At 42.1% G+C, this 144,179-nt stretch overlaps 2 protein-coding genes across 7 annotated transcripts; both read right to left on the reverse strand.

Annotated features, from left to right (window-relative positions):
* Nucleotides 1–15,036: 15,036 nt before the first annotated feature.
* Nucleotides 15,037–93,599, reverse strand: LOC147604282 (kinesin-like protein KIN-UB). 5 transcript variants are annotated; one of them, XM_086795644.1, is made up of 19 exons: nucleotides 92,665–93,599; nucleotides 91,929–92,029; nucleotides 73,485–73,607; nucleotides 52,528–52,713; nucleotides 50,566–50,787; nucleotides 50,228–50,390; nucleotides 49,908–50,057; nucleotides 26,681–26,769; nucleotides 18,957–19,148; nucleotides 18,728–18,865; nucleotides 18,493–18,639; nucleotides 18,202–18,324; nucleotides 17,927–18,065; nucleotides 17,751–17,843; nucleotides 17,518–17,643; nucleotides 16,291–16,416; nucleotides 16,056–16,199; nucleotides 15,796–15,924; nucleotides 15,037–15,573 (listed from the first exon to the last, which is right to left on the reverse strand). In XM_086795644.1, the coding sequence occupies exons 1-19, from the start codon at nucleotides 92,879–92,881 to the stop codon at nucleotides 15,413–15,415; spliced, it is 2,769 nt and encodes a 922-aa protein (XP_086651770.1). In that variant the 5' UTR covers nucleotides 92,882–93,599; the 3' UTR covers nucleotides 15,037–15,412. The 5 variants fall into 5 exon arrangements, with proteins under 5 accessions (XP_086651770.1, XP_086651772.1, XP_086651771.1 ...); XM_086795646.1 differs by having other exon boundaries at nucleotides 16,080–16,199; nucleotides 92,665–93,577; XM_086795645.1 differs by having other exon boundaries at nucleotides 16,080–16,199; nucleotides 18,202–18,333; nucleotides 92,665–93,577.
* A 13,598-nt stretch (nucleotides 93,600–107,197) lies between these two features.
* Nucleotides 107,198–109,280, reverse strand: LOC147604283 (uncharacterized). 2 transcript variants are annotated; one of them, XM_086795429.1, is made up of 4 exons: nucleotides 109,128–109,280; nucleotides 107,838–108,760; nucleotides 107,587–107,720; nucleotides 107,198–107,480 (listed from the first exon to the last, which is right to left on the reverse strand). In XM_086795429.1, exons 2-3 carry the CDS (start codon nucleotides 108,163–108,165, stop codon nucleotides 107,605–107,607), a joined length of 444 nt encoding a protein of 147 aa, XP_086651555.1. In that variant the 5' UTR covers nucleotides 108,166–108,760; nucleotides 109,128–109,280; the 3' UTR covers nucleotides 107,198–107,480; nucleotides 107,587–107,604. The 2 variants fall into 2 exon arrangements, with proteins under 2 accessions (XP_086651555.1, XP_086651554.1); XM_086795428.1 differs by lacking the exon at nucleotides 109,128–109,280 and having other exon boundaries at nucleotides 107,838–108,987.
* Between the last annotated feature and the right edge of the window lie 34,899 nt (nucleotides 109,281–144,179).

Consider the following 144,179-nt stretch of genomic DNA (forward strand, 5'->3'; position numbering starts at 1 on the left):
AAAGTAGAAAAAGGAAAAAATAGGCAGTCCAATGGACCTTGAGTTGTGTGGGTACTTTCTAAAACGAAAGAAACTTGTGTTTTAGAGTAACAAAAACTTAGGACAAGTAGTTTAGTTTGGCAATCATGAGCATGGATAGAAAAATTGGCTTCTGTAAGATACACCATATACCCTTCCTTCTTTTGAGGTAGGGAGGGATCTCACTGGTAAGTAACACCCTAAGCTTTCTACGAAGTTCACCTAATCAAGAGCTAATTCATGACTATCTGATATACAAATACATTCATGGTCTTGGGGGTCTTACCTAATATTTACCTATATTTTTCTTGGAAAGTGCCTGACTAATCACGTCCACCCTGCCACCCACTTTTCGAATTAGGGATACGATCATCTATGAATTTTTTTAATTACTAACACGTTATTAGTACCGATGCATCACATAACAAGGTTCCTTAATTTAATTCCCTTCACTGGTTCCTTTATCCCTTAATGCTAGCAAATCGTTTTAAAAAACAATACATTTATAATCATAAACTTAAATTAAAACACAATCTAGAAAAGTGTCCCTCCGCGCACAGAGTTACATACACCACCATCGTGGCAAAAAATTATGACATATTAGCAAGGTGAAATGTCCCCACTCACCTACACTAATATGAAACCTATCAAGCTGAGACAATTGGTTCCAAGGTGAGCATGCAAAGTGTTGGCATGGGCCCTTGATGTAGCTTGCAAGAATGGGAAAATTGATGTCAAAGTGTTTAGATTAAGGTGTGGTTGAGACCATTGGACACAATCAATGGGAGGAACAAGTGCATAGATTAGTGCTGCCTAATGAACCACATGGTCAGACAGATTTCTTACGTCTACGGATATAAGTGACTACCCAAGTCTATGGATACAAGTGCCAGTGGTGGTAGCGGGAAGAGTGACTACCCAAGTCTATGGACTACCCAAGTCTATGGATACAAGTGCCAGTGGTAATGGGAAGAGTGGTTCAATCTAAACCATCAACATGCGAGGGTCTGTTGGTAAGTGGAAGCTATTTGGGTTCAAACTTAGGGGGCTTTGCTTTTAGACTTTTTGGTTTTCCAAATGTTGAGTAGCTAGACGAGTAGCTAGACTTTACAAGCAGTGTTTCTCTGCAACCAAACCCAGTTGTACCCTACCAACTCTACCCTGCATGGGGGAGCCAAAATAAGTAGTAAAAGAAGGATTGAGAATATTATCTTATAAACATAATTTCCAAAATAGCATTGATGTCGATCTTACAAGTGTGTGCGCTAGCTGAAAGAGGATTTGGTGTGTGAGAATTTAGGCTTACAACTTCCCAATTATCGATGTTGTCTCTAATTTTTGTTGACAGTGCTCTTATTCTTATCAAAAGGCTATGCACCAGGGGGGGGGTATATGAAATATGAAAATTTGAGGGGGGTGAAGGGGGGGGTATATAAAATTTGAAGGAAAAGAGGAGGGGGTGAAAATTAAGGTCCCCCAAGAACAATGGGGGGTTGAAAAAATTAAAGGCAAAGAGGAGGGGTGAAAACCACTACCTCTATCTCGAGAGCTTGAAAACAAGAACAAATCCCTCGAGCCCCAGAGGCCACCACTCCATTGGAGCCCTAAGCACAGTACTCAAACAATTAAATAATCTTGACTTCCCAAGAAAAGGGATGTCAACTAAATTTCAAAGAAAACAATGAAGAGAGTCGAAGAAAGCAGTTGTTGCGTCAGAGAAGTAGCAACGAAGAGAGTCAAGGTTAGTAGTTGTTGAGTTGTAGAAGTGCACACACACACGGGCACACCTTCCACCCATTGCCCATGCACGACACCTACATATTTCTACGGGTGTCATAATTTTTTCACTTCTCACAACTTGTGGCACACATAAACACCTGCACCTACAACTAATATCATCTTCTTTGGATAGGGAGACCATGGTGTTTGGGTACAAGTTGGACCCATAGTATGATGCATCATGTGGAAACCTCCAACCTTGCAAGCAGAAGGTACCTCCAAAGTTCTCAAATACATGTAACCTCTACTTTGACTCTAATTCCTCACCACCACCATAATCTCACCCTAGCCAACATTTTTTCCATGAAGAAGCCTCATCTCTTAGCATCATGCTGTGACATTTGAACATACAATCATGTCATGCATCAAGAAGATCCGAACCCTGCCATCTATCTATGCAAATCATTCCACGGTGACCCTGGCACTCATTCTCCACAATCACAAGGTACAAACCATAACTACCTCATGTTGAAAGGTCTACATCACTCCCACAACCATTGGAAGCCTAGCATGAAGAACTTCTACATCGCCTATCACCTTTCCATCATCTCGCCCACGCTGCATACCATCAAGGCTATCCAAATCTTTCCACCACTTTTTCCCTCATCTAGTTATGGGTTGATCCCAAACCAACTTCATGGCATATCCTAGACCATCCACACCCTTCCATTCCGCCACCACCTTCACCACCGACTTAGGTGATGCAAGATCATAGTCACCATTAGGAACTTAGGAAGGAGGGTATGTTAATAACTTCATAGGTTAATATGGTTTCACCCACCTGACCTGTCGTTAAGGCGCTTTACTATCTTACTTGCTCAAATGGAGACTTATCTTTTGCTATCTTACTTGCTCAAATGGGAATTTATTTTTTGTAAGATGACACTCGAACATGTAAAGCAACCTTACCATGTGCTTACTGTCAAATAGGGAAAGACTACGGACTCTATATATATGTAGTTGCTTAAGGCTAGTAATAGAGGCCGGATCATTTTAGGTTTGGTCGATGTAGTGTGAAAACTAGTCACTTGTATAAAGTAATTTTTTATAATAAACAATAGATAATAATTCCCTTGCAATAGTTTACTTCTTGCTTTTCTCTTGTATTCTATTGGATTCATGTGTGCTAGATGGATGCTTGCTTGAATAGGTTTGTTTTTAGGATTTCTAGTTGGATTAGCTTCCTCTTCATCACCCGCTTTTTGTGAGAGAGAACCATCATGATGAAGGACCATCTCTTATTGCCTCCATCTAGGTATAGAGAGCTCTCCCTTACCCCATTAGTAAATAAGGGGCAGCATTCTAGTGTGAGAATAGAGTGAGGACACAACGGGAGGAGTTAGTGCACCCACATAAGAAAGTTGCATTTGCAGTCTAAGGTAAGACCCGACACATGCTTCCATAAGGCTAAGGTAAGTACTTTGATGTGAACACAATCCAATTGAATAACTCAAATCTGGCCTCAAGATAGTCATATAAATCAAACTACCTACTTTGCACTATACATGGTAGAGTCCTCCAAGAGCACCCATATCTAGAGACAACCTCACGTGTTCTTCTCCAATGGCCATAAGATTGGCTCTGATACCTTGTCCAAAGCATACTTACTCTACAAAATCCAAATCTTATTACGTGAGCTAATCAACTCTATACCCAAAAAGTATCACAACTCACCCAAATCTTTCATTTCAGACTTCTTCTTAGGAAGCCTCTTCACCTCGTGAGTTGTCATCATCACTGTCACTTGTGATAATCAAGTCATCAACATAGATGACCACCAGCACCCACTAGCACAATCCCTCTATCAGTATTTCTCACATAAATTGAGAAGTACCTTGTCTAACCATGCTCTAGGTTCTTGCTTCAAGCCATACAAGACTTTCTGCAACCTATAAATAAAATATGTGTGGATGATCCTCATATCATGGTGAGTGCACAACATGTAAACTTCCTCGTGTAACTCACCATGTAAAAATGTATCCATTACCTCCATTTGATGTATCCATTACTTCCATGTGATGTAAAAATGTATCCATTACCTCCATTTGATGTAAAGGCCATTTGTTAGCTGCATCTATAGAAATGTTTTTTCATCCTAGCAACCGGATTAAATATCTCCTCATCGTCAATGCCATAGGTCTGTGCATATCCCTTGGTAAACCAATTTTACCTTGTACATCAACAGAACCATTTTAACATTTATGCTTCACTTTGTAGACCCACTAATATCCAATTTCCTTTTTTTTCTTGGACAAAGGCACCAAATCCTATGTCTCAATAGCATCTAATGTAGCCTTTTCTTTATCCATGGTATGTTTCCAATGCTAAGCATGTGGACTCTATTTGTTATATAACTTTGTTAATATATGCATAATGATGGGTTGTATACCCATCACATCCGATCATCAATCCTTTTCATAACTTCAAAAATTTGATTGAATTTTTCAAGGTACTAAATGGGATCTCCAACTCCATTAAATTTGGTCATCATCCTTGAGATGTGGAGTGCCTTTGTTTTACCCTATTTTGAGCCTCTAGGTGCTATGTTTATGGCCAACCCCACCCCCCCTCCCCCTTTCAAACAACATCCTAAGCATGCCTTATATATATTCACATGGTGGTAGAATGTAACAGAAGGGGGGGGTTTCAAATGCCATCCTTGAGATGTAGATTCACTTTTTTTTGCCCAATTTTGAGTCTCTAGGTGCTATGTTTCCACCCCCTCCCGCTTTCTCTGATTTCAAACACCATCCTTAGCATGTCTTCTACATATTCACATGGTAGTATAATGTAAGGGAAAGGTTGTGCAAAACCCAATATTTTTGGGTTTAGGGTTGTGCCATGGGGTTTAGGGTTTAGGATTATGCCATGGGGTTGGGTTATGCGGTCTCCAATGGCACTTGTTCTATGTATACATAGCTCTCAGGCTATAGGGACATGATATATGCAATTTCTCTAGTGGATCCCTTGGTTTTGAGGTAGTCACTGTCATTGTTTCTTTACCCTTCCTCTATTCCATATTCCTTGAACTGAGCAGAGAAAAATTGAGATATGTTTCTGTGGTGAAGAAGCTTCTATAATGGGTTCCTTGAGAAGGTGGGACCCTTGCTTGCATTGTGTGTAATTGTTGTTGAGTGTTTTGCAGAATGCTTATCCTTGATGATAGAGCAAAAGAGACATATACTTACTAAGTGTTTTGTGAAATGCTCATCCCTAATGGTATATCAAACGAGACGTCTTGATTTTTATAACTATAATTTTTGGGCTGATTGGGCATAGCCAACTTGGGACAAATCCAACTCAAAATCGACACTAAATGTTTGATTAATTGTTGTGTCCAATACAGTTTAAGCACTTCCTGAGGGAGGGAGCCTTGAGATTCCTAGTCCTCGTGCTCCTGCTCCTTCACTAGAGCTTCGCGTAAAGATAAGACGGTTTAATGCCTTGCCCTCTTCACAAAGTTGATGGCATTGTTTACTAAGCCAACTCATGAAGCTACTAGAGTTTGAAGGACCATGGTGGCAGCTCCCATTTCCAAGGGTTCTATTATTTCTCCACTAGATATGCTTTTGATTGGCCCATTTCTTTCCAAAGCTACTTGCTTGAGGTGGATCTAAAGGAGTCTTGCCTTCTTAACTTAGGGGAGCACTCACTTGAATGCTGGTCATTTGCATGAACTAAAGGCTAGGTGAAGGTATAGTTTGATGCACTACATTTGACGCTATTGTCATTTCCAATAATTATTCTAGATCGCATCATCAAAAGGTTTTATTCTACTGCATTTGACTCTATTGTTGTTTCCAATAAGTAGTCTGAATCATATCAAAGGGTTTTCCTCTAGTGAAATGCTCTCTCATGCTTCTTGAAGTAGGTCAAAAAAAGAATTCACAACACTTGTATTCTGAAAATGCTACATGTTTTTTTCTAAGTTTTTGGTTTTTTGAAATGTTTTTCTCCTAGGCTCACGTCTCTAGGATTATGCATGTGGGCTCACATGTGTAGGCTCACATCTATAGGCTTATGCCTCTGGTGGACTTATGCCTAGTGGACTCATGACTTTTTTGTATGAAATAGGCTCACATAGGTCTAGTGAGCTAGACTCATGTCATGCCTGGTAGGTTCATGTCTTTTGGACTCGTGTCTCTAGGCTCATGCATATAGACTCATGGATTTAGACTCACGGATGTAGGCTCATGTCTTTAAGCCTTTAGACTTATGTCTAATGGACTCAAGCCATTAGGCTTACACCTGCATATGCTCACATCTATAGACTCACGTGTGTAGACTTACGCATGTAGACTCACGTCTGATAGATCTAGATTCATGTCTTTAGGCTCACGCCAATAGGCTTATGCCTCTAGACTCATGCTTCTAGTGGACTCACTCCTTTTTTGCTCACATAGGTCTAGTGAGCTAGACTCATGTCACGCTTGGTACATGCTCACATCTTGTGGGCTTACATCTCTAGGCTCACGCATGTAGACTCACGGATGTAGGTTCACGTGTGTAGACTTACGTCTATAAGCTCACACCTTTTTTGTATGAATAAGGCATAAAATTTTTAATTTTTATGAAATAGACCTACTTAGGAACGGACTTTTATAGTATAAGCCTATAACAAGGTTTATGGAGAAATTATTGGGAAATGATTGTACTTAATACTCAAATAATTACCAAGGACCAAAATTTTACTTTAGAATTGTAGCAAGTTCGAATTGTATCACATGAAAATCTTAATAGGATATGGGTAGGTATGTCTTTACAAGTCCTCAAGGTAGTTTTAATTGGTTGGTATAATATTAGGGATACCTACCTCTATAACTCATGTCTCCAAGCTCATGTCTACAGACTCATATCTCCAAACTCACACGACTCATGTGTCCAGGATCATGTCTATTGACTCACATCTTTTTTAACGGGACTGTGTGCTCAACAATGCATGAAAAAATATGAAATGCATGAATAAAAATACCACTCTAATCCACAGTTTCAATGGATCGCAAAGTACACTTAAATATTGCTTGTCTTAATGCAACAAGATTAAAGCCTTATGGGCTTTAAAGTAATAAAAATAATGTATACCTTGTTGAGCTTTATAGGCTGCTACGAACTCTCATAGTATCGAAGTGAGTTGTATTCCAATTGCCTTCATTTTCATTTCTAATTTTCTTTAAATTCTATCACCATGAATTCCACCCTACTCATTATCTTGTAGATAATACAACATGCACCTCTTATGGATGATTACATGGGTTTGAGTTAAGTATCATGTCTTCAACAAATGAGAGCCTTGATCACCAATGAGCTTAATGGGACAATCATATTTCTAAAATATGGCATACAATGCTATCGTACCAAAATAGTGCCATTGATTTTTCCTTGTTATCCTTTAAGGCTTTGGCTTTTACCCATAATCAATTGCCAGTAAGACATACTTGTTTTTTTATTCTTTGTCTTAAATGATCCCACAAAATCCATGCCCTATTTTTAGAAAGACACCAATGGGATGACGCGTTGTGGTATTACATCCATGATTGCCAAATGTCATAACCATTGACAAACTTCACTTTTTTACAAAATTTGGCCACATCCTTAAGCAAAGTAAGCCACACCACAACTTGACTTGATGTACTTTCTTATCCATAATTACCACAAAGAAATGTCCCCTACTTGAGCTCTAGATAATACTAGGAATTGTTCATGTAATCTCACGCATCTTCTCAACACTTGATCCACAACCATCCTCCTATAGAGCCATCTTGTGTAGCCAACTAACATAAGTTCTAGTCTTCCCACCTTCACCGAACAAGGACATGGGTTGATATTGTGTAAAAGAATGATTCGCAAACCAAGTCAATGGGCCCCACTAATGAAACAAAGAAGAGTTGGCATAGGCAACCCATACACATTTAAGGGCACCTTTTAGCACACATGAGTTTAATCAAATCCTCTTCCTACGATGCAATTTGGAGATAAATTCAATGGAGAATGGTAATGAAAGAAATTCATTTATGCTACTTTTCCTCTTCTTCTCTAACCTGGAGATTAGCTTCAAGGTTGATTTGATACTTTGTGTCTAATCATTCCCAAACTAATATTTGAGTGCAACCATTTTCAAGTGGAAAGGATATCTTATATCACTTGCAAGGGCATAGTGTATCTTCCTCGACGCCCATTTGGACACCCAATCCAAGGTATCTACACATGTATGTAACATTACAGGCAATGTACCAAACTTATCTAAGCATCTTTGATCATTTAACCTTTAGCAATCAGCATCTTATGTCAAACTGGAGGTTAAGCCTACTCAAACATGATTGCCTCTCATCAAGGGAACCTTACAAACATGAGCTAGTTTAAATCGGTGTAATTCTTACATGTAGAAGGTGGTGCATTGATTTCCAATATCCCCACTCAACTCAATAAGACCTTAGCATAAACTACCTCTTCAGTTTGATGCCAAGTCAATGGAGATGTCGTTACAAAAGAGATCTCCCAAGACTTTATGTCAAGATGTTTGCACGCTTCTCAATTCATGAGAAATAGAATATTTTGATCTCTACATCCAAGGGAAAATTATATATTGGAGACTTACTTACCTAACATAGCACTAAAATGAGTAGGGAGCAATACACAATTGCTATGGAGACAAACTTACCTACATAACACTAAAATGAGTAGGGATCAATACACAATTGCTAGGAAGGTGAGATGACTTCCAAAAGTGGCTCTACAAACCATGGGAGGAACATTCGGGCACCTCAATCTGGTCGTGACCAACCTTACATCACAACTCTCAACAGATTTATGTGGACTATGTAAAGTTGAGGGGAACATAGTCCACAATTAGCCACAATCTTTGGCTTTGGCACCACCCATTGTCTAACCACTACAAGACTACTTTGTAGCTTCGTGTGACTTTTTTTTTTTACATAACGTATAATGGTTTGATCAAGGTAGCTAGTTTTTTTTCTTTTTCTCACCACGCGACCTTTACAGCTCGAGCATTGTGTGCGCGCGCGCGCGTGCATGTGTGTGTGTAAGAGAGAGGTCACACGCGCGTGCATGTGTGTGTGTGTGTAAGAGAGAGCTCACACGCCTACCGACCTATGCACCTGCGACCGACCTGTGCGCCTATGACCTATCCAACTGCGGCCTGCTGTGTCTTGCGATCTATTGGCCTGTGACCTACGACCTAATGTGTGAACTGTCGTGCACCTGCATCTTGTGACCTGTGAGACCACCTGTGATCTGCAACGTTATCCATCACGTATTTCTACAGCGCCCCGCCCTGCTTCTGCTGTGTCAACCTACCTGCATGCCAAACTCTACTTTGGAAATCAAATGGTGCATAGCATGTTGTTTTTGTGCCTCTTTTTTTCTTTCCACCCAACTTCTGCCTTTCAATTCTCTTGGTACAATCATATGCCCACCTTGTCCCTCAGGTAATAGGAATAGGTTTTTTATACTTTGGGACACGACTTAACCTATGCCCTCGTCCATTGCAATGGAAGTAGACGAGGTTCATATGGGTGAAGCTTACAGTGAGTTGAAATAAGGTGTATTTGCTAGTGCATGCTACACGTGTCGTAAATTTGGTCATATGGCCACTCAATGTCCCATAGTGTTGCATCCTCCACCGCCTGCGTCGACACCAAATGTCAATGTGAAAGTTCAGGCACCTCCTGTCGCGCAGGTGGGCAAACCGATAAGGCAAAAAAAGTAGCCTCATCTCTTGCAAATGCAAATGTATCGTATTCACAAGCTATGCAAAAAGGGATAGAAAAGGGAAAAGAAAAGTCCACAAATGATGGTTGGCAAACACCTAAAAGACCAGTGTCGCAATGCAAGCAACCGTTGCCAGCAAGAAATTGGGCCTTGGATGCTTCCTCATCGCACATGGCTGCATTAAATTTGCAAAATAATATTGTGGAAAAGAAGTGGGAACAAATGGTGGAGCTACATAGAGAGCAAACTCTTATGGAAGTGCAAGAGATGGAGTTGCTAATGCAGGCACATGAAGATGCAATACAAGAAAATATGTTACATAATGATAATGGGGAACACATCTAAATGGCAGATGCCTGAGCAAGCCGTGTCATCTATTTTCCTGTACATATTTTTCATGGTAGTCCCTTTTAAATGCTTTACATACAATGTCAATGGCCTCTATAATGTAAATAAATGGAGGCATTTATGGTGCTATGTAAATATGAGGAAACCGGATATAGTTTGCTTGCAAGAACATAATCAGAACGAGTTCATAGAGCAAGTAGGTCACAGCTGTTTATGGCATCTTTTATGCGCGCGCCTAGGTGCCTATTCAGGAGTTGCCTTGCTGGTCAAACATGAGTAGCAACCAATTTTAGCGCATAATATCCGAATGGTTGCTAGTTGTTAGTTCAATCTTTGATAAATGCTTAGATGTATGAGTTTGCAGCTCTTTATGCGCCAACCACTTTGGCCAAGAGAGCAACGTTATGGAAGGAGATTCGTGACTACCCTTGGTTGCATAATTCTTTCTTGTGTGGGGATTTTAACAGTGCCCCTCAGCAAGGGAACAACTTGTCTGGACATTCGCATGTGCTAGCTTTTCTGAGAGGTTCCGTTGGAATGCAATGCTAAATGCTTTACATGCTGTTAATTTGTGGACTCACATGTGCCCTAGGGTGTCCGGCTTCACTTTTCACCATGGGCTTTTTCTCGATATAGAGCCCACCTGGATAGATGGTATTTATTACATGCGGATCAGTTTGATGATTTTATATGCAAAATTTGGGTGGATCACTCACAAGTGTTATCTGATCATGTACCACTATGGTAGGGCTATACTTCGAACTACAATTAAATGATTGTCCTCTATACCGTCGTCGTCCGCTTCTAATCAATAACTGTTACCCCTCGCATCACATTTTTCATAACTTGGTCAAAGAGGTGATTACACCGCTAAAGTTGCAAATGCTACAAAGTACGGATGTGGCCTGGTATCATTTTATTCAAAGAATCCAACTCATCATTGGAGACTATGGTCGCTCGTATATGCATAAAGAAAAACAAAGGGTCCATAATGCAAAAGCAACTTGTCAAGCTATGCCAAAACTTGCTTACATGAGGAATCTTTTGATGTTTGAAGAGGAGGATTTATACAATGCAAATGCAAAACATGTCCTTGCTAAAAACGATAAACGTAAGCTAGAAAAATGACCAATCAAAGCGAGGCAACGACCATTCAAGGATGAGGAATGCTCTTCAAAGGTTTTCTTCAAAAGCTTACACTTTGAACAGCCAAAAGACACCATTAGACGTGTCAATACCTCGACGCAAACTTGGACATGTTCCAAACAACAATTCGCTGATAAATGTGTGTCCCACTATGTGGATATCTTTGCTAATACAGGTCCTACAAATGCACAAGTTCAGGAAGCCATGGATCAATTGCTCTCACATGTTTCATGCATAGTACCACAGAAACAAGCACTCTCTATGAAACAATGCTTCACAAAGGAAGAACTGCAAGAGGCAATACTCATACAAGCGCTTCTTTGGCCAAGAAAGCAATGCCAAAAAGTATTGTATATATGCAATGAGAATGGACTCCACAATACAGAGTCTGTGGCCAACTTCAAGTATTGTAATTTAGCATTTATTCTTTGCAAATCCCAATCAGCCTAGAGTTTGAACAACGTGTGCAATGCAAGTGGGTAACCCAAATGTCTAACCAGTTGATTGGAAGGAACAAGAGTCCTTGGTCACAAGACACTGTGTCAATCTTGAAAAGGGATAAGCTTGGATTTACGAAAATGAATTTGCAGTCGTGTAGCTATACCAAACATATCCAAGGCATCCATTATAACGCGGAGATCATGAGGATCATCTCATGGCATGAAGAAGGAATCGTCTGCATAAGCCTGTGCGAGAAAATGCTTGCGAGATGGCAAGACCGAAGACCACGAAGTGCATCTTGTTGAGTAAGATGATTCATGTATAGAAGCAAGGGATGAGTTGCTATGGCGTATAATAAGGCACTAAAAGGGCATCCTTGATGCACAGACTTACCCAAAAACCACGAGTCAAAGATTTCACCATCAAGAATATTTGATGCCTCATTGCCTTGATACAACCAAAACACAAGATTGGACATCTTAATTCTGAACCCCATCTTGCACATGGTCTCCACATTAAAAGGTCATTGCATTGTGTCAAAGGCCTTCTCTATATCAAATGCAAAATAAGCACATCTTGTTTTGTATATTTTGCGTAACTGGCTATAACGAGAGAAGCAAGATGGCTCTCGCCAGGTTAAAGATTATGGAAACGGCCAGGGTTGCTTGGAGGAATCACTACGAGACTAACCGTCTCGACTGGAATACCTAGACCTGGACCGATCTTAAAGCTTACCTCAGAAAGAGGTTTTGTCCTCCGGTCTTCCTTGAAACTAAAATGAATGAGTTCTTGGAACTAAAGCAGGATAGTCGGACAATTGAAGAGTACCATCAAGCTTTTGCCCTTCTCCTCAAATATTCCTCGCACTTGGATGAAGAGCAGGTGATGGCCAGGTTCATTTGAGGAATGAACGAGCCATTGGACACCTTAGTAAAGAATGCCAAACCTATTTCAATGGCCAAAGCAGTAAGAATGGCAAAGGACTTTGCCAAAGCCTTTGTTGTTAAGGCCTTGTGTAAGCCTTCATAAAGTACCCCTTTTACTCCCTTGACCAACCTTTTGGTGACCAATTTGTATACGACGGGGCATTAGGGTTATTGCCCACCAATTACCAAAGGTCTCACACAGGCTCTTTTTTTTGGAGAAGTTTACAAGTCCTTGTTTTCATGAGTTGGGCATTTTCTAAGTACGCCAAGCATCATTTATCATAAAAAGCAGCACATGTTTGAGCTCATTCTAGAAGTGCAAGAAGAATTCCACAGTTAAACCATCCTAACCTGGAGATTTTCAAGTGTCACTGTACTAGAGATACTTTGGAAAACGAAGCACAATACTAAAGGCCTCAAATTGCTACGAAAGGACAAGCTATGTACACAAAGAAATCATGAGGAGCGTCAACATTCTCGACCTTCATACTCATGTTATTGCAAGGAAAGCCACTTTGCTCGCTGATTTTATAGCTCAAAAACAACCATGGGCAGAGATGTTGGCAGCCATGTGCACCACTTTGAAGGTGCATAGACCACAGGTTACTGGGAGGTGGTTTCGAGCACTTTTGAGGAAAAATCCCAAGCTGCCCCTACAACTCTAGGCTACTCATGGACTGGAAATTACTGACAAAGAAACAAGAATGGCATGCAAGATCACCCAAGGTTAGAAACACCATGCGGCTCGAAAGTATATATTGGAATAGGCTGTGTCGCGCTCCATTAGACCTTCTTGAGCCACAGAAAGCTTTCTTCCTGTTACAAAAGGGTGTACATTTCATGGCGGATGTGGTCAATGATGAAGGCTATGTTATCTCCCTCCCAACAGCACGTTGGAGGTATGTGCTAGGCATGCACTACTACAAGCCTCTATGGCATCTCATACGCACCCTCTTATAGCCTCTTCAACCATTGCCTCCGGTGAATCTAAGGAGAGTTAGAAGGATCGGCGGGTCACTCCACCTCAAGCTACGAGGTTACATGAACTAACAACTAAAAGGATCTATATCAAACTACTTGCTCTTCCTTGGATCACAGATCATGCTAATGCACTTTGGACAATGCACAAAACATATAGATGGTGGGGTGGTTGTTTGAGGAGCATATAGAAAAATGGCTTGCCATTGAAAGAAAGACTATTCCTTTGGAGATTCATTGTGGAAGTTCTACATATCTGTGTATTCTTAGAAAAGAGGCACATCGCTATGGCAAGATGTCACCGCCGCTGCATACTACACAATAAGAGTGCCTCATTTGCTATGCTCCTTGTGCCCTCCTAGACAAACCGTCAGGGCATCTTTGCACGTAATTCCCGAGAGCTCAATTTGGAAAGACATTCTGGCTTTTCGCTCAGATTCCACAACGATATACAAACTTCAAGGTATTCTTTGCGTGGACTACTTTTTGGGCAATACCGACAATATTGCAAAATAGAAAACAGACACATTCCTCTTATCGATACACCTACTTCCAACCCTTGTTGATACAGTCTCTACATGATTGCCGAAACTTGCAACAAATAGACAACCAACAATGCAAGGCCTTCTTTGACTACTTCTAGGCAATCAAATTTCTGGCCCGTATATAGGGGGGCCTCAATTGTATCATGATGTTTTGTTTGTGGGTTTTCACCTTGCAATGAGGTTTCCCACTACAAGTAAGATAAGAATTACTGAGAGAGAGAGAGAGAGAGAGAGAGAGAGAGAGAGAATGTGGACAAGTTACACATTAGATCAACCAATTTGAATTAAAGGTATATTTGAGCTATGGACCTTACATCCATAGCTCTCAATTGATCTATGTACACTATGTAGACCAAAGGATACAGCTTTGGTGGCAGAGATTGTGGTCTACATACAACAGCACCAACAGTGCATGGGTGGGTATCCCAAAGAGGAGCAATGAGAGGAAAGGAAAGAGGGAGGAGAAGAGAAAGGGGGAGGGAGGGGTACTTAATAGAATTAGCCTAGAATTTATGGACAGGATAAATAGGACTGGTTTAGATGACCTTTTCACTTTTCCTCTAGCCTTCAGCTTAGGGGTTAGACAAAAGGATTACCTTGGAAAGAAGAAAAATTTTCAAATCAAATTTTAGCACCAATGGCACAAAAAGGCTGACCAAAAAATTATCAAAATGTCTACCTTCACAAACATCTACACACACACACACACACACACACTTTGTAAGGATTAAAGAGGAGAACCAACTTAAACTAAGTGTACATGCTATTATTGTTTTTATCCAAAACTGAGTGTACTTAGCTAATTCAAGAAATTCTGAAGATCATTATTGCTGAGCATGCTTTGCCGTCATAATAATAGGTTGCAAAAAATGCTCCATATTGATCAAAGGATGCAAGCATACAACACTATGAAACTATGTATAAGGTTATTTTGAGTGAAGTTGGTAAATGCAAGAGCAGTCAAGAGGCTGCGAGCTCTTGTGCCAGCAGCAAGACATTATCCACAAGCACGTCAATACATCATATATATATTTTATCCAGACCTATAACCACACCCCCCCCCCCCAAAAAAAAAAAATAATAATAATAATAATTAATTAAAAAATTAAAAAAAAAGGAAAAGAGCAATGGTGAGCACAGATGACTGTTTTTATTAATGGATAGTAGAGGGACGCAAAAATCAATTACAAGAGTTAATGTAATCACATCCTCTCGCACGACCCAAAAAATCAATTGGTAGAAGCCCTCTTTGTAGACACTATTTGATTTTAACCAACCACTATAATACTGAAAGCTGTGCTTTCGTTCTCCAAAAAGGCAGCTTTTTCTGATGAAAATATACACACAAAAATGAAACCAAAAATGAAAAAAGACGATGATAATATTACAATGTGGGAGGAGTTGAACAAACATCAACCCCATCCTGACAGGAGGAAGAGGGAGGGAGGGAGGGAGGGGGGGGGAATGGGGGGGGCTCTCCACAGCCTTGTTGGAGCCCAACTTCTACAAGACAATATGCAACCTCCTCAACTCAGCCTGAAATGTAGGGCTCGCACTCAACATGCGGTACGCCAATGTGCGTATATCCTCCCGTGAACACTCTTTTGAGATGCGAACTAGCTCCCACAACGCGCCGCCAGCAACCAGATCCTTGGCATTCACATCTGGAAAAGACAAAAACCGCTTTGGCTTAGCTCTCACACAGAAAAACTTCAGGGAATTTTGTAGCAGAGAGATCGGGGTCTGACCCAGATTAGGTTCCAATTTCAAGGTGCTATTAATCCAGTGGTTTTATTGATCTAGTCTCAAATGCCCACATAGCCTCTTTGCTTAACTTATGGATTCAGCATTCAAATCCTTCTCATACAACGCATGTCATATAGTACCTTGCTGCGCCAAGTGACAAAGTGCCAACTCTATATGGCGTCGGATTGGAGATGCTTCATTACTAGCATTGGCAACTATCCATGGCAAGGCACCCTCGTCGATTAGCAGTGACCGACCTGTCTTTGACCCTGCAAATAAGCTTGTATGATGAAAAATCCCTGTAATTGACAGGAGGTGGACAGCTCTCCAAAAACGTGAAGCCTAACAGAATTTGAACTTCAAATATACAGTAAAACTGGAGTCCTTGAGGCTTGGCTACCTTGCGCAGCTCCTCGAGACTCACACTTTGCAAAGTTCGCAATCCCTCTGGCCACTTGAGCAAGGACATCTGGATGCCTTGATTTGACCATGCTCAGAAGCGCCCTGATGCCACCTTCATCCCTTAGCTTTAATTGCAGCTTGTCTGAAGTGATGGAGTAAGAATCATCAATTCCAGTCAACTGACCAACCCTGAGACTCTTCAGCAAGCAAAAACAAAGACCATGTATGTGTACCATTTCCACAAAGATTTGCTATTGCACCAGCAACCATGCGGAGGGTCTGCGGATCCTCTGCATCATCTGCTGTCCTTGACAGCAAGGCAATGCCCCCTTGAGACATTATCAACTCTTGATTTGTCTCTGCAAAATTTTAAAAAAATCAGCAAACTCTAGACTTCAACACCTAAATGTAAGAATCCTATCACGTTTTCACATCACTTGGTCGTGTGCAGGTAAGTACTCTTTAAGCATGCCATCCAATCGCTTCATGAGCTACAAGTGGTACCTGCTATATAAAGAGTAAAGAAGACCTCCACTTCTCTTACAGCTATGCAATCCAGTGGCATATATGACCTTTGCTATTCCGTAAGTTTCATGAATATGGTGTAGTTTAGTGGAAAAACTGATAATTGGTTCATTAATCAACACACAAGACAATTTCCTGCAAATCTGGCCGCGAAATATGGAAGAGCACCCTCAAGCATGTAAAAATTTACGCGTATAGACAAATTATCAAGCATGCAGGATGTAAGCAGCAGGATGTAGGCATCAAGCATGCAATGCAATGGAATACCTCGTGTGGTACAGCAAGCATGCAATTGTATGGATTGCTTCATGTAGTACACTCTACAATATGTATTAGGCGCATACACATTGGGATAGACCAAGGACACTTAACCTTATTACTGCACCCTCTTCTGAATATGAGAAGTCATGATCACAAAGTATCTTGAACCATGTGTCTCCGTGTTTTTGTACCAATTCTGCATTAGTGCCACTCCCTGTCAAGGTGAGGCAACGTTCACACAACCCCATTCCTTCAGATGCTGAAGAGACCATAACTCCAAAACCCAGAGGGCCGTCAAACAGACTTATTTTTCCCCAAGGATCTAGAGGTAGCAGACAACAATTGCTCACATGTTTACAGAACTGTTCAGGCTAGTCTTTTGCAGAGCAATCAGAGTGACTAGTTTCTTCCAATGAATGTGGAAATTTCAGACACAGATTGCTCACGTGTTTACTGGCATGTCGACAGAACTATTCATTACTGACATGTCGGCAGAACTACTCACATAGTGTTTAAAAATAGACCTGAAGTATTAATAACCATAAAACAGACAACTAGCGTCAAATGAACCCTTCCATTAATCAATTTATATTCCCATACATACATACACATGTGCCTACAAACATGTGTGCCAGCAAACAGATGCATGCACAGTAGCAGAAACCAGCACATACCATTCATAGCTAGATTGGCTATGGCACCTGCTGCTACCCGACGGATTGTCTCATCTTCAGAACAATTCAACAACATCAGCATTGAGTTGAGCCCTCCTGCCTCCACTATCTTCTCCTGATTTGCTTCTGTTTGGGAAAATAAAAAATGACATTCGATATCACCAATAGGTTCGAGCATTTGCATCACATTAGTATCCTTCCTATGTATTTAAATCAATTCAAAACAAGCATACCCTCTGCTGCAAGATTTGCAACCACTTTTACAGCATGCACTCGGATGTCGACGTCCTCTGACTCTAGTAACGACAGCACCTTTTGCAATCCCACTGCAATAGACTAACCATAGTTAGAAAACCAATGCCTAGATAACAAAACCACAAGCCTACCAAAAAAATCATCGAACCTTTACCGTGCTCATGGGGCTTCCCAATGGTTAATTTTTGACCAATAGGACTCTCAAAATTATGATTCGCACTCTGTGAGCTTTTGTGACTTTCCGATCCAAATGAACTCCGTCCAGAACTTAATTTATCAGGCATCTTTTTGGCCTATCAATTACAATCAGTATTTCAAAAACTCATTGAACATACACAAATGGCGTACACTCTATCCTTAAAAACCAGCTTCATGCTTATTAAAGGCAGGCAAACAACTTCTTCTTTGAATTTCAGGACATGTGTCCACCTCATCAGCTTCGAAGCTAATTTGTAGTAGCTGGTTTCGTAACTGCTTAATTTCATCTTCAAGTCTTCTCCTTTGTTTTGTCTCATCTTCCAATCTCATACTAAGCATCATGAGCTCCTGACCCTGTTTACCCTTGTCACAGACCTCAAAGAGTTCAGCAAACTTCCTTGAATCTTAAGGCTGCACTTTCAAGAAAAAATAATGACTTCTAGAAGTACACAATAATCCAAGGAGCTAGTGAAAATTTTCAAATGGAAAGCCAATGCTTGTTGCAGATGATAAACACTTTACCTCCAGACTCCCGTTCTCGTTTTTAGAAACTCCAGAGCACATTGCACGGAGTTCCCTTTCTGCCTGCAATCTCAGTTGACTTTCATTCTCTAACTGCAGCTTTAATTCCAAAATTTCGTCATTAAGCTGCTTAGATGGTTCAGTTGCCTGCAATATTAAAATGATTTAACCACCATTCAGTATGCTAAGAATTGCACTTATGGGTGTATAACAGGACTAAAAACAAAATCGATACCTCTCTCTGCTCCTGTATGTCTTGAATGGTTGCTCTGAGTTCATTCTCCATTCTTTGCCTTACTGTCCGTTCACTTTCGAGGTTCTGCATGGCTTCCACATGCTCTCTTTGATATTTAGCCCTTTCAGCGGCCATTTTCTGTAGCCCACCACAAAAATGTCAGGTCACAAAGAAGATTTTTATTTACGAAGCAGTTTATCATTCCACCAACACAACCAAAAGAGCTTACCTCCAGAGCACTTGCAAGGTTTCTTTCAGCTTCTTCAAGCCTGTCTTGCAGCTTTTCCTCCACATCTAGCATGAGTTTTCCCTGTCTCTCATTTTCTGCTATCAGCCTGTCCAGCTCCATCTCCAGCCTACGACAAAGGCTTTTGTAATCAAACTCTTCTTTAAGCTTCACCATGTTCTCAACCTTCATCGCCTGCACTGCATAGAAGTGACATCAGTATCAACCTAAACACAAATAAATTCAAATGCCTGAAAGTTAATAACACATGCCTCCCTTCCGCCTTTGCTTTGCCCCTTCGTCCTCCATTGCTTCACCATTCTGCCTGCCTCTCCACTTCCACTTTCTCCTCTCCTCATCCCAACCCCTCACTGTACCTTTTCAGCCTGCTACCTTCCCCCCCTTCGCCAACATTCCTGCTTCTGCCCCACTCCAGCCTCAACCCCCTCCCTATGCGTGTGTACCAGATTAAATATCTCAAAAACTAAAACTCAAGGCCCCCCCCTTTCCTTTATTAAAAATAAGTGTCCCATGGAAATTTGATTACCTGTTTTAATCTTTCAAATAATTAAAAAACTCACAAAACTAACCTTGAATATACAAACTCAGGTCCCAAATGTGAAGTTGGACTCCACAAAACAGACGAGAGGATAAGAGAAGGGCAGATAAGAGTGAGACAGATAGAGAAAGGACATCATACTGAGGACTAAAGTTGAGTCCATCCCACCCGGTTTCCCTGTAGAGTTTGATTACCTATTTAAATGTCTTAATGCACATAACAGAATGGAGGATAGGATAAGGTCAGATAAGAGAGAGACCGAGAAAGGACATCATACTTGGGACCAAATCTGGGATCCACCTCAGCAACCACCAACCCCCAAAAAGTTTTGAAAATATAAGCCATTTTCAGCTATACCAACCGTTCCAAATATGGACAATATTGTAGAAAAAGGAGTTTTGAGTTGACCAGATCAGTCCGTCAGGGGTGTCCTCTCGCCCCGTTTCTTTTTCTCTTCTTTGCTGAGGCTATGAGCATGTATCTGACGGCACAGGAGGTTGGTTTGAGAGGACTCCAGATCCCAGTCCGGGGGGGAGGACCTGCTCGATGCTGAGTTTGCTGATGACACGGGTTTATTTCTGCATGGCCAGGAGGCCAATCTTCAACGGGCAGAGCAGTCGCTTCAGGTTTTTAGTGCAGCTTCGGGAGCATTGATCAATTGGCGCAAGACAGTGGCCTTTTGGATCAGTAGCGCTCCCACTCCGGCATGGAGCCCAGACCCGGGTTTTAGATGGATTCCTCCTGGCACAGCAGTGCGGTATTTGGGATGCCAGATTGGACTAGATTTGTCACCTGAGCAGCAGATTGCCCCGCTTCTTCTGAGCATCCAGAAGAAGCTTTTGTATTGGAGTACACCTCGGCTATCCTTGGTTGGGAGGGTGGTGGTGGCAAATCAGGTGCTTTTAACGACCATGTGGTACATCACATCTTGCTGCATCTTCTCGAGCTCTTGCATCAGCCAGGTACAGAGGCTGATCAGGAACTTTCTTTGGTCTAGGCGGGATGGTCAGCCAGCCCGGGCTAAGGTTGCTTGGGCAGTTATTACACTTCCGCTGGCCCAGGGGGGCTTGGGCATTATAGATCCAGTGGATCAGAGTAGAGCCTTATTGGGGAAGCTTATTGTTCGGGGGCTGCTGCCAGGCGCTGAGCCTTGGAAAGAGCTTCTTTTTCAGCGGCTGCAGGCTCGGGCTCCCCCAACAGGGGGCACTTGGGCACCAAAGATACTATGGACCTTCATAGAGATGAGGAGGACAGGCCTCAATAGAGGATGGGAGGACAAATTTGCCTTGAGCATCCTGCGAGCTTGGGAGTTGCTGAGATCGGGACTCTCTCAAAGACCTCCTTCTTGTGATGAGGAGCGGGCCAGACAGCCGCTCATCTGGAGCCCAGCGGTACGCACAGAGCAGGGGCATATGCTGGGTTCTCGGCCTCGTCTAGCCTGGGGACCATTGGCAACAGGCCCAGCACGTAGTTTTGGAGACTGGCAGGCCTTCTGCAGTCTCCCAGAGGAGATCCAGGTGGAGAGGCTGAGTCACTTCAGAGGGGGGCTGATTATGAGGGATGACATTCAGGAGGCACTCCCAGAGGAGTGGTTCACGCCTCTCGAGCCAGTGGCCCCACGGTGGATGGGAGCCTTTACACCGTTGGAGATCCTGATAGATGTCAGAGCTTGCACTGAGGATGGTAGATGCCTCTACTATGAGATCCAGGATGAGGGCAGACTTCAGAGAGTGGAGGCGGAGTCGCCTTTGGTTGGAGAGTGCATCTTTCAGAGGATACGGGTAGTGGTCGCCGCTTCCCTGAAGTGGCATATTGATCTAGACCCTGCAGATGTGGACTCTGATTGGCGCGGCTCCAGTGGGACCCTGGCGAGTACGAGTGGCATGATCCTTATGCATCCCCCGAGGCCACAGAGATCACCCTTTTCCAGCCTCAGGCGCAGCAGATTTGGCTACGGATGCTGCGCATTCTGGCCCCCCTCTCTCCAGAGGGCATGTATACGTGGGGTGCCGCTGCTTGGTCGACTTCGTCAGGGCCTGCTATGGGCTACGAGACGGAGCAGGACAGCCAGGCCATCACATTCATTAGGGGCCAGCCTCGCCTTGTTCCTTCACCGGATTTCTCGTCCGCCGGCCGGACACAGGAGAGGGATCTGCGATGGGAGCTCCTCAGCAGCCTCACCATCTGGTTCACCTGGAGAGCTCGGTGTTTCAGGCCTTTGAGGGAAGACTGGAGCCACCAGCAAAGACTGTTCGGGGGATTTGGCAAGAGTTGATCCACACCCTGCGAGGACAGTATGACCGCATCCGGGGCGACTCGGATGAGGCGATCTTGCGGCGCCAGGCCTTTCACACCACTTGGCGCAGCGCCCCTTCTATACCCTACACGCGGGTTCCCCCCGCTGTGCTTACACACCCAACTTATGTCAAGCTAGGCCCCACTACCCATTAGACTTACCTTTTGACTTGTGCTCCAACTATCCTATCCACTGTGAGCCATGAAACTCTGTATAGCAGCTGTAGCACAGTTTTCCAGCCTTCCATACAACTCTGAAAACTTGCCAGCCCATCGAAAGTTCTTCACAGCAGTGTCCTTACAACTGGTCACCAATCCTATGGTCAACACAGCCATACACTACCCCTGCAGTACATGGCGTCAGATGCATTCACTATCCTTCCTGATAGCAGATCACAGAAGCCTACACACCTGGCCCAACCACACAGCCCGTACACTTCTTGAACATGTTCTTGCAGCTGCAAGAGGAAAGAGACCTGGATACATGGATGTGTACATGCCTCCCAGTGCCCCAGTGGTGATTGGCCAGCTCAGAGTGTCATCACACCAGCTTGAGATTGAGGCAGGTAGGGCAGCACGTATCCCCAGAGCAGAGAGGATATGCAGACTATGCCAGGAGGAGGTTGAGAGTGAGGAACATTATGTATGCAGATGCAAAGCATATAGTGTCATTAGAGAGAGATACACCACCATCTTCAGTGGACATCCCTCACTCTGCCAGATCATGGAGTCCGCAGACCAACGCAGATTTGGCCAGCTCTTGCTAAAGACAGCGCCACAGAGAGACACTGCTCTACAGACTCATACCACAGGGAGAGGTGGGCGATAGCTCCAGCTCACTGATTTCTTCCAGGGATCTATCCCAGTGCCTACCCTGACACAGGAGGGGGTTACACTTCAGCGCGCTGCGGACCTCCGAGCCAAACGGAGACCGAGAGCACCAGGCTACCAGACTCCCAGACTACATCAGAGGAAGATCACAAAGATACGGGCTCGACATCACCACCATATCCAGGAGCAACTAGCTCACTTAGACTCACACCCGGAGATCATGCTCCGAGGTATTTTTGCCTCGCCATCGCCTATGTATCACATATTACACCCCCATTATGGTACTAGTTGGAGCTAGACAGATCTGCATTGCATTCTTGTATACCCTACGCATATAGGTTGCATACTGAGCCTCTAGCAATAGTGCTCCATCCATCACACCCCCCCACTAGCTCAGCACTTTCATAGTTTATTTCATGTTCATTTTGTCCTTTTTTTTTTCTGGACATCTAGAGGACATTGACAGTTGTACATTGATTTGTCTCATAGGTCGAGTTCGGCCTCTAGTAGACGTTAATACGGCTTTCTTTCTTTCTTTCTCATGGATTTTTTGGTGTGGTTCAACCCACCTTAGTTGATGCTTAATCTATGTTGCTAATCACCATGATCAATCCCATATTAGGATTTCTCAACATGGTATCAGAGCTAGGATGGACTCTTGATTATAGTAAATATCTATGTATAGTAGTTTTTATGAGAGTTCATTTGATTAAGCATATTGTATGATTTTGCATTTTTTATTATGAAAAAATTAAGCACACTCATTATCATATCATTGCATGGAGAGTATGAAGCTACCAATGGAGTTGCAAGAAGAGAATCTTGCGTTTTAGAGATCATAAAGCTGCCTACAAAGCTGAAAATGGAGATTTCAGCAATATAAAGGCCTTTGGAGTCTATATCGTCAACAAGGAAGCTACCAAGGAGACAATGGTGTCTCAAAGATAAGTTGTTTTTAAAGTTTTGCGGCTTGCCTCAAGTTTATGAGCATAGGAGATGCACATATGTGTTTGGAGCATTACAAGAATGCTCTATATGTGAAAGGTTGCTACATGAGAGGATTAATGAATCCTACAGCCATTGCATTATGGTAAGGAGCATGTTATTTGACCATGCCCATTTTAATTTATTTTCTAGGCTCTAACTAATTTAATTAATTTTTGGTTCATTTTTGTATGCGTAGATATATATACATATGCACATGTATGGTAAATTTCACAAGAATTAATTTCTTAATAAAAATCCAATATAAACATTTTGTACCTTGATTTTTTTTCAGGAAAGAGACTTCTATTAAGTATGAAAAAAGGCATACAACAATCACAGCTATAAGCCGGAATAGAATAGAATCACCCCAATATGTAAGGTGATCTCAACCACTGAGGAGCATCATGGTGCCATGAAAGACCTGTGGGACTAGAGGAAAAGAAAATGCCATGGTCCCACTCCCGCATAAATACAACGCGCTTTGCCTACACGGAACGAGAAGACCCCTAAATACGAGCCCAAGTGGCCATGAGAGGATGGATGATATCACCCCATATAGTGCTAATGCACTAAGACTCAAAAATCTGGATACCCTCAATAGCCTCCATGCATCTAGCTCTCCAGATCTGCCATGCTGTAATACTGGCAATAATCTCCTAACAGGTGTCAATCCTCTGTCTGGGGAGTGTATAATGAGAGTGAGGGACATCCTGCAACAAATCATGCTGGGCAATACCTCTACGAATGAAAATAGCAATACTCCTCGTAGAAAAGCTGCGGACCAGACTAGAAAAGCCAAGCTACTGGCCCCCAAGTAACATGCATGGCGCAGCCACTCAATTTGCCCATAAGTTGGACTATAGAACCCCAAATACGCTGTAGTGATGCAGACCTATAAACAATGTTGTACAGTCTCAAAATTTGCCGCACATCTCGTGCACGTAGGTGCTACACCGAAAACCGATCTCCACTGATTGGTGAGGAGACCACCATGTAAAAATAACAAAAAGAAATGAAAGATCTGGCTCCTTCTATATGAATGACAAAGCCTATGCTAATATCTGCGCTATATCGCTAGAGAGATGTCATAACTCTCCCAATGAGGCCTAAAAATAGGGATCCTATGCATCTACCGACGAGTGATGAGAAGTCTGGCATTCCGGACCATGAAACTGAAAAAGGGATGGCTTTTCAATGGATCAAAAGCTTCTTCATGCTCTGACAATGACTGCAATAAGAGGGAAAAATGGTGCCCTGATATCTGCCTCCGTGAACAAAAATCATGTATTGGGCACCCAATCTCTCCCAACACGGGGTGTACATCCAAAAATCTGAGATAAGAAAAATCCTTCCAAGGCTCAGTGCCTGGTAGAAAACAAGCAGCGCCCCCTGCACTAAACATCCGGATCAATAATATTCAGCTCCCCCTCTCGTCTAGGCTGAATAACTATGAGCCAAGCTACCCTAGCACGTGTCTATGGTGCCATCCGAACCCAACCAAAGAAAATTACAGATCAACCTCCGCAATTGACCAATGCACGCAAGGGAGAAGCACCAACAAAAGACAATAAACCAAGCCGAGATGAGCAATACCTGATTAGCCACCAAGCCTCTGGACTCCCATGCTCTCGACGCTAAATCTAATCTCTTGGAGCTCCAATGAAAAAGCTTCTTCCAAATACTCATAAGTACCAGAATAAACTGTTGTGCAGGAGAAATATCAACCCTAACCTGGCATCCCAAATATCTACCAATGCATCCTCTACTGATCCAAGTAAAACCAAGCTTTGCACCCGAAGCAACTCTCAACGCTCGGTGAGTCGCTAATCCAAAAACCAACAAATTTTTGCCAATTAATGAGGGCACCTTCTACCAAACAAAACTCTTCCGATGCCACCCAGAAGCAACATAAACATGTGTGAGGCCTCCAAGAACATGGTTGTGTCATCAGCTAACTCAGAGTCAACCAGCTCCTCCTGACTACCAATAGGCAATCTCAATCCAAAAATACCAACAATGGAGCGGAGGGATATGCTCATCACCTCATCGACTATGATATATAATAATGGGGCTAAAGGGCATCCCTGTCGTACTGAGCCAAAGATCTGAAACCACTCTCATCTATCACCGCAAGCGAGCACACTACTGTGGACATTACGATACATGCATGAAACTCCCCTGATTCATCTCTGAGAATTTTGTACCTTGATATTTACTCCTGTTACTTTGCTTTTTATCAATTTTTATGTGCTTATAGGATTACATAATTTTCATGCACATTTGGCATAGTCACAGTGTAACAACAGACAAGAGGATCGGCAACAAGAGAAACCATGTACACAAATCTGTCAGAAAAATTTCCTACATTTAGCTTCTTTGCGTGGGGTTTTTTCTTTTTTGGGTGGGGGGGAGGGGGCAGGGGGGGTGGAGAGAGTATTGACCTGCTTACTTTAATGGGAAGAGCTCAAAATCCTCCTGGAAACAATTTTCAAAAAGTGGCCCTTCTCAAGTGAGGACAAGGCCATTACACCATTTCAAGTATCAAGAAGCCACCAAATTCAAGTCATGATGTTGCCTTTAAAAATTGAAAGAGGTCAAGGCTAAGGGAACAGCGGTAATCAGAAGCTAGTGGAGGTAAGCAATGAGCTGAAGGGGTTGACTTACTTGAGGACAATGCATATGGCTAAAAGAAAAAGGTGAAGCTAAGAAATCATGGCAGGGATGTACAAGGTTGACAAGAGGACAGCAAGGCCATGAAAAATGACACAGGTAGCATTAACTATCCTGCAACAGGGCAAGATGCGTAGTAATGAGCACTGATGCAGCCAGGAAGGGCACAAAGAGCAAGATGCCAGACAGTGTACAGCATTGCATATTAAAAAGTACTCTTAATGAAGAGCTTCTAAAGCCTTAGGCCAGTTAGAATCACCTACAAAAAGAGCACTTTGACAAGATGGAATCAATACATCAGATCAGAAGTCCAATAGCACTAGAGTTGTGCATGCATGACAAAGTTTATTAACAAATTGACATTTACAACAAGAGCATGACTTACTCGTTGACCAAACATTATGGTGCTTGCTGTTTCCCCACGATGTCGTGGTGAGGGTCCTATTGTAATCACCAAAGATGTCCTTGCAGTACCTGCAAATTTGGAAAAAGATATGGAGACAAATTACAGTAAAAAAGAAAACAATTTTTATCCCATTTCAAAGTGATTTCATAAAGAACATGTGTGTGCGTGTGTGCGCGCGCGTGTGCATGTGAATAAAAAACACAAAACATATACTTGCATCATTTCCTTCTACGAAAAAGAAATTTAAAACCAGTTCAGGCTATACAACTCCAAAAGCATCACAAAGCCATAAGGCAGGTTCATTTCCCCTCAGTGGTTTTTAAAACCCAAGCACTTCAAGATTAGGTCCTCCCTCATGAAGATGGATATAGAATTTCCCATCAGGATACTGCCACAACAATTGTCGTAGTGCCAGTAAGAACCCTCATTACCCTGATGGCATAAAAGAGAAACCCTGAAGTTTTGTGACTAAGCTTTGTGGGAGTCAACTTGCTGCCCATTTAATATCCTCTTTGAGTGTCTATCATGGATTTGTCCGCAAAGCCCAGTCCATGTGAATAAGCCCCAGGGCATATGTTCATCATTTTCAGCATAGTCTCTGGTCTTGTGTTGTGCCATTTACATCTTTGTTTAATTGTATTGATAGTATTAAGTGTGACAAGATTGTGTTACTTCTACCCGGAGATATTGCATTCGGTATCAGTGCCTAGGAGCTTCCTACTTTCTGTGTGAAAGACGATCCTAATCTTGTTATACTAACTGCACACCATGTGATAGCTATGCTTATATATTGATGGGTCAACCGTCCATTGGGAAAAGACAGAGTGCTTGATGAGGAGCCCAACGCATTGGAGAGGTTGAAGTATTTGCATGCAGATTCTCATGTGACATAAGTGTTGGATATGCAAAAAAACATTTGGCGATGGTGGGTGACACTTTTGAGAATATGGCTCATGAATTAGGGCTGAAACCTAGAGAGATGGCTCTCTCCTTTCTTATCAGAAATGGTGATGAATTGGAAGGCAAGGAGGGTGCCGTCACATTTGAACCCCCATGGAGTGGCCTCACAAAGTCTGAAATCTGCAATTTGTTTTGAGAAAAAGGCGGTGTCAGGGACTTCACATCATGCATCCACTCCATATGGAAGCCAGGCTGACCATGGGCCTCGTGTACATTGTGGCACTCCTTCTATGGTGCCCACACGTGTATCGGAGTAACCCATGGAAGCACCCCCTACTCTTGCCACCCTGACTAATGAAGGATAAGGAAGCATGAAGAAGAGGAGCATCACAAGAAGAGGTTAAAGGAATTCAAATCAGGTGATCAATTTGTGAAGTTTGAGACATACCATGGAGAGTATCATGCCTCAAAAGCCACGTATTTCATTGCACAATTTGACATTGCATTTTGTGATGATGAACTCTCCGTTGGTCAAAGATTCGGTATGTGAGCATGTATCTCAAAGGGACAGCTGCACATTGGTTATTGTCAGAGAAGCTCTTGGGCAAGCCCGCGAGCATATGGGCTGAATTCAAGACGAAGTTCTATGCACAATTTTTGCACCCTAATTCCATGAAGAATATCCATAAAAAGTGGAATTGGATTAGCCAGAAAGAACGGGAAACCATCTAGCACGTGGCTAAGTTAAGGAAGGTGCTTTTGGAGGTTTATCACCATTCATGAAGATCGAGGTGAGAAAAAGAAAAGAAAGTTTGAGTTGGGACTTCTTCCCGTGTACTAAACCTGGCTAGAATTTATCACACTCTGCAATTGGACCCAAGATTCATGCATGTTCCACCTAAGGATAAGAATCTGAATGTTCCGCCGCTTATTGGAAAGCCCATCTGGTACCAATACAGGTGTCCATCATTTTCAGCATCATCTCGTCTTAAATTGTGCCATTTACATCTTTTGTTAATTGTAGTATTAGTCTAAGTGTGACAAGATTGTGCTCAAACTACCCGGAGATATTACACCAATATAAAGGATATCAACTCAAAGAAGGTTTTAACTCAAAGCAATATAAAGGATATCAACTCAAAGCAAGTTTCCCAACATAAGGTCACTTAGAGTTGACTATAATAAGTCCAAAGCCGGTTTCAACGTAGGTACAAGTCTTACAATTCAGTCAATAGCATGTAGTGCTAGGGTGTTGGTCTGGCAGGTGGATTTCATGTGTGATTTCAGTCACACCCTCAACAAATGCATTCATGATTTTAGGCATGAGGTGGCTTCTTCACCTCTAGCTTACCAATGATTGGAGCAAGCATATGTTGGTCATATCAAAGGATGTATTCAATCATCATCATCATAGGCTAGAGTAGTACACCACAAATTCCTCGCATTGCTAGTATGCAAGTGACATGGGAAGTTTCATATTGGGGTTTCTTGTGCTCCCTTTTGTTCTCTACACAATCAATACAACCTAGAAGTATTCACAACGTGGTTTTAATTGCTAGTTCTCATTTGCCTATAACTAATCATGTGAATGAGTGTTCTCACAACGTCTATAACAAGCCGGCAGAAAAGAGCATGGAGGAGATCTAAGAAGACCATCATGCACAAGCAATATAGGGATGTCCTATTCTTGGATGCTCGAAGGCAGCTTCGTCATCCACCAAATTGGTCCAAAACAGTCATCTAATGTCAACTTGATCCTTGCCTACAATTCATGAAGATAAGTCTTAGTTCATCAAGAAGGCAGAAGTTTCCAATCCCGAAGCAGAAGACCCTCCAAGTAAGACAAGAAGTTCTTCAAAAAGAGCCCCAACATCGTGAGGATTTATCCAGAAGCAATGCCAAGACCACCACCAAGGATGTCATATGCACCCGTTGTACTAGGTTGCCAACTAGACATAATTGGACAAGAGTATGCCTTTAAGATGTACCTTCTAGATGAGTATCAAGCATGTTTAGAGTCCTTATCCAGACATGTTCAGAGTCCTTATCCAAGCACAAGCCGCCAATCGCCATCAGGTCTAGGTCATATAGGTGTCATATCATGCATTGTCCTACATCATAACACATACAACACACCTAGATTGTTGTTTGTACAAATCGCTAGGAACCTTATTAGGCCAAGAGCTAGTAGCCATTTATATGGTAGTGATGTGTAGGCGTAGGCTAATAATGGGTCGAGACTCTTTACGATGTTTTTTTCCCCGAGCGCATGTACACACTCTCATGAGCATGTGTAAGTGACCTTATCATGTCACTTCACAGTACTTCATTCATTCTCATCAATCTACTTTGAGTGTTGTGCTTCACTCCTTCTCTACTTGCTTGTTGCATGTGTGTGTGTGTGTTTCTTGTAACCAATGGGGGACCCGGAACAATAGACAAATACTTCTAGTATGCAAATAGAGTATGAAACACAGCAAGAAGCCACAATAGTATAAAGACACCACACTGAGCCCGAACGGCCGGCCCCCCCTAGGAACTTCTTTATTTTAGGAGAAGCTTTTACAAGAACCCAAGGTGCAGGTGCAAACTTGCACCGGATTTTCCACAAAGCATCCACAAGGTTCATGCCCAAATCTATATCCAGAGCCAAGATAAAAACAACACCAATAGCTGTCCAAAGCTATCTCAAAACAGTCCCAGAAATCGGCCTCAAACGCTCCCTGTTGTATGACTAGATTTGTAAGAAAGAAGAGCACCGGCTGAAACCACATGTGTGTGTGTTGTACGTGTCATGACCCTGTGAAATTGGAACAGCACAAGTGTGGGCATGGTGGTCGGTGAACAAGATAAATTTTTAAAGATTCATACTTGGGTGTCCGGACAAAAAGGTAACATGTGTGGACAACCCCAAGTGTGAAGGGGGACCAAGGGATTAAACTTTATAAGGTTTATAACCTTGGGTGGCCCTTAGAAAGTTTTAAAAACTTTAAGGGCCACTAGGATAATTATGGAGCGTTTACAGTACATGCCTCCCTCTCCATCTCTCTCTCTCTCTTGCTTTTGGAAAGGAGAGTCGGCTGGCTGCGTGGAGAGAGGACGTACACGTCGCCTGAAGGGGAGCCGTACAAAACAGCATCTGCAGGTCGGCCGTACAGAACATCATCTGCAGGTCAGCAGGGACAGGCTGGTGCAGGTCGGCGCAGGCCAGCTGGTGCAGGCGGCTGCTGCAGTTTTTCTGACGCAGGCGGCTGCAGAGCGACTGGTAGAGACAGGTACAGGCTGCTGTAGGTTTTCTGACGCACGTGACTGCAGGTCAATTGGTGCAGGCGGGTATAGGCGATGCAGGCCACCAGGTACAGGCGGCTGCTGGTCAGTTGGCGTAGGTCGGCTGGTGTAGAGCTGTGCAAGGTAGCTGGTGCAAGCTGAATCCTTCTTTCTCTCTCTCTCTCTCTCTTCTTCTCTTCCCCTCGTGTGAGCTCTGGAGGGCAAAGGCGGGTGGCTGCACTTTCAAGACAGCAGACTCTATACTCTCATGGCTAGTGTTTTTGAGGAGGATTGGACTAAGGGACAGCAGTGAATCTACTGAATATCTTTCTCCCTCTTTCCACTAGTTTACGACTGGTTCAGAGTTGTTTCTTCTGACCCTTTGTGAGAGGAGAGGTATGGCAGTTTGAAGGGTGGAAACAGAGTTAGATAGTGGTTTGTTCTTTGGCTGAATTTGAGGCTGTGATCATGGAACAGCCAGATGCGTGCTCAAGGCTTCCCTCTTGGTTGATTAGAGGAGACAACAGTGTGTTGCTTTTGTGGGACATAGATCTGTATGTGTATCTTCTATGCTAAGAGGTCTTGAAGGTTGCCAGATTGGACATGCAGGTTACTTTTCCTTGACTGGCTTTATTGTACTCAGTTAAGCTTTTCCATTGAAATTGAATAAAGAAATACCGAAAGGGGCGCCAAGCTTTGGGGCCAACAGGAGTCGTTCTCCTTTTTGTTTTGGAGCATTCTAGCTCTTGTTTATTTGTTAATTGTATGGACTACAATTGGATAGGTGACTGCTAGTCTACCGCACTTTGGTTTCTACCAGAGGACGGTTTCAAGGTTCCGTTGCCACGACCCATCATCAACTTTCTTAAGGAGGTGAGCTCGTGGTTGTCTCGAGGAAAGCCATTGCTGAAAATTTCAGCAACATGTCAGACACAAAAGATGAATATTTTTATGATGAAGAGGAAGAGCAAGAGACCTCTCCTGAGAGAAATGAATCTGAAGATATTCTTGCGGGAGAACAGGCTGCAAAAGATGCACAATATGAGGATGTAACACAGCCAGAAGACATGCCTAGTAAAGAGGAAGATGATGCTTAGTTTAAAGCTCGTTTGGCAGGAGTAATGGATGTGTTTATGCAGCTCACTCAAAGTGAGAAGTTTGCTGAATTTATGGGAGCCCGTTTTGAGCCTAAGAAGAAGAAGAAAGTGCGTTCTAGGAACCCACCTCAGGGCAATAGTGGTGCCTTCCCACAGGATCCTTCTTTTGGACAATTTCTGAACATGCAAAACACTTATGGTGCAAACTCACAGAGTTCCTTTTTCGGACAGCCACCTATTCCGCAGCAGTCTATGCATCCAAGCTATTTTGGTGGTGGTGGCTCTGTGTTCCAATCTATGACTGGGGGTTACCCTCAGGGAGGCATGGGTATGCAAGGGAATTTTGGAGCTAATTTTCAGCCTGGTATGCAAGGGAATATGTATGGTGGTATGCAGCCCGGAATGCAAGGAAACATGTATGGGGGCATGCAGCCCAGAATGCAGGGAAACATGTATAGGGGCATGCAGCCCGGTATGCATAGTGGTATGTTTGGAAACATGGGAGGAATGTATGGTGTGCCAGGTGTGGGAACTGGCAATGTTGACCCTATGATGGGCATGAATGCTGGGGTAGCAATCTTGTGAAGCCACTTCCTTATGATAATCTAACACCTATGGGTAAGGCGAAGGATTATAAGGAAGAGTACATGCGGTGGTGGATACGTATAACATGAAGATTACTTTGACTCATAGAGAGAAAGAGCATATTTTGGATGTAAAGCTTAAAGGGAAATCTGTTCCTATTGTATCAGCTTCAGCCATTAAATCAATAATGAAAAAGCATCTTTCCACGTACTTGGTTTTTGTAAAGGATGCAACAAATGATGAGTCTAAATCTAATTTGTCTATGTTAGATAAAGACAGGACTGATTTCTTACGTGAGTTCCAGGATTGCTTTTCCGAGTCATTGCCAGGAGAACTTCCTCCCGGAAAGGCCAGAAGATCATGCTATTGATCTAATTCCGGAGAGTACTCCACCAAATAGACCGCCGTACCGTGTTAGTGCAGCCCAACAAGAGGAAATTATGAGCCAAGTACAAGAGTTGTTAAAAAAGGGGTTGATCCAACCTAGCTCATCACCCTTTTGCTCACCTGTGCTCTTAGTGCAAAAGAAAGATGGTTCTTGGTGCATGTGTATAGATTACAAGACGCTAAACAAGAACACCATCAAGAATTGATTCCCTGTTCCGAGGATCGATGACATATTGGACCGCTTACAGGGCTCCACAGTCTTTAGTCGGATAGACTTGAAAAGCGAGTATCATCAGATACGCATTAGACCCGAGGATGTGCATAAGACAACATTTCGGACCACTTTTGGGCTATATAAGTTCTTGGTTATGCCCTTTGGTTTGACAAATGCTCCTGCCACATTTAACAGGATGATGGACAGGATTTTCCACTCTCATAGAGCGTTTGTGGGCACATTCTTTGATGATATGATTGTGCATTCACGCACAGAGGAGGAGCATAGGAAGCATTTTGCCATTGTGTTTGAAGAACTCCAAAAGCATAGGTTGGTTATTAATGGCAAGAAGAGTGAGTTCTTCTAGGAAGAGATACAGTTCTTGGGGCATATCGTGTCTAAACATGGAGTTCGTATGGATCCTTCAAAAGTGGAAGCAATTCTCAATTGGCCAAATTTGAGGACAGTGCATGATGTACGCAGCTTTTTGGGATTGTGTTCCTATTACAGGTGGTACATACGATATTTTGCTGAAATTGCTTCGCCTCTTCATGCTTTAACTAAGAAGGGAACTCCGTTTCGATGGGCTGATCGGGAAATTGCAGCCTTTAAAAAGCTTAAAGAAAAGCTTACTTCGGATCCCGTATTGGTATTACCGGATCTCCGAAAGGCTTTTGTTGTCCAGTGTGCTGCATGTGGGAACAGCATTGGGACAGTTCTCATGCAGGAAGGACATGTGATAGCCTATGAGAGTCGTATATTACAGAATGCTGAGAAGCATTTACAGGTTTATGAGAAAGAGATGTTGGCTATAATTCATGCTCTTTCTACATAGAAACACTATTTGCTTGGGGCTGATTTCATAGTGCAAACAGATCATCAGACCTTGCGTTATTTCCTCACGCAAACTAAACTTTCTGAGAAGCATAAGCGATGGGGCCAACTTTTTGTCTATGTTCCACTTTCAGATTGTACATGTGGAAGGCAAAAAGAATGTTGTGACAGATGCTTTATCACGCAAGCCACAGGTCTCAGCAGTTTCACTTGCTTATCATCACGAGCTTGATGAATGAAAGAGCAATATGCCTAGGATGAGGATTTTGGAAGGCTCTATGATCAGATGACTGAGGGTCAGCGGCATGATCATTATACTCTCAGGGATGGCTTTTGTCGATGCATGGTAGACTGTGTGTTACCAGGCAGTTACGACTCAAGGTTATGATTGAAAGTCATGCTCCACCGTATGCAAGTCATAGAGGTATTGACGCCACGATAAAGGCAGTTGAGACTTTCTTTTATTGGCCGACCTTGAGAAGAGATGTTGATGCTTTTGTTAGGCAATGCATCGTATGTCAGAAGGTGAAGTTTGACCGTCAAAAGACAGCAGGGTTACTTCAGCCTTTACCTATTCCAGATAGACCATGGGAGAGCATTGCCATGGATTTTATATTTGATCTTCCGAGGACACAAACAAGAAATGATGGCATTTGGACTATCATATGCAGGTTCAGTAAGCAGGCTCATTTCATTCCCGTGCATAAGACGATCAAAGTTGATATATGGTGAAGTTGTTCATGGCGAACGTCTTCAAGTATCATGGCCTGCCTTCGTCTATCATTAGTGAACGTGATCCACAGATGATGAGTTTATTGGAGAGGGTTGTTTGCCAACATGGGTACAACTCTCAAGTTTTCATCTTCGTTTCATCCACAAACAGATGGTCAATCGGAAGAGGCTAATTCTACAGTGTTAGATCTTCTTAAGTGTTGTGTGTCAGAGCACAAGCAACAATGGGAAAAGTATCGTCCTTTGGTGGAGTTTGCTTATAACAACACAGTCCATACCTCGATGGGCAAGGCGCCTTTTGAGATTGTGGAAGGAGGGAAGAAGGTACTACCTATTTTGCACACAAAGGATAAGATTTTTGAGGCTGACCAGTATGTGGAGAACATGGATGAAGCTTATCGTAGGGTTAAGTTGGCACTCCAGAAAACTCAGCAAAAGCAAAAGAAAGCAGCAGACCGTCACAAACATGCATTAGAGTTTGCATTGGGTGATTGGGTTCTTTTGCGATTTGAGAAAGCTAGGCTCAAAAAGATGAAGGGTAAAGAGTGCTTATTCCCTAAGTTGAGCGTGCGCTATTATGGACCTTTTCAGGTATTGGAAAAGATTGGTGAGGTGGCCTGAAACTCGCGGTGGGTGCCCGGGGGACTAGGGCCTTTGACACACTTGTTGATACCATAAATGCATATTAAAACATTTAAACATAGCCACAGCCTTAACACATATCCATCATCACTTTACATAAAACATAAAAGCGATAAAACATCCACAAATGCTGAAAATGGAGCTTGCACACGTGACACCACATAGAGGCCAGAATGGCCCGACCCCCCCCCTCCCCGCCCCCTTGGAGTATTTTATTACCCAAGGAGAATAATATCATGTACAAGCTTTGAGGGCCTTACTCTCCCCACGGGAGATGCCGAATTATCCATATACAAATGCCATAACACAGCCGTGTGTAGCAAGAGAGCCTCCATTAATGAAGAGAGAGGGCTCCAATTTATAGATTTGGGCCTCCCATGAGCTAAAATGGCAAGAGAAGGCTACAATGACAAGTGGAGAGCCACACAATATCTGAAGTGACAAGTGTGAGGCCACTTGTCTCACTTTGATCCACTTTCTAACAAGTGTCAGGCCACTTGTCTCACTTTGGTCCACGTTCTTGCCACATGTCCCAATCTAAAAGATGGGTCCTTCCATAATCTTTACCTCTAAAAATATCCCAACTAGTAGACATTCTGTCATAGGCACTTTGCCAAGTCTTGGTATCTGCTCAATTCCAGATGTAATGACGCGAACAGAATTTCCATCGGAGTCGGGCCAAAAATAGCAACTCTCCTAATTTTTAGGAGTGTGGTCCTTTGTATTCTAGGATAATCCCCCATTCCCAAAGCTTGTACTTTCCAAATATTTAGACATCTTGGAGTCCACCAGACCCCTTTCATACTGGGAAATATCCAGGCTGGTGACATGGCCTATCGTTTGAAGCTACCAGATCACTAGAGGATTCACAATGCATTCCATGTTAGTCTACTTAGACCTTTCCGTGGTGATGTGCCTGAGGATGTATCACATGAGGCTCAGCCGGAAGTTGAGGAACTTGATGAGGTTCTTATTCCAGAGCAGATACTGGCACATAAGGAAAGAAAGGTACGAGGTAAAGTTTCCCGTCACTATCTTGTGAAGCTCAAGAACTATTCACCGATGGATGCGAAGTGGATGGAGGAGGGTGACTTAGCACATTCACCTCAGATTTTGCAGCTTTATCTCGATGCCTTTGAGCTGGAGCCAACTCTTGTTACGGCTCATTCAAGTTCAGCAGAGCATGGGTCTGGAGCATTGCCTAATGCTCAAGAGGGAGGTAGCACCTCCACTCCCTTGATGCAGACAGGCTCCGATGACATCTAGGGATCGCTTGGTACAACTTTTGTCTCACCCGAAGGTACTGATGGCTGACAGTACATCTGTTTATGAGACTTCTATGATATATGTGTACTAGTCACATCGGATGTTGTGGTTGTGTATGGTTCACAGTGGTATACAACTTGGACTATTACTACACCATTGGTTTGCACTGAATTATGCTACATATACATGGCTTAGAGAGATTGGGACGCTGATCTTGCCATATTATACTTTTCACTTTGGATGTCTTGCTCTATCACCAGATTGCAATCGAGGACGCTTGCCATTTTTCAAGAGGGGGCTATGTCATGACCCTATGAAATTGGAACAGCACAAGTGTGGGCATGCTGGTCGGTGAGCAAGATAAATTTTTAAAGATTCGTACTTGGGTGTCCGGACAAAAAGGTAACATGTGTGGACAACCCCAAGTGTGAAGGGGGACCAAGGGATTAAACTTTATAAGGTTTATAACCTTGGGTGGCCCTTAGAAAGTTTTAAAAACTTTAAGGGCCACTAGGATAATTATGGAGGGGGAGCTACTCCACTTTTACAGTACACGCCTTCCTCTCCATCTCTCTCTCTTGCTTTTGGAAAGGGGAGTCGGCTAGCTGCGTGGAGAGAGGATGTACAGGTCGCCTGAAGGGGAGCCGTACAGAACAGCATCTGCAGGTCAGCAACGACAAGCTGGTGCAGGTCGGTGCAGGCCAACTGGTGCAGGCGACGTCTCATACAGGCAGCTGCTGCAGTTTTTCTAATGCAGGCGGCTGCAGAGCGACTGGTACGGACGCAGGCGGCTGCAGAGCATCTCATACAGGCAGCTGCTGCAGTTTTTCTAACGCAGGCGGCTGCAGAGCATCTCATACAGGCAGCTGCTGCAGTTTTTCTAACGCAGGCGGCTGCAGAGCATCTCATACAGGCAACTGCTGCAGTTTTTCTAACGCAGGCGGCTGCTGCAGGTTTTCTGACACAGGTGGCTGCAGTTCAACTCGTGCAGGCGGGTATAGGCGGTGCAGGCCACCGGGTACAGGCGGCTGCTGGTCAGTTGGCACAGGTCAACTGGTGCCGAACTGTGCAAGCTAGCTGGTGCAAGTTGAATCCTTCTCTCTCTCTCTCTCTCTCTCTCTCTCTCTCTCTCTCTCTCCTTCTCTTCCCCTCGTGTGAGCTTTGGAGGGCAAAGGCGGGTAGCTGCACTTTTAGGACAGCATACTCTATACTCTCAGGGCTGGTGTTTTTGAGGAGGATTGGACTGAGAGACAGCAGTGAATCTGCTGAATATCTTTCTCTCTCTTTCCACTAGCTTACGACTGCTTCAGAGTTGTTTCTTCTGGCCCTTTGTGAGAGAAGGGGTATGGCAATTTGAAGGGTGGAAACAGAGTTAGATGGTGGTTTGTTCTTTGGTTGAATTCGAGGCTATGATCATGGAACAGCCAGATGCGTGCTCAAGGCTTCCCTGTTGCATCGTCTTGGTTGATTAGAGGAGACAGCAGTGTGTTGCTTTTGTGGGACACAGATCTGTATGTGTATCCTCTATGCTAAGAGGTCTTGAGGGTTGCCAGATTGGACATGCAGGTTTCTTTTCCTTGACTGGCTTTGTTGTACTCAGTTAAGCCAAGCTTTGGGGCCAACAGGTGTCGTTCTCCTTTTTTTGTTTTGGAACATTCTAGCTCTTGTTTATTTGTTAATTGTCTGGACTACAATTGGATAGGTGACTGCTAGTCTACCGCAGTTTGGTTTCTACCAGAGGCCGGTTTCTTTACGACTGTTCGGATGCTGAACAGCCAGCATGCTATTAGAAGTCATCTCCTGTCTAGATTTATACACCAGGGCCTTTGTTGTGGTGGGTGTTCCCGCCCTTATGAGGTGTTTTATCATTTTTCCTCACTCCCCGCATTTTTCCCTTATTTTTCCCATTTTTCTGTGGCTTGGGAGGCAGCCCTGAGGTGGCGGGAGGGCCCAGTTGCTGGCCGACTGAAGGCACTGGTCCACGACTCCCTTACTGAGTTGGCCGACTGCTGATACACTGGCCGACTGGCTGTTTTTAGCTGGTCGTGGAGATTCAGCAACAGTCGGCTGCCTACAGCAGGCCGATTGCACATGTGGGGGCATATAATTAGGCCCCCACCCCCATACCACTTATTGTATCATACCGGGATCTTCTTGTGTATATCAGAGCAAAGTTACACGCCTACATCTATCTCTCTTGTGCTGTTTTTCTGCATGCGTTTTTTTTGCTCGTGTTCCTAGATCTGGTCATCATCTCCACTGCGTATTCTGACATGGTATCAGAGCCCTAGGCTCTAGATAGGTCTTGGGATTTGTGTGAGCAAGAGGGGGACTGTTTTGTGGCTGATTGGTGGACTGTTTTGGACTGTTCGGGAATAGGAGAAGCAAGAGGAAGGCGGGCTGATTTGCTAGACAGCCACTTGCAGGTTTTAGTTCTTCTTTGTTCCCGCCCACCCACCCTTTTCAGTGTACATCCCCGCAATGGCAGATCTATATGAGATGGCTGAGAGACATGTGAAGATCCCGACACTCCCCACGTTCCCGGTGGACCGTCAGTTGGACGGGAGCAACTACGGCATATGGAAGGTTATGATGGAATCTGTTCTCGAGTCTTACAAGCTCGTTGATTTCGTCGTCGTTGGTGTTCCACGGCCGGAAGTAGAGGAAGGGGAGTTACCGTCGACCCGAAAGGACTGGGAGGCTCAGACACAGATGTGGGATCGTGTCAACGCCAGGGTCCGTTCGTTTGTCTTTCTCAACTGCACACCGCAGGTAATCAATCGTGTAAAGCATATGACGCTGGCCAGAGGTATATGGCAGCATTTGGCCTCACTTTACAACAGGGTATCGCCCATGAAGAGGATTTCCTTGGAAGTACAGATGCGGGTTATGAGCCCTGCAAAGTCGTCGACGATGTGGGAGCATATTAACAAGCTACAGGCTCTTCAACAGGAAGTTCTTCAGGCTGGGAAGGAGATATCGTCAGAGGACATGGCCATAACGCTGTTGTCGCACTTGCCCTCTTCGTACTCAGCATTTTACTCGTCTTTGATTACCAGTGGCAGGCTCAGCACCATCACGTGGGAGGAGCTTGTGCCCATGGTCCTTGACCAGGAGGAACGATTCACGAACCCTCCTCAGGGTGGAGGTTCGGAGGCCTTAACTGGCCAACGGTCAAAAGGCCGTAACTCGGGCAAAGGAAAGGCTTCATCGGAGAAGTCTTTTGAGAAGAAGTCCGACGCTGACCGCGAGAAACTGAAGGCAGAGAGGACCTGTAATGATTGTGGCGAGAAAGGCCACTACTGGAGGCAGTGTCCCAAGCGGCAGACCGAGAAGGGTGAAGACGACTCAGCAGCAATCATGAAGACTCCGGCTTTTGTGCACCTGGAGGTGATGGACACCGATGCTTCATTTTCTTCAGGGAGGGAGGAGATTGGAGGACTCTCCGCAACGGATACTCAGGAGTGGATTCTCGATAGTGGTGCTTGCAGGCACATGACTCCTTCCCGTTCCGGTTTACAGGATCTCTGCAGGCTTTCTGGTCATATTCTTACTGGGAATACGTCCACTATCCCAGTTCACAGTGAGGACAGGATGGCGATAATTCCCGATGACAGAGGGGGGAAGCATTCCTCCCAGGTATTGTATGTTCCAGCACTTGGTTTTCATCTGTTGTCAGTGCATCAGGTTTGCAAGACTGGCGTACGGGTGGAGTTTGATGAGCATTTTGTTGCTCTCCGGGACAAAGCAACAAGCCAAGTGGTTTGGGAAGGCGGAGTGAAGAATGGAGTTTACAAGCTTTCACCACTCTCTCTCCCAGGTCCTCATGTTTCTGATGAGTGGCAGTCTAGTAATGGCCACTCAAGTGTGGATACGCTGCAGGTACAGGCTTTCCGGGACCGGATGGTGGATAGCTTACCAGTAGATGGCAGCAGTTGGCAGGAACTTTCCAATACTGATGTTGGTAGTTCTTGTGTTCGTCAGTCAGAGGAAGCTGAACATGTCACTTATGCTCTGATGTCTCATAGTGTTCGGGACATAGAACTTCCAGTAGTTGAGGATGTTCTTTCCACGGGGACCTTTCAGAAAGCGAGGCAGGTGGCAGGCGCTTATTTGCAGAAGGAGGTGGTTTCTCCAGGCTTTGTGGTTCCGGATTCAGAGGGGGTGGTTGACAGGTTTCATCAGGTTTCCAGGACTTGTTTGTGCATCGTAACAGGTGTTGATCCTTTTGAGCTCATGGTTGCGGATGACTCTTTGGGAGGCAGGATTGCGTTTCCTGTGGTTTCTGCGGCATGCGAAGGATCAGGGACTCTTGTACACAGGAGGGGGATTGTTGGATGGAGTCCGACTCCACGGTTGGAGTGACTCGGTTTGGGAAGGAGATTCGGACACGAGGGGATCTACTTCAGGCCCAGGAGCAGTTTTACGAAGCAGTAGGAGACAATCATCTTTTGCCTTGTCGAGAACAGAGGCAGAGTATCGGGCTGTTTGTGATGCTGCTTGTGAGGTGGTGAGGATGGAGAGGTTGCATAGCAAGTTTGGGCTTCCACTGGAGGAACCCATGGTCATCCAGAGGCACTTTGTTCGTGAACAGATCGTTGCTGATGACATCCTGCTAGAGTTCTGTTCGATTGAGGACAGTACGGTGGACCTCTTCACGAAATCACTCTCTCACGATTTGCTCAGGCGGCACCCCAGCTCCCTGTGGTTGGTTTCACAACCAGGAGCTGAGAGGGGGTGTTAGAAGTCATCTCCTGTCTAGATTTATACACCAGGGCCTTTGTTGTGGGTGAGCCCGCCCTTATGAGGTGTTTTATCATTTTTCCTCACTCCCCGCATTTTCCCCTTATTTTTCCCATTTTTCTGTGGCTTGGGAGGCAGCCCTGAGGTGGCGGGAGGGCCCAGTTGCTGACCAACTGAAGGCACTGGTCCACGACTCCCTTACTGAGTTGGCCGACTGCTGATACACTGGCCAACTGGCTGTTTTTAGCTGGTCGTGGAGATTCAGCAACAGTCGGCTGCCTACAGCACGCCGACTGCACATGTGGGGGCATATAAATAGGCCCCCACCCCCATACCACTCATTGTGTCATACCGGGATCTTCTTGTGTATATCAGAGCACAGTTACACGCCTACATCTCTCTCTCTCTTGTGCTGTTTTTCTGCATGCGTTTTTTTTGCTCTCGTGTTCCCAGATCTGGTCATCATCTTCGCTGCGTATTCTGACACATGCGATCACTTTGCAGGTGGCCAGCAGCAAGAGGGAGAAGAAAACTTCTGTACAGACAGCTCTGAGAGAGGAGATCAGCAGCCCACTATATACGGCCAGCACTGAAGGGAATAGAAACCAGCTGCAGTCGGCTGTGTACGACCAGTGCTAAGAGAGAATAGACGTGTAGCCGACCAGGAGCTGATGATGAGAACACAAGCCCTTCCCTGCTTTTATAAAGTCGACCAACCCTATTTTTGTTGTGCTCTTCCCCTTTTGCTATAAGTGGTTGAGTATGCCCAAAGTATCAACTTTTATGCTTTTCCCAGCTTGTTGCCCAAGTTTTATCTAGGCGCCTCCTTCTGTTCACTTGTACATGCCCAAAATAATAATATATATCCAGCCCATCTTTAATGATGTGTGAACACACTAACTTTTAAACATTATAAGTCGCTTTTATGAATAAAATCCCATGGTGCTCATGCTATGTTGCCATCTTTCAAGCCAAACTTTGCCAATGAATGCTTCAGGCTTCAACTTTCTTCTGTGGAAAATCCCCGTTCTCACCTTGATTCTACTCTGTGTATGGGCTCGCCCAAAACACAGATCAAGACTCATGAAGGGACCAAATGGTGACATTGCTACCTTTGCCTCCACTCCAATGATTGGTATCAAAGTAGGTGTTTCGGGCACATTTTGGGGCTCGTTTGCATGTTGTAAGGTTTTCACAGACATCTCGGGTGAGTGTCAATTCGAACTATCTTTGTTCAATTTTGGGTTTTCTGCACTGTAGTAGTATTCGGTGTGCAGATAGGACCGTCATTGTCTTCGACATTGCATCTTCGACTTATTATCAGCAGCTTCGATTGCATCGTCATCATTGTCATCGATTTCTGCACTCCTATTAGTAACATTTCTACACTCGACACTGCCATTTTTCATACACTTTGCAAGTTTGCATTGTCATCGATGATCCACTCACAACCAAGCTCAACAAGCCTCCACCCCATCAAGGACCACTAGCCTCGTGTGCATAGTCGCTGACAGTCAAAGCCCAAAAACCGTCTGACACAGCCCACAGAGATCCAGACACTCAGGCAGGTGGAGCTTGTCATTGGTAACCTCTGACTGTACATTCCACACAATCCAGTAATAAAACAAATACACCATTCGTGGTGGGGACCTTAAGTGGGTCATTGGGACCCAATCAGGTGTTGCCTCTCTCTTCTCCTTTCTCTCTATCTTCTTAACTCTCCTCTCCATCTCTTCTTAATTACATTAACGCATGCCTTAATCTTCATTCTTCCGCAGCGCATGTAACAAAGGGAATCTTTTTGTAGGTTTAAAAATTTTAACAAAACCAACTGGGACTAATTTTGCCCACCAAAAATACTCACCATCTATAAATAGCCCACCTGTTCCCTCATTCTTGATTCTTGCAAATGAAGCTTTTTTTCACCTAAGCCAACCTTCTCCTAGTCCTGAAATTCAAACCTCCCTCTCTCTCTCTCTCTCTCTCTCTCTCTCTCTCTCTCTCTCTCTCTCTCGCCATTTCGCCTGTGTGCCTTTTTGGCCCCTTTCGCCATATCGCCTCTCTGCCCCCTTTCAGTTCGCCATTCCGCCTCAGCCCCCTTTCAGTTCGCCATATCGCCTGTGTGCCTCTCTGCCCCCTTTCGCCATTTCGCCTCTTTTCTGGCCCCTTTCCCCACCCACCCTTGCTCTGCCCCCTTTCGCCACTTCGCCTCGTTTCTGGCCCCTTTCGCCTCTTTTCTGCCCCCTTTCGCCATTCCACCTCAGCCCCCTTTCGCCATTTCGCCTGTGTGCCTTTTTGGCCCCTTTCGCCATATCGCCTCTCTGCCCCCTTTCAGTTCGCCATTCCGCCTCAGCCCCCTTTCAGTTCGCCATATCGCCTCTGTGCCTCTCTGCCCCCTTTCGCCACTTCGCCTCGTTTCTGGCTCCTCTCCCCACCCACCCACCCAGCCACCCACCCACCCACCCACCCACCCTTGCTCAGGCCCCCAAGGCAGCAACATAACTCTCTCTCCTCCCTGCCTGTGGGAAGGACTGCAGAGTGATTTGGAGGAATGGCCCCGAGTCTCCAAGAGAAACTCGAGGCCCTCGAGATGGCAATGAAGGCACTAATCAAGGAGAACAAGAAGACATCCGATTCCAACCTCAATGAGGTGGAAAACAAACTACACAGGCACATCATAGCTCTCGAAGCACGGGTCACGAACCTCGAACAAGAGAACACGGCACTCAAGGAGGAGGTGAGTGCATTGAAAGTGGAAATGGTAGCCATCAAGAATGCTGAGAAGGAAGAAGGGGAGATCAATGACAACACTCTCACGGCCATCAAAGAAGAGATCTCCAAGGAGATCACAAAGGACATGGAGGGAAAGCTCGAAGCCAAGCAGTCAGGATGGGTCGAGGTGGTGAAGAAGAACATCCGTAAAGAAGTGAGGGAGGAGACTCAAAGGGAAGAAAACCAAATCATTCACACCACCATTGAGGAGGAGAAGATGAGGCATGCCCGCCGCCTCAACATTCGAGTCACAGGTATAGCCGAGACACCCGACTCCACTCCCGAGAAAGATGGACAGCTTCTATGCATGAAGCTCGGCTACAAGGAAGAGCACCCTCTCCCCTTCACCAAAGCATGGAGAGCCGGGAAAGACTCAACACGCAAGCGAGCCCTCATCCTACAGTTTGCAGGAGAGACGGAGAGGGTCACCTTCATGAGGAAGAGGGTCATACTACGGGGTTTAGAGGGAGCTCCTATTTTCTTGGATGATGATCTCACGAGGATGCAGCTTGAGCATAGGAGAACTTGCATGCCACGAGTCTTACACGCGAGGAGAGAAGGCAAGAAGGCCTTCTATCGAGATGGTCGGGTCATCATTGATGGCCGGCCCATGGATTAGCGGTTTGGGGCCTATGAGACACAGACCAGGCCACTGACAGAGATACACATAGCAGTATGGAACTGTAATGGTTCACTATGGGTGCAGCCTGGACGACTGGAGCATGTTATGGTGGGGAGAGACATCATACTTCTGACAGAGACACATCAGAGCCCAGAGAGAGGGCTACCTCGAGTAGAGGGATTCCAGTGGGAGTCAGCATACAGGAGGACCACACGCCAGGGTACCTCGAGAGGGTCGGGGGGAGTAGCAGTCCTATTCAGACGGGAGCTACAGGGGAGACTGAGAGTGGTAGCACAAGATCCAGAGGCCAGATACATGTGGATCAGCTTGCAGCTCTCACAGGACAGGGTTATATACATAGCCCTATGTTACTTTTCTCCATCAGGATCCTCCTATGTCATTACAGAGGACATGCCACAGGAGGAGGAGATAGGAGCCTCGCCATACACTTGTCTGTCAGAGGAGATTATGCATTATTCTACACTAGGGGAAGTATTTCTTACGGGCGACTTCAATGCACACACACAGAGCAGACAGTGTGAGGTGTATGACTATGATGACATGGAGATCCTCCACCCTGTGGATCCAGAGGAGATAGGGGCTAGTCGGGCATCAGAGGACACTGGACCAGACAGAGGACATTATGGGGGCCACTTACTAGAGTTGGGAGCCAGGCATCGTCTCGTTATTTATAACGGGATGCTACAGTGGCCGGGATCAGGAGGGCTGACATGCTTCCCACATGGGGGTCATACACGGACCGGAGGCACGGTGGTAGACTACATTATGGGGTCTTTGGAGGCATCACAGCTTGTCACCTCATTCTCCATTCCACCTCGTCCTATTGGGGCAGATCATACATACTTGGCATTTTCACTAGCCGGATCACCAGTATCACCAGCCCGCCACATACCGACGCCACACACTACCATCTACTTCACACATGACATGGCAGACATATACACTGGCAGAGTAGAGGATGGGCTCCTACTCATGGATCCCCTGGCATCTATGGATACCATTACAGCCCAGCTCGCATCACTCCTACACTCGGCTGCATTACAGAGCTTCCCACATCGTGTACACTCAGGAGAGCCTGCGAGACCTGGGACTATGCCCCAGAACAGATGGTATGATGACGAGTGTAGAGCCCTGTACTCACGACTCCGCATACAGAGAGCCTTGGGAGCCATCACAGAGCAGGAGTCGAGGAGAGAGATGAGGAGACTTACTCGCCGCAAAAGGCGGGCCTTCGCAGAGATACAGGAGCTAGAGATCTTTCATTTCTTCATGAGTAGAGATAGCCCTGTCTCATGGCGGCACTTCAGAGAGCCCCGGACCCCGACACCTATTGCAGACCCACAGACATGGCACACATATGCAGAGGGTCTATACCATGCCCCACAGCAGCCACCTATACCTCAGCCACAGGAGCCTCGACCTACCACAGCTAGCTTCTTTACCCACTCGATGGTACAGGAAGCTAACCGCCGCCTACAGCATGGACGGGCCGCCGACCATATGGGCCTGCAGGGTGAGCATCTCATATATGCAGTAGATTCTTTAGCTCCTTTTCTTGCACACCTGTTTAACAGGGCACTAGCAGAGGGTTTGCCTGCGGAGTGGACGATGCACACCATTGTGCCGATTCACAAAACAGGGGATATGCTCGATCCGAGCAACTACAGGACGGTTATGGTTGGCCACGTGCTGGCCAAACTCTATGGTGCAGTGCTGGAGCAGGAGCTTAGCTTATATGCTGAGCGAGCAGGTTTACGCTCATCAGGGCAGGCAGGCTTCCGGAGAGCTTTCTCTACCACTGACCATGTATTCACTTTGAGATGTATGATTGATCAGGCCAGAGTGAGGAAGAGAAAGCTCTATTGCTGCTTTGTGGATTTCCGCAAGGCATTTGACACAGTACCACGAGAGAGGCTCTTTCAGCGCCTGCAGTCTCTTGGCATACCAGCAGATATGACATGGGGCATCTATGCATTATATGAGCAGGTTTTTGGGCGAGTCAGATGTCCAGGAGGTATGTCCGAGACTATTGCTAGCACCATTGGTGTGAAGCAAGGATGCCCACTTTCCCCCACACTATTTGGGTTATACATTGATGAGGTGGCTGACTTCATTACACGGGGAGCCAGAGATGGAGTTGATTTAGCAGGTACCTCAGTACATATTATGCTCTATGCTGATGATATTGTATTAGTGTCTGAGTCCCCAGGTGGTCTACAGCAGCATCTACATGCACTCGATGATTTCTGCACACAGAGGGGTCTTACTGTGAACCTTGGGAAAACCAAGGTTATGGTCTTTCATACATCGAGACAGGGCAGGAGTCAGCTGACATTCACTCTCGCAGGATGCCAGGTGGAGGTGGTGACATCATATGTGTACCTAGGGGTTACCTTCTCTGCAGCAGCCACACGCTTTACCATGGGTTCAGCAGCCAGAGCTAGATTGACACGGGGATATGCAGCATTGGCTATGCTAGAGAGACAATGCCACCAGGCGCATTTTCAGGAGCCCCGGACGAAGGGGTGGCTATTTGACACATTAGTCACACCGGCATTGATGTATGGAGCAGCAGTATGGGCGCCAGGCCTTGCTACCCATTGGTGGACACAGATAGAGAGACCACAGGCCCTCATGATGGCACGCATGATACGCAGCAAACCGTCAGTACCTCATGACATTATCCGAGCAGAGTTTGCTGCGCCTCCTATGATGGTAGAGGCCATATTTCAGACTATATGCCTGCTAGACAGATTCAGAGAGATGCCACAGGACAGATTATCATACAGAGCTTTTCAGGCATCTAGACAGTTGGCTGAGGCAGGAGATAGAGGATCATGGTATGCACAGGTCACACATTGGTTCTCACAGCATGGCCTAGACATGGATCATCTACCACCATTCCAGTATGACAGGGATGCACCACATATCCGTCTCTCTCATAGTGAGAGGAACAGAGTATTGAGACAGGATCTATGGCAGCTCTATACAGGAGAGACATGGATATCGCCTACACAGCCTCTTCCACCGAAGATGCTATACTACAGAGATCACTTCATGAGTATCACTGTTGATGGATTTATAGAGAGGCCTAGATACATGGAGGGCTTTTTACCACACGGCTCCCGAGTGGCTATTGGTCAGCTCAGAGTTTCATCACACCGATTGGAGATTGAGACTGGCAGAGCAGCACGGATCCCCCGAGAGGAGAGGGTATGCAGATTGTGCAGAGAGGAGGTGGAGAGTGAGGAGCATTATGTATGCAGATGCAGAGCATATACAGCCATCAGAGAGAGATGTCTTATTTTATTCAGAGAGCCACATTCCCTACGCCAGATCTTTGAGACAACAGACCAGCGCATACTGGGGAGATACATTCTAGACATACAGCGCCACAGAGAGACATTATTACAGGCTCAGACAACTCCAGAGGGGGGACGACAGACACAGATTACTACATTTTTTCAGAGATCCATACCCCTCCCAGCCCCTACACGGCAGGGAATTACTCTCCAGAGAGCAGAGACACTTAGAGCCCGCAGGAGACAGAGGACACCTGGCTTTCGGACACCACGCCTATACCAGAGAGAGATGACAGAGATCAGAGCTCAGTTTCACAGAGAGGGTGCGGAGCGACTGGCTCGCTTCAGAGCACACCCAGGCATGTTCTTCAGGGAGCTGTGGACACCCCCTTCACTGATGTATACCATTTTATACCCCCAGTATGGTACAGGATGGAGCTAGCTAGGTTGCATATCATGATTGTATACTCCATGCATATAGCTTTGCATTCTCCTAGTAATAGAGCTCCATCCCCTGCACACCCAGATTCAGCTTTTTTATTCAGTACTTTTTTATTTTGTTGGGATGACAGAGGATACCCCATACAGGTACTCCGATTTGTCTCATAGGCCGAGTTCGGTCTTTTGGAAGACGTTAATAAAATCTTTCTTTCTTTCTTTCTTTCTCTCTCAGGAGATCCTTTGGGTCTCTTGAAGACGCTTAATATAACTCTCTCTCTCTCTCTCTCTCTCTCTCTCTCTCTCACACACACACCAGCTAGCTGACCAAGTCCTAGAATTTTTCTACCCGTAAGCTGCGAATCCAGGACATTCTTCGATGAGATTTTTCTACCTGTCAGCTGCAAATCTGGGACATTCTTCGACTTTCAACAATAAAATTAAACAGCAAGATTCCTCTTCCATCTCCAGCCAACGTTTGCTTGGAGACAAAGGTTCTCAAGAAAATTGGGTTGTCAAAGAGATTTGTTATTGAGTAGAGATTGGGTTTTCTCTTCAGTTCTCAACCTTGAGTCATTTCATAGGCTTTGTACATAGAGTGCTTGCACATAGCATTACAGGCATTAATTGTAGGTTAATTGGTGTGTGCTTGTGTTTCTATTGAATATTCTGTTGTGTGTTAACCATCTCTGTTACTCGACCAGTAACCTTTACCAGCGCAAAGCGGGGAGGAGGATAAGGGAAGGGGGTCATCATCCGTGACTTATGTATTTTTATAGTCAACTAACAGAAAGATCTACTTTTGAAACGAATTTGGGCTTATAGATGATAAAGCCCCGAGCCCTTGTATTCATTAAACCACCCAATCTTCCACACACACCAAAAAGGACTTTGACACTAAAAATTGATCAGAATCCCTACATGCTTCATAATGGTCAGAAACCTAGAAAAGTTGATTCAGCCATGAAGTTCAGCCATAAAGTTGGATAATCTACAGGCCTGAACCAGCTGTTGAGCTGGCCATGCAAAAAATGCTTAATTAAATTCCCAATGCACTATTAGAAGTATTTAACAGGTATAGTACTTTTCAGGATGTCAAGCAAGTAGCCACAGGACAAAATTACACCAGGTGAACAAGTCAAAACTTGGCAGGAGAAGGCCCTTGAAGAACATACTGAGAGAAGGTCTATAATTTGGACGAGACTGTAGAAACAAAGCTATATGCAATTCTGAACTGTTCGATGTATTCATCCTGAAAATAAGTAAATGTAACAAAAAAAAGGAACAGAAGATCCAGCATACATCATAGGGAGCATTGAAAACAAGAGGTGAGTTCACGGTGATAGATGGATCTGCCCCAATGATAAAGGGATAGAAGATCAACCTCCGAACGAATCACGGAGAAGCCTTGTAAGCTTTGAGTCTCTGATGGGAACATGAGAACTGCCTTCCGCTAAAGCATTGATGCACTTCCCAAGCGCCGTAAGTGACAAATTTATCGACTTTGCTTCCTCTAGAGCGTGGCCCTCACTACCTACAATAGTGAAATCATAGAGGTTCACTTGATGAGACAATAACCTTGCATTTGTTTTCATGATATGCAAAAGGAATCAAATAGGAATATGCATCCACCAAAGAAGGAGAGGACAGTGATAACAGGTAAAGCATGTTGTTACATGTCTTGTGGTTCAAAGCATGACGCACCAGATTTGTCCAGCCGCTCAGACCCAGCAAGATCAACCACCACCAGTTTGCTCTTTCTGACTGTAGGAGCACGAAATCCTTTGGCCATATGTACACCCGTTCCATTCTCATTCATGACAATCAAGTCTCCTGTCTTTCCCTTCACATGTTTTTTGACACTGACCTATATTTAACACAGCATGTGATAGGTTGGTCATTTATGCATTGAGCAATCAACTTTAAGCCTCAGCTTAGTTTCCAAAAGGGTCAGGTCTAGTAGAACACAGGCAACATTCCATACTCAGTCCTTCACCATTAAATCTAGATTCAAAAGTGGACTGGGTTTTTCTGAAACTAACCATCAATATTGCGTGGCTCCGAGAAGACTCTGTGTTGAGCTTCGTATTTGCTGCAAATCGGTTTGCCTCACCTGTTTGAAGCAGTTCTACAAAGCTAGTTTGGTCTCTTATTTGTACAACAGTAGCTCCTGGCACAGACACATCCCCCGTCTTCGGGTCTTCAACAATCGGAATATTGTCTTTGCCTGGTGAAAGAAGATCTTGTACAGTCTCCATGTATAACTGGTCACGCAATGACGAACAAATTGTGATGCATATGGATAGATGATTACAACACATTTAACATGTCAACTTTTCTGTGCATTCACACGTATAGATCTCTCCTTATAAACCATGTCAAAAAGGAACCAATGCAGGTTATCAGATTTTCCAGGCTCATCAGTGCCATATGTGTATAGGATGGCCCAGAAAGCCAAAGGGCAAGACACAAACTTAGTTTAAAAAACAACTTTCAAAAAAAACGCTATAGGCACCACATGCTTTTATAGCCTTAGAAAATGAATCACATTCCTCTCTGTTGCATAGTTACCAGGCATTTCCTAAAATGCATTTCTGAAACGTTTCCTACAAATTCCAGACATTTCCTTTGTGGGGGGTTTGGGTGGGTGGGGGGAGCGGTGGTTGGTTTTCAGCTCCAAAAAAGACCTTCATATGCATTCTTTAATGCCTGAGTGCAATACAAAGCTTATAAGGTTTAAATAGACATCATTTAAACTTAAAACCATGAATAGACTCCAAGCTGGGCCTGCTTGGAGGCCAATTTTCCTAAATGTTTGCTCCTCTTTTCTTTCTTTCTTTTTTTTTTTTTTTTTTGGGGGGGGGGGGGGGGGTGGGGGCGTTCAGTTGCTGAAAAACCATATGCATTCTTTAATGCCAGAGTGCAGTAAAAAACATACAAGGTTTAAAATAGGCATCATTTCAACTTAAGACAATGAATAGAGTCCGAGTGGTGTGCCTGAAATTTTTGAAAACTCAATGAATAGACTCCCAAAATTCAAAAAAATAAATTAAGCTGATTAAAATAAGGTTTCAAACGTAGGAAATGTTCCATTCCCTACTGAACTTTGGGAAAAGTGTTTCATTGCTACTATACTAGCCTGTTGGTTGATAACTCATCACATTTTTACGAGCTGCAATTTACTCACAGTGTAAACGGGCGATAGCTTCTTTGTTTAATGATATTTTATTTTTTTTATAGAAAAGCTTAAATGAAAAAAAAAACGTTTAATATGAAGGTTTTTTTTTTCTGCGATGAAGCCGTTTCGAATCGCTCTCCCTCCCCTTCGCTCTTCGCTTCCTGGACGCTGGGATGAGCACGCTGCTTCTTCTTTTTGTGTGTGTGAGGGAGCACACGACTCTGTCTCCCTTCTCCTCCACAGCCTCTGCGATAGGCTCTTTTGCTCACAGCACCAAGGCCGGCGAAGCGAAATGGTCGCACTTCCTTCTCTTCAAGCATGCGGGTTCGAGCTTGCTGGCGATGATTCATTTCTAACGCTGCACGGTGGCGTTTCGATGCTGGGGACTAAGGTTTAAAACCTTGTAATTTAAATGGGCCAAGCCCTTATAGCTAAGGTCTAAGGCCTTTAATAATTAAAGCGAGTGCATCTGACTAAAAGCGTAAGACCAACGTCCACTGCCTGACCACCAGCCAGAGACAGGCAGTCTTAGATCCAAAAATGGGATGCACTCAATCCAGCTTGGATTCAGTAATGTTTACATGATTCTACCTGCTGGCCAGTTTTAGTCCAGACCTAGCCATCTGTTGGCTTTATGTCATTTTAATGCCTTTTCCCGTTAAGTTTGAACCGTCAAGGCCAAAAATCTATATCACTTTAATGCATAATGGACATTGACCTTTCACGCATAACTTAAGCCATGAACGTATTAAGGCAGGTAAAAGCATCCAAACAAACTTGTCCGTTACTCCAAGAACCAATAAGAACATATGCTGAAGCATTCTACCTGCAAGTATGAAACAGTGATAGAATCGTGCTCTGGAGAGATATCTGCAAGAATGTCCTCCATAGCACGCACCATTATACCACGATCCGAGGTGTCTTCTTCACCTAACCTTCCAAGTGTAAAAGTTTTACCTGTTCCTGTCTGCCCATAAGCCATGACAGTTCCATTGTATCCTTCCAATACACTCTGCAAACCACTTGTAAAAAAATGAATTTACTTGTTAATGTTTGATTTCCCTAATGTAAAACAAACAGCTTGCAGTTTCATATGTGAAGGAGCACATATCTTCCTAGCTTACCAAAGTTAATGGAAAACATAGTCAGTTCTTTAATTGCACAAAACCAGAGTCGGGATTGCCCTCCTTTGAACTTGAGAATCATGCATGAGAGTAAGGCTAACAAATATGGATGGTTTGGCAGGTAAAGGTTATTTTTTGTGTATAGAAACTAAGGATATTTTTAAAGAATGTAAAAGCAGTTTTTAATTGGCATGCTCTCTAGCTTTTTAATGTGCACAAAATATTACCTTAGTATTCCCATCAAGCTTACTTGAAGACTTTCTCTCTTCTTTCACGTGTGCGTGTAGCGTGGTGAATGGAGCTTCTTATGGACTGGGATTCACACACCAGGGCATGTTCATGACTTAAGTGGTGCTTCCTCACATTGTCCAGCAATTGCGGGGTCCATCTGAGGCCAAAGGCCTATCACCACTGAAGGCGAAGTAAGAAAATCCTATTGGTCATAGATGGTCATATGGTCCGTTTGGTGTTTTGCCAACTTGGGCAACATAATGACTGTGCCACTGCGGGTCTATATAAGGACCCCATATTCCATCATTCTTCCATCAAAGGAAATTATTTCTCTCCTCTTTCTTGTAGTATCCAGCCTCCATTATGTCTTCCTATTTGTCATCTAAGCTCCTGTCTTGGGAGCTCATGACTCAATGAAGCCACCATCTGTTGTACACCAATTAGCAGTGTGATTTGAGCATTCTGTCTTGCATGTGAACAAATTTTGAGTGTCTGAGTGTGCATTGGGAGTTTGCTTTTCCATTGCATATGAACAAATTTTGAATGCGTGCGTGTGAGTGGGAGTTTGCTTTTACATTGCACACTGTGTTTTCTTATATCATGCTTCAGCAACTGAAATTCAGATGTACAAAAGCTACACATTCCCGGGGGATCTGCACATGCAAGAAAAAGACTTTGACCACTGTCTTTCATTCACACGTACACTCAAACACTCCTATGTAGCTAAAGCCTTTTTTCCCTCTTACCTATAAGGGCCAAAATAAAAGCAAGGTCATTGACTTATTTGCAATCACTTACTTAGAGCTTCTACCACCATGAACCCTCCCAAGCAATGCAAGCAGAATTTCCAAAAGTATACGATTTCTTACAGTAATTAGAGCTTCTACCACCCATGTGAACCCTCCGTAGCAATGCAAGCAGGATTTCCAACAGTATATGTTTTCTTACAGTAGAGAGAAAGTGCCTTCATATTCAAGATGGATAAAGAATGTCAAGACAAAAGCATTACTTTTCCAATGCATTTGCAAAACCAACAGCGTATACAGGGTACCCTGGACAAGCTGAAAAATATGTTGCACCACGTAAGACTAGTGGTGCTCCGGAGATTCGCAAACACAAGCACACACAAATAGTCCTAACACTAATTTATTAATACACGTACAAATGATGATCAATTCCCTGCTGATCCCAGCCCAAATGACAGCTGATCCCAGATCCTAGGCACACGTGGACGGGCTCAATGGTACGCAGGTGGGTGACATACTCCCACTCGCATTGCTGAAAGGGCCCTTCTTCTTCAGAGCAAGCTTAGACGAAACTATCCTAAACTGCTTGTGTAGTAGAACATGAAACCGGCCTCTGGTAGAAACCAAAGTGCGGTAGACTAGCAGTCACCCAAACACAGTTGTAATCCAGCAAATAAGACAGATAGAATGGGAGCTAGATTATTCCTACACAAAAAGAACAACGACACCAGTTGGCCCCAAAGCTTGGCACCCCTTTCGGTATTTCTTTATTCACATTCAATGGAAGAGTTTAACTGAATACGTCATGGCCATTCATGGCTTGTACATATGCATGTCCAATCTGCCAAACCTCTGGACCTCTTAGTAGAGGTTACACACAGCCTTGTGCCCCAAAAACACCACATTGTTATTCACCTCTAATCAGCCAAGATAGTGCATCCATGAGGCCTTGAATATGCATCTAACTGGCCCATGCACATAGCCAAAAACTCAGCCATGAAACAGTCCATGAAGCCTTCCAAAACAGTCCTAAAACTTGCCCTTTTTCCACCCTCCAAACTGTCAAATCCTTCCTCTCACAAAGGGCCAAAGAAACAACTCTGAGACAGTCACGAGCTAGTGACAAGAGAGAGACTCTCACACCCTGTTCAATTCTGTGTGTACTCCTGCAATTCTACACCCCTCTTGAAAAATGGCAAGCACCCTTGATTGCATTCTGGTGATACACCAAGACATCCAAAGCGGAACCACACTGATAACGAAGGCTGTCCTAAACAGTAAGATATCAGCCATGTTGTAACATGCGGAAGCTTCGGGGGAGATCGGTAACTTCAATGCTCAGAAAAACAGCACACTTGTCGCGACGAAATTAACGCAGAGAATTGAATGTAAATGTGTAGAGAGAGAGAGAGAGAGAGAGAGAGAGAAGAGGACAAAATATCGGGTCCCGAATACCCTCTATAGGGCCCCCACCACGAATGGTGTATTTGCTTTTATTAGAATGATGCAAAACTGAAATAAAAGACTGAACCTGAACCTTCTTGGCTGAGATGGATCTCTACCCTTGACCTTAAATCCTTCACCCCTTCTACGTTAGCTTGTCCTTGGTTGTCCTGGCCCTTTGATCAGCTTCAGCACTTGGTGAATTATGAGATGTATGGACTAAAATATGCAATGGGTATTTATACCCCTCTAGGATGCTAGTAGGCTAACTGAAAAATACCCCACGACCAGAAAATCAGCATTAAATGCTAGAAAACCTGCGCCTCACCTAAATGGGCTGCTGGCCATCAGGCGCCTCTGTTTCTGGCTGCTAGGCAGCCTGTGTGGGCTGCTCCACACCTGGCCTACAGTCCTCTAGGGCTGTGTAAGGCCTTCCTGGCCCCTATGGGAGTGGTTCTACACCTCCCCCATGCCCATATCTGTCCTTGGGGTAGCCCTATGGGCTGACCCCTTTCCTATATGCAAACCCTAACTGTCTACACAGTGATCTGGCATCCAGTATCATACCAAATACACAAAACCACTGAGTCCTGACATTCCAGAGGGAGACTCACAGCGCAGACTGACACTATTTCATGTGCAAGACAATGCACACCTGACCTTGGACGCATGTGCAAGACAATGCACACCTAACCTCAGACGATTGGAATGGAACCCTGGCTGACTCGTCCCGGACTGGACTCACATGGGACCAGCTTTCCATCCCAGGTCCTGCACCTTCTGTACAGATATGTCTACGTAGCATCCAAGTGCGGGATGCACGTGACATCCCCTTCTACGTAACCTGACAGAAGCTGCATAGCCTCCAAATAACCCGTCAATAACGCTGGATAATCGTCGAAAAAATCTTTGTCAAGCCATACCCCTTCGTGGGTCCCTCGGTCCTGAAACTTTGTGAGGAACTGTCTTTGTCTTCGTCTTTGTCTTCGCCTTGAGCCATGCTTAAAACGGTGCAAAAGAATCTGTTCTGGAACCATAACTTCAACTTCATCAATGATATCTGATTCCACCTCGTCTTTAACTTTTGAAGGGATTGGACCTGCATATGGCTTTAACCAACTGACGTGAAACGCATCGTGCATAGTCCGACTTGGAGGTAGCTTCAACTTCATTGAAACCTCGTTAATCTTTCTATGGATGGAAAAAGGTCCGAAGCTCCTGAAAGAGAACGTTGGACATCACTTGCCCACCTGCTTCAACCTTTGCTTCATAATCTGAAGATAAACCCAATCCCCTTCTGAAAACTTCATATCCCTTCAGTCTTTATTGGCTTGTCGAGTGTAGGCCTCTTGTGCTTTAGCCAACCTGTCCTTTACTGACTCCAAAATCTCCTCGTAAGACACCCTCAATCTGTTCGCTTCAGGTACTGAAGACGAAGCCCTGGTCAATAGCGACTGGAATGGTTTTCCAAACGCTGCCTCATATGGAGTCTTGCCAATAGCTGAAGAAAAAGAATCATTCAAAAGAGCTTGAACCAAAGGCAAATATGATTTCCACTTACCTTGCTGATCATGGACATAACACTTCAACACATCAAAGGCCAACTGGTTGTAGATCTCTGTCTGGCTGTCTGTCTGTGGGTGAAATGCACTGGAAAATTTCAATTTAGTACCAAAGCTATCAAACAATGTCCTCCAAAAATGACTGGTAAACTTGGCATATCAGTCTCACACTATGGTCCTAGGAATCCTGCCAATCGGGTACCAATGCCGAATGAACAACTCAACATCCTCGGCGGTCACATTGGCCCTGCATGGAATAAGCATAACAAATTTGCTAAATTTATCAACTATAGTTAAGCACTGAGTATTACCGGACAGGGAGGCAAATTCGTGACAAAGTCCATCGAAATATCTTGGAAAGGTCCCTCAGGAATTGGCAAGGGCTGTAACAACCCTATCTTCTTTCCAGAATCCACAAGGAGCTTTCACCTTTTGACAAATATCACAGTGTTGTATATATAAAAACACATCTCTCCTAATCTTTGGCTAATAATATTGTCGTTCCAATTTCTCCAAAGTCGAATCCATGCCTCTATCCTAGGGGTAGCCCTATGGGTTGGCCCCTTTCCTATATGCAAACCCTAGCTGTCTACACAGTGATCAGGCATCCAGTATCATACCAGATACACAGAACCACTAAGACCTGACATCATTCCAAAGGGAGACTCATAGCGCGGACTGGCACTGTTTCATGTGCAGGACAATGCACACCTAACCTTGGACGCATGTGCAGGACAATGCACACTTGACCTTGGACGACTCGAATGGAACCCTAGTTGACTCGTCTCGGACTGAGCTCACATTGGACAAGCTTTCCATCCATGGTCTTGCACCTTCTGTACAAATATGTCTACGTGGCATCCAAGTGCGGGATGCACGTGACACATGTGATCCAACTAAAAGTGAAAAGTACAATATGGCAAGATCAACGTTCCAATCTCTCTAAGCCATGCTATGTAGTAACATTCACTGCAAACCAATGGTATAGTAATAGTCCAAGTTGTATACCACTATGAACCATACATAACCATAACATCCGATGTGATTAGTACACACATATCATAGAAGTCCCATAAGCAGATGTACTATCAGCTGTCAATACCTTCGGGTGAGACAAAAGCTACACCAAGCGACCTCTAGATGACATCTGAGCCTGTGTGTATCAAGAGAGTGGAGGTGCTACCCCCCTCTTGAGCATCAGGCAATGCTCTAGACCTATGCTCTGCTGAACTTGAATGAGTCGTAGCAAGAGTCGGCTCCAACTCAAAGGCATCAAGATAAAGCTGCAATACCTGGGGTGAATCTGCTAAGTCACCCTCCTCCATCCATTTCCCATCCATCGATGATGAATAGTTCTTGAGCTTCACAAGATAGCGACAGGAAACTTTACCTCGTACCTTTCTTTCCTTATGTGCCAATATCTGCTCGGGAATAAGAACCTCATCAACTTCCTCCACTTCAAGCTAAGCCTCATCTGATACATCCTTAGACACATCTCCTCAGAAAAGTCTAAGAAGTCTCACATGGAATGCATTGTGAATCCTCCAGTGATCTGGTAGCTTCAAACGATAGGCCACCTCACCGATCTTTTCCAATACCTAAAAAGGTCCATAGTAGTGCATGCTCAACTTAGGGAATAAGTGCTCTTTACCCTTCATCCTCTTGAGCCTAGTTTTCTCAAATTGCAAAAGAACCCAGTCACCCAATGCAAACTCTAATGCACGCATGTGACGGTCTGTTGTCTTCTTTTGCTTTTGTTGAGTTCTTTGGAGTGCCAACTTAACCCTCCTATAAGCTTCATCCATGTTCTCCACATACTAGTCAACCTGAAAAATCTTATCCTTTGTTGCAAAATGGGTGGTACCTTCTTACCTCCTTCCACAATCTCAAAAGGCGCGTCGAGGTATGGATAGTGTTGTTATAAGCGAACTCCATCAAAGGAAAATACTTTTCCCATTGTTGCTTGTTATAAGAAGTAACTGGGAGTAAAGCTTCCCAAAACTTCTTGTTATAATCCTCAAGATTCTCACATTTCGATGCATCCAACTTATGCCATACTGTCATTACATCCACCTCAAATGTAGATGTGAGCCACACGGAAGAGAACACCTGTTTGAACTGTACCCAAGTAGATGGTGCTATGCCCTGCAAAAGAAAAGTGGACCACCACTGCAATGCATTTCCCTTGAGAAAAGTCACAGCATTTCTCACTTTCGAGGATTCCGTGTAATTTCCACCAAAAAAAGCAGCATCAAACTGCTGTAAAAAGGTAAGAGCCTTGAGCCTATCTTTGGCCCCACTGAATGTGTCAAATTTTACCGCAGCTCCCCCTTCCTTATAATCCTTCACCCATAGGCATTAGATTATTGTAAGAAAGTGGCTTCACAAGATTGTTACCCCCTGCATTCATGCCCATACTAGGGTCAACACTGCCAGTTCCCACACCTTGCATACCATGCAATCCTGCCGATCCTCCCATGTTTCCAAACATACCACTATGCATACCGGGCTGCATGTCCCCATACATGTTTCCTTGCATTCCGGGCTGCATGCCCCCATACATATTCCCTTGCATTCCGAGTTGCATACCACCATACATGTTGCCTTGCATGCCAGGCTGAAAACTAGCTCCAAAATTCCCTTGCATTTCCATGCCTCCTTGACGGTAACCCCCAATCATAGATTGGAACACGGAACCACCGCCAAAATAGCTTGGATGCATCGATTGCTGCGGAATAGGTGGCTGCCCGAAAAAGGAACTCTGTGGATTTGCACCATAAGTGTTCAACATGTTGGAAAACTGTCCAAAAGCAGGATCCTGTGGGAAGGCACCACTATTGCCCTGAGGTGGGTTCCTAGAACGAACCTTCTTCTTCTTCTTCTTCTTCTTAGGCTCAGAAGGGACCCTCATAAATTCAGCAAACTTCTCACTTTGTGTGAACTTCATAAGCACATCCACTGCCCCTGCCAAACGGGCTTTGAATTGGGCATCATCTTCCTCTTTACTTGTCATATCTTCTCGCTGCGTTACATCCTCATAACGTGCATATTCTACAGCATGTTCTCCTGCAAGTACATCCACAAACTCAGTCCTCTCAGGAGTGGTCTCCTGCTCTTCCTCATCATCATAGTCATAGTCATCCTCATAGTCTGACATCTTGTTGAAATTTTCAGCAACGACTTTCCTCAAGACAACCACGAGCTTACCCCCTTAAGAAAGTGGAAACCAAAGTGCGGTAGACTAGCAATCTCCCAAACACAGTTGTAATCCAGCAAATAAGACAGATAGAATGGGAGCTAGAGTGCTCCTACACAAAAAGAACAATGACACCAGTTGGCCCCAAAGCTTTGCGCCCCTTTCGGTATTTCTTTATTCACATTCTATGGAAGAGTTTAACTGAATACATAGTGGCCATTCATGGCTTGTACATATGCATGTCCAATCTACCAAACCTCTGGACCTCTTAGCATAGAGATTACACTCAGCCTTGTGCCCCAAAAACACCACACTGTTACTGGCCCATGCACATAGCCAAAAACTCAGCCATGAAACAATCCATGAACCTTTCCAAAACAGTCCAAAAACTTGCACTTTTTCCACCCTCCAAACTGTCAAACGTAGTTCTGCACCTCCGACAACCACCTTCAGCCTCGCACCACCTTCCACGAGGGGGGGGGGGGGGGAGAGAGAGAGAGAGAGAGAGAGAGAGAGAGAGAGAGGGAGAGAGAGAAAGAAAGAAGTATTAACGTCTACTAGAGGCCGAACTCGACCTATGAGACAAATCAATGTACAACTGTCAATGTCCTCTGGATGTCCAGAAAAAAAAAAGGACAAAATGAACATGAAATAAACTATGAAAGTGCTAAGCTAGTGGGGGGGTGTGACGGATGGAGCACTACTGCTAGAGGCTTAGTATGCAACCTATATGCATAGGGTATACAAGAACGCAATGCAGATCTGTCTAGCTCCAACCACTACCATAATGGGGGTGTAATATGTGATACATAGGTGATGGCAAGGCAAAAATACCTCGGAGCATGATCTCTGGGTGTGAGTGTAAGTGAGCTAGCTGCTCCTGGATATGGTGCTCATGTCGAGCCCGTATCTCTATGATCTCCCTCTGATGTAGTCTGGGAGTCTGGTAGCCTGGTGCTCTCGGTCTCCGTCTGGCTCGGAGGTCTGCAGCGCACTGAAGTGTAACCCCCTCCTATGTCATGGTAGGCACTGGGATAGATCTCTGGAAGAAATCAGTGAGCTGGAGCTGTCACCCACCTCTCACTGTGGTATGGGTCTGTAGCAGTGTCTCTCTGTGGCGCTGTGTCTCTAGCAAGAACTGGCCAAATCTGCGCTGATCTGCGGACTCCATGATCTGGCGGAGTGTGGGATGTCCACTGAAGATGGTGGTGTATCTCTCTCTAATGACACTATATGCTCTGCATCTGCATACATAATGCTCCTCACTCTCAACCTCCTCCTGGCATAGTCTGCATATCCTCTCTGCTCTCGGGATCCGCGCTGCCCTACCTGCCTCAATCTCAAGCTGGTGTGATGACACTCTGAGCTGGCCAATCGCCACTCAGGCACTGTGAGGCATGTACACATCCATATATCCGGGTCGCTGAATGAATCCATCCGCTAAGATACGCATAAACTGATCTCAATGAAATAGCATCTTCGGCGGTAGAGGCTGATTGGGTGTAATCCAAGTCTCATGGGTGTATCGCTACCATAAATCCTGCCGAAGGACTCTGTTCCTCTCACTGTGCACCGCCTTCCACAGGAGAAGGAGGGAGAGAGAGAGAGAGAGAGAGAGAGAGAGAGAGAGAGAGAAGAACCTATTCGGCTGTGCTGCCTGCACTCTGCCTGCCCTCTTCCAAAAGAGAGAGAAACAGTCCAGCCCTCGTGCTGTCCAGCCCGCCTCCTGTCCTGCAGCTCAACAGTCGCCACACAGAGAGAGAGCACGTGTTGCTGCCAATCCAGCCCGCCACCTGTCCTCCTGCAAACCTGCGCAACTTTTCACCAAAGAAAGGGAGAGACCCACGCACTGTTCAGCCCCTGCCCGCCAGCCTTCTCAAGGATGAAAGCTCCTCTGCGTATATCTGAAGTTGACTCTCCCAAGAGAGAGAAAAAGCTCCACGTGTTGTTCATCAGCCCTTGCCCGACTGCCTTCTCACACGAAAAGCCTCCCTCCAATAATAGCCTGACTTCCCCCAAAGGGCCATGACTCTCCCCAAAAAGGGGTTCTTTTATTTTTATGGTTTTTAAACCTTTGTCCCCTCCAAACCATTGTCTCCCCCCCCCCGCCCCCCCCCCCCCCCCCCCCCCCCCCCATTGAGTTATGAAAAGGGACTTTAATAATTCCTAGTGTCACTTCTTGACCCCAAGTGTGCACATTTAATAAATGTTCCGCACACCTGTGTCCTGCACACTGACCACCATGCCCATTTCACAGGGTCGTGACAGAACACATGTACCTATGTGCTAGGGTTTTCACAGATAGAAAGAAGAGTGTGGCAGAATCACACATAGCACACACAAGAGTCCAACTACTAACTTTTGTCTCTATATTATGTAAAAGAAAGAAGTAATGCAATTGAATCCCTAGTACAATGGATATGGCTGAGTGAAAATGTCAACTATAGCCCCAGGACCTATTGTACACTCCTGGCTAGCACTTTGCCAGCACACACAAGAATCCTAAAGTACTAACTACCGTCTCTATATTATGTACAAGCAAGAAGTAATACAACTACATCTCTAGTACGATGGATATGGCTGAGTGAAAACGTCAACAACTGCAGCCCCGTGACCTGTTGTGCACTCCTGACTAGCACTTTTCCTATAGAGAATTGCTATGAGTTCCAACGCGGACGAAAGCATATCATTATGACCATTTGGCTACCCACGTGTATATATATATATGCACCAATGCTGCTAGTCGGTTTGTTTTATTGCTCTCGGCCAAGTCCATGACCTACCATGTGGCACTTGTGCCTGCCCATGGACCTTATGTTTTGTGTACCACATATGGAGGTGTGCCACATTCTCCCCCACTTGCATTGCATTTGTCCTCAGGTGCACGATGTCCATATAAAGTGCCATTCAATAAAAGGAAAAGATCCAAGCAAAGCTCATCCAAGGTACCCAAGATACTGAACACTGCAAGACCACTTTGTGTCCACTCGAAAGACTCACATTCCATCCTCGCCACGTCAGCACAAAGACCTGCAAAGACACAAGTGGCACAGATGACCAACTTCTGCTTGATCAAACGCTTCCCATCTATAAAAAACACTGCAAACCATTGAGTATTCTCCAGTAGTCCACGGGTAGAACACTACAAAGAGAGGCTTGGAAAAACTCCACTATCCACACTCTAGCCAATAATTCATTGGCTTAGATGGATCAAAATACTTGCTTGCACCAATGCCAATGTACCCTAAAGGAAGGAAGCAGAACCACGAACAAGACTGCTCATAAGAGTTATGCCAAATCTGTATCCAACAGTACTGCTCAGCACCTGTATGTCTAGACCATCATCATGTGGTACATATTCCAAGTAATACATCGGCTGATACACCGAAGCAAAAACTTCGGCCATTGTCAGTACAGTCTCCAAGAAATCTATGCATTGTGAAGATACACCCACTCACCTATCCTCCAACGGCGCAGACAAACCTCATGATACATCCTAATGCAGTGCCTCCATGACATTAGACATTGAAGATACTCCACCCAATGCAAACGGCACGGCCAGTGAGAAGAGTCTCTTGAACAACCCTACAAACTAAAGCGACCACCATCGAAGCCAAAGATTCTCCACTTAGTGAAAACGGCAACTGTGAAGACAATCCCTAGTAGACCTGGCTGAAAACTTCTTATGTTCATAGTTGTGGCCTGATTCAATGAAGGACCCTAGATGTGCTCAACCTGAGAAATGAAAAAAGTCGAGACGCACAAACATCATCTCCTTCACACTCATCTTCAGGTTCTGAAGAAGCCACCTCCTCCTCAGACTACTCCTCTGATACTGAAGAAGCCTCCTCCTCGGATTGCTCCTCCAAGGTGCTCAAACAATCCTTCACGATGTGCTCAGTGGAGTCACTTAAAACATTGACCAGCTAGTCACTTGGTTCAAAACTCCTCCTAACGTGTCCTCGGGAGCATGAGCAAAAGCTTCCAACAATGTGCTAGGTAGTTGATTACCTACTCACCCTGCTTCTGAGCAAAGCACTCCCATTGCCGCTATAGCTCACGGTAATACTCCACAAAAATAAAATGCTTCAAGACCACCTTGCGGCAAACATCTCAGCAGTTACGAAGTGGTACCTAAGGTGGTATTCCCACCAAAAGAGAGAGGCACTTGTCAAAGCCATACGCACCAAAAGGAGCTGCAAAATATCGGAACGACGTCCTGCCACCAACACATCTCGCACGTCCAGTTGGTGATGACATCTCCATCAATCTTCCCACCGTTGAACTTGGGAAGCTTGAGAAACTTCAATAGCTAAGTTCCTACCTCACAAGAAATGGAGGAGGAACTTGGCCCCGATATCGAGCCAATGAAGGTGAACGGGAACACTAGTGAATCTAATGGAGTGCGACTTTGTGGAGAAGGAGACCGTCGGCAGTACGCGAACGGCGTCTCTCATGACGACGCACAAGTGTAGAATGATTGTTGTCGGGATCAGGAGAGAGGCTCATCCAGTACACCTTTACCTACATCGAAAAGAGTGAAAAATCCTCCTCCAGAAAGTTTCGTCACTTCGTACTCGAGATTGCCATGCCCCTACTAAAGAGCACAAGCCTCGGTAGAATCAAAATCGAGAACACTAGGTGCTTGATGTGCCGACTCTATACCACCGCGACGGTCAGACATGGCCCTCTACACTTTCTTTGAGACCTTGAAGTAAATACGCAAGCTCTACGGGATCCATAAAAAGGTACTCGAAACCAATGATAAAGAATGATGGTGAAACCTTTCACAGAGCAAGGGTGGGTGGAATAAGGGGGGTGACCCTACACCACAAATACCAAAAGACCCCAAATAATCATGTGGCCAATCTTGGAGCCTAGGGACTCTACCAAATCCAAACAATCAACACATAAGATTGCAAGTTCACTAGGCTCTGATACCAACTGTAGAACACATGTGCCTATGTGCTAGGGTTTTCAAAGATAGAAAGAAAGTGCAGCAGAATCACACGCAGCACACACAAGAGTCTACTAACTACTTTCTATATTATGTACAAGAAAAGAATAATACAACTAAATCTCTAGTACAATGGATATGGCTGAGTGAAAAAGTAAACTATAGCCCCGTGACCTATTGTACACTTCTGACTAGCACTTCGCCTACAGAGAAATGCTGTGTGAAGCCCAACGTTGAGAAAAGAAGATGATACCCACGTATGTATATGCACCAATGCTACTAGTCACTTTGTTTTACTATTGTCCACCAGGTCCACGAACAGCCTCATCATCACCGACCACCTAGCGGTGCCATGTGGCACTACGCCTGCCCATTGATAGGGTTGCCTTGGGATTAGATGCACACAAAATCGTGCATTGACCATAATATTAGCCATACAAATAGGATGTGACTTTACACTTAAAACCTACAGGAATCCATAAGATTCACCTTCTAGGCCTCAAATAGGTACAAGCACGTGAACCCATAGGTTTCCCAAGCATCCTCATCCCCATGGGCATTCAAATTCAGGCAATGTCCACACCGGAAAACAAGTTCACACATGCAAGTCATTTCCACGCAAACATGCTCAACGCTAATGCATCATTGACTAGACAATCTCCCACCTTCCAAGCTTGTACCAAGTAAATCTTCAAGCGAGGGATCAAGTTGGTGACGCCCTCTCAATGGTATGCAAGTAGGTGACACAACAATTGCATGCTTACAAGTCATGATTGTAACTCCGTGGAGCGGGGATTTCACAAAATACTTGACCATTAATGCGATTAAACACTTAAATTGGCCACAACCTTAAACATATGCCACTTAATTCCACAAAACTGTATAAGGGAGATGAGCACATCTAACACCACGTAGAGGCCGGAATGGGCTGACACACCACTCCCTCCCCCCCCCCCCCCCCCCCCCCCCCCCCCCCCCCCCCGCGGAGTATTTTATTACTCAAGAAGAAAAATATCATGTACAAGATTTGAGGGCCTTACTCTCCCCACAAGTGATGTCACTAGCCTAGACATTTCCAGTATGAAAGGGATCTGGTGGACTCCAGGACGTCCAAATATTTTAAAAAAAACAAGCTTTGGGGATGGGAGATTATCCAAGAATACAAAGGATCACACTCCTAAAATTTAGGAGAGTTGCTATTTTTGGCCCGACTCCGATGGAAATTATGTTCGCATCATTACGTCTGGAATTGAGCAGATACCAAGAGTTGCCAAAGTACCTATGACAAATGGGCTACCAGTTGGGATAAGATTATGGGAGAACCCATCTCTTAGATTGGGACATGTGTCAAGAAAGTGGATCAAAATGAGACAAGTGGCCTCACACTTGTCAAGAAAGTGGATCAAAGTGAGACAAGTGGCCTCACACTCGTCATTATAGTCTTCTCTTGCCATTTTAGCTTATGGGAGGCCCAAATCTATAAATTAGAGCCCTCTCTCTTCATTTGAAGAGGCTCTCTTGCTGCACACTAGCCTCTACCACCATTACAGGCTGCCCTAATGACTCTTTCTCTCTCTCTTGAAGGCTACCCATGAAGAATACCAACTGTTGGGGACTGTTTTGGAGGCTTCCATTGCGACGAAATATTGAAGGCAAGGGTATTTAATCATTTTATTATAATTTCTAGTAGCAACTGTACTTGTTGTACGAGCCCTTGTACTTGTTGTACCTGCTGTACTAGCCACTATCGGTTATACCAACCATTGTACTTGATGTACCAACCCTTGTACTTGATGTACCTACTATACCAATTGTACCAACCACTGTACCTACTGTACCAGCCACTGTATCTGCTGTACCAACCATTGTACATGTACCGGCTAAGTGGAGGGTTGTACCTACTGTTTCAGATTCTGTAGCTGCTATATCAGTTCTATTGGTGCTGCCCTGACTTGTTTTGGTTGCCGTTGCCCGACTTGTTCATGGTGATGTATATGGTATATTATTTGCTTCAGCTGAGTTTTTCACATATGGCATCTTGAAGACCAATGGTGATGGAGGCGATCAATACCCTCACGAGAAGAGGTGGTTTACACACATTCATGGTATTTAGGGACTTCTTTTGATGATAGCCTGTGTGTTTGATCCAACGATGGTTGTATATGGATAATCCGGCATCTCCCATGGGGAGAGTAAGGCCCTCAAAGCTTGTACATGATATTATTCTCCTTGGGTAATAAAATACTCCAAGGGAGGGGGAAGAAGGGAGGGGGGAGGGGGGGTGGGAGGGGGCCCATTCCGGCCTCTATACGGTGTCACATGTGCAAGCTCCACTTTCAGCATTTGTGGATGTTTTGTCCAGCTTTTATGTTTTATGCAAAAGTGATGATGGCTATGTGTTAAGGCTGTGGCCATGTCTAAATGTTTTAATATGCATTGATGGTAACAAGTGTGTCAAAGGCCCTAGTCCCCTAGGGAGAGTAAGGCCCTCAAAGCTTGTACATGGTATTATTCTCCTTGGGTAATAAAATACTCCCGGGGGGGGTTCCACCCATTCCGGCCTCTATGGAGTGTCACATGTGCAAGCTCCACTTTCGGCATTTGTGGATGTTTTGTCTACCTTTTATGTTTTATGCAAAGTGATGATGGCTATGTGTTAAGGTTGCGGCCATGTCTAAATGTTTTAATATGCATTATGGTAACAACAAGTGTGTCAAAGGTCCTAGTCCCCCGGGCACCGCAAGTTTCAGGTGATACCAAATTATCCATCTGTAACCATCATTTGATCACACACACAAGCTATTGTCATGTGCATCACAGATGCCATGGACATTTCTAGGGCTATATCCAGAAGAGGCAAGCAGATAAAGACTAGGAACCAAATAGAGTCAGACTGTGGAGCACAAGATGCAGTAGTGGACAGGTTGGACTTGGAGAAGCACCAGGGAGCAGTCGGCTGAGGACAGAAGCTGTCGGCTGAACCAGGAAGCAAGGCGCATGAAGGCAAGACAAGATACCCAAGTCGGCTGAATTAATAGAGAATTTAATGCATTAATACTGGCCGACCAGCAGTCGGCCAGCTCCCACCTTGTCCAAGACCCTATAAAAGCCACCAAGTGCTCCTTGTTTTATTCATTCCACCCACTAGGGGTGTGGGTCACTTAGAGGTCCCATAGGGGACAGAATTTAGGGTTAGGAACCTTTTTATGAAGGCAGCCCATGGCTGTACAGATTTGTACCTTTTTTGTACATAGTATATACTGAAATTCCAGCACTTCTCACTCTCTCTCTCTACTCTCTCTCTACCTGCGTTTTTGCATCATGGTGCGTTTTTGCATCAGAAGGTCTTCAAGAGTGTTTAGGGCTGAAAGAAGACTACCCAGAGCTTCCGCGCGTTACATTGGTATCAGAGCATCAGGCCCAGCCAATCTAAACACTGATTCAGTCCCAGATGATGGTGTACAGGTCCAAGGTACAGGAAAGTACACGGATTCGAAGCCCAAGGCGGGAACACAGATCGGGAAGAACTCCCAGGAGGTTTGTTGGTGGTGTTCCACAGTGCCAGATGGGGATGGCAGTTCCGTGAGCCAGATGGGTTCTAAGGGAACGGTCCCAAGGGAGGTTGATCCTCCAAGGGTGATGTGAGAGTGCCAGACTCAGTTCCAGGAACGAAGACCAAGACGGTGTTCAGAGCCAGGGCAGGAATGGATTGTGGACTAGAGGAAGACCAGATGCATAGATCTTCATCAGAGACAGAGTGGTTTGGAGAACAGACCGGATTTTCAGAGAAAAAGGTTTGCCAGGGATGGATGATGACAGAGGGACTTCGGAACAGGATTGGGATGATGACAGTCATCCAAGAGCAGGTTGGATTCCCGTCATCAAGTTTAGCAGAGGGGGATGTCATGTGCATCACAGATGCCATGGACATTTCTAGGGCTATATCCAGAAGAGGCAAGCAGATAAAGACTAGGAACCAGATAGAGTCAGACTGTGGAGCACAAGATGCAGTAGTGGACAGGTTGGACTTGGAGAAGCACCAGGGAGCAGTCGGCTGAGGACAGAAGCTGTCGGGCTGAACCAGGAAGCAAGGCGCATGAAGGCAAGACAAGATACCCAAGTCGGCTGAATTAATAGAGAATTTAATGCATTAATACTGGCCGACCAGCAGTCGGCCAGCTCCCACCTTGTCCAAGACCCTATAAAAGCCACCAAGTGCTCCTTGTTTTATTCATTCCACCCACTAGGGGTGTGGGTCACTTAGAGGTCCCATAGGGGACAGAATTTAGGGTTAGGAACCTTTTTATGAAGGCAGCCCATGGCTGTACAGATTTGTACCTTTTTTGTACATAGTATATACTGAAATTCCAGCACTTCTCACTCTCTCTCTCTACTCTCTCTCTACCTGCGTTTTTGCATCATGGTGCGTTTTTGCATCAGAAGGTCTTCAAGAGTGTTTAGGGCTGAAAGAAGACTACCCAGAGCTTCCGCGCGTTACAGCTATCATCAAAAGAAGCCCCAAAATACCATGAATGTGTGTAAACCGCCTCTTCCCATGAGGGTAGTGATCTTCCCCATCACCACAGGTCTTCTAAGGAGGTTCAAGGTTCAATCAAGCACTATGGAGGATGATGGACCTCCATGGTATACCTACAGAAGAGAGAGTGTGTCTGATGTAACAAACTGAAAGCTAAAGATTACCCGCTACAATGTATTGATTGTATTGATTGATTAAAAGTTTACAAGGTACAATGCTTTTATATGCAAAATGCCATATCTTTCTCAACATTCTACTCATTGGGGCAATAACACTTGGTTATACCAATGACATCACTGCTTACACACACAAACATTTAAGTGGCTATAAGCCCTTGTTCACACACACTTGCCAACATTCACCTTTAAGAGGCGTTCACACACATACACTCATAGAGAGTGTTTACACAGTAAAGCTCCAAATATCCAACATCTTCAAGATGCCATATGTAATAGAAAAACTCAGCTGAAGCAAACAGTACTTCCACATATACCATAAACCCAGAACGTCGATGAAATACAAACTCCGGTAGCTATAAAACCGGTGTAGAACAGTCTAGACAGCTTTAGGAACCATCCCACCAAAACAAGTGAAGGCAACACCAATAGAGCTGGTACAACAAGTACATGGGCTAGTAGTACAAGTACACTGGCAATACACGTACAAAGGCTGATACAACAAGTACAATGGTTGGTATAGTAAGTATAATGGTTGGTACAACAAGTACAATTGCCGGTACATCAAGTATAGTGGCAAGTACACCTGAAATAGCAAGAATACCGCCATAGAAAAGCTAGAGGGATAGAGTATCCCTTTGTAGAGGAAAGTGAAGCAGTGTAGAGACTCTCCATAGGGTGTTGTAGACAAGAATGTAGGTAGCCAACATGGTAGAGCCAAATTTGTAGCAATAGAGCTTGCTCAAATGAAGAGAGAGGATTCCGATTTTTAGATTTGGGGCTCTCATGAGCAAGAATGGCAAGTAAAATCTATAATGACAAGTGGAGAGCTCAGGTGATAAGTGTCAGGCCACTTGTCTCACTTTGATCCACAATCGTGCCACATGCACCAATTGAAGAGATGTCCCTGCCCCATCCCCCCCCCCAAAAAAAAAAAAAAAACTTTATCTCTAAAAATATCTCGACTCGTGTACATTCTGTCAAAGGTGCTTCAGCAAGTCCCTCCATTTGTTTAGCTTACAGACTTAATGACACGAATAGAATTTCCATTGAGGGCTGTCCAAAAATAGTAATCGTCCTGGACCGTAGGAGTCTATTCCTTTGTCTTCCACCTTATTAGAAATGTATGTGAGCATCATATAGAAACATGTTTAAATGCTAGGTCTCCCAAGGATACATGCTTTTCACTTAACACTTGAGCTTCAATGCCCATTTCTATGTCCAAGTAACCATCTCGGGCACCTAAACCAAGCTTAGGGCGCTTGATCTGTTATACTGGCTAATCCCCCACTCCCAAATGCATATTTGGGCATCTCGGAATCCACTATACCCCTTTTCACATTGGAAATGTCCAAGCTCGTGACATCCCCCCCCCCCCCCCCCCCCCAGCTTCTTAAAAGTTGTCCGCAAGTTTAGACTTCAATCCATATATCCAAGATAGAATCATGTCCAATCAAGTGGGTGAGATGACGTCTCATAAATCAAATATAATTGAAAGAATCCAAGTCCCAAATAAATGGACAGTCCCATAAGTCAAGATATCATAATCATGTCCCAAATACATAGACGAGACATTTTAGTCCCATAAGTCCATATATCATAACCACGGCCTAAATAAATGGGCAAGACTAATGAGTCTCCATAATACCAGTATCCATATCATATCTCTCTATCCATACACCAAGAGTATATCCAAACAAATAAGTGTTGGTGCCAAATCCACCAATTCCAAGGAGCAATCCCTCGTTCACCAATCTTCAATATCACGTCAAACGCATGCTTCTCTCCATTGGCTTCCATGCTTACACATAACACCAGTTCGAGAAATAGAAGACAGATTAACCATGACGCAGATATAGAACTTCCACTGGATCTGAGCGCACACGTAAGTCCCCAACATACCGCATTCCAATCTACTAACACTTAGCTAGACACAAGTTCCCATGCCACCAACAAGGTGTCACTCCACATGACCCTTGGCGTAGACGTTAAGTCCCCTACCATCCAGGCGTCATGTCCACATTACTACTTGCACTCCGTGTTGGTACTCTTACCACACCTTGGAGGAGAGGTGGGCTTAAGTGTGTAACATAAGATAAGAATCACTCACGCCATAGATATCCTCGTGTTCCATAAACATTTCTGCTACACATAACTTATAGGCATTTCGGCCACCACCAATAGCTTTACAGGGATTTCAGACAGAAATCCATAGAAAAGTCCTCAATCCATGAGTTGTCTATGCTCCATGAATCCAATACATCCCAGTTAAGGGGAGCCATAACTCCATATGATAATCATGTATATCATGATACTTACCTTTTCTACTATTGACAATGTTTCCCTGATACAACAACTCAAGGCAAACAACTCACCCTTCTCCTTGTATACACATACAAGGGTCAGCACTTATCCAAAATACATATTTGCTAGACATAAAACAAACAACAATGGAAAAGTACTTATATCTTGTTTCTCAAATTTGTCATTGAGTCCGGAATCCACCACACCCCTTTTCACACTGGAAATGTCTAGGCTGGTGACAATGAGGCTGCCACATCTACAAGTGTGCCCTTTCAAATGCTGCAACAGCAAGAGACAGGTAGAGACTACCTATGATTGGCCCTCTCATCATCCCTGTAGTTGGCAGCATCCATGCTGTCTAGAAGGGGAGGGTTTTCATGCACTAAGTGGGGACTACCAGGCACCTAGGGTAAGGATTGCTACAAAAAAGCATGATATTAACACCTAGGGTAAGGATTGCTACAAAAAAGCATGATATTAACACCTAGCTTGGGGACCAGGGGCAAGCAAGGTAACCTGATCTTTTGAGCATGCCCTTGGCATAGCAACATGCACGCACCTGTGCATGCACACACTCACTCTTGTTGTGCTATCACAATTCACAGAGTAAATGCTGATTGGCTTGTAAAACAGACCACATGCTGCCTTTCTCTCACCTAATTAGTAAAGAGGCTCTGAGGCTGCTATCATATTACAATGAGCTCATGACTGATAAACATTGTGGTCCCTAAGCTTGACAATAGCACAATGAGACACCGTGGGAGAAGATCAGACCTTTGCTCAAATCACCAAGACCAACAAGCATGCATTCCTGAGTGGCACATTGTGCTAGAGAAGGGGCTGCATTTCTCGTCAAAGTTCAAAGGACAGTCATTGCAGCCGCTAGTTTGGTTTGATAAGAGCCACATCACAAAGGAATCTGTTTCTTTGATGTGTCTCATTGGGAGGCTACACAGCTCAGGCAACAGGCAACAGTTAGTACAGCTGTTAGTCACGGAGAATGTGGCGCTCCTCATCTCTATAATCTAGCTGCATCCCTTATGTGGAGAAAATTCACATCCAGCTTAAGGGCACAACTTCAGTGCATCAAGAGGACGCGGCAAAACAGTCAGCAGGGCAGGCAGCAAGCATGATTCAATTTGCAGGCCTCAATTGGGTTCCAAAACTAACCCATGCTGTGTTTGCATTTGACATGGGCAGGCTAACAGACAGATGGAGAGAGGGTCCTCTTCTAAGCTGTTATTGTAACAATTGTTGTTGTTGTTTTGTTGTAGAACCATTTATGCTCGATTTCTTTCAGCAATCCTTTGCTGGTATTGAATGACTAGAGTGAGTCTTCCATAAAAGAGTAAGTGCAGGTAACCTAAGAGGCGTGCACTCTGTATTCTAGAATTAACTGTCAATTATGCAGTTACTTTACCACAAATTCTTAGATCAAAACAAGCTTTCATGCTTTTAAGTAAATTCGAGTCTGTAACATGACAGTAGATTCAAGACTGATGACAACCTCAAGAACTGGCTTCGCCACAACTTCATAAACACGCTTCTGGGAAGAGAACTCTGTGAGAACTTCATCAAATTCATAGGTTTCACAATCCCAATTGTTCTTGCGAAGCTTCAACCTTTTCAACTGCCATCAAAAGGGCAAGTATCAGTAAGCACATGAAAAACTGATAAACCAGTTAATGAAACTATTATCAACAAGACCAAGATATCACAGCCCTTAGATTGCAGCTGCCTATTTACATTCATCAGATTCTGTAGGCCACATTTCTGTGGGAAAAGTGAATCTCTTAATGATGCACTGGCCTTTGAGGGACTCATCTCAACAAGGGCTGGACTTTGAAGCAGCAGTTTATTCGATTAAAGCCAACATTCTCAATATTGTCCAACTGAATGAATTGACTTCTGATGTCCATCTAGGTGCAGAGAATACTTAGGTAAGAGCTGGGGATTCAGAGCCTTACAAGGAGAAATGGGTGTATTAAGGGGGGAGAATGCACACATCTGCAAGGTGAGAGCTGGGGATTCAGAGCCTTACAAGGAGAAATGGGTGTATTAAGGGTGGAGAATGCACACATCTGCAAGGTGCATTGTATGCTGTCTGCCCCCAAAAAAAAACAATTTCATCAAAGAGCATAGCTTTAGTTTAACAATTTATTAGAACATGCTTCGGTTCTTTTCTTCCCAGGAAAAATGCCTTCGAGTGAAGATATTGCACAGTGGCTTAAAGCTATATTCAGAGGTCTTGTGGTGGAAGGAGTGTATTGGGCGCAACAAGGTTTTTGTGAAGTACTCTTTAGAGACCACAAATGTCGAGACTATATGATTGAGCACTCTACCTCCTCATATGGGAAGCAGATGGTGCATGTTTTGCCTTGGTCACCGAACAAAGATTATCAAGATGGTGCATGTTTTGCCTTGGGTTGAAGTACAGCACTTTCCTATTGAATGGGCCCAGCAATCACCTGCTCTTGCAACCTCTTTGCGAAAAGTCGTATGTCAGCCTAGAAATGATGGGAATGCTGATCGCTTTTGTGTTCTATGGGATATGGATGTACCCACTCCGCCTGTCACATGCACTCTGCATTGTAGTGCATGGAGACAAGATGGCTCATCATCATCATCAGTACAACATTGTGTAGTATTAGTACCCTTTAGGATGATATTTGCCATACGTCGTGACCCCATTGTAATCCTTAGTCCAAGATATGCCACGCACAAGCTACGTAGGTCATTCCTCAGCCATAGTGAGTCAGTCAGTCAGTCAAGTCCCTTAACCCACTTGGAGAGAATCATTCATGCATGTAGAGTCAGTAGAAGAAACCTTAGGATTTGCATTAGAAAGCATTATGCATATTGCATATCATTCATCCATTGCACATAGACCATTGCACAAGCCTTGAAATAGCATCTGGTATTTTTAGGATATTTACTAGCATTTATCTGGCATTTTTTCCATATTTTACAGCATTATTTCAGCATTTAAATACCATTAATATCCTTTATTATTCATAAGATTCAGTCGTGTAGCTCTAGGGAGCCAACCGACCACCCCATGGATAGTATAAATAGCATTCACTTGCACCATACCAAGCATCTCAGATATTCGGCCAACAAGCAACAAGAGTTTGAGCCTTCAGCACAAGGAGCATAAACGATTGGTCATTCAGCCCTTAGATCATTGCATCCTTCAGCGTTTTCAGCCAGCGTTTCATCCTTCAGCAGCTAGGAGCATCATCGCTTACACACTCAGCCACGCATCAGCAAAACGCAGCATTCCCTACAGCCAGCCAGCATCAGAGCCTTGTCAACCTTGCATTTTTCAGCATACACAGCAGCCGGCCAGCATACATACTTCATCCTCCTTGCTTTTCAGCCCTGAAGCAGTTTTCCAACATTGCATAACATCAGCATTTGCTACAGCCCCTTGGGTGAAGGTAACACACATGCATACATTCATTTTCAGCATTCATACATAGCTTAGAACAGTCCCAAACAGACCATACCTCAACCTCAGATTTGCAGCCTTCCCTCATTCCATTGGGAAGAGTGCATAGGCTCGAGATCGGTCATTATTGGTGCTTCTACAGCCGTGTACAATTCAGCCCGACTCTTGGTCCTCCAAGATCTTACGTTTGCCTTATCGTCAATCCAAAGTCATTCTCTTCAAAGTAATAAAAGCAAATATTATTCCGGTAATGGGATAGGGGACCCTTCAGTGGGTAATTCAGAACCCAATCTAGTGTACAGTTTCTATATCTCTCTCTCTCTAAATCTTTTAAAGTTTGAAGTCATAAAAGTGGATTGCTAAACTCGCGAAACTCAGGATACAGAAGGCGGTGTGACACTTGTGTAACAGGATCCTTAATTACGAATACTTCCACTACATGTTACACCACCTTCCATAGCGGTTGCTTTTCAAAGAAGTGATGGCGAGTTATCCGGTGTTGGCTACAAATATGCTTTGAATGTGGAAAATTTGGTCACATGGCTACTGAATGCCCTTCAATTTTGCACAAACCACCTCCTTCAACAGTTCCTCTACGGCCTACCGAGACAGTACCTCTCATGCTGCAAATGATGGATGATATGAACGTTGCTTGGTTCCATTTTGTCATGAGAATGCAAGCAATAATTGCAGATTATGGTCGATGGTATATGTGCAAAGCTAAACAAGCCATCCAACCTTGGCTAGAGATACTTTACAAAACTTGCAAGAAATGTCGCAAAATGGCCCCCTCTCTGACCAACAACAAATGCAATTCGTTCAAGCTAAAACTACTATTACCATGCATGAGAAACGTAAAGTGGAAAAATGGAAAGTGAGGTCCAAGTGCGAACAATTACAAGACACGGTTCTTCTAAAGCTTTCTTTAAAACTTTACATACAAAGAATTGTAAAGATAACATAATACTCACTAGAAAACCTGATGGTTCATAGACCTCAACTAAGTTAGAATTGGCAGACACTTGTGTGCAATACTTTGTAGGTATCTTTTGGAGTCTCCCCTCCTCCTCATAGGTAGTCAATACTTGCCAAAGTTTATTGCTCAAGTTCAGCCCATAATGTCTACCAAAGAAAGTTCGGATTTTGAGCGTCGGTTTACATTGCAGGAACTTACTGATGCTTTGAACCACATGGCCAGTTGGAAAGCCCCCAGTTGGGATGGTTTGACACTTGAATTCTTCCAATTTTTTTGGGATGATTTGAAAAGTCTCATTCTTTACATGGTCAATACTGCTTGGGAGTATGGTTCTTTGCCAGACTGTTGGAAGGAAAGATTACTCAAACTCTATCCTAAAAAACAACTTTGTGACTCACTTGCAGAATGGTGACCTATAACATTAATGCATGTGGTCTATAAATCGGTTGCCAAAATGATTGCGAGGAGGGTAGCTGATTTGTTGAATGCAAAATTGTATCCACAACAATATGGGTTAGTTCCACATCAACAAATATATGATAATATAGCCAATGCCTATGTCGCTATGGAGTATGCTAATTACACAAACAAGATGTTTTGATCATGCAGGTGGATATTGCTAAGGCATTTGACATGATTCATTGAGAGTTCATTAAACAAGTCATGGTAGCCCTAGGTTTCAGAGAAAATGCAAAATGTCATTTTCTATTCGTATTAGGGTGGTACTCCTCAATGTATTCTACAAGGTGAATTGTCTGATGCTTGGCCTTTGGGGAAATCTGTTCCCCAGGGTTGTCCTTTGGGTTCCCTTTTGTTTGCTATTGCCACCCATCCATTGTTGCTCACTCTTGACAAAATGGTTGCTATGGGGCAGCTCATAGGCGTTTGCATTCCAAGAAATAAAGGCTTTCTAGCGCACAGGTATATGCCAATGATACCTTCTTCATGCCACACAATACACCTTCTAATCTTACATGTATTATGCAAGTGCTAGATGTGTATGGCAATGCTGCTGGTTTACATATAAATTTCTCAAAATCCGAATTTCTCCCAATGAAATGTATGGATTGGCACTATAATTTATGGCCTCCAAGAAGTAATCCCTCCGGATGGCATTGTCAGACACTTGGGATACCCCTTGGATTGGGGGTTGACAGCCAAACAAGCATGTGATTGGGTGCTCCAAAGACTCAAATCAAAATTGAAATACTCAAAATTGTCCACATGGCCGCTCCACATACGATTGCGCATAGTCCAATCGATCATTATGGCATATGTTCAATTTTATCTTCTATTGATCAACTGGCGAAAGGCGGATTTACGCTTTCACATTATGGAAGCCATGGAGCTGTTTTGGAAAACAAAGCCCATTAAGAAAGGCTTGAGACTCCTCAAATATCAATATATATGTTCACCTAAATCACATGGAGATCTTAATGTCATGAATATATATATATATACCTAGATGAATCTAGGAACATGCCCAAATTCACCTTATAAGAAAGTGCAATTTATAACCTTCATGGTAGTCATCCACAAGACAATAAATCATCAACTCCATCATGCATAGTATGGACTAGATACTAAGACATCCCCACTAACGTCATCAGTGCCCAATAGTGGGTGTAGAACTTGGTACCAATATATGCTTCCACACCCCCCCCCACCCACACACATAAGAGCATACATTCATACAAAGGTCTGTGTACTAAGTTTCTGTCAAAGCTCCGGAGATGCAAGGTAGACTCAGCCATAATGAAGCCTAGCACTAAGGGATCATAACAAATAGAAAGAATTATTACAACAAAAAGGTAGTTGATAGGGCATATGCACCACTAAAGATAGAAAGAATTAACACAATATCAATTGGCCGCAACTTGGATGAAAACTTCACAATGTGAAATTTGCATGTCCGCTAATATAGCATAAAGATATACCTAGATGAATCCAAGAACATGCCCAAATTCACCTTATAAATAATATCCACTATTTCATGGTATGGTAGGAAAGCTCCTCAAGGCAATTCCATGCACTTGGAAAGTATTTATTGGTCCTCTCTACATCCTGAGTCTCTAGCCTTTCAAGAGCCTCGAAAACATATTCCCTTGCAAGATTTAATAGAAGATGCAGTGGATGACAATGGCATGGTACTTTCTTTTCCTCGGGCTTCTAGAAGATATGGGCTGCATCATAGGCCACTATGGAGAAAGCTCAGAGATATGCTCCATCCTCTCGAACCAGTGCCCCCTTTAGATCCACATGATAGAATGCATGATTGGGATTTCCAACATCCTAATGGAAGCAAATTACGATTACATATGATTACCGCAAGCTCCATTGTGTGTGTGTGTGTGTGTGCGCGCGCGCGCGCGTGCGTGTATCCATAATGCATTCCTTTGTGGAGATTTTAATAATGCTCCATCTCCTGAATTTAATTCCACTGGAAGAACTCATATGCTTGGAGCTGAACGCAGAACATGGAATGATTTGCTCTCTTCCTGCAATATTTTGGATCTATGGCAGCATGTATTCCCTCGTCTGCAAGGGTTTACCTTTAATCACAATGCTTTTCCACATATCTGGACACGTCTGGATCGCTGGTACTTGTTACATGCAGACCAATACGATGATTTTGTTTGCAAGCTATGGATTGATCGCTCCATGTTACTCTCTGATCATTCTCCTTTATGGTTAGGCCTTTATTTTGATATGCCGCAGGATGTTTCTATTCTTCAGAAACATAGGCTGTTGCTTTTAAACAACAGTTATCTTGTGCATGCTGATTTCAAGGAAATGGTTTTGCAAGCCATTGAGCCTTTGCCCCTTCAAATGCATGAGGATATTGACATTGCTTGGTTTCAATTTGTTCAGCGCATGCAGGCTGTGATCCGTGATTATGGTCGTTATTACATGGCCGACTTGCGGAATCGGATCTTACAGGCTAAAGAAACATGTCAATCTCTGGCTGATCTTGCTCAGTTTCGGGTTTTAAATACCAATGAACAAGAATCTTTAATGCAAGCTAAGCACTTCCTCATGCTAAATGATCAGAGAAAATTGCAAAAATGGTTGACACGTTCGCGACATCGAGCTATCATAGATAAGGGTTGCTCTTCCAAAGATTTTTTCAAAAATCTACATGCTTCAAGACAAAAGGAATGCATCAGAAGGGTGAAAAAATCTGATGGTCAATGGACTCATTCTTTGTTGGAGCTCTCGTATATTGCTAGTCAGCATTTTGCAGCTCTTTTTGCTAAACCGCCAACTACTTCACCTGACATACTTAATGCTCGTTATGCTTTATTGCATCATGTTCGGCCTATTATTTCTCGACAGGATGCTTTGGAATTAGAATCTCCGTTCACTGATATTGAACTTAAAGATGCTTTACGTTCAATGGGTCGATGGAAATCTCCCGGATGGGATGGATTGACAGTGGAATTTTTCCATGCGTTTTGGCCTCAGCTGGAACAACCATTGCTGTATATGATCAATGAAGCTTGGGCAAATGATGCACTACCATCTTCTTGGAAAGAAGGATTGGTTAAGCTTTTCCCTAAACGGGATCTTTGTGAAGCTTTTTCTGATTGGAGGCCCATTACTCTTATGCCTGTCATCTATAAGCTTCTGACTAAGATGTTGGCAAATCGTATTAAAGGATTTTTACATGATGGTTTGCATCCTGCGCAATATGGTTTTGTGCCTCGCAGGCAAATCAATGATAATTTGGCTAATGCTTATATTGCCATTGAATACGCCAAATACACAAAGCAGGATGTACTCATTTTGCAGGTTGATATTGAGAAAGCTTTTGATTCTGTGCATTGGGATTATATAGCTATGACTATGAGTTATCTTGGTTTCGGTGCAAAGTGGCAAAATATTGTGTATTGGCTCTATAATGACAGTGATGCTTCTTTGATTTTGAGCTCTTCTCTATCAGATTCTTGAAAATTGGGACGTTCAGTTCGCCAGGGTTGTCCGATTAGTTCCTTGTTGTTTGCTATTGCCACACATCCTTTTCTTTGCTACTTGGATTTTTTGCAAGCTACTAATGAATTGCATGGCTTACAACTTCCTGCTGGGCATACTTTCCTGGCTCAGGCTTACGCTGATGATTCTTTTTTTATGCCCAAGAATACGCAACAAGATCTTCAGAGATTAATGGAGGCTTTGGAACTTTTTGGTCTGGCTGCTGGTTTGAAAGTAAACTCCCGTAAGTCTACCTTGCTTGCGCTTAATGTACAGCAATGGCATCATGTATTGTGGCCCGGTGGAATACCTCCTGGTGGACATATCGTTCGTCATTTGGGTTACCCTTTGGGTTGGCAGCTGTCATCTTCACAAATGATTCAATGGGTTATGCTAAAATTGAATCGCAAAATTGATTATTGGTAGCTTTCCACTTGGCCTCTTCAATGTACGTCTCAGGATAGTGCAGGCTATCGTAATGGCTTACATACAGTTCTTTCTTCCATTGATTATGTGGAGGAAAGCTGATATAGATCGGCTTATGTCTCTGGCAATGGCAATTGTGTGGCAAACGCAACATCGTAAAAAGAGTCTTCGTCTTTTGTCAATGCCAAAGATGTGTTCTCCAAAGATACATGGTGGCTTGAACATATTGAATATTCATTTTCATGTGCTTGCTCGTAAATCCACTTTGCTGTTGGAATTTGTACAACAACGCCAACCATGGGCTATTATGTTGGGTTATATGTGTATGTCTATGTCTTCACCTGCTTTTGGAAAGTGGACTGTTACGTATTGGGATGCAATTTTCAGCCATTTCGATGGAAAGATTGTCGGCTGCCCTCTTCATCTAAGTTAATTTTTACCTGGAAACAGGTTACGCAATATCTTTTTTGGAATCCCAGGCTTAATGCGCAATCTTCTTCGCTTCGCCTTGAGAGTATTCATTGGTCAAAGGCTTTTGATGTACCCTTGGCTCTACGTGAGCCTAGGAAGGCATATTTCCTTTCAAAGAAAGGAGTTTATCTTATTGATGATGTTTTGGATGCTGGTGGCCATGTGCTTTCTTTTGTGGTTGCCGCCAGGAAATTTGGTCTGGGGATGCATTATAGATCAATCTGGCAGCTTATTCAAGAGCTTCTTGCTCCTTTTGAACCAATTGCAGATTTGGATCGTTCTGATCGTTTGGTTGATTGGAGCCTTAAAAGAGAACAACCTGCACGAGGCCCTTTATCAATGGCTAAACTTTCGGTTCATTCGATATATCATCTCTTGTTGCCTGCCTCTTGGGTTCAAGAACATGCAAATCAGATTTGGCATCTTCATAAAAGTCACGCTTGGTGGAAACAGCGGCTTCATTCTCTTTGGAAATGCAGTCTTCCTTTGAAAAGTAGACTTTTTTTATGGAGATGCTTGATTGGAGTCTTGCCAGTCGGCCTTTTCTTGGCTAGGCGACTTTTGGCACCTTCAACTTGTCATAGTTGTGGTGCTTCTCAAGAGACAGTCTTTCATCTTTTGTGGAGTTGTCCTCTCACCAGGACTTTATTGGATCGGATTGCTGCACGTTTGAGAGCCCGCTTCCGACACGCACCCTTTGGGAAATACTTTTGGATCTTCGGTCTTCTCCCTTCACCCCTTAGATCCTATAAAGTCTTCTTTGATTGGGTTCGCTATTGGGCTTTATGGACTACCTGGCAGTCTCGCAACAGGATAGTTTTTGCTGGGCCTCATTTGGATACTTACTCATTCTTCCGTTCCTCTCTTCAGCAATCTTTATATGACTGTCTCTCTCTTCATGAGATTGACTCATCTCTGTATGTTCTTTTTACAGATTGTTTTTAGATGTTTCACTATGTTCACACTGAACATAGTGAACACTCTAGTAGTCTCCCTTGTATATGGTCTTTTTGGTGGGTTTTCCTCGTTTTGAGGTTTCCCACATGTAATTAATGACATGAAGCTTTACAAAAAAAAAAAGTGTGTGCGTGCGTGTAAAAAGAATGTATGTTCCAATAGTGTGTGTGTGTGTGTGGTTCAGACCCTGCTTTAGGGTTCGCGACCTTGGACTGTGCAGCCCGCAACTCCTTGCTCCAGTTCGCTGTCCCCTTTTCGACCCTGATCAAGGTTTTGTGGCCTCGACTGCTCAGCCGAGACCTCTTGCTTGTACTCGTCACCCTGGTTTGGGGTTTCTGCCAACACATCGTCGACCAGGATTTCTGCAACACAGACCGTGACCGTCTTTTCATCAGCGCGACCCCTCTGTGCGTGTGGTGTGTGAGCCTTTTCCCTCTCTTCTGCATGTCAGTGAGTGTGTGTGTGTGTGTGTGTGTGTGTGTGTGAGAGAGAGTCTCTGCCGCCTTCCTGCATCTTTTCTGCATTACTGTTTCTATTCCACTTTCCTTCTTGCCTTCGTAACCTCACAGCCTCCTTCTGTCAATATCAGCCTTTTTCCTTTTCACAGCCTTTCCCTTTCCGTGGTTCTATCAATGGCTTCAACTTTAGATGTTTGTACATATGCCCGAAAAGAAAGATCTGCAGATGCTAAGCGCTGCATATCAGAGCCGGCTTTACAAGATGATGCATTTACGTTGGAAGCTCAGTATGTGTTTGATACCCTTAAGGATGACTTTCAACAGTCACGACAGGAATGGGGCAAACCGATTCCATAGGTCACCTACAAATTGAAGTTGCCGTCCCTGGTAAACCCTCTCAGAAAGTTGTCTCAAACTGCGGTTATAATTTTCTTTCCAGGAAGAATCCCTGCGGCCAGCGATGTCGCGCAGTGGATTAAGTCCATCCTTGGAGGATGCTTTGTAGAGGGAGTGTATTTTGCTTCCACAGGCTTTTATGAGGTGCATTTATCAGATGCTTCATGCAAGCAGAGGCTTCTAGAGTTCTCTCCCCTGTTTTATGGGAGACAAATGGTACATGCTGTGTCCTGGTCCCCAAACAAGGACTATCAAAGTCTTATACGGCATCACTGCCCTGTATGGGTTGAGGTTGCAAACTTCCCGGACTATATGCGTGAAGAGTTGCCTGGCCTGGTTGCTTCCTTGGGACAGGTCATTTGTCCACCACGCCCCATGGGAAACCGTAACAGGTTCTGCATTCTCTGGGACACTGACATACCTACCCCTCCTTCTATTGCGGTGGAAGTTGAGGGAGTGCAATTGGGCAAAAAGTATTTTGAATTGAAGTGGGGTGTTTTTGCAGGTGCTTGTTTTGCCTGTCACAAGTTTGGGCATCTAGCTTCTGAATGCCCAATGGTTCTGCATCAGCCCCCCCCAAATGCCTTGCCACCCCAGACACGGGAAAAGAATGAGAATTTGCAAGTCAAGACAGCAAATACAAATGGAGCAAAGAATGCAAAATCAGTCAATCAGGTGCCCGCACTTGCAGGAAAAGGAAAAGATAAAGGAAAAGAGAAGATGAAGGAAACTGTGGCGATTGATCAGGACAGTTTTAAACAACCCAAGAAGGTGGTTGTATTGAAGCAACGCCCCCTTCAATCTCGTCAATGGGATGCTTCTTCTCCCTCACCAGGACAAACTTCTACTTCAGCCTCTGCTCCTATCCTTCAAAATTGGGTGGGCGTACTGAAGAAGAACATCCCCATATGTGATTCAGAAGAAGAGGAATGAAGGCATGCAGCCTATGCAGGCAGAGGCCTAGCCTCTCTGATGTCTAGTTCTTATCCTCACACTCTGTTGTACATATCTTTTCATGCTTCAAACACTTAAGTGCTTTACATACAATGTACAGAGCCTCTGAAATGTCTCAAAGTGGAGGCTATTATGGATTTATGTACATAAAATGCAGCCAAATATTGTTTGTTTGCAAGAGCATAATCAACACTCCATGGCTAGACAACATGGTTTTTTACGGCTATGATATATATTATGCTGGTACTGCTACCTATTCAGGTGTATGCATACTCGTTAGACATGAGTTGCAGCCTCAGTTGGCCTTTAATGACAATAGTGGCAGATGGATAGTAATACAATGCAATGTTAATGGCGATATTTTTGAGTTTGCATCAGTCTATGCCTCCCAGATCTCTGCCATGAGGGCTTCTTTGTGGGATTCTTTATGCAGATATCCATGGAGATCCAATGCATTCATCTTTTATGCAGATATCCATGGAGATCCAATGCATTCATCTATGGGGATTTTAATAATTCCCCTCTGCCTAGAGATAATACCACTTCACGATCTCATATGTTATCATTGGAAAGGCACAAATGGGATGACATGCTTCTTTCTGTGCAGGCTGAAGATTTATGGGTACTTCTCCAAGGGTCAGTCCCTGGATATACTTTTCATCATAATGCACTTACTACATACTGGGCAAGGCTTGACAGATGGTATTTGTTTTATCCACAACAATATTGCTAGCTTGTAAATTATTTATCTGCTTAATCAAATTGGCATTTTGCATGACCATGTCATGTATAGCATCTATGCTGATGATTCCTTCTTCATGCCACAGAATTCTCCTCAGGAACTTCGCATGCTTATGGCCACTCTTTCTTTATATGGATTGGCAGCGGGATTGCATGTCAATTTTGACAAATCTAAATTACTCCCCCTGAAACAATGTGACTGGCATTCTATTCTTTGGCCGGGTAAGGTGGTGCATTCCACAGATATTGTCAGACATTTGGGATATCCCTAGGATGGCATATCACCAGAAAGCAGCAGTTAAAATGGATTTTCCAGAGACTTCAACATAAACTGGAATACTGGAAGATTTCTACTTGGCCTCTTCATGTCAGGCTCAGAATAGTACAATCCATTGTGATGTCCTATGTCCAATTCTATTTGCCCTTGCTACATTGGTCCTCCAGGGATATTTCAGCTTTTATGTCTCAAGCTATGGAGATATTATGGAAGACAAAAACTGCTGTGAAAGCATTGAGACTGATGAAGATGGAAATGGTGTGCTCCCCAAGGATGCATGGTGGACTTAATGTCCTCAATATAAAATATCATGTACTTGCAAGGAAGGCTACAATGCTGCATACTTTCTTCCGTCGACAGCAGCCATGGACTTGTATGTTAGCATCCATGTGTGTCAACATGAGGACTTATGCTTATGGTCATTGGATTACGGATCATTGGGAGGTTGTGATTGGGAGATTTGTAGGGAGGATACCTGGTTGTCCCTTCTCTACTGCCCTCATACTTGACTGGAAACAAGTTCTCTCTAAGGTCAAATGGGCTCCTGATAATTGCTTGGAGACAAACTCGATGAGGAAAGAAAGTATTCATTGGAGTGCCATCTTTGACACTCCACTTGCTTTACAGGAACCTATTCAGGCATACAATCTTATGAAATTGGGAATTAGGTACATACATGATGTGGTAGATGATCGGGGATATGTCTTATCCTTTCCCCGGGCCACTGCTACCTATGCATTGGGAATGCATCATAGGTTGATATGGAAGAAAATTGCTGATTTATTGCATCCCTTTTTACCTATTCCACCCGTGGCTGATACAGACAAGCTTATGGATTGGCAATTGCAGCCATCTACAACATGCATTCATCCTATTCGCCTTCCTGTCTTAACCTCCATCAAAGCCTACAGGCTTCTTCAGCCTGCCCCATGGATTCATCAACATGCTAATTCTCTGTGGCATATAAGGAAGCCCCTCTCATGGTGGCGGAAGAATCTCCGGATTTTGTGGAAGTGTAAAATGCCATTGAAACAAAGACTTTTTCTTTGGAGATGTTTGACAGGCACATTGTCAGTGGGGGTCATACTTGCTAAACGTCACATTGCACCTTCCACATGTCTAAGATGTCAGGCTCTCTCAGAGACTGTTCTTCATCCGCTTTGGCACTGCCCTTGTTCCAGGATCCTCCTCAGGAGAATTTCAGATTTTCTTCGGCTCCGTTTTCCTAGTCACAAATTTGGGAAACATTTTTGGCTTTTTGGCAGATATATGCAGCCCTTGTCCCAATACTCACTATTTTTCTCTTGGGTGAGATATTGGGCTCTTTGGACAATTTGGAGTGAGCATAATTTGGCATACTTGGGTCGGCAGAATCACCAGTCATATGAATCCTTCAGAGCCTCACTGCGGCAATCCTTATATGATGCCTGCCATGAGGGTGATATGGATGCTTCTTGTTTAGAGCTTTTCTCTTTATGTTTCTGACATTTGGGATACTCTCCGCTTCGGAGACTTCCCATCTTGTAAAGTTATGAGCATATAAATATACTGCACTGGATATTACCACACAAAAAAAAGTGTGTGTGTAAAAAGACCTCAAACTGGATGACTTCTCTCTGAAGTACATCCTCTCCACGTGCATTGCTCCTTGGTAATAGAACATTGGTTTTTACTTCTTCTTCTTTTTAAGTGTGTGTGTAAGAGGGGGGATGTGATTGTTTTCCCGCGATCTCATTGTTGTCGTTACTGTCATCTCGCTAGCATTGCTATGGCTACTGCTATCGATGCTGGCATACCTATCGCTGCTGTTGTTGCTATCACTCATGTCGATGCTTCCTATTGTCATTGCAACCGTCATCTTCGGCCGTTTCCATCTTCAATCCCTGCTTTCGCTGCTGCCAGCCCTTGTTGATTTCGTCTTTTGCTTTTGCTCTTATCTCGGCTCTCACCACTTCTCTCAGCTCTCAACAGTTCTTGCTTGCCTGTTGAAGCTACCCGTCTCCTTCTTTTGCAAGTTTTCTTGCTTTTGCTGGCCTTTCGCCAATTTTGTTCATAGCGAAGTCTCTATGGGTGTCTCTGCTTCTGTGTGCTTGTTTTTCATGGAGTATCCTTATCATGTTTATTCAAGAAGAACAGAAAAAGCTCCTAATGCTTCAAAGTTAAAGAGAATGAAAGAGACGGAACAATTTGACACTCAACATGTTGACCTATATGCACAATTTTCATATGATGTTTAGTATAAGTACTTTCAGGCAAATCAAGCTTCGTGGGATAAGCCTAAACCCACTTTAAAATGCAAAATTCCCGTGCAAATGATTTCGCCCAAGGTCAAGAAATTTTCACAAGGAGCAATGATACTTTTCTTTCCCGGCAAAATGTGTTAGCTCAATGGCTGAAAAATCTGTTGGAGGTTGCTTTGTTGAGGGTGTGTATTATGCTGCTAGGGGTTTTTTTGAGGTTGTGTTAACTGACATGATGCATAAACAACATCGTGCTTCCTTCGACTCCCACCAAGGATTATCATGCATTGGTTAAGAACCACTGCCCTATACAGGTAGAAGTGGTGGACTTTTCAGTAGTTTTTAGTGATACTTTGACAGTTCTAGACAAAGAATTGGGTAAAGTGATATGCCCCCCCATGTATAATGGGAAACCGAAGTAGATTTCTCATGTTATGTGTCATGTGCAAGTTTGCCCATGGACATGTCCTGAAGCTAGTGGGGCAGCCAGAAAAAGATGACTAGAACCAAGATTTGGAGCATAAAGTGCAGATGTGGCAGTGTTGGACTAGGAGGAGGACATGGAAGGATGTTGTCGGTTGCATGAAGGGTCTGTCGGCTGAACCAAAGGACTATCGGCTGTACCAGAGGAAAGTCGGCTGCAGGCGCATCAACATTTATGAATTATAGACCAGTCGGCCAGCACTCCAAGTGTCCAAGAGCCTATGAATAGGCATGTGTGCTCATTGATAGATTCATTCACTCCACTAGGGAGTGGGTCCAGCATTAGGACTGTTTTGGGTGTTTCCACCTTTTCATGAAGGCAGCCCATGGCTGCAGATTTAGGGGTACCTTTTTGTACCATATGAATATACTGAATTTCCAGCTCTCTCTCTCTCTTTGCGTTTTTGCATCAGCATGTTCTAAGTGGTGTTTAGGGCTGAAAGAAGACTCTCAGAGCTTCCGTGTTACATTATGAGACGCTGATAAACATACCCCAAATTCTATAAGTGTGGGGTGTCTTCACAAGAGCATGCTTCAAATGTCGTTTGGACACCTAGCCATGGAATGTCCAACCTTGAAACTGCAACCATCTGTTGACTCGACCCCTCCGCCTCCAATTGTTTATGCAAATACAGTTACCCAAAAGCCTACACCCAATAAGACGTCTAATCCTGTGTCAAGTCCAACTCTAAGCGCAAGTGTACAAACTCGAGGCAAAGCTCTACGACAATTGAACACTCAACCTGAGTCAACTCAGGAATCCTCTCTAAACAAGAATAAAAATGTGCCACATGCAAATGGATAGCAAACTTCAAATGCGCGTAAAGTAGTCACATTGTTAAACCTCGACCATTGCAATCTCGCACATGGACAGGATCCACAACACCTCAGGGTAGAGCTTCCACTACTACAAATGCTGAGGGAGGTTTTTGGGCTCAAGTGGTCAAAGGAGGAATGCTGAAATTGCAAGATTTGAAAGATGATATTGATATGGCCTGCACTTGACAAGCTCATATATCTGCTCCCTTCATCATGATAATGAATGTCACAATAAAATGCATTAAGAATGCATTATGCTAGGCATGAGCTAGAAAGAAATTATCAAAGAACGTTGGAAAAGTGGCAGATCCGATTGCGACAAAAACCATTGTTGGATAAGGAATGCTCCTCAAAAGCTTACACACATCAAGACAAAAGCAATGCATTTCAAGACTGCAAAGGACAAATGGTGAATGGACACATAATATTATGCAGTTAGAACAAGAATGTGTCTCAGTTTCAACATGTTTTTGCAACACCTGCTCCATTAACAAATAGTGCTTCTACCGCTCGTGTTGTCCTACTTTCTCATGTAACAAGAAGCACAAGATCTTGAACTTCTTTTTTTGGAATTGGAGCTTAACAATGAAGTTAAATCTTTGGGCAAATAGAAATCCACAAGATGGGATAGCTTAATTGTTAAATTCTTTCTGCAGTTCTGGGATATACTTAAACAACCGCTCTTGCTTATGATCAATCAATCACGATTACAAGGAATTATGCCATCCTCATGGCAAGAGAGTCTAGTTAAGTTGGTGCCAAAAAAACAAATATGTCAAAATATTTCAGATTGGAGACCTATTACATTGATGACAATGGTCTACAAATTGATTACTAAAATGATCACCCACAAAATCAAAAACATTTTGAATAGGGATCTTCATCCGGCACAATATGGTTTTGTCCCCAAAAGGCAAATCACAAACAATATGTGCAATGTATATGTGGGGATAGAATATGCGAAATACACAAAGCAGGGTGTATTGTTACTACAAGTTGATGTGGCTAAAGCTTTTGATATTGTTCACTAGGATTATATTGCAACAGTAATGACAAAATGGATTTGGAGAAAAAATGTGTAATGTCATTTACGGGCTATATAAAGACAACACGGCAAGATATATTTTGAGAAAAGGATTGTCTTCTCCCTGGCAACAGAAAATCAATCAAGTAGGGATGCCCTTGAGTGCCTTTTTATATGTGATAGCCACTCACCCATTGTTGCTTTTTATGGATAAACTTGTTGACAATGGACTTCTACATTGCAACATGGTCGCGTCTTGGTTGCCCAAGCTTATGTTGATGATTCCTTCTTTTTTTCAAAAAATAATCAAAATGATCTAAGCACACGTATGCAAGCTCTAGGATTATTTGGTGAGGCTACAAGGCTATTTATAAACTTCAAGAAATTAAAATTGTTGCCTTTAAAGAAAGAAAATGGCACAGTATATTATGGCCTTGGCAAATTCTCCCGATATCCATTGCATTGGAATGTCTCTCACCGGAACTCTACTAAATGGGTAATGCAAAAAAATACAAATGAAGCTAGATTATTGGAAATTGCCTACATGACTGCTTCATGTCAGGCTTTTGCATTGTACAATCTACTCTCATGACATATATCCAGTTTTTCTTGCCATTGTTGATATGGTCAAAAAATCAAATTTCTTCTTTCATGTTGCAAACAATGGAAGTTTTATGGAGATCAAAAAAGCACTGAGACTGCTGAGGTATCAAAAGGTTTGCTCACCTAAAATGCATGGTGGACTAAATGCTCTAAACATTCATTATCATGTGTTGGCAAGAAAAGCAACAATGTTACATACCTTCCTGCCTCAAAAACAACCTTGGACGCTCATGATCGCGGAAATGTGTAAATTTTAAAGCATCTTCCTTTGGTAGATGGCAGCTACTATACTAGGACATAGTTTTTGGGCATATGTAAGGCAAGATCTCTAGTTACCCGTACAGTAACAATTTAGCAAATGGATTGTTCGTTGGAAAGAAGTGTTGCAATACTTACATTCGTCTCGGAGACCTCCACAAAAAGATAATTCTTTGAGGCAAGAAAATATACATTAGAGTAAAGTCTTTACTACTCCATTAGCGATTACAACTCCTAGAAGAGCTTATTTTCTGTCTGCTAAAGGTATAAACACTGTGTAGGATGTGATATCTTGTATGGAAAGGTCTTGTAATTTCCACAGGCACAAATAAGATAGGGATTGGGTATGCATTATAGGACAACAAAACAATCAAATGCAACCCTTTTCAAGATGTATTGCATGACCCTCAAGAGAATAGATTGCAAGACTGGAATTACATAGTGCAGGGGTTCACACTTCTACTACAATTAGTTTTGCTCCAATTACAACATCAAATATTTGCAGATTGATCATCCCTTGCCCATGGTTTTCAGAGCGTGCAAATGGGATATGGCAATTGAACAAACAGAAAAATGGTGGAAGCAAAACTTGCAAGCGACATGGAATAGTAAACTCCCCCTCAAACAAAGGCTATTCCTATGGAGATGTATTGTAGGAGCACTCCCTATCGGCACATATTTGGCAAAAAGAAAAATTGCTACTGCAAAATGCATACGATGCTCGTGCTTGAATGAGACTATTCCACACATGTTATGAGTTCCAGGAGCACACCAGTCAAAGACCAAGATAAGAGTTGGCCAGTTTGTGCAATGAACTCAGGCAAAGGAGACATCATAGCATGATTGGCAGCTCCTTCAAAAGTAATACTATCAGCACAAGAGCAGAGAGGACCTTATCTTTTGCTGCCAATGAAAGGTTTAGATGTCCTTAGCTAGCTTCAGGTTCCCTCAATGGGAGTTTGCAATGAGCTTTGAGCAGTTCTTACATCGCCTATCACTATGTTTAACTACCAGATTTCGGGCATATGTTTTTCGAGAAAACTTGTGGATCTTTGGCAGATTGGCAAGGAACTTGACAGACAAAGCCCCTTTCTTTGCGCATGGACAAGATTTTTGGCTCTTTGGACAATATGAACTGCTTGCAATAGATTGGTTTTCCAAACACCTCAAATTGACAAGTATTACTACTTCCGTCAATCATTGCATCAATCCTTATATGACTGTGTTCAGCTACAGCAACTAGACCACCTGCATATGGACTTGTTTTTCAACTGCTTTTCATTGTACATTGTATAAGAAGTGCCCTCATCTTGAGGGCTCTTCTCTTTATACAGTAAAAAAATAAAAAGTGTGGTTTTACAGGAAAAAAAATAACTGTCTGCGCACACGCATGTGTGTGTGTGTGTGTGTGTGTGTGTGTGTGTGAGAGAGAGAGAGAGAGAGACCTCAGGTTGTAGTTCAACACAATCTGCAAAGTCAGCATCTGCAATCAGTTCTTCTGCATTTCTTGGTCGTAACCTCACAGCCACCCGCACTCTGCCTGACACTGTCCAAAAACATCCAGTAGGGTAAAAGCACTCAGCACCAGAATTGTGATTTGTAGTCAAAGTAACCAGAGCACCCGGCTTGCACTTCTTAGAAACATAGTTGATATGCAACTTTGGCAAAGTAGATGTATGACATTGAGCAATCGTAGAAAGATGCCAAAACTTATGTTCGCCCTGAAGCACACAACCTAGTGTTTTCCCGACATTCAGAAAATCCCTGCCGATATTCACATTTGGAATATAGGAATGGGGTATTGATGATCATCCTGTGTCACGCCCCCCTCCAACAACATAACACGCACATGGATTGAACCCTGGCATGGGACTCAAATACACTCATCGAGGCTGTAAAGCATGGCATTTCAAACCACGAGAAGCTTTCCTATATCCTCTTCAAAATGAAAAATGAATTATCAAGGGTGCACTCTGGAGGTAACTACCTGCATTCAAGGAAGCTATGGCTATGCCAACCAGAGACTTCATTGACGGAATACTTCAAATGGATCTCTTCACTTATATGCTTCTTAGCACTTGACCAACTATACAGCCTAGAGCCATGGCCAGCACCGCCAATCATGCAATTTTTTTAATGCTTAGTTAGGTAATGGTGAGACTGAATTAGATTGACACTAACCTCCTGAATCGTTTTTGCTGTTCTTTTGGGAGAGTGAGCCGTGGCGCCTGCCTGCGGTTGCTGCAGGGTGTGACGGAGATGCTGACTTGGGGCGTGTGGAGGCTGGAGATGACGGTGGGGGAGAAGGCACCGAGAGCTTGATAGTGCTGCTGCTATTCACAGAGAGCGGCCTTTCCAACTTTGGCATTGCGCGGGTGGAACCGTTCCTGTAGGCCATCCTTTCTTGATGGGAGGAGGGTCAGAAAACACCTGCCAAAAGCCTAACCCTAATTTCTCCTTGCCCCCTTCTGACAGGCAAGTATGGACCATCCATCCATCCAGAGATCGCCGCTTGGGGCATCTAAAAATATCTGTGTTTAACTCCTGCCAAAACTCTAACCCTAATCCCTCCTTCCGAGAGACATAATAACTTCTTACAGCTATTGGGTGAAATCCCTGTGTTTCTTCAAATGTAGGCTGCAGATGCCCTAGACCTAGTTTCGCTTCTTTCCTTCTTGACAGAAAGGCAGAGACGGTTCATACAAAGGCAGCAGCGCTTTGCAGCTACTAGGCGTAAAAAAATCCATTTTCCTTGCTGGAGAAGGGCACACACACCGGGAAGCAATGGCGATGGGTGCGATCAGAATGCGAGGTCTACTTTAGATATTTCTGAAATGGAAGAGGCAATGCGAAATTCTGGTTCACTAAAGCTTCGTTTGCAGTGTGCAGGGTGGAAATGTGTGGAGGGTACCGCAGATTCGCATAGTAAAAATCGGAAAGAAAGGGAGAAAAAGAAGAAGAGGACGATGAAAGCGAGAAAGAGATGGGGGAGAAGTTCTCTGCAACAGAAGCTCGGAGCCTCTGCGGGCTATGGCGGACTGACGAAAGGGGAAGAAAGGAATAATGCTCACAGACGAGAGAGTAGTTGCTTGTTGTTTTTTCCTTTTTTTTTCCCCTTTATTTTTAAGTAGAATCAAATATATTCGGTTTTTTTTTTGCGAATTTCAATCAAAACTAAAAAATCGCACCGCAAAAACACGTCAGCTTTGATTGCTAAGGTAGGCATTATTTATATCCATCTCATCATAAGGTTTTTGTTTTTTTTTCAAGTAATCAAATTAATTGCCTAGCAAGGGTGTTAGAAACATGGACTTAAGGTGAATTATGTGGAAATTTGAAGTCTCCTTCGATCCTCGATCCTCGTTCTCTCTCATCAAATCACACTTGCATGGCATGAAAACATGCATTCAAAGCTTAGGCTGGCAATCCAATGAGCATGGTGGCTTTGAATCCAAGAAAGAGAGACAAAGAGAGACTCAGGCGGACAAACAAAGACATAGAATCCCATAAACAATTGCAAGTCCCATACAAGGCAAAACCCCATCCATGAGGGAAGCAAAAATTGCACCCTCTCTCTCTCTCTCTCTCTCTCTCTCTCTCTCTCTCTCTTGTGTGCATGTGTGGGCAAACCTTATTTTGATGATGTAAAACTCAAAGACCAACCATAATTAAAGGGATCTTATTGGTGTTTCTAATGGATTGAATAACTTCTAACTTGCACCAAATCCTTCATTGGATGGAACTAGGAAAGGCATTGTAGAAAATAATACAATGTCTTCCTTTCTATCTCTTAGTAGAGTAAAGAAGTGAAAACTTCTAGATTACATTGGTGCAACCTAATACCCAACATCAGTGGTGCCTTACGATGTCTCATTACCATGTCACTTTATCTTTTTGAATTTCTAATAGAGATAGCTATACTTTATACACTTCATTATAAGCATTTGTGCGAGTATTTCCCTTAATCCTTGAACATTGCACATCAATCTCGAATGGCACAAGGTAGACCAAGTTTGTTTTGCAACAATCAAACACAAAAGATGCCTACCTTTTTTATAAACTCGGTCATTTTATAAGCCGATTAACTCATTAAAGTTATTCCTCTCAACTAAACTAAGTTTTCACTTGTTGCATCTAAGAAAAATGTAAAAGCCTATGTTCTCTCCTCCGAGGCAATTTCTCAAGCACATCAAAGTACATGCATGTATTCCTTACATGACTTTGGAGTCAATTTATTAGACATACATTATCACTCGTGCACCTCTCAAGTGTCTACATCAATTGCCCTTAAAGTAGCTTAACCTCCAAAAGAGCGTCGACATCTATAGAAAACGATGTTCTCATTAATATTAAGCATAACTAATAATTGTTTCATGAGTAACGTTTTATGTGTACATATAATTTATGGATTAAAAACACACTTTAAATCAATGTATAGAAGAGCAATGCCTTTGGTTATGCTAAATTTGTTTATAAATTGGTTTTATGTAACATCCATTTGTAATCTTCCTCCATAACTCAAAGCATAGATATATAACATGTTGGTCAATACTAATGATTTCTCTCTGAATGTGTACGTAAACACATGAAGCGGAATTTTTCCCATTTCAATGAATACTTGGCTCCCAATCTCCTCTTTATATCCACTTTTTAAATTAAATAAAATTCATTTGCATGTGGGAATCATAATAAACATTACAAAGCCTTTTGATACTAAGTTAGAGATGAAAATTAAAGCAAGCTATTAGATTCACTTTCCAACCTGATGCAAATATCACTAGTTTGCCATTTTAGTCCAAACAAACTCTTCCACAGTGATCCACAAGATGGTCAACATGCTTCCCCAGCATTCTTGACATAAAACAATCATTTAAAAACAGGTTTCACAAATACAGTTTCTAACGAACTCTCATCTTTCCACATTGTTCCACATCATTTCTCGTTATTCCACATTCTTCTACATCAATTCACATTGCTTATTCCACATCCAGTCATATGTATTCCCATCGTCCTTCGTCAATTCTCATCCAATCACATCATATTACATCTCATCACATCTATCCACATCTATTCTTATCACATCACATCACAACATATCCACATTCACTACAAGAGGCGGGGCCATTATCCACGCTTTTTTAGACGCTTTAGAACTAAGCTTAAAATCCTGTAATAAACGTCGAAATACCCGTCGAAATAGAAACATTGAAATAGACGCCGAAATAAGCGTCGAAACAAGAGTCGAAAAAAGTAATTTTACTACGCATTTTTCAATGATGGTGCATGTTTAGCATGTTGCAATGTAAATAAGATTTTAGCATCAACAGAGGTAGGAATATTGTGGTTAGCAGAGAAAATGTGGTGCGTGTTTAGCATGTTGTGATGTAAATAAGATTTTACTCAAATAATAAAAATCTAGTCTTTTCTCACACCAAAAAAAGAATGAATGAAATCTTTACAAATGTTTGAGACATAAACAAAGCTCGTCATCCTTTTTACTTGTGCTCCCATTTAAATATGAATGATTTTATACTTGTGCTTCCATTTGAATATGAAAGATTTTCAAATTCCAAGTAAGGATATAATGAGTTTCTTCAAGATCCTTAAGAGATTCTATGTACAAACTATGAATGGTTATAGCCTTTCTAAAAGAAAGACCACAACTATGAATGGTTATGGTCTTTCTAAAAGAAAAACAAACGTCCAAAATCTTGATACATTCATATTATTATATTCTTGAAGCTTAGTGGTATAAATTATAATACATGTGAGGTACGCAAGGGGACCACAAATGGTAAAGGGGCATGAAAGGCTTGTATGACCTGAGGTACAATTTAAGGCACATGTGCATCCAAATAAGTGAGTATTCAAAGAGAGACTTCTACACAAAATGCTTTAACAACACCACTTGATGTTTGTGAAAGGACAACAAAAAATCTCATCATAGAAAATAGGTGTTAATATTCACAACCAAAGGTTGTTATGTTGTTAAAATTAAATGCCTCTAGTGTGGCCACATAATTAATACAAAAATTTAACCATAGTACCCCATCTAAAACTTTACATGCTTACTCATCCTCACCACTTGCATCCCCATTCGCTACAATGCATCATCCCCTCTTATAGCCTCTTACAATAGTTGCTCACCTCTCTACCCCCCCTAGCGAAATCAATCATCCCAACCTCACAACAACCCTTCACCTATCCTTTCCCCTTCCTTACAATTGATAACCCTTATCCTCTTTTTGATCCATCCAAAAAAGGGACTTGCCTAACCCCGAGAGAGAGAGAACTCACATGATCTAGTGCATATTGCCAAAAAGATAGAATTCCCAAACTAGGATCATAATATTATGCATACCTTAGCTTTCATTTAGATTTAGTGTCACGGGTTTGCTCCTTGTTTGATTAATGCAAACCCCATATTTTTATGAGGGGCACATATTAGAGTGAGTTTTTGAATGGCAATGGTGTCTAAAAAAAGGAAGGTCAGATTAAAAGGTACTCTTGAGCTTTATTATGCTCAACTATTTCTTAAGCATGATGTATAACGCATACCTTTTTAAAGTTGTCTTTCTTTCTTCTTCTTTTTGGTAGAAGTGAGTAATATGATCATGGATTTCTTCTTATTATTTTTATCTTGATTCAATATAGCGTAGGGATAATAAGGGTTAAAGTAGTTGGTATAAAAAAAGAGAATAATTTATGTATCTTTTACCATAAATTTAGGGTAAACAATACTAGTATATAAAAAAGAAATCTAACTAAGATTTAAATATAAGTGTATATTTAGACTATACAATAGCTTAGATAAATAAAAATTTATATATTTAATGTATTATCTTTTTAAAAATATTCATTAATACATAATAGTTAGTTGCTTGAAATAAATAAAAGGATTACACACATAATAAAAGCTACTTGAAAATTAGCACCAATTATAAGGTGAATTTGAAACATTGATGTTTTTTTTGATATATATATATATATGATTCCATCTTGCTTTGTGCATTAGCATAAGTCCATAACTTAGCAATAGTGAAGGGATTACATGAACTAAATTACGTCATATTTTTTAATGATAGTTTGTATGCTTTATTTAAATTCTAGGGTTGGTGTGGTGAATGTACAATAACAAAGATATGCTTGTAATAAAGTCAATAATCTATTCACTTCATTTAAACTCAAGAATATGTTCACTCGATTTATGTCTCTTGTAGTTTAAATGAGAGCAAATTTTAAAAATACATGTTTGAATAGTTTTCCTTTACCTAATCTCTCTCTCTCTCTCTCTCTCTCTCTCTCTCTCTCTCTCTCTCTCTCTCTCTCTCTCTATATATATATATATATATATATATATATATATATATATATCTATCTATCTTTGTATGTATGTATTTATGTAGTTTCATGTGTCATAGCTATGTTGCCTAACTTAAGGGACCATTTTTATGGTACCATAAGGACAAACACCTTGTAGAAAGGTGTATATGTCATGCTTTCACATGAGAATCACCTCTATAGTTTGTATTACAAAAAGTAAAGCAAACCTTACTTGGAAACACAATTGATGATGAAGATTTGTGTAAAATCTAGTTATTTGTAATGATATTGATAACCAAATAGAAACAAGACACTAGTCACAATAATTACCTTTCTTTCTCTTTTTTCAAGTTATATTAAAAAAAAGACGTTTGGTGAGTTATTTAAATGCACATGTGCACATGATATGTGTGGTTTTCAAATGTCTTATGTCTTTTATCTCTCTCAATCCAAAACTTGCATTTGAAAAAACCCTTCTCTTATGCTTTTATTGTCTTCACATGCAAAAGTGTCAGGGCATTCATATAACGTAGGTAAAGAAAACATTTAGGACCCATTTGATATAAATGCAAATGAATTACGCAAAAAAAAATTAATTGTGGTTGAGTTGTCCAATTCATGAGAATTATGCCAACAAAGAGGAAAAATCTACAAGATAGAATCTTATAAAGAGGAGGGAAAATTTAGAAAAGCATTCCTTTTTTTATATGGAGCACTAAAAAAGCAATTAGATTATGGCATATTCATGTTCATGTATTCATTCAAATTTTTTATTACCGTTAAAAATCAAGAACTCTCAAACTTCAAAAATTTATATTAAGCTTATCTATTACACTGATCAACCCTCAATCAACAATTCCACCTCTTTAAAAGGAATTAAGGTTGATAAAGAAGGAACCTACTCTTCTAAATGCTATATTGTATTGTCAAGTTTATAAAACACTAATGTTTCTATGCTCAATCATTAGTTTTGAAGTCTTTTTTACCCTTATCCTTCATCTCTCAACTCAAGTACTCTCTGACAACATGGTAGGGAAAATGGGAGGTGTGTTAGGGAAAAGGAAGGTGTGTTACCAAATTAGCACAAGTACTCGTGTGTGTCTCCTAGACCAAAAGAGGAACCTATATAAATGTGATTTTGTATCATGTGGAATAAACATCTTAACATATTGATGTTTGAGATATAAAAATTTTCTATATCGTATAAGACATATGGTGAAAGTGTTCTAGGGAAAAGAAAGGTGTGCACTACCAAATTAGTACAAGTACTTGTGTGTCTCTTAGACCAAAAGAGGACCTATATAAATGTGATTTTGTAGCAAGTGGAATAAACATCTTAACCTATTGATGTTTGAGATAGTTGCTGTTGTGAAATGATAGTTGAATTTTGTAGCAAGTGGAATAAACATCTTAACCTATTGATGTTTGAGATAGTTGTTGTGAAATGATAGTGAATTTTAATTTCTTTAACATTTAAGACCAAAAGAAAGAATCAAAATTGCAACTTCCTGTACTAAGGGAATTATATAGAAGTTAAGGACAAAACATGCATGAAACTTTTTGCCCTTGTCATGAGGTGTATTTTGTCTCTTATACTTTTCCTACATTCCTTTGTGTAGTGAAATCATGCATAGAGACTTCCTCCTTTGGTAATTGCCAACCCTTATGTGTTATACTTTTATTAGACGGTTGGATCTTTAATGGAGAGAAAGAGAAATAAATATGAGTAACTTCATTATCTTCATATTAATTGAATCTCGTGGGGAAATACCATATAATTTAATCCACGTTAAAAATTTTGGGCAAAGATGACAAAGATAATGCATATCCCAAAAGTGCCTTACACAAAGTTTGATGTTTAAATACAATCTAAAGCATTTTTGTATGAGTTTGAAAATAATATAATTACAAAACTTAATAATGGTACTACAGTTTAAATTCCCTCCTTTATATAAATTGATCAAATAAGAGATAAAAAAAGAATCTTTCAAATAGACATTGAGTGGCCTCATATTTACTAATGAATTTAATCCAAGAGGAAGGGTTCCCCTCTCATAATATATCATCTATATCATTCTCTAGGAGGTGCTATGTTATAGAAGAGAACATGCACTCAAAGGGGGCTTAAAGACATATCACACATAGGCACCTTATGGAGCCTCTGGAAGGTTCTATGTTGTAGTAAAGAAAATGCACTTGGTGTGGCCTCTCTAACACACCTTACTCCTTTGAGGATATATTTCCATACCTCCATCCCTTCTCCACAATCAACAAAAACTTCTTTCCATGTGTGTGTGTGTGTGCACGCATGTGAAGCCTTAAAAACCCCACACACATGCATATGTATACATTTGTATTCTTACACACACACGTGTATGCATACACACACAATCCCCTTTGGAATATACAAATGTTTTGGATCATCCAACCTCCTTGATAATTTCTTTATCTGTGACTTAGACAAAACCCCGAATAACACCTTATTCATTTGCAAGAAATTCATCACATGATAGAATCCAAAGAAAGATTCAATGGTAATGACTTCTCTAATACTACAATTCGTAATTGAGGAAAATCCAAAGAAATATTCAATGGTAATGACTTCTCTAATACTACTCTTAATAAGGAGATCCAAAGAAAGACTCAATGGTAAGACTTCTCCAATACTACTCTTAATGAGGAAAATATCATGGTTGTACCCTCATATATTGACAAGAAATCACACCATTGCTATCTTATTGGTGCACTGATCCTATGAGAAAATTCAATAAACAAGCTTATCTTTCTAATCACATAAAAGTTAAATCTCATTGGATCTCGTTGATTTACCTCTTAAACTTTGGCTTTATCTTCCCACACATATCTTTAGTGCATGCTTAGCTGCCATCAAAAAATGCTATGAATGTATCCCTCACCATGGGGAATTTGATCTAAGGAAATTTATAAAAAGTATCATTACTTGGGCATTCCATCATGCAAATAAGAGTTTCATTTCTTTTCTAAAGTTTTTCTCATAAATGCAAAAGTAGCTCTTGGGGAGACAAAACCTCCCAATAGTTATTTTTAAATCCCCAAGAGACTTGAACTTTTGGATCATGACAATGTGCACATCAAACCAGGAAAGAATATCAAAAGAGAATGTTGTGGCATCCCTATGGGCACCACTACAATGTAGATTCTCTCTCTTCGTCATTTTGGGGAAAAAAAACCTTGCAAACTTAAAGAGATGGGATATCCTTCAATCCTTTGCACAATGCTACAGATACTATGATGATATTTACTTCTCAATGTCCCACTATTTCCATACTAAGGTACATACAAATTTCTCACCATTCACGAAGCCCCGATGATATTTTACTTCTCAATGTTCCAAACACCACTATTTTATTCCATATACTAAGGTACATACAAATTTCTCACCATTCAGGAATTTCTTCTATACTAAGTTACCATTTACAAAGTTCTTCCATACTAAGGTACATACAAATTTCTCACCATTCACTATTTATCCAAGTGACTTCATTTCACCAGACATTTATCCAAGTGTCTTTATTTCACTAGACATTTCTAATACTTTCTTTTGACTATTTCCTTTCAATTATCCTAGTGACTTCATTTCAATAGACATTTCTAATACTTCCTTTCAATTATCAACTATTTCCTTTCAATTATCCTAGTGACTTCATTTCAATAGACATTTCTAATACTTACTTTCAACCATTTCCTTTCAATTATCCAAGTGTCTTCATTTCAATAGACATTTCTAATACTTCCTTTCAATTATTTCCCAATGAATACTCCATCACAAGAGGAACTTCTTTTCTTAATATTGAATTTCTAAATAATCATCTCATGCATGCATATTCAAACTCTATGATAAAAGATAAAAACTCCCCTTTAAAGTAATTTAGTACATCATTGAAGCGTAATAAACATTTCGATTGGTCCCATAAGGTCATCTTATCTCAACTCAACACATGTCTCTATAATATTAACAACTATAATGAATTAGCAAAATTTATCTGTCGATTGATTTAACACTTTTGCAACAACAATGGCATTGAAAAAGCACAACTTTGGAGGTTTTTGTATGTCATTCCCTTGCAAATAAATATCATGATCATGCTTTACATTTTGATATTTATACATTCTGTAAGCTTCTCTTGTGATATGCTGCAAGGACCATCCCAATGATGGATGGGCCTGGGGCCATGTGTCCATCCTACTTTATCATCCCTCTTGTGATGAGGTAAGGGTGGGCACTTAGGGCATGGTTGTATTAAATACATTAAGGCATGCATCCATCCTACTTTATCGTCCCTTGTGATGAGGTAAGGGTGGGCACTTAGGGCATGGTTGTATTAAACACATTAAGGCATGCATCCATCCTACTTTGTGATCCCTTATGTGATGAGGTAAGGGTGGGCACTTAAGACATGGTTGTATTAAAGACATTATTGAATATGAGCTCGATCTTTGCAAGATGGAGATAAAGGTGATCTTCATTGAAATTATTAAAGATTCATATGAACAATTGAAATGACCCTATAACCATGAATATCCTTGAAATGACGGATAAACCTTTTGTATGGGTCACTCCCTTTACTTGAATCTAAAACTTTTTTCATCATGTACATGATGCATGTAAAATCATTAGGTGTTGTCTAAGGCATAAAGAACTTCAATGGTGACCTTACCCTAGATAGCTTCTTAAAACCAATTTTAATATGACACAGCTTGGACCTTTAGAAAGCATGCTTATTAAACCTTTAGAAAGAATGCTGATTAAAACAAAAAAAATAGAACTACTTAAAAAAATGGCTATAAATATTACAAATTTGACAACTCAAAAAATAATCGCAATATTTTGCATAAATCTCTTCATTATTATCACTTTAAAGCATAGGGATCTACTCTATCTCTAACTTCAATAATATTGTGGGGATCTTTCTGTTGCCCTAGAGCTTGAGTCATGCTCCAAGGCTTCCACATCTCCTTGGGTAGCTAGTTATGTCACTTTTTCTGCAAGCATTGTCACACATTGCCATGTACTACTATAGGTCCTCGTCCCTTCTCTCACCACACACATTCCTCACACAAACTAACATATGATTATTAAGAAAAAGATTATCAAGAAGGCTATTCAATTGCACAACGGGAGAGTTTATTGCATTATAGGAGAAACTAATTTGTATACAAGGCCATAAGTAGTATTCACACGCACTTAAACTACAATCGGCCAAGCATTGAGAGCTCTCATAAGTCCTCTATTGCTTATAAAATGCTTAATCTCATAATACATGCATGAAATACATTCATATGGAATCATGCTCTTTTGATCATACATCCTTTTAGTGTGTCCATCTTTACTCATCGATATAGAGCTTGCTCTGCTGCCACATTCTCTTCTTGAAGTAGGAATTACCATGAGTATTCCGTCAGATCATTACAAGTGCCCATCTAAGTTGTAGATTTGAACATCATTATTGATCGTACATCCTACCTTTACTTATTGATGTAGAATATTAGTTGAAGCACCAATTAATCCCAAAATGGGCTAACATTTCTCCCTTCATGATGTTGATATCACGTCCTCAGGCTCATGTAGAAGGCTTTGTTATGGGGACAATGTCATGGCACATTTTTTGCCCAAAATGGGATAGCATTTCTCCTTCTTGATGTTGATCAAGTCCTCGTGCTTGTGGAAGACTTTGTTAAGGGGAGAATGTTATGACTCGTTTTTGCCCAATTTTGACACTAAGCAATACTCCCTTGCAATAGAATACTTATGAGCTCTTCTCTTCTCTAATTTTTCTTTCTTGTGCTGTATTGAATCTTGCATGCTTGATGGATGATAGGTTTGATTGGTAGGTTCTCTCTTCCATTAGCGTCTTCCACATCCACCTTTTTATGAGAGAGGACCATCGTGAAAGACATTCTCTTCTTGCGTCCATCTACTAGGCATTAAGATCTCTACCTTCACCCCCACAACCATGGAGCATCTCGAGTGTGACAAGGAGCGACGATGTGACACGAACAAGCTAGTGCACCAACACTTGATTCAATAAGCTACGGTAATCTCTTGACTTGAACATATTTGGCACTATGGCCGAGACTAGCCTAGGGCTTTAGCTCCATTATTTCTTCCATTTTATGCTATTAGGATCACGTAATATTGCATGGTAAATTATGAGGTCACACTCCAAAAAATATATAGTTTTGAAGCTTTGGAGGTGTTTAATTTGAAGCTTTGGAGGTGTTTAATTTGTTGTTTTGGAGCTTTGGATGTGTTGTTTTTAATTTTATTTTTGAAGCTTGTTTATATAAGGGCATTCTATTTTCACACTTGGAAGGGGAAAACATTGATTTCATTGTTATTTTGAATGATTATGAAACCCACAAGACGATTTGATCTTGTTGCATTAAGCCAAGGAATAGCTTAGCAATTGTGATTAGAAGTGGAATCCACTCTAAAAACATAAGCTTTGGGCTCCATTAGGTGTGGATTAGAGTGAGAAAGTTAATTTCTCTATTCATGCACGTATATTTTTCATGCATTGCTAGAATTGGTAGCTTAAGAGCATCAACAAAAAATAATTCAAAACACTTAATCTCTTTGTCAAGGATAACAACATCGTGACCATTGAAAGTTGGTCATGCCAAGAATCTTCTTGCTCTTAGTAAGGGAAGCCCCAATTGGAGAGGAGGCAAAAGAGGCTAATAAAAGGAGTGTCAATTCCTCTTTTTGAGCCTTTCCTCTCCTCTTAATTCTCTAAGTTATCCTTCCAAAAGACAATGGTTAAGCTAGAAAGCTTAAACCACACTCCTCTCTACTCTTGCTCAATCACACTCTCACTCAAGCTAGCAAGCATGCACACTCAACACACATAACCCTCTTCTAAGGATGATTTCTTATGGCATAGTCCTTGAAGTTCAATGACAAAGAAACTACCTTCCATGAGATAAGAGTTTATGTGGAAATCAAGCTTTAAAACACCTTCATATTTATTAAACAATCTTGAAACGGTTTTGTACTAATGCTTTTGTGACATTTACGTCCATTTTGACTCATTTCCTTTGGTGCTTTCTCCTAGCATTGATTCCTCGAGGAGAAGCGACCTCTCATGAATCTATCATTCTCTCATGATGTGGTCATATGGCACTCTTAGGTTTTCTACATCTTTAGGCTTGAAAGGCTACAAATTTCTTCTTTGGTTCTAAGTTGTTGTCAACTGATGCATATCTAGTATCAATGTCTTGGTTGGGCCATCTGCTAACCGTTACCAAGTCACGTTATTCAACATAGAAATTAGGTGGGTAAGGAGATTCATTTTGATGATTGGATTTGTCTTGACTAGTCTCGCAAGAGTGGTTCATGCTGGGGCCAGTTGAGGGGGTAACACTTGAGGTAAAACCTATGTGTCCGTATAGGGAATCCTAATGATGATAGGGTTCATATTGGTGTAACCTGCATGTGCACTAGTGGGAGGTGACACTGCCTAAGCTAATGGGTGAGGAGACACTTAGAAAGCTGGCACTCTTGTTATTCTCATCATTGTTTGGGCATGGTAGCAGTTAGTTGATTCATGATTTGTGTATCTCCTACACAATATCCACACCATTGATTTGCTCTAGCTCTTAGAAATGGGCATTTATCTAGTTGCTTCTACAAATAGCACACCATGTCATTTCACGTCTAGGAGTTAAATAAGGATGGCCGGTCTCCCTTGGAGCGGCTTTGAATACTCTTTCGAGTCCTTTGATCATAGCGTTGCTATGTATTTTGTACTCTTGGGTGCTTTGGCCTTCTTTGAATCATGGCTCTTTAACTCTTTGCTCGCTTTTGGTTAATGATTCTGAACTTAGACTATTAGTGGATGGGATGCAATTAAAATCATCATAAAAAACCTATGGCATGTAAGCAACACTCCATAGGGTTCGATGCCTCTTGGCATACAACATATCATGTAGATTCTTCCTTCTCAATCCTTCCAAGAATAATGAAATCAGCCTAGTTTGGCTCAATTTTCCCTCAATAAGGCACCTATTGCTATTCAAGTTCTTGAGTTGATTAATGTAGTCTCTCACTATTTTGTGTTCAAGCTTCTTAGATTGATAAAGTTGAGTTCCAAGCTATGTTTGGCACTTGTTGTAGAGAATCTTGTCACCATAAATGCTAGCTCCAAGTCTTTCATTGTTTCTCATTACTTTTTAAGATTAAGCTAGAAGCATCTATCTCATTCCATCGAACTTCGAAATCAACTTGGATATGAGAGAGGGTCTTATCCTAGGATGGCCATTTTCAACTTTCTCTCTCTCAGTCCTCTTATGGGTCTAATTATTTCCCGAATGACATTTATATTTCTTCTCATTTCTTGGGCTAAATGATTTTTTGGCCCAAAATCTATCGATCTTACAATTGGCTTAGGATCCATTGTGGTTATGTGCCTAGGTTCCACTATATCGGCAGTACATGATGGTTTCACATAGCTATAGATTGGCACCCCAAAAGATGCTTTACTTGGTTGCTCGAAGGGTACAAAACCTAAATGCATCATTGAGTATCCATATACCAATGCTCCTAGAGCTATTGCGACACTTGAGGTCTATATTTGTGGCTCTTGAATCTTATGGTCCCTTGTCCTAATTGGATTGATACTACTGGCTCAAACTGGGGTTATCGAAGATCTGTTTCTTTCTAAAGTCTCTCACCTAATGCTTTTCATCCTAGAAGCTAAATGTTTCTCCTATATAGGGTCTAACATAGAGGGAAGCTACTTTAGGTCTGTGGGTCATTTCCCTTGTGGAAGCTAAATGTTCCTCTTGTATAGGGTCTATTGTGGAGAGAACCCACTTTGGGTCTGCGAGTCATTCACTACAAGAGGCGGGGCCATTATCCATGCTTTTTTCGATGCTATAGAACTAAGCTTAAAATCCCTTAAACGTCGAAATACCCGTTGAAAAAAGCATCGAAATAGAAACGTCGAAATAGGCGCCGAAATAAGCATCGAAACAAGAGTCGAAAAAAGTAGTTTTACCACGCATTTCTCGACAACTATCTTGACTAACATTTCAACGGTTATTTCGACTGCAATTTTGACAGGTATTTTGACACTTATTTCAACTATCATTTAGACGCTGTTTTCGACGGATGCAGGAAACTTTCAACGCTGTTTTCAACAGATGCAAGAAATTTTCGACGGATACAGGAAACTTTCCACGCTTATTTCGACGTGTGTAAGTATTAATTTTTTTTGGAATGATGGTGCATCCAGCTGCAGTCTTGTAGCTGGATGCACCATTATGCCAAATTTATAGAGTACCAAAGGCAACTATACTCTGATGTGAAGAACGAACCGAATTTGTTAAAAAAGTTAGAGAGAGTGCCATAACGTTTTTGACATTACAAAGTAGGTACACAATTCACACAAGTGCAAACAATGGCCAAGCTCTGATGAGATAAGCCAAAATTGAAATTTACATATCAAGCTCTGACGAGATAAGCCAAAATTGAAATTCACATATCAAGCTCTGACGAGATAAGCCAAAATTTGCATACAATGTGTACAAGCTCAAACAAAGATGTGAGCTGACCAAAATGTGTATGTACAAGGGGAAAGACATGGGCAAGGCCACTCTATCCGGAGAGTCCACTCAGGATCAGGCATTGGTCCCTGCAAAAACCATACAAGATGCTTTTTTTGGTATACCAAAACAACGATCTAACATGACAAGGCAAAGCAAGTATACAATCATAAGGTTAAGGCTTGTCGCACTTACCATATCTACAATGCGTCCCTAATTGAGGTTGGCGCCTTCTCGCTCAAGCTTCTCCAAAAGAAAGTATGTGTTATGGCGGTGGCGAGCAATGTCCTCCTCTTCTCCCGTTTTGCCGGTCGACCAACCTTTTGATTCTAAAAGTACCAAAACAACAAGAGAAGTGTTGATACTTACAAAGTAGACATAACATCAAATGAAACATACAAGATAAATGCTGATACTTATAAAGTAGACATGGAATGCGTCCCAACCACCGCTCCCAAGGTGAGAGCTTCCTATGCTCTCCATTCGGGCTTTGGCTGCATCGTCTTGTTGCTTGTAGCGTTGGGAATTTTGAGCATGCTTTTGCCTCTCCATTCGGGCTTTGGCTGCATCGTCTTGTTGCTTGTAGCGTTGGGAATTTTGAGCATGCTTTTGCCTCTCCTCATTCCAATCCTCGGTGCTCATGTACCAAGGCTTCTCACCCCCTGCCTTCACTCTCCTAGTCACATCTCCCCGCCAATGTTTCATGATGTCCACCATGTGGTCCTTTATCCACCTTATGGGGATGACATCACTACCCGGCCGGCTTGTACTCATCCTTGATTTGATTTATGACTTTATCTTTCTTGTCTTTATCCAACTTTGGCCCATAAAGTCATTTGCAAAGACAATGTGGCAAAGCTCGCGGGATGCGGCTCTTCATCTCTTGCCCGACATTATCCAAAACCACATTGCCATTGATGACAATTGTGTAAATTTTTTTTCCATCGGAGCGGGTGTGGACTGTGTCAAAACGTCACACGATGATCATGAGAGCATGGGGTGCTTCTAGCGCTAGATGGGGAAGGACACTTACGTGGGGGCGTAGACCCATCCGTGCCCCCACTTGGACAAAAACCGCCTCCATCTCTACTACTCGAGTGTTGTCCTCTGCAAGTGGACGAGCGACCTGAGGGAGGGGTTCTAGTAGCGGCTCTTTGTGGGGTTTCTATAAGTGAACTAGGGGTAGCGGTGGTGGTGCCCGATGGTGCGGCTAAAGTGCTTGCCCCTCTGCCAAAATATTGTTGTGCCATTGCTCTTTGCTCGGGCGTGGCTTGTGCTAAAAAACCCATAAACTGGTAGGCGACATGGCATATGGAGAGAAGGATGGAGAGTAAGCCGGTGTCTCATATCTGGAGTGTGAGACATGTTTCTACACACACATAACAAAGCCCACATGGACACTTTAATAAGAGCATACACATGAATTATCCCTCAACATTCATTATGCATAAAGCTTATGCATAAAGCTATGCATGAGGCTTATGCATAAAGCATTATGCATAAAGTACTATGCATAAGGCCTTATGCATAAAGCTTATGCATGAGGCCTTATGCATAAAGCTATGCATGAGGCTTATGTATAAAGTATTATGCATAAAGCATGAATGAGCATTATGCATAAAGCATTATGCATAATGCTTATGCGCAGATTTACAAAACAAATCCCCAGCACACCCAAGGGTGCAATAATAATAGAGAAAAGAGAGGAAAGAGAGGAAAGATAGAAAAGCACTTACCTCTTTTTCGTGATGTTGAAAGAGAGGATTAGAGGACCCACAAAACCAACAAAAGGGTGAGGAAAGTATTAGTAATGCATACATACAAAAGCTTATGCATGAGGCCTTATACACAAAGCTTATGCATAAAGCATTATGCATGAGGCTTTTGCATAAAGCACTATGCAAGCCACGCTATCCTAAACTAAACCATATCCCGGCATTATGCATTTAAGCATGCATGTATAGAGCTTAATGCATGCATAAATAGAGCTGAATGCATGCATAGAGCTTAATCTATGCATTAAGCTATATGAGCTTAATGCATAGATTAAGCTCTATGAATTAGAGCTCTATGCATGTGCATTAAGCTCTATGCATAGAGGACCTGCAAAACAAAACCCCTCTTTTTGGTAGATAAAATAGAGGAAAGAGAGGATAAAAAGATAGGAAAGAGAGGAAAGCACTTACCTCTTTTTGGTGATGTTGAAAGAGAAGATTAGAAAACCTACAAAACCAACAAAAGGGTAAGAAAAGGATTAGTAATGCATACATACAAAAGCCCTAAGAACCTAATGCATACATACAAAATCGAAAAGAGAGGAAAGAGAGAAAGGAATTTACCTCTTTTTGGTGAAGTTAAAAGAGAGGATTAGAAGACCTACAAAACAAAACAAAAAGTTGAGAAAAGAATTAGTAATACAAAACCCTAAAAGTGTGAATAGCATGGATACACAAGGAGGTTTATCCTTCAACACACACACCAATTTAACAACCAAGAGGAGAGAAGAGGTGAGGAGAGGAGAGGGGAGGGGAGGGGAGGGGAGGGAGAGCAAAGAAGGAGGTGGAGAAGAGCTTGGGAGAGAGAAAGAACAACCTACAAAATAAATGAGAAAGCAAAAAAACAAGAAAATTACTCATAATTACACATACATTTTACATCACATGTACATGTAACCAAGAGGAGATGGGATGAGGGAAAAGGAGGCATACCTGATGAGGAAGCAAAATACATGCACACGAAAAAAATACAAAAAAAAGAGAGGTTTTGTTTTACTGTAAAAACCTGCATCATCGATATATGCATTGAAAAAAGCGTCGAAATAAGGATGGAAAAAAGCGTCAAAAAGTACATGGAAAATAGCGTGAAAATAAGAGTCGAAAAATTAAAATTCCCATGCTCTTTTTGACGGATATTTCGACAACCTTTTCGACGATTGCTACTTTTCATTCAAATTCAAAATCTTTCCAGATCTTGCATGCCCCCGACATTTCAAATTACCTATCACCGACTACCACCCTCCACAAATACTTAAGGGAGGATTCCTCTCCAAAAATAATCATTCGTTCCCATTTTGCAAATCAATATGGAAACCATGGACAATGCCAAACCATGGACGATGCCACACCCTCAAATTTTGTTGATTTAGAGGAGAAGACTGCCCATGTACTCGCCTGCAAATACCAAGTGGCTCGACGTCGACGAATTTGCAATGATCATACAAAAAATAGAAAATATTTCTGGTGGAGCGATTGGAACATCTAATTAGTGGCAATGTGCGCGCTTTAACAATGACGAACCAGTGGATATCCGGCCTGAACGATGGAGACCAACAAGAGTAGCCACAAACGAGGTGATCCAACAACCCAAGGAACTTGAGGCAAATTCAGAGAAAATACTAGAACATGACATGGATGACATGATAAATGCCTTACACGATGGAATAGAAGATCGAGGTTTGGAACACAAAGGGGTAAAAGAAAACACACGACGTGTGGAATACGCGTTCCAAGAAGAGAAATAGCTACGCAAGCTTGCTCGTCTTCCACTATATCGTGGAGCACATGTGTTTATTTTACGCGCTTGCCTATCCATATTGAACTTGTAATTGATTTTTGGATGGTCTGATACGAGCGTATCAAAACTTTTTGTGTAAGTGATGATATCATATGCAATTAGTGAGTTATGTACCTTTATATACATTTTCTTAGCTTGACTATTTTGTGTAACAGCTTATTGAAACATCAAATATTGCCAGAAGATATAATGAGATGCCAGTGGACCGTAGTCGACGAGCAAAAGCAATGTTGCACTTGATTGGCATGGACTACAACACACACCATGCTTGTCCAAATGATTGTATTCTTTATCGACAAGAATATAACAATGCAGTACAATGTCCACATTGTGGTACATCGAGATATAGACAAGATGTGCAAGGAGAAAGGGTACCAGCAAAAGTTTTACGACACTTTCCTATCATCCCTTGGATTAAAACAATGTTCAAGTGCAAATCCATTGCAGGATTGATGACTTGGCACCGTAACACTAGGTCCACAGATGGTATTATACATGTGCCCGCAAATTCCCCTACTACATGGAAGCACATTAAAGAGAAGTAGGTAGCCTTCAGGAGGAGGCTTGCCATATTCGACTCGGACTAGCGATGGATGGAGTGAATCCATTTGGTCTACGAAGCTCATCATGGAGTACATGGCCTATTTGTCTAGTTAACTATAATCTTCCACCATGGCTAGCGATAAAAAAGGACATCTTTAATTGTCTTTGATAGTTCGTTAGAAAGTACAAGGTGAAGAACATGGATTTGTATTTAGCCCCTTTAGTTGAGGAGCTTCGTGTTCTATGGGAGAGCATTGAAGTTCATGATATTTCCAAGAGGTTTGGACAACGTGCACTAACATTGAGAGGAATACTTATGTGGACTATGCATGAGGAGAGATATAACTTGGTGAAGGTTGAAAGAGACCAAGCTCGTTTGAGTTTTAGAAGGAGTCGAACAACCCGCACACTACCGTACCCAACAGAACTTGCACTTTTTCCAGACTTTCCTTCTAATAAATGGCTCGAGCAAACCATACTACAAGCTAAAGGCAATGGTGAATCAATAAGTGATGAGGAGGAGGAGCTTGCATATGGTTGTGATTTCCATGTATGTGAGTTAGAGATATCTACGCATTTTTTATGTTGTGCTTACATTTGATTGTGGTGTGAAGGCTAATTTCATACAAGAAAGTCGTTTAAGTGCAAGTGATGGCAATACTGAAGTAGACATGCTAGATTATTGTGGAAAAATCCAAGATATAATCAAGGTTGGATTCAGAAAGTTTGATATGTTCATTTTTGATGTGAAATGGTTCAAGTTGGTAACTTAAGGGGTGCAAGTAATTGTACGTAAAGGCAAGTGTGGATTTCTTCAAGTAGACCGCACAAAGATATGGACTGACCAAAGGGACACATTTATGCTACCAGAGCACTATGAGCAAGTCATCTTTGTGGAATACCCAATAGATCATAAATGGTTGTTTGTGATCCAAATAAATCCACGTGGAAAACAAATATTTGAAGAGGTGAAAATAGCAGTTGGCTGTTTGCCAGATGTTGAGGAACTCCCTCCATATCATGTGATGGTTGAGCATACACCACCAGCACCTATTGAACAACAAGAAGAACAAGAGAAGAAGACATACTAGGTGAGGCTCACACGGGATTAGGATCGGATGAAGGTGTACTCATTGAGCAAATACATCTTGAACGAGAAATAGACACTAGAGATATTCCAGAAGAAGAAGAGATTCAAGCTGAGTATGATCATGATGCATCAACAGCTCTCATGGTAGAGCTAGAAGAGGATGACGACATGGATGAATTACCTTCTACTACTACAAGACAACTGGTTCCACCAATTGACAACAATGATGGAGTATTTCTAGAAATAGATTTATTTGGAGCCATGGATCTCGCTGGACGAGCAAGTTGATGATGAACTTTAATTTCATTGTAAAATAGATCACTTTCTTAATTGCACCTTAGTGATGACGAGGAGAAGCTAGCATTTTTTTCTCCTTCAAAGAGCGTGATGGAAGTTATACCCTCCTCTCTCCCTCGGCTCCCCTCTCTCTCTCTCTCTCTCTCTCTCTCTCTCTCTCTCTTTATCTATCTCTTTCTCTCTCATCATCTCTCTCTCTCTCTCTCTCTCTCTCATAGACACATATGTTGCAAAGAGGTAGAAAGAGAAGGCTAAAACACACCCCAAGATGGGAACTAGCAAATATTATATATAAATTCATTAAGAAAAAAAAATCGACTGTTATTTCGACGCTTATTTCGACGACTTTTTTTATGCATATTTCGATTGTTATTTCGACGCATTTTCCATGCATATCTCGATGCCTATCTCAACGCACATATCGACGATGCCTATTTCAACGCACATATCGACGATGCAACCAGGCATGGAAACTAAGCGTCAAAAAACAATGGTTCTCTTGTAGTGATTTCCCTTATGGGATAGAATGAAAATTCTTCTCTCACCTTTGCACTTTTCGGTCTTGAGGTGATTGGAGAGGTCCTCACTTTGTTTGGCCCCAAAGTTCTATGCTCTAGTTCTATATTGGATGGAAAGTCTCCCCTACCTAAACCTTTCCATCCTTCTCACTTTATTAGCCATTCTTGGGATGAATGTGTTATTGTACTCATCCACATACGTCGTGTGATCACTAACTGGATGATAAAACGTGGTTTTCCATCAACATCCCTCTATGCTATGGTGATGTTAAAGAGGTTTCCATGAGTGTCCTCATGCTAGCCTATATCACCTTGATTTACTCAAACTCTCCTCAGGAAGAATCTACCTATTACATCTAGAGGTTGAGTCTCAATCGGCTCCATGCGAGCTCTTGAATTTTTGAGGACTCTATGATGAGCTCTTGAATTTTCGAGGACTCTATGAGGTTGAGTCTCAATCGGCTCCATGCGAGCTCCATGCAAGCTCTTGAATTTTTAGAGGACTCTATGAGGTTGAGTCTCAGTCGGCTCCATGGGAGCTCTTGAATTTTAGAGGACTCTATGAGGTTGAGTCTCAGTCGGCTCCATGGGAGCTCTTGAATTTTAGAGGACTCTATGAGGTCCTAGTGCTCTTGTTTGGCACAATAGATGATTGGACAATGAAGGTGCCTTACATGGGGATATACATGTGAGCTCTTGAATTTTTGAGGACTCTATGAGGTTGAGTCTCAATCGGCTCCATGCGAGCTCTTGAATTTTTGAGGACTCTATGAGGTTGTCTCAATCGGCTCCATGCGAGCTCTTGAATTTTTGAGGACTCTATGAGGTTGAGTCTCAATCGGCTCCATGCGAGCTCTTGAATTTTTGAGGACTCTATGAGGTTGAGTCTCAATCGGCTCCATGCAAGCTCTTGAATTTTTGAGGACTCTAGAGGTTGAGTCTCAATCGGTTCCATGCGAGCTCTTGAATTTTTGAGGACTCTAGATGATTGGACAATGGAGGTGTCTTACATGGGGATATACATATTTTTCTCAATCGGCTCCATGCGAGCTCTTGAATTTTTGAGGACTCTAGATGATTGGACAATGGAGGTGTCTTACATGGGGATATACATATTTTTCTCTGGGTCTACACAGAATTTGTGTCCATTGCATGAAGTAAAGTGACAACACTTTTTGGGTTGTCCAGGATCTTTGGTTTGACGCCCTGGCATTAACGCTCCAAGAGCACCTTGTTATGGTCTCAAATGTACATTGGAACATTTATAGTATCATGATAGCCATATCATGGTAGCACATAGGTTTCATTGGTTATTTGAGTTTGAACTTATTCCCTTGCATTTTCACTAAGAGTTCATCTCTCTCTAGTTTGGCGAGCTACTTGAGCTCTTTCATCCCTTCTTGATGATTCACATATGAATACTTAGCACTTATCACTAGGCTTCATTCTAAGTTGCGAAAATTCTATAGGATTTATACCTCACAATATTGATCGTCTCCTCCGTTATGAAGGAATCTTTGCCTACTTCTAAACTGGTATCTCTGGTGCAATTAGGGAGGTCAACTCCACACGTGGTCTAGTACCACTCCTTAATGAGATAAAATCTTGTAGTTAAAGGTCAAGTTAGAATAAGCTTGAGCAATGATTTGACTTTATCACAAATGCATAAGCACTTGATCGAGTGCCAAAATAGCTTGTTGCTGAGGTATTTCATGATTTTTTTGAAGTTCTTTATCGTTTTTGTGATTTTTATGGTATTTTTATATTTTCAAGTTTTTTTAAGACAATAAAATGGTAAACTTGATAGGAAAATGAATAAAAAATGTGTAAGGTGCATATAAACTATGTAATTATGAATTATTATCTTTTCTTATTTTTTAAACTTTCTAGAAATTTAGTTGGATCGGCAATCAAAATCCTATATTTTTGAGTCAATGATGTAAACTTGATAGGAAAATGAATAAAAAATGTGTAAGGTGCATATAAACTATGTAATTATGAATTATTATCTTTTCTTATTTTTTAAACTTTCTAGAAATTTAGTTGGATCAGCAATCAAAATCCTATATTTTTGAGTCAATGATCTAGATGTGAAATGGACAATCTGGATCACAACTAGTTTGAATATTGAACGATCTCCAACTAGCTGTGCGACCTAAAAATTGGAACGATATGAATTTGGACAGTCGATTTGAATTTGATTGATAATTTGAGTAATGGCCTCTGGATCATAGATGACCAGAAGTTAGGATCAATGGATTAAGAATAAGCCACGATTTGGATTTAGAATTGCCCAATTTGAAAGGTAACAATTTAAAAAGAGAAGCGATCCAAAAAATAAGCGATCAAAAATATGGGGCGATCTTGGATTTGGATCGATAATTCAGACTCATGAGCAGGGATGGGTGACGAAAGTCTAACAATTTTGGGGTCATGATTTGGATTTGGGATCAACAATCCATTTGTGCAGCATTAAAGAAAGTGGTTGGTTTTAGTTCATATGCATTTTATAGTAGGGGTCTTTACACTCTTTATTCTCTCTTATTACAAGGGAATACTTGATACCTTGACAACCCCTCTTTTACAACTCAAGTGTGTGGAAACTACTGAAAGTCCCTCACTACCCACTTTTAAACTCTGATCCAATGATGTGGATGCGAATTCAAGGATTCAAAAGCTAGACGATCTGAATCAAGGTCAATGATCCAAAAATTCGAAACAGTAAAAAACATAATTTTTAAGGATTTTGGATTTTCAGGGTTTTTCTTGATGTTTTGTTTTTTGTTTTTTGACATGATATGGGTGCTTTATAGCAACACTCCAATGTTACGATTTTGTTTTACTAAAAATAACAACTACAAAGATTAATGCCTCAACTAAGCTAAGCTTAGCAAAAAATATAAAAAAGGTACTCTAGACTAATTTTCTACTTAAGCTAAGTCTAATGCTCATAGTAATGATGAAATCAACCAAGTGGAGTGATTACTACCTCAACCACACTTAAGAGTGCTTGCTCTTTGTTTCATCACTCTCGTGAGATAATGAATAGAACAAAGTAATCATCACAAAAACACAAAAAGGTTATGGTTAGAAAGAGATCTTACTCTAATCACACAATCCACTCCACACATCAAAATAACACACATATCACTCAAATAAACTTAAATCTTGCTATAGAACATATCTCCCTAACATTCAATCAAGGATTTACTTCCAAGGACAAGATAAAGTGAGATTTTTTGAGTAGATACTACCTTTACTTCCTTCCCTCATCCAAGAATAATTTGATCCTCGGCAATGGCACCATTTGTTCATGTTAAGAATCTTCTTGCACGGAACCATAGTGTTAGTGGTTAGACCTCTTATCTTGGATCATGGAAGTCTTAATTAGAGAGGTAAAAGAGGCCAAGAGGTGTACTCCTTAGATCGTCCCACAGCTCCCATAACTATGGGTGACAATCTATAACCCTCGTTTGTTTTTAAGTAAAGGCTTTCATTGGAACTCAACCTACATCTTGTAAGTTTTATGTGACCCCCCACAGGTACAATGAAAGAGAGCATCTGTTGAGAATTGTGGTGCCATTGAGCACATGGTAATGGCAAGGCATGAGTAGAGGAGCATGTAACCACATCACACTTGGACATTATCCCACATGAGCACATTTGTAAGAGGTGTACCTCCCTCATATAAAAGGGGTCATTTTCAAGCAATGAAAATAAACTACTCTTAAGTCTTTTTGTAAGTACAAGTTTCCATCTTATAACCTAACTGAACTTGAGTCAAGCTTGATTAGTTTAATTAGCTCATCATTATGTTTGTAATTAGGCTTCATCCTCCATAAAATTAGATTAAGTTAATCAATGTAATTAGGGTTAGTAAGCTTCCATAGCCATTGATTAGGGTACCATAAATTTCATCATGGTATTAGAGCCTTCTCTCTCTCCTTGAGCTTCTCATTAGTACTTCTCTAACATCATTTATCTAATTATGTCACATTAAGGCACTAATCCTAATCTTATTCTCTCATCCTCTTTGTGGCTCAAACTTGTTAGGCTCAGTTCTCATTGCACAAGCCACCATTGGCTCTCAAACTTTAGGAGGATCTTATCCACTCCTAGGCGACCCACTTCACCAAAGGCATTTACTAATTTGACTCATTTTTAGCAAAAATGTGCACTACTACAGGCTATCAGGATAAAATGTGCCATTCTCCACCTATGCATCTATTATGCTCTATGGTAGTGGCAACGCGTCACGGGAGGAGGAGAGCTTTGGATCACCACCCAGCCACCATAGAGGGAATGGGGATATGGTTCCCCACTGCTGGGTATATATGGTGGCGTGCCTACCCACACATACCCGTCTGCCCATAGAACTACGCTCGGGTGCCCTGTCCCCTAAACCCCGGCTTGCTCTTGCCGCCCATGCTCCGGTGGGTGGTCTCTGACTCTAGCCGAGCTCCCCATAGCCACTACGGGGTACATAACATTAGTCCCCCCTTAAGAAGAGTTTTTGTCTGGGAAAACAAGCTCCGAAAAGTTCTTGGTTAGCATACTCAAGCGTTCCCACATGGACGCCTCATCCTCACGATCCCTCCACTTAACAAGTGCCTCTTGGTACACAGTGTGCCTTGTGTTTAGATCTCTAAATCCGAGAATCCTCTTGGGTTCATGTGGAAGAGATGGTGGTTTTATTAACTCCACTAAAAAGCTTGGAGAAACTACATTCTCCTTATGATCAACGGTTTTTCACAGTCTATTTACATGAAAAACAGGATGAACTTGAGAGCTTGGCAACTCAAGTTTGTACACTAATCCACCAAAATTCTTAACGATTTTAAAGGGACCGTAGTATCTAGGTGAAATGTTTTGACACTTTCCAGTCTTTAAAGTCTTTGACTTCATAGGGACTTTTAAATATATGAAGTCACCTTCTTCAAAGGCTACTTTTGTATGACCCTTACCTGCATATGTCTTTGCATACTCTTGTGCACTGCGTATGCTATCTTTTGTTGCTGTAGCATATCTTGCATATCTTTAAGAAACTCTTTAACAGACTGCAACTTCTCCTTCTCTAGCCTTATGGCTATAGGAGATCTCGACTAAAATCCATACATTAATATGAATGGACTACATCCAATCTCGTTGAATGTTTTGAAATATTATAAGGAAACTCTAAATGTGGTAGGTACTCCTCCTAATTGAATTGCTTTTTATTGACATACGCTCCAAATGTGGCAGGTACTCCTCCTGTCGTTTGGATTGATTTTTATTAATATACACTCAAAGCATGTCTTCTAACACTTGGTTGACTCTCTTAATCTGACCATCAGACTGCGGGGGTGATCAGCTGTACTTATACTTAGAGTAGTGTCCAGCATTTTAAAGACTTCCCTCCAAACGTGACTATCGAATTTTCTATCTCTATCCAAAACTATATCTCTACGAACAAGCCATATAGCTTGTAGATGTTGAAATATACAAGTGAATAGGGTGTGTGCGAAAACAAGCCCTTGGCAAGAGGTTGTAAAAGAGAATGTGTAAATGTGAGTGAAAAGGTGAGAAGAATCTACTGGGAGAGAATAAAGGGTAGCATGAGAAGATTTAGGAAGTGTGGAGATATTCTGGGAGAGGTGGAGAGAATTAAGCAAAAAAGGTGGAGTGAATCAAGGAGAAATCAATGGGATTAGATGCTTGGATGTAAACTCTATAACAATGTTTGGTCAAATCTTGTGTTTCTTGGCTTAATCCTCTATTAGACTAATTGCTATTGAAGGCCTTGAAAGGATTTGAACTCATTTGAAGTCTAAGGCCCCAGATCTGGACTCCCTGCATACTCTGTTTTTTGTACACAAAACAGTGGATTAATTTGCTAATCAATGATTAATCAGTACTACTAATCACTATATTTTGGTGCAATTGAGAGTTCAAAAATTAACCATTAGGTATCTGATGTAGATCCCTATAACTTCAGATTGCAATTCGGAGCTGGTTTGATACTCCAACCATTCTGTAGTACAAATTGGTTACCCTTGATTTAATGTAATTTCTGGTAAAATTGTGCTGATAAATTTGTGATAATCATCATTTTGCATTAACCCTTGGTTAATACCTATAAATCTCACTCAAATTTAAGATTAATCACAACCAGAGTTGCATTTGGGAATGTGCATAAGAATGAATGCTATACGTATTATGTATTGGTGGGTACATTGCATCAGTGTAAAAATGGGATCAGACACTACCCTTGTCTCCAGAATAAGGCAACAACAGGTAAGATCTCCTGCATAGATTTGGGTTTGCATTGCATAATGATACAAGATAAACATCAAAAGCCCAAAAGAACTATCAACAAAATGTTTAAACATGTTGCTCACATGGAGCAAAAAGACATGACGACGGACAAGCTCATAGCCCCGACCATGAAAGAAGAAGAACATCTCCTTCCAAGAGGAAGATCCACACCAAGAAGATCTAAAGGAAGACATGGACACGAGAAGAGAAGCTGCCCCACAAGAAGACTGAAGGAAAAGGAAGACACGCATGCGTGAAGAGAAGCTGCCACGACAAGAAGATTGAAGACAAGAGAAGATGTAAGGCTCCAAAGAGTGAGGAGCCATGTGAAAATCTCTGAGAGAGAGAGAGAGTGAGAGAGAGAAACCCCACAACCCAATGTAACCTGTCCCAACAAAGTAAAACCACCTCTGAGTCACCGATGATGTAGGCCACGTGGTAGATAGATGTATGTGTGAGCACTTTAGTCAAGGTTGCGGGCACTTATAGTAGCCTTGGACACATAGAGAGAGAGTGTCAAAGGACTATGAGTTTAGGGACTTGAGGCACTGGTTGCGGGCTATCAAGTAAGAGAGAAACTTGGTACAGGGTCCAGGTGTGCTAAGTTAACTTGAGGGGAGGTGTGCTAGACACTGGTCGCTCGTCGCGGACTATCAAGTAAGAGGGAAACTTGGTATAGGGTCTAGGTGTTCTAGGAGTATTCACTTGAGGGGAGGTGTTGAAATATACAAGTGAATAGGGTGTGTGCAGGAACAAGCCCTTGGCAAGATACTGTAAAAGAGAATGTGTAAATGTGAGAGAACCTGTGAAAAGGTGAGAAGAATCTACTAGGAGAGAATAAAGGGTAGCATGAGAAGATTTAGGAAGTGTGGAGATATTATGGGAGAGGTGGAGAGAATCAAGCAAAAGAGGTGGAGTGAATCAAGGAGAAATCAGTGGGATTAGATGCTTGGATGTAAACTCTATAAATTGAGGCATTGGCCTAATGAGAATTTGCTGGTTTTTGATTATCCATGCCTACATTAAGCTATTTGTTAATTACTCACTAATTGTGTCTTAATTATTTACTAATCACTTTGTTAATGATGTTGATTCTAGTATTTGATCCACCGTAGCTCATCACATTGCTGTAATTTTAGCAGTAGAGATGTTCGATGAACAACCTAACTAATTGGGGAGTTTTCACCATTTTTTTAGTAGGTATATACTTGACCATCTTGGTCAATCAGTCACCCACTACCCAAACAACTGAATCATTTCTTCGATTTGTTCTAGGTTAACTAGTGATGAAATCCATGGAAATACTTTCCCATTTCCCTTTGGGATACCTAATGGATGCAATAAACCTCCAACGTTGAGGTACTCATGTTTATTTACTTGACACTTCTTACATTTTAGCATGAAGTCCTGGACGTTCTAAAACAAACTAGTCTAATAAAATTGTCTTTTGACTAGTGCATAGGTCTTCTGTATCCTGGGATGGCTAGCACTCAGATTATCATGACTTTCTATAAGAATTTGGTGCCAAAAGTCACCAATAGTTGTACACAAACTCTACCTTTGTAGAGTTTGTGTAGAGTAGGTACTCATTGTCAATGGAATAGTGTATATAATTTTCCATTCGACGAACTTTATCACCCCCAAAAGAACCAATGTCAAGTGGTTGTGAAGGGTCCACTCCGAGCTCTCCATCTTAGTACATAACCTAAGAGACTTATCTCGTCACTCTGAACTAGTACTTTCTCCTCTTCCTATAGAAACCTCAACTAGTCTCTTTGGATTAGTACTCCTTTTAGACGAGGGAGCTCTCTATAAGTGCGGCCGTATACAACACGTCATACCTCTGAAAATAATTAATCATGCTCACATAAACCACGTAGAGATTCCGAGTGTATCACTCTTGAAGGTGGTGAAACTTAATTCGTTTACCATTGGCATGCAACTTAGCCGTGGAGATTCCGAGTGTATCACTCTTGAAGGTGGTGAAACTTAATTCGTTTACCATTGGCATGCGACTTAGCCGTAGAGATTCCGAGTGTATCACTCTTGAAGGTGGTGAAACTTAATTCATTTACCATTGGCATGCGACTTAGCCGTGGAGTTTATGGTCGTACTTTTATAGGAGCTCCACCCACCCAACTTTTCTACCTTTCAACTCACCCTGACTAGAAAGCCATTTAAGAATTTCGTGTTCCGTTCGGATCTCAAAAGTAGCATCATACAAGTAATATCGCCACTTTTAAAGAGCATGAACAATTGTTCTCATAAGCCAAGTAGTTACGCTAGGCATGGTCAAGATTTTTTCTTTCGAATGCAATAGGGCATCCCCTTTACAATAAAACCACCCTAATGGCCTCCCCACTAGCGTTTGTCTCCAAAACAAATGGCTCATACTGGCGCCATATACTGGCGCCATCGTAATGGCCACCTTGAGCTTCTCAAAACTTCTTCATTGAGGATCCCACCAACGAATAGTTTTATCCTTTGTCCTCGACTGTGATCTTTGTGTAGTCCTTTACATACTATATCGGTAGAACCTCGACATACATAGAAAAATCTATAGTTCCTAGAGATTTCTAGGTTTAGGCCATCTGATAATGGCATCCACATTGTCAGGATCCATCTGTGTACTATCCACAAAGATAACATGATGGATCTCCTTAGCAAAAAAATTACACTTGGATTCCTTCCTAAATAGCTTATTTTCCTTAAGGAGTTTGAACACTGAGTGTAAATGCTGTAACTGTTCTTCTTTCAACGTAATATATGTAAGTATATCATCAAGGAAAATGACTACGAATTTTCCCAAATATGGACATAAAACCTTGTCCATCAGCATCATAAATGCCACTGGAGCATTCGTCAACGACATGACTAGGAACTCATAATGTCCAAAACGAGTCCTAAATGTGGTCTTGAGAATATCTCGTTCCCTTAACTTAGCGATACCCTGATCTAAGATCAATCTTAGAAAAGTATTGCGCACCATTAAGTTGGTCAAACAACTTGTATCATTGCATGGTATTGGGCATTTTTTCTTAATCATAATTTGATTAAGAGCATGATAGTCTATGCACATCCGGATAGACCTATCTTTCTTTTTTACCAAAAGAATGAGTGATACCCACGATGAAGAACTCAGGCGTATAAACCCTTTCTTCATATACTCGGCTTAATGTCATTCCCCTTCCTTCACCTTAGAGTGGCTTAACCTGTAAGCAGGTTTACTTATAGGTTTTGACCCTGGTAACACATCAATGCCATGGTCAAGCTTCCTAGATGGCAGAACACCATCTGGGAGATCATTGGGAAACACATCCCTAAACTCTCGTAACACTCAAAGTAATTGTGTAATTTTGTTTTACCTTGGTATTTCTGTTTTGTTCAGAAGAAGATAAAACATGTTTTAGAAAATAATGGTATCGACCAAGGCCATTTAAGTTATCACAACTTAAATTAGTTTCAACTACTACATAAACTTTATCAATTACATTTATTTTATCTACGGAAATAAATTGATGCAAGAGAGTATAAATATATACATGCTATATATTATCGCTATTGATGGCATGGCACAACTCTAGGAATGAAATCATGGGTATAGCTGGAAGCTTCTACTCACCTTGTAGCCTCACCACTCTCTCCTCATATACAAACTTTAGGCTATTGTCTTGGTAGCTATGACTCAGGGTAGGACCGAGGTTATACAACCACTCTCTGCCTAGGTAAATATCTACTCTAGCCAAGTGCATGACCTGGAAATCCAAACTGGTCTCATAGCCTTGCATTGCTAAAGTCCCAAATAGTTTATCATGACCATTATAGCTAACAACACAGTGTACTTATGGTCACTCTTGGTCTCTGGCAAATGTAGCTTCTTAAACTAACACATAGTTAAGGAAGTTATGTGTGGCAATATGTGCAAATTTATGATGGCATTTCATGTCGCTCTAAATCCAGGCTTAGCAAGATACCTGAGGGTAAAGAGGACTCCAAGTTTAAGAGGAAATTCTTTCAGGGCGATAGAGGGCCAGGGGGCTAGATCGAGCAGCTAAGAGGATGGAGATAGTTTGAAGAAGGATGGTAAATCCTCTCGGTAGTTACGTACTATCTAGTGATTACCTCTTAGTTCTACAAAATTTAGAGAAGTAACAGTCAGACACATGGATAGTACCCATGCTTGTTGCGTTACCCAGGCAATGTGGCAGCCATTAGTGGGACTACATGATTTGGTATGGTTGTTATATGATAGGTTAGGTAGCCATAGAGTCACCATCATGATAGATAATGGCTTCACCAAAATCTGTCAGCTACTTAGGCTCTACAAAGCCTCATAATCTGGGTTTAAGCCTCTCATGAATTTACGGAAAGGACTTCTAAACAAGCAAGAATGCTCCTAAGCACAAATAGAATCGCAACTTGTTTCTTCTCCAATGCAATGGTTCTAGTAAACAATTGGGCAATGGGCCCTGTCAAGATACCTATCTTGTCATCCTCTAAATCAGTGTGTAAATAATCATCTTTATACTCCTTCCCATCAAGAAGGTCATCGGTGGAGTAGTCATAGCTAGCATCGTCAGCCTACAAAGGTTGTTTGTCCACTAACTCCATATTGTCCATCATTATGAATAGACCTGCGGGGTCATCTAACAGACAAGGAAATATCAAGAGCTACGTTAATGGAAACATCCTTGACCTCTTACGAGCTTGAGGGAGATCGTACCATCTCAACCTGGCAAGAAGTCACTACTTGAGGTATACGGTCAAGCTCGGCCTGACATGAAGGATAACAAATGAGAAAAACCTCCAACCTGCTAGCAAGTGAACTACCCTTGCTAGACATGCTGGAATCAGATTTCTAAGTCTTGTTCTTTTAATTTTTATTTTACAGATAAATAACAAAATCTGATAAATAAATAAATAATAGGGGAGAAATTGGAACTAGCTACCTGAGTTCCAGGGTGTGCTGGATGTTGGAGACATGGTCTCATTGATGTGTCGGTGGTCGAGGCTCTGTAGCATTGGTGGCAGCGGCAATCTCCTACACTCTACGGTGACGCATGAGAGAAGAAAAATTGGTTGCTGCATCTCCCCTCCTTCTACCCATAAAAACAAAGTAAGAGAGAGAGGTTTTGATTTGTTGCTCCACCTCCCATCCTGCTACCCATAAACGAATGAAGAGAGAGAGGTTTCGATTTGTTGCTCCACATCCCTCTTGTTTCCCCCTTAAGCAAAAATGAGAGACAGAGAGATGCAAGCCTTGGAAACTTACTGGCTGCACATTGGAGCATGAGAGAGAAGAGAGAGAGAGAGAGAGAGAGAGAGAGAGAGAGAGAGAGAGAGAGAGAGAGAGAGAGAGAGAGAGAGAGAGCTACCTTTACAGCTGCGTACACAAAGGTGTCCCCCCTCCTGCTGCGCACATGATAGGAGAGAGAGAGGGAAGTCTTTTCTTTGTTGTGATGGCTGAGGCTGCATGCACTTCTTCTAGTTGAGTGCTGGTCGAGGATGAGAGCTTCATGATGCAAGAGAGAAAGCTTCTAGCTACTAGTTTTCCTCCAACCTATTGGCCGGTTGTTGTGCATACAAGATGTGTGTGTGTGTGTGAGAGAGAGAGAGAGAGAGAGAGAGAGAGAGAGAGAGAGAGAGAGAGAGAGAGAGAGAGAGAGGCGATGGTCCTCAAGCTCTTCCCTTCTCCTCCACACACACCACAGTCAACGCTTGCTTACTTCTCAACCACACAGTTAACATGTACACACACTATATGTGCTCAAAAACCACTTTAAGCTTCAAGCTTATCCTTCACACAGAGCTATGGCACAACCATTATCCTCCACACATTTTTAATTTTTTCAGATTGACAGAGAAGGATGATGTGATAAGGTTTTCTTGAATTAAAATGTTAAAAAATAACCTTAATGTGGGCTCAGCCCCGGTTGACATGAAGAACCTCCGCTCTCATACCAATGTAGTAGTGGCACCGCGTTGACGGAGGAGGAGAGCTCTCAATCACCACCCAACCATAGAGAGAATGGGGATAAGGTTTCCCACTACCGGCGGGTATATATGGTAGCCTGCCTACCCACACATACCAAATTGCCCATGGAACTATGCCCAGGTGCCCTTTCCCTTAAAACCCGGCTCGATTGCTACCCACGCTCCAATGGGCAGTCCTCGGAGTCTGATTGAGCTCCTCATAGCTGCTGCTACCAGCTATGTATCAGCATCAAATTGAGACTAATCCTTTTAGGAGCACTTAGCGTATGTATCAAGAAACTTGCCTATCAAATTTAAAGCCATTTCATGGCTTGGTTGAGCCAGAAACAACTAAATAACAATCACATGTTTCAGTTCAGATTTTCCCAGTTTTTAGGTTGAAAGCTACATTTTTTTCTTAGGCCTCTTCTGCTCTATTGGGGCAAGAAGGTCACCCAAAAATCCCCATCAAAACCTCTTCAAATTGCTCAATTGAATCCTCCAAGAATCAACACTGCTAATCACTATAATTAAGGTATAATTTGGATAATTAGTAGTCAATTAACTATTTTGAGTAGAAATTGATGTTGTAACTCATAAGACGGGATTGTATTTGGCACTTGTAAAATCGCACATGTATTCAAAATATATCATTAGGTGTGTTTGCAAGCTCACTACATTGCTAATTTGTAAGCAATTAGACACTATTGAGAGTCAAACTCTGGTAAGACATTTGCAATGGCATCGGGCACTACCACAAATGTTGAGACGTTATTTTGGGAAGGGTTTCAACACAAATGAAGTATCTTCTCATGCATAAGAAGCTACAGAAATTGATTAAAGAGAATCCACTCACTAATCCAACACAGAGGATTGGAATGAAAAAGATGAACAAGCACTCTCATTAATTGGATTGCACTTGGGCACTAACCTTATTCATCACATTGATTACAAAACCATGACAAAACAAGCATGGGATGAGTTAAATTTAATATTTGGTTCCAAGGCCAAGAATCAAGAAATCCATTTTAAAATAGAATTTTATGGCTTAGAGATGGAATTTCGTGAGTCACTAGCACAATTCATAAGCAAAGTGAAAAGTATCATTACCCAGCTAGATAGCATTGATGTAAAGATAAGTGATAAGGATGCACTTTCCATACTTATAAAAATCATACCTAAGGAATATGGGCACTAGTGACCACTCTAAAGAATTTACCTGAACCAACATTTGAGGATTTTATTTTATCCCTACTTGAAGAAGAGAGGCAGTTAACAAATGCAACACAAGGAACCACAAGGGAACAAGCACTCTACACCAATAAGGGAAAAAAAGAATGCTACCATTATGGAAGGAAAGGACACTTCAAAAGCAAGTGCACACTCAAACACAAGCCAAAATGTGGACACTACAATAAACTCAAGCATAAAGAAGAGGCATGTAGATTGAGAACCATGAAGCCAACTACATGGAGTCTTCATCAAGCAAAGAGAAGAACCCCGTTCGAGCATCCCTTGTAAACCAAAGCAACATCAACAAGTCTCACCACCTTAGCTCATGGTCGTAAAAGGTTACCACATGAGTAGACCTAGTCTTTTTGTAATCACACTTGACTTCTTGAGAGTAGCAACTTATGCACCCAGGAGGGTGATGACATATTGTAATACCACACTTGACCACCTTAATTAACATGTTACACTAAGATGGGGTCGTGGATCTTTTGTAACTCACATCCAACCACCTTGCAGTAGCCTATACAAGGCATGAGTAGAGGACCAGGATTAGGAGCATGCATCCACATCACACTTGGACATTATCCCACATGAGAACATTTTTAAGAGGTGTATTTCACTCATATAAAAGGGGTCATTTTCAATGAAAATAATATGCTCTCAAGTCTTTCTATGAGTATAAGTTTCCATCTTATAACCTAACTAAACTTGAGTCAAGCTTAATTAGTTCAATTAGCTCATCATTATGTTTATATAATTAGGCTTCATCTTCCAAAGAATTAGATTAAGTTAATCAATATAATTAGGGTTAGCAAGCTTCCATAGTAGCAATTGATTAGGGTACCATAAATTTCATCAACATCATTATCACGAGAGAGGACAGATTGAGTATGTAGTTGGTTAGTAGAAAAGAACTACAACACTCAAGCTTCCCTCCCACAGGATGGTTATTGTTTTCTTTGAAACCCTTTAAATGAGGACACCCTGAGCCTATCAATATCCCAAGCCTCATCTTCAAAATTTAGGTTGTCACCTCAGGTAACCCCCAACACCCCCACTCCTCTTGCCTTTCCATGTTGGCTATCCCCTCAAACCTTTATGGAGATCTAAAACCTCGTGTGCAATAAGAGACGAAAACCACTCCTAAACGTCGACTCCCTAATAATCCTTAAGGGAGGTCACCAATAAGAAGTTGCTATTCTTGTTAAAACCCCATAGATCTCTCTAATTAATCACTATGCATAAACATGCATAAACCAGGCATATACTCATCCACCCGACCACCCACGAGCCCAAGGGTACACACATAAATACAATGAAGTATCACATACCTTACCTTGGTGTCTATACCACTAAGAGATACGACTTCATTCCAGCAGCACATAGCTCTAACATGAAATGGCAAGGGAGTAGACACAATGCTCTACACAAGAGTACGTCCCTTGAGAGTGCCCCATGTCCCTATTATATAGGAGGGTCCTTAAGTGACTCTTGACTCTCCATTTCCATGTGTGACCCTTGGTTGCCTGACCCTAACCTCAACCTAAGGTTAGACCTAACCCTTGTCCCATAGAGCATGTTCCCATGCTCCCATGTTGACATGCCTAGGGTGGGTTAGCCTCCTAGAATATGCACATATAATGTGCACATAACATACTTCCCCTCTCTCAAAACATTGCACTCTTGTAATGAAAAGAAAGAAAACTGCATTGAATATTCTCAACTGACTCCCAAGTCGAATCCTCAATTTCCTTGTCTTTCCACTTAATTTTAACCTCAAGGATTAAGTGACTACAAAGTTTTCTTTCCCTGAATTCAAGTACCTTTTTAGGTTCATGTGAAACATAAGACAAATCTTTGACTTTAACGAGTTCTTGAGGAGTAACCGTGGTATCCTCACCTCCCAACTTCTCTTTTAGCCTATTGACATGAAAGACTGGATGAACTCTGACATGTGGAGGTAGTTTTAATTCATATGCAACCATGCCAATCCGACGTATAACTCAGAATGGACCACAATATATAAGAGATAATTTTGAGCACTTTCCTGTTGACAAAGTTTGAGAATCTTTAGGAACTTTCAAATAAACCAATGCTCCTGGCTTAAAAGACTGAGGTGAGCATCCCCTATCAGCATAAAACCGTGCTCCTGGCTTAAAAGACTGAGGTGAGCATCCCCTATCAGCATAAAACCGTGCTCCTGGCTTAAAAGACTGAGGTGAGCATCCCCTATCAGCATAAAACCGTGCTCTATCCTGAGCACTCCTAATAGAATCTTGAGCTTAGGTCAGCATTTCTTGTATATTACACAAGAAATCCCTCGATGCATCAAGCTCAATGTCCTTAAAACCAACATCAACTGGTGCCTTGGGTTGATACCTACACATAAGCATAAATGGACTATAACTAGTAGCCGTATGCTTAGAACTATTATAGGCAAATTTCATCATTTGGAAGATACTTTGCCCAACTTGATGGTTTTCTAGAGATATATGCATGAAGCATATCCTTTACAATTTGATTCACATGCTCTGTTTGCCCATTAGATTGTGGGTGATCAAAGGAACTCATACTCAAAGTAGTTTCCTCATTGCAAACCATTTGGAATAAAGTAGGAAGACATGGCATTATAACGATAGGAATTAGGGATCTATCGACGGTCTGACGTACCCACATCTGCACAGGGAATTATTGGCATCTCGAGTTACCCATATCAACATAGGGAGTCATCAACATCTCGATGAGTCACATATGTACATCCGTAAACCATCAGGTGGACTATATAAATCATCGAAAGGACGTAACTAGAGAAAGAAATGCTAACAAAAGAAGAATTCAAAATTCCTTAATCTGAACATAACAAGACAAACTCGTTGAACTCTAAAGAAAGAGATTTCAATAAGTGAAAATACCGATGAGATTACACCTATCAAAATATGTAGGCTATAGATAAAAGAAGTTTATCTAGAGAACGCCTACACTAAAACTTCAAGTGAAGTAAAAAAATGAGATTATCTTTAAATGTTGGGGTCAACATGCCAAGTGATGTAAGCAATGCAACAACCCTAAGCCCAAATTATCCGATAAGATAATATATGTGAGGGATTGCAAGCGTCCCATACCACCATGATACCACCTATAGATACCTTACCAATTTGAAACTCTTTAGTATGTTGTCTAGGAAATATGAATAAAATCTTACATAAAAGGAATGAGATGGCCTTATCCCAGACTTTACATGCTAAAACATGTCTCTATACACTTGAGACCACATCAACGAATGAATAACTCTTTGCAAGTACATCATTAGAAAACAATTTGAAGTAATGGCGCCTTTCTAATGATAACTACCCAATAAACACAATAAAGCTGGGGTAGAAAAATAATAATTCACCTAGATACATAAGTAACTAGATACCTAAGTTGAAAAATTCAAAACTCGAAAGGTCATCCCGGAATACGGAAAGCCAAGGGTTGCTAGAAAATGAAAAGATAAAAAATACCAATCCTTAAAGTCAAATACAAAAAGATTGAGAGCATGGCTTTGCTTTTACATTAAGAAATACACTATTGACGTAAATTGAAGAGACCACATAATTTACGCTCACTCTTTTTTTTTTCCCTACGGGAAAAAGATCCTTTATTAGTCATTGAGAAAACACCAAAAATGTCAAAGTACAAACTGATCCCCAAATGGAAAGTGAGTCAAGATGCATAAAAGGGGAAGATGCCCTTTCTCCTCCGGCTGGCCGTTCTAGGAGGAGAAGGATATCTCATACAATGGGAGGAGGGAGAAACAATCACAGGTGGCCTATAATGCCAAGTAGGCTTGCTACCACTATCTGTAAGCAAGGGACAGTGATGCTAGATCCTCAAGAAGGCCTCTCGGTGCTTCCGCGTGCGGTTTGAGCCACCGTGGTTGCCCCCACCACTCCCCATAGGAGGGTATGAATGATATCGAGCTTTTTTTGAACCCCAAAGGCCAAAGGGCTCAACATGATTAAAAAAAATAATCATGAAAATGAAGTTTCCCTTTTAAAAAAAAAAAGCTTTGATTCATGAAAATTAAAGATTTTTTTTCGCTCAAGCTTTAATAAAAAATGCCTAACAAAGCTTATTCAAAAGCTTTACAAAGATTTTCAAAAAAAACTTTGAAGAACGCTGGAGAAAAACCCCCTGCCCGCGGCTCTGTGCGAGTGAGTGTGGGAGAAGAAGAAGCAACATCTTCTTTTTGTTTTTTTTTAAAGATTTGAATCAAAAGCTTTTTAAATATTTTCTAAAAAAAATATTTTTTTTAATGATTCGGGGGGGGGGGTGCCGCCAACCTGAGAAAAAAAATCCCCCCTCCCCTCGGCTGTGTGTGACACCCTGTTGGAGAAGGAGAAGCCTTAAAGCTTCTCTTCTCTCTTCACTTCTCCCCCCCCAACAATCATTTCTCTCTCTTCTTCTCATTTCCTCTGTTAATCATGTAGATCCCTATTAAAATGTTGTCAAAATGTTAGAAGCTCAAGGCTTCTATGATGGAAACCATTCCATTTGGTTCCCAAAAACCTCACAATCTGCACCTTGATCTCCAAAGCCAAAGAGAGTTAGGTGATGACCCCAAAACCTAGTTTGTGCCTAGATGATGACACCAGTGGGTCCTGCCCAAGCTATTGGATGTGCAAGGCTTTCCACAAAGGGAACTTGTACATGTGGGTTCCAAAGTTAAGAAAACTTGCACCACAAGCCTCTACAACCATGCTAGTAAATGCTAAACCAAAGATGGAGTGGAAACCTAACCCCAACCCTAAAGCTTAAGAAGGAATGGAGAGCAGTGGGGTTACCACTTTGTTTCAAAACCAACAGAAGTCGAAAGAGGCAAGCAACATGAGGTAACATTTTGCCCAAATGTGTAGTGGCCCTACCTAACCTCGTCCCCATCAAAGAAGGCAATACCTAGCCCGTTTGTGTAGTGGTGGCCCTACCTTACCCCATTCCTAGCAAACAAGAGCCATACATTGTGCCAAACCCCAAAGAGAGCTATGTACACAATTCTTTGATACTTGGGACTGCAAGCAGTCCCAAGGCCCAAGGGAATCACCTCATTGGTCCCACAACACCCTCGTGTGCCATGCTAGAAAGATAAAGCTGAATCAAGTATGCTAGCAAAGCTGATGCCAATAACATCAAAGCTTTCATCGTAGATTATGGGCAAGAATTTCTCTGCCTAAGTGAGCCCACATGGTAAGTTAATGGATGGAGCTCATTTATTATTTTTCACCTTAGAGATGCTCTTCTCTGATTATAGAAAGTGTGCATTCCAAGTCTTCTCTAGAGCAATATGAAGTTAGCATTATGAGCAAATCTGAATTCATGTGCTCACCCCCTAATTGCTCTCGGTAAGCTTTGACCAACTCGTGAGTGGATTCGAGCATGGTCTTTTCCTTATTTTGGTTTTGATACTTTGTCAATTTCTTTTTGGCAAGTTAGCAAGCACCACTACTATATAGCGAACATAAGAATGCTCTGTAGTAGGTTATAGACACAAGAATGCTGTATAACAATCATGAAACATGCATACCTTCTATATAGCAACCATAATAATGCTATAAAACTAGTAGGCTTGATATGTATACAAAGACATAAGAATGCAATATAGTAGTTATGAAGCAGGATTGATATATATATATTGACATAAGAATGCTAGTAGGCTTGCTATATATATAAAGACATAAGAATGCTAGTAGGCTTGTGTTGAAGATTAATACAAGGATGCAACAAAAAAGATATTTAGGGCTCTTGTAAAGAGTTCCACTTTGTAGATGAATGTGGGAGAGGGCTTCACAATAATCCCACATGGGAACTTTTGAGAGTTCTAGAATTTTTGTATAAAAGGTGGCTCATTTGAGAGCATGGACACATTGGGCAAACTCATGTTTGAGCTCTCTTGAGACTAGCTCTCCCTCTTCTTCCATAGAGGTGCAAGCTCTTCTCACTCCCCATCTACATTGTTGTAAGTTCTATTCTTTTGTTAATTCAATGCAATGAGTGATGTTTGTCTCTCTTCTCAAGTCTATTCTCTAGTATGCATGTTTCTTTGATGATAGCTTCAAGGTTTGTGTGCATGCTAGGGAAATGATTATTTGAGAATGAAGAATGCTAGATCTTGTGTAAGCAATAGCTAGGCTTTCTTCTTGTTTGGATGTATGGATGAATGGAATGTAGAGTTGAGCAATAGCAAGATTGAGCTTGAGTGTGTGTTGAGTCTATGTCAATAGTAGTAGTTTTCTTCACATTCTCTCCATCAAATGGATAAGCTTTTGTGCACCGGTACGGGTTGAATCCCTAGCTCCGAAAGGGATGCAAGTCCCATTGGATTGAGCTAAGTGTGGATCATACTACTCTTGCTACAAGTGAGAGAGTTATTCCGTCTCTCCATTGGCGCCGCTGCCGGGGAAGAAGACTCAAATCCGGTTGAGAGTGTGTGGAAACCACCACTATTTCCTCTTTTGGTTGCAAAACCATTGAGTGATTAGGTTAAGTTCGGGTGTGCGATCCCGGTGTGAGTAGATAAGGTTAGGATAAGAAAAAAACCATTGAGCGGTTGAGGTTTCTCCCGCATTGTTTTTTATGTTTTATTGCTTTTATGCTTTTTCAAGTACCATTCATTATGCTTACTGCATTGTTTTTTTGTTATTGCTTTCATGCTTTTCATTAACATGTAATTAGTATAAATAAATAAAGAGAAAAAAGGTGCGTTGCTAAGCTCTTCCATAGCTTATGCAAGCCCCATAGACTCCCAAGCATGAAGTCCGCTTAAGGAAGAGAGGTAGGTTGAAAGAGTAGAAGGCGACTTTTCCTTTATGATTTTGTTGTTTTGTTGGGAGACATCTCCATCATTAGAAGCCCCATTTATTAAAAAAAAAAGAGCTCTAGTGAAAGGATTGGATTGTGTGTGGCATCCAATCTCTCTATATATAAATATATATATATATAGATTTATATATATATATTTTTACAGCGTTGAGCGCTGCATCAAACGATTAGAGGACAAGGCGTCTGAAACAGTCTGCAGCAAACGATTTTTTTAAAAAAAAAACAAATATATATATATATATATATATATATATATATATATATAAAATCGTTTTTTACGATTGGCGTAGGCTGCAGCGAAGGCCAGCCGTGAAGTGGAGGCGAAGAGGCGCAAAGAAAGAAAACGAAAGCCCGGACGGAAAAAAGAAAAAAAAAAAAGAGGCTGGGGTTCGCAGTGGCGGCGTCGCGAGGATGGTCTGTAGCCGCACAAGGGCTGCGTTACCCATCCACTGCCGGGAGAGGGGGGTTGTCATTGCCCCGTTTCCGGCCTGACACGAGGTCCCACCCACTGCAGGGAAAGGCGAAGAAGCTGACGGCGTCTGAAATGGAGGCGCAGCAGCGAAGCTGCAGCTGACGTGGCCGAATCGGTGGCGCAACAGTGGAAGAAGGTTGGAGCGGAGGCGTGCAACAGCAGCAGAGGCGTCGGCGTAGAGTGAGAATATATATATATATATATATATATATACGATCGAAGGCACAGCTGGACTGTGGGAGGCGAAGGAGTGGGCTGCGTTGGCATAGCGCCTGCACAGCTGACAGCAGAAGGCGCGTGGAGGCTGGCAGAAGCAAGACAGTGGAAGGAGTGAAGTCGCCTGCTGCACTTGAAGGCGGTCGATAGAGCTGCAGCTGGCAATCGTTGAAGAAAGCACGTGGGAGCGGCGCGCGGCGAGCGGCGAGGAGGATAAGGTAGGTGGTATTCTTCTTTTTTTTTATTTTTTTTATTTTTTAATTAATTTTTCAATATTTTTTTTTGTATTTTTAAATAAAACAAAAATAAAAAAAAATATAATATTTTTTTTATTTAAAAAAAACAAAAGAGAAAAAAGATTTAAAAAACAATTAAATTTTTTTTAAAAAAAACAAAGAGATTAAAAAAGAAAAAGAAGAAAAAAAAAACAAAAACAAAACAAAACAAAAGGAGAAAAAAAAAAGAAAACTAAAGAAAATTAAAAAACAAAAAAGAGAAAATTGAGTGTTTTTTAGGAGTCTACTTTTTTGCATAATTTGTAATTCTTCATTCTTTAATTTTTTGCATAATTAGTTTATCCTGTATTTTTTAATTTTTGTAACTTTGTGCATAATTAGTATTTTTTAGTGTGATTCATAATTTTTGTGTTAAAAAAGTAAAAATCATAAAATCATAAAATCATTAAAAAAACATTTAAAAAAAACAAATAAAAAAAATAGGATAGATAGTACACTACACATATTCTTTTTAGTTGCCTTTGGTGGTTAGGTAGGGTAAAATATATATATATATATATACATATATATATATATTTTTATCAAAAAAACAAAACACAAAAAACAAAACCAAAACAACCAAAACCAAAACAAAACAAAAACACATAAAAAAAAAACCAAAAAAATTTTGACCTTATGCACTTGCGGTCGGGACGTCGTGTAGATTCTGCCATAGGACCTACGGCACCTTCTAGAGTACCTACGCAAGAAAGTGGGACCCAATCGGTAGGAAATTTGGCAGATATTGCTGAAACTCTTTCTGAATCCCAATCCGATACCCTTTCCTCTAGAACAACTAGTTCATTGTCCATGGACAATCTAGGGCCGACAAATAGTCATCCCGTAGCCCCAAATAGAACACCCTCAAGATCCTTTAATCCATTTGAAGCTGACACCATGGGGTTAACACTCAATGTGAGACTCCAATATATCTACACAAATGCTCAAGGAGCTGAGATCTTTAGGGATCCACAACAAAGGTATCTTGTTAAGATCGCAGACATATTCTCAGAACTTGATAGAGCACCTCTAGTCAATGACCAGGGTAACATGTACATGGGTGGAGATGGTGTTCGCTACGAAGTCACCTACCATCCAGAAAAGGTAGACAAATTAGGGGAGCTCTCTAAAACTGAGTTCTTAGACTTATCAGAACTTTCCAGAGCAAGGGAGTCTAGAGATGACTGGCTCATTGAGCCGGACATACCTGGACCATCCAATGCCCAGTCCTCAAAGCCATCCATAGATGATTTACTTCTTGTAGATCTAAATTTGGAAAGGGATAGGAAAGGCAAGAGCAAACTGGATCAGGGGGCTGAAAGCCAATGGGAGTTTGTACGACAAATTCCTGTGACAAAGGTCTTACAGGATGACCCACTTCAAGAGGTCTATAAGGACTCGTTAGAGGGATATTATGCCACGACTAAATTGCCACAGCTAGATCTTCCTCTAGCTCATGTGGTGGTAGTTGAGAAGCTCGCAGGACACATGAACAGAATAGTTGATAAATGGGCCAATGAATATCGAACCTTAGATTGGAAAGAGATTAGGGAACTCACGTGGAAAGGACAACCATTATTCATGGAAGTGTTCTCAACAAATACAGCCAAACCAGGAGAGACAGCCTTTCTTGGAGAAACTGTTGCTCCTCCCCTACGAGAGTTCACTAGAGAGGGACCTTCAACATCCAAGTGGACCACTGCTAGTAGCCCAACTCTAGCACCAAGATATTGTCCTACACTAAATGTGCGACCACAAGTCACCTCACACCAACATCTTTCTCATTATAACAATCGGAGGATAGGGGAGCTAACTCGGCCTCCCATAAATGCACCTCCTGAAATGAGGGCGACAAGATCTTTGGAGGGGTTTGGTGAGGCTGGTAATAGGATACCCACACCAATTTTGGAAACATGTGGACCAGCTTTCCAAAGAGAGGAACAATTCCCACTAAGAGCGAGAGGCCGTAGGCCCTACGATGAGTATTCACGACAAGTAAGGCCATCAACTCTTCAGAAATTGGTTAAGAAGTATGAAGGGTCGGGAGATCCATACGATCATGTAGCAGCATTTAGGCAAGCAGTTCGAGCTGAGCAAGTAGCTGATAAGCATACTCAAATTGAAGGCTTTGGACTCACTCTTGAGGGAAAAGCCCTGGCTTGGTTTCAGGCATTAGAGGCTTCAGACAAAACTTCTTTACGAGTTTTGGAAGAGAGATTCATTGCAGCTTTTTCCTTGATGGGAATTCAACATGACACGGTAGCACACATCTACTCTTTCAAGCAAGGTGAGAATGAGAGTGTTAGAGACTGTGTAAATAGAATGAAGCAATACATTAATCGTTGCCCAGAGGATGAGAAGCCCGCCCAAAGTCGATTAATTTCTCTCTTCTTAAAAGGCCTTAAAAATTCGACACTGCATACACATCTCTATGCGAAGAAACATACAAGTTTCAATGAGTGTTGCCATGATGCTATGGATTTCACCGATAACTTCAAGTTCCAAGATGGTTCTGGCCCGGAGGTGAAACCTAGAAATCAATGGGGTGATGACCAAAGTTCAGGGTCTAGCGCGCTAGTAAATCCAGACCAGATAGCTAACCTAGTACTACGGAGATTGGGACAGACCTATCGTCCACCCATGCAGCCACAACAACAGCAGCAGAGAATGAGGAGTGTGCTTCCTACAGGTCCTCATCTTTGTGGAGCATGTGGCGGTGACCATAAAACAGAGGACTGTAATACCTTTTCTCCTCTAGTCACAAACCAACCCATAAAAAAATGGTGCCAAGCCTGTGCTTGGAACTTTACTCATACCACACAGGAATGTACTCGCATTGCGAGAATGAGACAGGAACGTGAGCAGCCGAGGGGTGGAGTGGCTCCACAAATGTATCAACAGTATACTAGTTTTGAACGTAAGCCACCGATGACACAAGAGCAAGCACGACCTGTACTTGGTGCTCAACCTCCTGCTCCAGGGACTGCTCCTGTGAGGGTTGTCGACTATGACAATTCAAATATGTGTAGAGAATTGGTAAACCCAGGCTATGTGGAGGAGGAATATGTATCATATTCATCCAAAGAAAATATCTTTGAAAGTCCCGCATACCCAAGCCCAGCACTGGACGTTCAACCAGGGGAACAAAACTCTTTAATGTTGCTAGGCGGCTACCAACCTAGGACTCCAGGCCCCTCAGGTCAATGGCAGCCAAGGAAAGTAGAAGCCAAACCAATGGGCCCCTGTTATGAGTGCGGAGAACCCCATTGGGCTCGTGATTGTCCACATCGCTCAAGGCAAGTATCTCGGTCAAATACAACAGTACAACAGTTTCCACCGATTGAAAGATATTGTCTAGGGTGTTGTGTAGAACACTTCCCAAAAGACTGTCTGCTGAAACCACATGAGGAAGGCACCTCTCAACCAAAGGTCTCACTCAACCTTGTAGGTATAGTTCCATCACCACCTTCATCTGAGAATGAGGATGTCGTGCCACTTAGAGTCATGACTCGATCACAGACAAGAAACGCTGAAATACAAACTGATGAGACACCTCGAACTAGGGATGCAAAGACAAATCTAGTGGACAAGACCCTACAGTCTAGTAGAAAAAAGACCACTCGGCGGAAGAAGAACCGAAACAAACAAACTAAAAGTACATCCACTAGTTCTCAGGAGACCTCTAAACAAAACATAAAGGATAAAACTTTTACATCCCAGGAAGTGCGTGAGGAACATCAACCTCAACCTGAGCCTAGTGTTAAACAAGATGAGGCTAGTACGACTGAGGTTAGTTCTGGGGGTTCTGTTTTTGTGGATAAAGTGAATGAGACTCTAGAGGCCATCATTGATGCTCATAGAAGTCGCATTGCAGCTTTATCTGAGCTACCCAAAAAGCTTCAAGAATACCCAAACCCTCGTGAGGAGAAGATCAATTTAGCTGTACACCAGCAACTCATTAGGGAAGCTCAGTCAATACTTGAGGGACCACCACCACCTATTCCTCGGGGCCCAACCTCTCTTAAGCCAACATTAGAAACTATACCGGAAGTGTCATCAAGTAGAGAAATGAAAAGTGAGCTCATTTCACAAGCTCAGAGCGAAAGGTCTGCACCAATTGACACTCCATTGAAAGATGACATTCTGCCATCACCTAGCCTTGTCTTCCCATGCAATGATGAAGTTATTGATGCTAATGAGGACATGGCAAATGACATGTGGGCCGCAGTAAATGAGAAAATTAATGGGAACATGTCTTCTGTTAGTTCGCCTCCATTCTCTGAGGTGGATTTTACCAGAGGCACGGAAAACAAATTTAGACACCCAAGCATTCAGGAGGAAGTTCAAACAATTGTTTCTCCTAGAAGTAAGCATACAATGAAAACCTTACCATCATATCTGGGAGAATATGAGAATTGTTCTCAAACCTTGAGGATACCCTCCATGCATAAAAGGTTGACAAAGGAGAAAGATATGAGTATGGTGCAGGCTATTTTGTCAGCACCAGTGGCTTGTACCTTACCTTTGCTTGAGTTGATAAAGCTTAAACCTGAGTTGTGGAATGATATTGCCACATGTTTGTCAGAGCAGGTATTGCTACAAAAGGGTCACCATGAGTGTACTATACACCCTGAGACAAAGCATGTAATGCCAGTTCCTATCAACAAAGTGGGAAAATTTTGTGAGGATGATCAGGGAAATGCTACCCTCCCGTTAGAAGTGCGAAAAGTATCTTCAACTGCAATACTTGATAGTGGCGCAGGAGTGGGCATTGTAACACGGTCCATTTGGGAAAAATGGGGCAAACCAGCTATTAGGAGTACCAGGATGCGCTTGCAGCTAGCTGATGGAAGCTTAGAACATCCCCTTGGGCTGCTTGAGAACACATTGGTCACCACATGTGGGATTGAATATGAGCATACCTTTGCAGTAGTGGATTTTGGAAAACATCCAAACTACGAAGTGATATTGGGTAGACCATTCATGCGACAATTTAAAATGATTCAAGATTGGGGATACAATTATTTGTACCTCCGACATGATTCTGTCATCACAAGGGTCAACCTAAGGAATCACTCATATCGTGATGTAACAAGGTCTCCAATAGATGAGTTTGATTCTGCTTCATCTGAGGGCTCAAGAGTTACATTGTCAGATGGGCGAGAAGATCTATGGATGTGTGGAGCCTCATGTAGGGATTTCAACACTGAGAGACTTAAGGGTAATCGAAGTGTATCAGACGAGGCATACATTCCAGAACCCTTCCCTGAGCATTTAATTGATCCATTAGAATGGAGTCATGTCCTTGCAACATTATCGACATGTGCTTTACCGAAGCCAATTCAATTCTGTGACTCAGATGGATATGATATTGTTCCTATACGAATGGTACAACCACATAACCTTCGAGATGATTTGTACTATAGGAATGCATCCACAACAGCTATGCATGTCGAGGAAGTCTCAGTTGAGAATTTAACACTCAAATTTGTTAATGATGCTGATAAGAAAGAGACACAAGCTCCAAAAAAAATGATGTGGATAATTGATGAGTACTCAAGTGAGGGCCATGGCTGGCATGTTCCAACTAATCTAGTTGCTGCTCAAAGAAGGCCAGGCAAGAAGGAATTATCAATGTGGCTACCCAAAGATGCGTACAAACTTGTACCATCTAGTCCAGTTGCTAAGCCTCTTAAGAAGCACATCATTTCCAAGCCCAAACCTCGGATTGTTACTCGATGGGTCCCAAAAAATGTGCTCAAAGCACAAGGCTATTATGAGGGTGCAACATCAATTTGGCTTCCAAAATGCCATGGATTGCTAAAGGTAAAAGAGTGTTTCAGAAAGATTCCAAAAGCCACCCTTGATTTTCCATACCAGTGGGTGCAAAAGAAATCAACACAAACTCTTCAAGAAAGGAAAGGTGGCTGTGATAGCACCTACAAAACTACTTGTGTTGATCTTCCTAAAACATGTATTGAAACACCTATTGTCCCGATTTCTCCTTGTTACATGATTCAACCATCAACTGGTGTACCTAAGACAAGTCCAAAGGAGTCTCATTTGAGCATAGATTCTGGTACTTCAATGCCTAAATCCTCTTATCTTGCTCAAATTCCAAGACAATTGATAAAATTCCCACCCAAGAAGAACATACCTAAAACCAAAGATAAGGCATTAGCTCTTCAAATGAAGCTCTTTGGTAGATCAATGTTTGCATAGAGTGGTTCCTTATGCCTTTAAAGAATTATGTTCTTTTTGCGATGATCCCCACTACCAGCGCAAGAGTAAGTTCAACGACTCCACAATAAGATCGACAAGCCAGGGCACTTTTCTCCCATTGGGTTTTTTCCCCTCGGCTATATTCGGTGATTGGCACCACTAACAAATTTTATTCCTTTGTTTTCCTTTTTGTTAATAAAACTTTTTGCAGAGATCTCAGCTTAAAAAGAGCATCAAACACGCCCCAATAGTCCACCTATCGTGCAAACAAATTAGGAAGGGGGGAGACATGCTACGCTTACAAAGATCAAGGAGGAGTAATCTGCACAAAATCAGCAATGCATCAATGCAAACGAACAACATCAACAGGGCACTACAACAGGTGTATTCAAATCTTAATCTTTACTTCTTTTTGTGCTCTTATCTTTCGAATATATGGTTTGCATGTTCACACAATATTGGCTGGTTTGAGTTTTTGATTAGTTGTTAAAATATGGTGAGTGAGTTCTAGAGTCTTAGAAGACTTAGTAAAAGATATTTCTATTTAAAGACAGTGTAGGATATATACCAATGGAGTATGCCAAGTACTTATGTTTTCAAGGTATATTAGTTATCCTTAGTGGTAGCTACCTCTTAGATATGAGCTAGGTGCTAGGAGTAATAAAAATTTACGAAAATGTGCCCTAAAAAATATATATCCAAAATAAATTGAGACAGGAAGTGTCTACCGCCATGTGAAATGCTTGGTAGGACCTGAGGTTGTCTTAGCACCTTGGGGCCGATGCCTTGGTTTCCATGGGGTGAACACTGATGTCTAAAAACTTCAGAAGAAGAACTTTGAGGAATCTATCGCCTTGATAGATGTTGGTAGGACTCGGGGGTACACTATGGGCCCTCAAGACCGATGCTTTCATCTTCAAGGGGTACTCCTTAGGTCATAACAAAAAGAAAAAGGGTCTGTCGCCCTTGAGATACTTAGCGGTCTTTAGATTCTCTTGGCGGAGGTCTCTTGGCCATTGCTTGGGTCTCTTTGGGACAGAACCTTAATCTTTATCACCTTCTACACACATATCAAAAGAGAAAAAAAAAAAAGAAAAAAGAAAGAAAAAAAAAACGATAGTTCCAATCACCTTTGCTCATATTTAGGAGTAGGTATGCCATTTAGGAATAACTTACATACTTATAGGACATTGAGACTGCGGTCATAACCGGCGGTGTACAAAGCACACTTGCCTTTGCATAGCATTATCTACTACTAAAGTCTCACTTTGACCAGTCTTTACTCACCCATTTTAGTACTCATTACAACTTTAATCAGCCCTACACTTGATTGCTCACGTGTGAAAATTATCATTGCTGGTTTTTCTTTTCTTTTCTTTTTTTTTCAATAAGAGACTTTATTTGTATCCATGTTTTTTTTTGTTGCAGCCCTTGCAACTACCGCGCTCGAGGACGTGCGCAAAATAGGAAGGGGGGAGTGTTGAAGATTAATACAAGGATGCAACAAAAAAGATATTTAGGGCTCTTGTAAAGAGTTCCACTTTGTAGATGAATGTGGGAGAGGGCTTCACAATAATCCCACATGGGAACTTTTGAGAGTTCTAGAATTTTTGTATAAAAGGTGGCTCATTTGAGAGCATGGACACATTGGGCAAACTCATGTTTGAGCTCTCTTGAGACTAGCTCTCCCTCTTCTTCCATAGAGGTGCAAGCTCTTCTCACTCCCCATCTACATTGTTGTAAGTTCTATTCTTTTGTTAATTCAATGCAATGAGTGATGTTTGTCTCTCTTCTCAAGTCTATTCTCTAGTATGCATGTTTCTTTGATGATAGCTTCAAGGTTTGTGTGCATGCTAGGGAAATGATTATTTGAGAATGAAGAATGCTAGATCTTGTGTAAGCAATAGCTAGGCTTTCTTCTTGTTTGGATGTATGGATGAATGGAATGTAGAGTTGAGCAATAGCAAGATTGAGCTTGAGTGTGTGTTGAGTCTATATCAATAGTAGTAGTTTTCTTCACATTCTCTCCATCAAATGGATAAGCTTTTGTGCACCGGTACGGGTTGAATCCCTAGCTCCGAAAGGGATGCAAATCCCATTGGATTGAGCTAAGTGTGGATCATACTACTCTTGCTACAAGTGAGAGAGTTATTCCGTCTCTCCTTGCTATATATATAAAGACGTAAGAATGCCCATATATAAAAAGACCTAAGAGTGCTATATAGTAGTTATGAATTAGGCTTACCATATATAAAAAGACATAAGAATGATATATAGCACCCACACCTACTACTATATAGTAGATTATAGACACAAAAATGCCTTATAACAGTCACAAAGCATGCAACGTTGCTATATAGAAAGTGTAAGAATCTCACGTATGCATTCTCATATACGTGAGAATGTTAAGGTTCTTAAGGTTTCTTGTTTTAACCTTTTTCATCCCAATTAAGTTAGTTGTTAATGACCCAAGAATTTGGTTTGGAATATTTCTACTATTGTGTTTTCATGGCATGAAAAGCTCCGTGTTTTCATGTGCGTGAAAATGTGAAGATGTTTTTTTAGCATGGTTGAGCTTACTATGATCTTTAGGGGTGTGTTTATCAGTTCAATCCATTATACCTTTTTTTACTTTGGCTATGTTTTCACAACATGAAAAGCTCTATGTTTTCATGGCATGAAAAGCTTTGTGTTTTCATATATGTGAAAATCTAAAGCTAATGATTTCCTACCCTTTGAGCTAATGTGATGAACTTTACGAGCAAGTTCATAGTTGTAATTTTCCTTGTCTTTCTTTTTATGGTTAATATGTATTTACATCATGAAAACATCGGCATTTTCATGTGCATGAATACCTTAACGTGTTGTCTTTGAGTCATTGATTTGACTAGATGGATTAGGACCTTTTAATAGTGCTGGGACACTTTGGTTAGTTAGCTAACTAATAGAGTAGGGATTTCTCACATACATGAGAATCTTTGAGACCTGTCAGAATCCACCTCTTATGGTTATATTGAGTTATTAATTAAGTGTCCCAACTTGAAGAGAAGGATTTAAGAGATGGTTTTTTAGAAAACTTATGGCCATGAGAATCAAGTAATTTTTACGTGAATGAAAATATAAGGGGATGCGACTTTGCATTCATAACATTAAGATGACTTTGAGGTATTCTTGAAAATATGAGGGGATATGACTTTTAATGACCTAAGGGAATTGGGCATGCA

Source organism: Cibotium barometz, chromosome 62 (genome assembly GCF_041138505.1).
Source record: "Cibotium barometz isolate CiBa-2024 chromosome 62, ASM4113850v1, whole genome shotgun sequence".
NCBI lineage: Eukaryota > Viridiplantae > Streptophyta > Polypodiopsida > Cyatheales > Cibotiaceae > Cibotium > Cibotium barometz.

Excerpts from the sequence above, each read along its gene's own strand:
- LOC147604282 (XM_086795643.1), bottom strand. The coding sequence starts at position 92,881 with ATGGCCTACAGGAACGGTTCCACCCGCGCAATGCCAAAGTTGGAAAGG. Across the intron at positions 50,058-50,227 it reads TGAGCGGCTGGACAAATCTG|GTAGTGAGGGCCACGCTCTA; the intron begins GTGCGTCATGCT and ends TCACTATTGTAG. Across the intron at positions 17,644-17,750 it reads TGCAAATCTTGCAGCAGAGG|AAGCAAATCAGGAGAAGATA; the intron begins GTATGCTTGTTT and ends TTTCCCAAACAG.
- LOC147604283 (XM_086795429.1), bottom strand. The coding sequence starts at position 108,165 with ATGAGTACAAGCCGGCCGGGTAGTGATGTCATCCCCATAAGGTGGATA. Across the intron at positions 107,721-107,837 it reads CTCTCACCTTGGGAGCGGTG|AATCAAAAGGTTGGTCGACC; the intron begins GTTGGGACGCAT and ends TGGTACTTTTAG.